At 46.1% G+C, this 127,500-nt stretch overlaps 9 protein-coding genes across 13 annotated transcripts; 2 read left to right on the forward strand and 7 right to left on the reverse strand.

Moving 5' to 3' along the window:
* Positions 1-20,813: 20,813 nt before the first annotated feature.
* Positions 20,814-22,138, reverse strand: ch25h (cholesterol 25-hydroxylase). Its single transcript, XM_026177657.2, has 2 exons — positions 21,660-22,138; positions 20,814-21,574 (listed from the first exon to the last, which is right to left on the reverse strand). The coding sequence occupies exons 1-2, from the start codon at positions 22,086-22,088 to the stop codon at positions 21,242-21,244; spliced, it is 762 nt and encodes a 253-aa protein (XP_026033442.1). The 5' UTR covers positions 22,089-22,138; the 3' UTR covers positions 20,814-21,241.
* A 7,740-nt stretch (positions 22,139-29,878) lies between these two features.
* LOC113027823 (cholesterol 25-hydroxylase-like protein) lies at positions 29,879-31,205 on the reverse strand. Its single transcript, XM_026177643.2, has 2 exons — positions 30,725-31,205; positions 29,879-30,639 (listed from the first exon to the last, which is right to left on the reverse strand). The coding sequence occupies exons 1-2, from the start codon at positions 31,151-31,153 to the stop codon at positions 30,307-30,309; spliced, it is 762 nt and encodes a 253-aa protein (XP_026033428.2). The 5' UTR covers positions 31,154-31,205; the 3' UTR covers positions 29,879-30,306.
* A 6,793-nt stretch (positions 31,206-37,998) lies between these two features.
* On the reverse strand, positions 37,999-39,324 carry LOC113027843 (cholesterol 25-hydroxylase-like protein). Its single transcript, XM_026177664.2, has 2 exons — positions 38,845-39,324; positions 37,999-38,759 (listed from the first exon to the last, which is right to left on the reverse strand). The coding sequence occupies exons 1-2, from the start codon at positions 39,271-39,273 to the stop codon at positions 38,427-38,429; spliced, it is 762 nt and encodes a 253-aa protein (XP_026033449.1). The 5' UTR covers positions 39,274-39,324; the 3' UTR covers positions 37,999-38,426.
* Positions 39,325-41,685: 2,361 nt separating this feature from the next.
* Positions 41,686-67,844, forward strand: LOC113028341 (uncharacterized). Its single transcript, XM_080305732.1, has 19 exons — positions 41,686-42,316; positions 45,761-45,940; positions 46,028-46,217; positions 46,950-47,141; positions 47,298-47,525; positions 50,379-50,520; positions 50,594-50,720; positions 50,806-50,944; positions 51,271-51,318; positions 51,762-51,955; positions 58,018-58,197; positions 59,875-60,064; positions 61,689-61,880; positions 62,076-62,300; positions 62,433-62,574; positions 66,267-66,390; positions 66,737-66,878; positions 67,045-67,092; positions 67,187-67,844. The coding sequence occupies exons 1-19, from the start codon at positions 42,285-42,287 to the stop codon at positions 67,433-67,435; spliced, it is 2,964 nt and encodes a 987-aa protein (XP_080161858.1). The 5' UTR covers positions 41,686-42,284; the 3' UTR covers positions 67,436-67,844.
* noc3l (NOC3-like DNA replication regulator) lies at positions 67,843-78,715 on the reverse strand. The gene is made up of 21 exons (XM_026177736.2): positions 78,562-78,715; positions 73,165-73,369; positions 72,953-73,076; positions 72,697-72,851; positions 72,532-72,615; positions 72,284-72,414; positions 72,047-72,208; positions 71,855-71,948; positions 71,596-71,771; positions 71,398-71,526; positions 71,176-71,307; positions 70,457-70,537; positions 70,269-70,369; positions 70,108-70,180; positions 69,943-70,006; positions 69,429-69,500; positions 69,165-69,346; positions 68,709-68,837; positions 68,513-68,610; positions 68,307-68,391; positions 67,843-68,232 (listed from the first exon to the last, which is right to left on the reverse strand). Exons 1-21 carry the CDS (start codon positions 78,568-78,570, stop codon positions 68,101-68,103), a joined length of 2,418 nt encoding a protein of 805 aa, XP_026033521.2. The 5' UTR covers positions 78,571-78,715; the 3' UTR covers positions 67,843-68,100.
* A 1,435-nt stretch (positions 78,716-80,150) lies between these two features.
* LOC113027907 (uncharacterized) lies at positions 80,151-83,014 on the reverse strand. Its single transcript, XM_026177731.2, has 5 exons — positions 82,247-83,014; positions 81,784-81,943; positions 81,648-81,706; positions 81,476-81,572; positions 80,151-81,403 (listed from the first exon to the last, which is right to left on the reverse strand). Exons 1-5 carry the CDS (start codon positions 82,394-82,396, stop codon positions 80,379-80,381), a joined length of 1,491 nt encoding a protein of 496 aa, XP_026033516.1. The 5' UTR covers positions 82,397-83,014; the 3' UTR covers positions 80,151-80,378.
* Positions 83,015-83,295: 281 nt separating this feature from the next.
* nudt13 (nudix (nucleoside diphosphate linked moiety X)-type motif 13) lies at positions 83,296-87,168 on the reverse strand. Of its 5 annotated transcripts, none has more exons than XM_080305801.1 (9): positions 87,059-87,168; positions 85,510-85,619; positions 85,290-85,432; positions 85,099-85,206; positions 84,907-85,010; positions 84,636-84,761; positions 84,462-84,573; positions 83,874-84,028; positions 83,296-83,759 (listed from the first exon to the last, which is right to left on the reverse strand). In XM_080305801.1, exons 1-9 carry the CDS (start codon positions 87,146-87,148, stop codon positions 83,565-83,567), a joined length of 1,143 nt encoding a protein of 380 aa, XP_080161927.1. In that variant the 5' UTR covers positions 87,149-87,168; the 3' UTR covers positions 83,296-83,564. The 5 variants fall into 5 exon arrangements, with proteins under 5 accessions (XP_080161927.1, XP_080161926.1, XP_080161928.1 ...); XM_080305800.1 differs by having other exon boundaries at positions 84,907-85,013; XM_080305802.1 differs by having other exon boundaries at positions 86,881-87,162.
* A 1,772-nt stretch (positions 87,169-88,940) lies between these two features.
* rpp30 (ribonuclease P/MRP 30 subunit) lies at positions 88,941-94,581 on the forward strand. The gene is made up of 11 exons (XM_026177996.2): positions 88,941-89,100; positions 91,132-91,190; positions 91,360-91,482; positions 91,768-91,839; positions 92,151-92,240; positions 92,325-92,441; positions 92,525-92,554; positions 92,628-92,665; positions 93,464-93,543; positions 93,622-93,696; positions 94,333-94,581. The coding sequence occupies exons 1-11, from the start codon at positions 89,019-89,021 to the stop codon at positions 94,368-94,370; spliced, it is 804 nt and encodes a 267-aa protein (XP_026033781.2). The 5' UTR covers positions 88,941-89,018; the 3' UTR covers positions 94,371-94,581.
* Positions 94,582-95,887: 1,306 nt separating this feature from the next.
* Positions 95,888-100,140, reverse strand: LOC145430551 (uncharacterized). Its single transcript, XM_080305804.1, has 4 exons — positions 99,151-100,140; positions 96,918-97,013; positions 96,706-96,759; positions 95,888-96,584 (listed from the first exon to the last, which is right to left on the reverse strand). The coding sequence occupies exons 1-4, from the start codon at positions 99,211-99,213 to the stop codon at positions 96,555-96,557; spliced, it is 243 nt and encodes an 80-aa protein (XP_080161930.1). The 5' UTR covers positions 99,214-100,140; the 3' UTR covers positions 95,888-96,554.
* Positions 100,141-127,500: the final 27,360 nt, after the last annotated feature.

The raw sequence follows: 127,500 nt of genomic DNA on the forward strand, positions 1-127,500 counted from the left end.
CCACCTCATGATGCTTAATCGACGTAATCAACCTTAATTTGATGCAGTGTGAAAAAAAAATGCACAGAAATCAATTATTTTTCAAGAAATATTAAATAGATTCAACATCTTTCTTCAACAAAATTGCAGACTGCACAGATGGTACCTTTCCAAAGGAAAAAGTACTATAGCTTACTAGGGTATATATTAGACTTAATAGTTACTATATACAGTAATTGACTTCTATTCATTTTGCATCAAATTAAAACTTTGTGTGTCAGATAATTATTTATTAAAAGCTCGACATTTTAAATGAGAATAAGAAAGAAAAGTGTGTCTTTGTGCCCCCTTTTCCCAGTTAATGCCCTATCGGCCCCCCTGGCTAAACTTTGCTAGATCCGCCCCTGCACAGTTACCAGCCGTCAGCTACGTAGAAAAAGATCCTGGTGTAGAAAGTAATATTAAATACATTCTAACAACAGCTGATCAAGCTTAAACGTGCTGCTGTTGTTCAGCCGCTGGTTTCCTCTTTCTGGTGCAAAGTGGGCCAAAAACATACAAGAGAGACGGACTCGAGACAGAAAAGCCGATCAGCTGATCATTTAAGCAGTTTTATGATTGAAGTAGCAGCAAGAAGAGGCAGTCGCTTGTTAAGCTTAACGCAGGAATGCTTTACAAAAATTCAGAGATGGACTTACACACTTGCTTTACTTCTCTCGGGATAACTTTGTCGGAGATGAAATGCTGGGTTGTTAGCTAAGCTCCAAATGCTCTCCAGACGCATGCAGGTCCCGCATGCCACAGCCGACGTCATGCATACTGCTCCGACGTGCTAACGTTCTGAGGTGAATTACGGCGTGTTGCAAGTTTTGTGAGGTGCTTTCGTGATATTTAATGGATCGGATTACATTTTTTATTTTTCTCCGATATCGATCCAGTAATTTAGGTCAGTATCGGACCGATACCGATACGTAATATCGGATCGGTCCATCTCTAGTAAAAACATGAGCTTTTATCTTAGAAAACAAACATAATTTTTTATCATTCTTTTTATGCAAGAACATCAAGTAAAACTTGTACATAACAGCTTCCAACTGATACAAATTAGCACACAGTTGTCATCAACAGTGTGTCATACAACTGCAACATTCAGTTCTGTTAACAAGGATTAGAACAGTTACAATCTCATAGAGAAATAAAGCTAGGTGTGTGCCAGAAAGCACCTGACTAGCTAACTAGTATTAGCGTAGCATCCTAACCAAAAAGGCTACTCATGAATAAAGTTACTATCCGGTCGTTAAGTGATGACGTGATGAATCCTACTTCCAGCTAGCCAAACGTCAGTAACCCTACAAACGTCACTGCTGTTTAGTTTTCTGTCTTCATTTATGTTGGAAGTGATAGCAGAGCTGTACGTTTGAATTTGTTTCCAAAACCCCGCAGTCAGGACATGCTATATTGTATTTAGATAGAAGCTAGCGAGCTAACTCCCTGCTAACTTCTAACTCCGTTAAATGTCATAAATTCCGTTTTCATGGATGCCTGGATGTTAAACTCAATTGTTACACCTGGTAGAGCAGAACGCTGATCATTTTATTAAAGATGAAAGACTTTAGACAGTTTTTAACTCTCAGTAATGCCATAGTGATCGTTTGATATATGGACCTGCAGCGGAGTTTAGGCCCAGACACGGCTAGTGACGTCAGACTGAACGACCGGATTGATGCACCAAAATGCCTGTAGATTTCATGCTAGTACTGCTTACAATAATACTACATATTGACAATTACCACTATAAGAATGTTTTCACTAAGAGACATTTAGAATTGACAACAGCATCGCTCACGTGCACCAACATCCATCTAGGGATTATTTTCCTTTGCTGAGGCATGCACTGTGTAGCGATTTGGAACCCTAACAATGTAGGTGCAGTATTTGACCAGTAGGTGTCTCCAACTATTCACAAAGCACACCAATTTTTAGGAAATTCATTAAGCTGTTTTCGAACTAAGTTACATCCAGTGTTGCCAACTTAGCGACTTTGTCGCTATAGCGAGTTTTCAGACCCCTTAGTGACTTTTTTTCTAAAAAAAGTCGCTAAAAAACACGTGAAAGCGCGTATCGCTTTTACTCTCAACAAGCAGCGGGTGCTGTAACGCAGTCAGCTCTTCTTTTACTCTTATGCTGTTTTGTGGATCACAAGGTTTAAAACTACTTAGAAACACACACACAAAGTAACTCCACCAGAGTGCCTATTTCGGGTCACTTTTGTCGGTCCAAGCCCGGGTAGGGTTGCCAACCGTCCCTTGAAAAACGGAATCGTTCCCTATTTAGAAACAAAAGTATTGAGCTGAAAAGGGACGCACTTTGTCAAATGGTGAAAAAAATAATTTCACACACAAAAAAAGAGCTAAAAAATTCCCCACACTGGGAAGGGTGAAGACTATCGGGTCGCCCAGCCCTGGCCATGAGGTGTCCCATATTTATTTTTCAGGGAGTTGGCAACCCTAAGCCCGGGTAAAGGAGCAGGGTTGGAATTGTGACATTAAAAAAAACAATAATTGCTAAAAGAATTTAATTTGTAGTTCTAAATAAACTCTAAATGCATTTAGGACGTTTTTTACTCACTTTATGTCTCTTCCACGATGTTATTTCTCTCTCCAACAACGTAGGTTACAATTAAATTAGCATGACCAATTATGCAAATTAGACGATGACGTCATTTAGCGACTTCTAGCGACTTTTAGGACAGCCAATAGCGATTTTCCTTACTGAGGAGTTGGCAACACTGGTTACATCTGCCATACTATGTGTGGCTCTTCTTCAGTGTAGCAGACCCAGATTCTGTCCACACATATTTGCAGTCAATAAAGTTTTTTACATTTGAATTCGAAAAGGCAGTGAGCCGTGGGCAGTGGGGTGAATAACTCGACTGCAGGGTGAGCAGTTTACTTTTGTTAGCCTGCTACAATCAGCTGCTCCATCTCACCTCTCCTCATGTCTGCCTTCATGCAATGACTCTGCAGAAAATAGATGCAGAAAATATAATGCTTACTCTGAACCCTTCGCCTGATGCATGTACACCAGCATGCATTTCTTACACAGGAAGGATTTGACAAATCAAACTAGTCTGCAGCTTCTGGAGTAACTGTGGAGGGACTGTTGCTCCTGGATGGTCTGTAGCTTGTATCTGATACAGGTTGGCTAACAACGTCAAAGGACGATGGCTCATAAGCACAAGGGCAGCTACTTTAATAGGCCATGAGTGCAGCGCAGCTGAGACAGCAGCAAATAGCTTCTTCCTGTGCAGTGAAAACTAGCATACCTAATAAACTGGCAGAGATTTGAAACCGAGGTGTAACTTGAGCTGTTTGGAAGAGCAGCGCCACCCTGTGGTTGCATGTGTTCCTTCAGGAAAGGAGAACGCCTTCATCCTGAACTCTGAATGAAAGTCAACAAAATCACACAGAAAAACAAACAAATACAACATTTGTATGAATGTAATAATAAAAATAACATTAGTAGATAGGAATAGAAACTTTTATTGTTTTTTAATGTAATGTGCTGTTCTGAAAGCAGACAGAAAGAAAACTTATTGCTGATACAGAAACAGTTTTCTATACCAGCTCACTGTAAAAAGTGCAGCCTTACCTAATCTCCACCCTATTGTTACTCATTTTATATTAAGATTTAAAAATCTAGTTGCTATCCATCAACTCTAACAGTCTGCAGTCTGTGAACTAACCTCAGCTAAAGCCAGCTAACAATGTAGAATAGAATAGAATAGAATAGAAAAGCTTTTTATTGTCTCTGTTACAAGAACAATGAAAGGCAGTTTGGCATCTCTCCATGTGTGTGAAGTACACAATAGTGTAAGTATTTACACAATAACAGACAAATTTACATTTACACAAGAAAGATATGTACAAGTTATGCATACACCTGCAAACATATACGCACATATTTCCACATGCACGCTTACATCTGTATACATAATAAATCACACAGTAATAGTACATTCATGTAGTTGTAAAAACTATGACAATATATCAAGTAATCCAAAGTATTCAGAATACATTACTCCCATTAAGTAACATAACGGAATACGTTACAAAATACATTTTGGGCCATGTAATCTGTAGTGAAACACATTTTAAAAGTAACCTTCTTAACACTGCTCTGACCACAGCATAAAAATCTGATTGGACTCAAAATGATCTCCAAAGCCTTGTGAGTTTACCTGGCAGGTGAGAATTGCAGTTTTCTGACTTGTCCTCTTAGCCCCGCCCCCTGGACAGCCAGTGCCCCCCTCTCTGTCACAGAGCCAAGCTTGCAGGTGTGAGCATGGAGCAGGAAATGAAATCCAGGCTAAGGAAGTGAATCTGTGGACAGATCACCTGATATTGCTGCACACCTGTACACTGTCTTTGCCGCTCTTCATCACGTTCCGTCGCTGATGTTCTCCAGCATCACACAGCTTTAATACCCCTGAGGTTAGGCACTGTGAACACGTTTAGTTTCCAGTGTCATGGCTCGCTCTCTAACAGCTGACTGGTAAATTGATAAATATTACCATTAATGCCCTCACTGTGCACTGCCTGCACTCAGCCAGCAGGGGCAGCCAGAGGAGTGTCATTGTGCAGTGGAGGTGGGCGGGGCATTTAGATGTGGAAATACAAAAGAACAGTAACTCATTTCCTGCCTTAGCTGAATTGAGTTACTCAGTTATTAATTGAGTCATGTGATGGTCATGTGACCGGTGATCAAACATCCTGAAGGAATTTCCCGCAAATCTGCTCTAGTTTCACAACACAGGAAGTTACATAATCACACACACACACACACACACACACACACACACACACACACACACACACACACACACACACACACACACACACACACACACACACACACACACGAAAACGAGACATTCCCTACAGAGCTGCAAACTTGGATTACCTCGAGTATTTGGAGATGGCGCATTCATCAGATGCCCAACAATAGAAACTGAATAGAAAACAGCTGGAACAGCTGGCTGTAAGAGTGCTGTGACACAACTTCAGATTTTAACTGTGAACTCAGTTTACTGAGTTACTGAACAACTTAGACATGGTAAATGGTAAATGGCCTGTATTTATATAGCGCTTTACTAGTCCCTAAGGACCCCAAAGCGCTTTACATATCCAGTCATCCACCCATTCACTCACACATTCACACACTGGTGATGGCAGCTACATTGTAGCCACAGCCACCCTGGGGCGCACTGACAGAGGCGAGGCTGCCGGACACTGGCACCACCGGGCCCTCTGACCACCACCAGTAGGCAATGGGTGAAGTGTCTTGCCCAAGGACACAACGACCTGTCGCGCTGTCACTTGGTGTTCGCTCGCTCTACAGTAGAGTATCACTTCCTGCTCCTGCTCAAACACAGTGGTGTTTCTGAGTAGCTTATTTGCTTAGCAATTTAATTAACAACCTTTAAATACATTCTTCTTTCATAGTATAATCTTCACGTGCTTCATCCGAAGCACACTTTCTGTGTACTCACTACCTAAGTTATAGCCAAAGTATTCACTCTCTGTCTCTGTACTGTTTCGCTAGCTTAGCATAGCTCGTAGCCGACTCGTTAGCACCATGGCTACTTCACCTGTCCCTCCTGCACTTTCTTGCTCATTGTGTCAGATGTTTAGTTACTCCTCGGCCTCCTTTAGCAGTAATGATATCTGTAACAAATGTAGCATATTTGGAGCTCTGGAGGCCAGGATTACTGAATTGGAATATTGAATCGGTGTGCAACTTTGCCAAAACAATGTCGGACTCTGTAGTTTTCTCTGGTCCCCTCCCCAATCAGACCAGGAGTGACATGTTTAGCCGCATGTTCTCCTTAAATTGCTGGCTGTCTGAGTGGTGTCCCAGAAACGATGTGGGCTTCATAGATAATTGGCAAACCTTCTGGAGGAAACCTGGTCTTGTTAGGAGAGACGGCATCCATCCCACTTTGGATGGAGCAGCTCTCATTTCTAGAAATATGGACAAATTTATTAAACCCCCCAAAATATGACTATCCAGAGTTGGGACCAGGAAGCAGAGTTGCAGTCTTACACGCCTCTCTGCAGCTTCTCTCCTCCTGCTACCCCCAAAAACCCATCTCCATAGAGACTGTGTCAGCTTCCAAAAAGACAAAAAACAAACTAAAAACCATCAACAAACAACTTAAACATAAACAATTACAAAGAAAGAACAATACGGTATCCACATCTGAACCAAAGAGTAAAACAGTGAAATGTGGATTATTAAATATTAGGTCTCTCTCCTCCAAGTCTCTGTTAGCACATGACTTAATAATTGATCAACAAATTGATTTACTCTGCCTTACATAAACCTGGTTGCAGCAGGATGATTATGTTAGTTTAAATGAATCAACACCCCCGAGTCATTCTAACTACCAGAAATCTCGAAGCACAGGCCGAGGGGGCGGTGTGGCAGCAATTTTTCACACCAGCCTATTAATTAATGAAAGACCAAGACAGACTTTTAATTCATTTGAAAGCCTGATGCTTAACATTGTCCACCCCAGCTGTAAACCTCAGAAACCAGTCTTACTTGTTCTCATCTATCGTCCACCTGGGCCTTACACAGAGTTTCTGTCTGATTTCTCAAACTTTATATCTGATTTAGTTCTGAGCTCAGATAAAATAATTATTGTGGGTGATTTTCATGGGGCGCCGTTTGTAAAGTGAAACATGCTGAAATTAACGGCAACATTGTTCCACATTTAGCTCAAAACCTTACAAAAACATATTTTTTCGAGTAATTTTTTACAACATTTAGTAAAATATTTGTAACTTTTCATCAAATGTTAAATATTAAATCTAAATGTTAAATATTAAATCTAAATATTATATTTAAATCTAAATGTTAAATGTTAAATCTAAATGTTAAATGTTAAATCTAAATATTATATTTAAATCTAAATGTTAAATGTTAAATCTAAATGTTAAATATTAAATCTAAATATTATATTTAAATCTAAATGTTAAATGTTAAATCTAAATGTTAAATATTAAATCTAAATATTATATTTAAATCTAAATGTTAAATATTAAATCTAAATGTTAAATATTAAATCTAAATATTATATTTAAATCTAAATGTTAAATGTTAAATCTAAATGTTAAATATTAAATCTAAATATTATATTTAAATCTAAATGTTAAATGTTAAATCTAAATGTTAAATGTTAAATCTAAATGTTAAATGTTAAACCTAAATGTTTAGGCTAATATGCACATTTTTTGTACGGATCAACGGAAATACCAAAATAAAACCTTCCCGAAAACCTCCGGTGCAAAATTGTGTCTGTTCTCCTCCTCACTTCTCCCCGCCATGTGCTGCTTCACTTCTTGCCTACGAGCATGTCCAGCGATTTTGCTGGACATGTGCTGCAGCGATTGTGAAGTGGAGACTGCAGCTGCTAAGAGTGCACTACTGCTGAACCTTTGGATGGCCGACAAAACGGATCTTCCGATGTTTTCAGCTAAATTGCCGGACGTGCTTTCTCATGGTCGGGTTATGGCTGAATTCCAGTGGAATGACGGTCCCGCCATAATAGACGTTTCAGCCATGTGTTCCAGCCCTAAACCTAACCTTATCCCTAACTATAACCTTATTCATAACCTTTACTAGCAGTTAAATGACGTAAAATAGTGTTTTCCAAATCGATTTTTAGAAAATGAACGAACATGTGTAGATTGAGTCCAAACGGTTCTCATGTGCTCTCCTTTTTCCGATGCCGTCATTTAGGAACGTGTTGGGTACCCGAAAGCATAAAATGTTGACAATTTGTCACCTAGCGAAAATTATTACGCTTTGGGAGTGAGAACGTGTCTGACCACTACCGGCACACTTTGGCACCGGAGGTTTTCGGAAAGCTTTTTAGTATTTAGTATTTATTTATTTATTGTCATTGTCAAGAACAATGAAATTGCATTTGGGGCTTCCATACAACCCCAAAAAAAGAAGAAAATAATAAATACCCCTTAAAACCCAAGTGTACATATTTAACCCAGTGTGACTCCAATGCAATAAGACAATCCTTAGCAATAATGTTCGTAGAAATTCAGACAAAGACCTGAGAAACATGACAAAATACAACAATGCAACCCATTCAATATTATTGTACTGTGAGATATGATATCAGATATGATAGTTATCTATTTAAGAAAGAGGGGGGGGGGCAGGAGGGGGAAGAGAATAAAGATATGATGCACCAATGCAGACCAGTTCATTGCTATTAAGAAGTTGGATATGGTTATTGTCCGTGAGAGGGGGGCAGAGAGTTCAGGAGCCTCACAGCCTGTGGATACAGGCTGTTGGCCAGTCTGGATGTTCTGGCCTGTATAGACCTGTACCTTCTCCCTGAGGGCAGCAGATGGAAAAGGTGGCGCGCAGGGTGATGTTGGTCCCGCAGGATACTGTGCACCCTCCTCAGACAGCGAGTGGGGAAGATATTACTGATCTCTGGCAGACTTGTTCCAATAATTCTGCCAGCTTCCTTCACCACCCGCTGGAGTGCTTGCTGATCGGCCTTGGTGCAGCTGGGGAACCACACTAGAAATCCATACGTCAGAACGCTGCTGATGGCACAGTTGTAGAAGTTCAACATCAGAGATCTGGGAATGTGTGCGCTCCGCAGTCTCCTCAGGTAGTAGAGGCGCTGTTGGGCCTTCCGTACAACTGAGGTGATATGGTTGCCCCAGGACAGGTCCTCGGTCACAGTTACCCCCAAGAATTTAAAACTGCTCACCCTCTCCACCGCCTCACTGCCAATGAAGAGAGGCAGATGGTTGTTATGACCCCTCTTCCGGAAATCTACAATGATCTCCTTGGTCTTTTTGGTGTTTAAGACCAAGTTATTGTCGTGGCACCATGACTCTAGTTGTTGCACCTCTGTCCTATAGTTTGTCTCATCATTGTTGGATATAAGTCCGAGCACTGTAGTGTCATCTGCAAACTTAACAATGAGATTGGACGCGCAGGAGGAAATACAGTCATGGGTGAAGAGAGTGTATAGCAGAGGGCTCAGAACACACCCCTGAGGGGCACCGGTGTTGACCACAAGGGTGGAAGAGGTGTTCTTACCCACTCTGACACTCTGTCTACGGTTAGTGAGGAAGTCCACAATCCAGTTGCACAGAGAGGAGTTAAGTCCCAGTTGGTGGAGTTTGGGACGTAGTTTGTATGGCCGGATGGTATTTTGGTATTTCCGCTGATCCGTGCAATAAATTTGCATGTTAGCCTAAACATTTAGATTTAACGTTTAACATTTAGCATTTAGATTTAACATTTAACATTTAGATTTAAATATAATATTTAAATTTAACATTTAACATTTAGATTTAACATTTAGATTTAAGATTTAGATTTAAATATAATATTTAGATTTAACATTTAACGTTTAGATTTAAATATAATATTTAGATTTAACATTTAACATTTAGATTGAATATTTAACATTTAGATTTAACATTTAAAATTCTGTTTTAAATATGAAAAGTTACAAATATTTTACTAAATGTTGTAAAAAATGACTTGTTTTGAGCTAAATGTGGAAAAATGTTGCCGTTAATTTCAGCATGTTTCACTTTACAAACGGCGCCCCATAGATTTTAACATCCATGTAGATGCTAAAAATGACAGCCTCAACATGGCATTTAATCTGTTATTAGACTCAATTGGTTTCTCTCAAAATGTAAAAGAACCCACCCACCACTTTAATCACACTCTAGATCTTGTTTTAACATATGGCATAGAAACTGAACATTTAACAGTGTTTCCTGAAAACCCTCTCCTGTCTGATCATTTCCTGATAACATTTACATTTACAATAATTGATTACACAGCGGTGGAGAGTAGACGTTATCACAGTAGATGTCTTTCTGAAAGCGCTGTAACTAAGTTTAAGAATATAATCCACCCACTGTTATCATCTTCAATGCCCTGTACCAACACAGAGCAGAGTAGCTATCTGAATGCTACCCCAACAGAGGTCGATTATCTTGTTAATAATTTCACCTCCTCACTACGTACGACTCTGGATACTGTAGCTCCTGTGAAAACTAAGGTCTCTAATCAGAAGTACCTGACTCCGTGGTATAATTCTCAAACACGTACCCTAAAGCAGACGACTCGTAAGCTGGAGAGGAAATGGCGTGTCACAAATTTAGAGGATCATCATTTAGCCTGGAGAAATAGTTTGCTGCTTTATAAGAAAGCCCTCCACAAAGCCAGAACATCTTACTATTCATCACTGATTGAAGAAAATAAGAACAACCCCAGGTTTCTCTTCAGCTCTGTAGCCAGGCTGACAAACAGTCAGAGCTCTGTTGAGCCAACCATCCCTTTAACGTTAACTAGTAATGACTTCATGAACTTCTTCACAAATAAAATTTTTATCATTAGAGAAAAAATTACCAATAATCATCCCACAGATGTAATATTATCTACAGCTACTCTTAGTACCATTCATGTTAAGTTAGACTCTTTTTCTCTAATTGATCTTTCTGAGTTAACTTCAATAATTACTTCCTCCAAACCATCAACGTGTCTTTTAGACCCCATTCCTACAAAACTGCTCAAAGAAGTCCTGCCATTAATTAATGCTTCGATCTTAAATATGATCAACCTATCTCTAATAATCAGCTATGTACCACAGGCCTTCAAGCTGGCTGTAGTTAAACCTTTACTCAAAAAGCATCTCTAGACCCAGCAGTCTTAGCTAATTATAGGCCAATCTCCAACCTTGCTTTCATATCAAACATCCTTGAAAGAGTAGTTGTCAAACAGCTAACAGATCATCTGCAGAGGAATGGTTTATTTGAAGAGTTTCAGTCAGGTTTCAGAGCTCATCACAGCACAGAAACAGCTTTAGTGAAGGTTACAAATGATCTTCTTATGGCCTCTGACAGTGGACTCATCTCTGTGCTTGTCCTGCTAGACCTCAGTGCAGCGTTCGATACTGTCGACCATAATATCCTATTAGAGCGATTAGAACATGCTGTAGGTATTACAGGTACTGCACTGCAGTGGTTTGTATCATATCTATCTAATAGACTCCAGTTTGTGCATGTAAATGGAGAGTCCTCTTCACACACTGAGGTTAATTATGGAGTTCCACAGGGTTCAGTGCTAGGACCAATTCTGTTTACATTATACATGCTTCCCTTAGGCAGCATCATTAGAAGACATAGCATACATTTACACTGCTATGCAGATGACACCCAGCTCTATCTGTCCATGAAGCCAGATAACACACACCAATTCGTTAAACTGCAGGAATGTCTTAAAGACATAAAGACCTGGATGGCCGCTAACTTTCTGCTTCTTAATTCAGATCAAACTGAGGTTATTGTACTCGGCCCTGAAAAGCTTAGAAATATGGTATCTAAGCAGATTCTTACTCTGGATGGCATTACCTTGGCCTCCAGTAACGCTGTGAGGAACCTTGGAGTCATTTTTGACCAGGACATGTCCTTCAACGCACATATTAAACAAATATGTAAGACTGCTTTCTTCCATTTGTGCAACATCTCTAAAATTAGAAATATCCTGTCTCAGAGTGACGCTGAAAAACTAGTTCATGCATTTATTACTTCCAGGCTGGACGACTGTAATTCATTATTATCAGGATGTCCAAAAAACTCCCTGAAAAGCCTTCAGTTAATCCAAAATGCTGCAGCAAGAGTCCTGACAGGGACTAGAAAGAGAGAGCAGATTTCTCCTGTTTTGGCTTCCCTTCATTGGCTTCCTGTTAAATCCAGAATTGAATTCAAAATCCTGCTCCTCACATACAAGGTCTTAAATAATCAGGCTCCATCTTATCTTAATGACCTTGTAGTACCATATCACCCTATTAGAGCACTTCGCTCTTGCTCTGCAGGCCTACTTGTTGTTCCTAGAGTATTTAAAAGTAGAATGGGAGGCAGAGCCTTCAGTTTTCAGGCCCCTCTTCTGTGGAACCAGCTTCCAGTTTGGATTCGGGAGACAGACACTATCTCTACTTTCAAGATTAAGCTTAAAACTTTCCTTTTTGCTAAAGCATATAGTTAGGGCTGGACCAGGTGACCCTGAATCCTCCCTTAGTTATGCTGCAATAGATGTAGGCTGCCGGGGGATTCCCATGATGCATTGAGTTTTTCCTTTCCAGTCACCTTTCTCACTCACTATGTGTTAACAGACCTCTCTGCATTGAATCATATCTGTTATTAACCTCTGTCTCTCTTCCACAGCATGTCTTTATCCTGTCTTCCTTCTCTCACCCCAATCAATCACAGCAGATGGCCCCGCCCCTCCCTGAGCCTGGTTCTGCCGGAGGTTTCTTCCTGTTAAAAGGGAGTTTTTCCTTCCCACTGTCGCCAAAGTGCTTGCTCATAGGGGGTCATATGATTGTTGGGTTTTTCTCTGTACCTATGAAGCACCTTGAGGCGACTTTTGTTGTGATTTAGCGCTATATAAATAAAATTGAATTGAATTGAACGACCGAGACTGTCCAAGCCGGGGCTCGAACCGGCAACCTTCCGACTACAAGGCGAACTCCCAACTCTTGAGCCACGATCGCCTCATCACCACCATCATCATCATCATCATCACGGCATCATCTTTATCTTCACATCATCCTCATCATTCTCATCCTCATCACCACCATCATCATCAACCTCATCCTCATCACTACCATCATCATCATCCTCATCTTCATCACCACCATCATCATCATTATCACCACCACCATCATCATCCTCATCATCATCATCACCACCATCATCATCATCCTCATCCTCATCACCACCACCATCATCAACCTCATCCTCATCACTACCATCATCCTCATTACCACCACCATCATCAACCTCATCCTCATCACTACATCATCCTCATTACACGGCCATCATGGGGTGTATCTGGGATGATCAGGAAGAGGAGTACAGAAGTCTGGTGAGGAACTTTGTCGCATGGAGTCACACAAACCACCTGCAACTCAACACCTCAAAGACTAAGGAACTGGTTGTGGACTTCGGGAGGTCCAGAGAAGGTCCACTGCCGGTTCAGATAGAGGGGGAGGAGGTGGAGGTGGTCAACAAGTACAAGTACCTCGGGCTGTGGGTGGACAATAAACTGGACTGGTCATGCAACACAGAGCACCTGTATAAAAAAGCCCAAAGCCGACTGTACTTCCTCAGGAGGCTGAGGTCTTTTAACATCTGCAGGAAGCTCCTGAGGATGTTTTACCAGTCGGTGGTTGCTGGAGTACTTTTCTATGCTGTGGTGTGCTGGGGGAGCAGCACAGCAAAGAAGGACTCATCCAGGCTGGAGAAACTGATCAGGAGGGCTAGCTCTGTGGTCGGCATGAAGCTGGACACTCTGGTGACAGTGGCAGAGAAAAGGACATTAAAGAAACTGATGGACATTATGAACAATGCTGGGCATCCTCTGCACACGGCCATTAACAATCAGAAGAGTCTGTTCAGTGACAGGTTGCTTCTCCCCAAGACAAGAACTAACAGACTTAAAAACTCCTTTGTCCCACACGCCATCAAACTGTTTAACTCCTCTCTGGAGGGGAGAGGGAGGGGAGACAGGAGGACAAAGGAGGGGGGAACAACTAAGCTGTAGTGCCTCTTCACCTCACTGTACAATACCTTGTGCAATACTTTTTGTAAATAGTCAACAGTGCAATAGACTCAATACTTGAAATGTGCAATTCACTTGTATTTTTATTTTTTATTCCTATTTATTCTATTTATCCCCTTCGTATATTTTATTTATATTGTCTCTGTATTTATATATATGTGTGTGTGTGTGTGTGTGTGTGTGTGTGTATATATATATATATATATATAACAATTCTGTAACTGTAACTTCGGTCGTTGCTGTGCTTTTTGGAAGTCGAATTTCCCAGAGGAACCCACCCGAGGGATTAATAAAGTTCTATCTTATCTTATCTTATCTTATCTTATCTTATCTTATCTTATCTTATCTTATCTTATCTTATCTTATCTTATTACCACCACCATCATCAACCTCATCCTCATCACTACCATCATCCTCATCCTCATCACTACAATCATCCTCATCACCACCACCATCATCAACCTCATCCTCATCACCACCATCATCCTCATCCTCATCCTCATCACTACCATCATCCTCATCACCACCACCATCATCATCCTCTTCATCATCACTACCATTATCATCATCATCCTCATCACCACCATCATCATCCTCATCCTCATCACCACCACCATCATCATCGTCATCCTCATCACCACCACATCATCATCCTCATCATCATCATCACCATCATCATCATCATCCTCATCACCACCATCCTCATCATCCTCACTTCATCACCACCATCATCATCATCCTCATCACCACCACCATCATCATCCTCATCCTCATCACCACCACATCATCATCCTCACTTCATCACTACCATCATCATCAACCTCATCCTCATCACTATCATCATCCTCATCCTCATCACTATCATCATCCTCATCCTCATCACCACCACCATCACCAACCTCATCCTCATCACTATCATCATCCTCATCCTCATCACCACCACCATCATCATCCTCATCATCACCACCATCATCATCATCCTCACATCATCACCATCATCATCATCAACAACCGTATCATCTTAACATAATCCTCATCATCCTCATCCTCATCATCCTCCTCCTCATCATGTTCCTCACAGTATCAGCATCATCCTCATCATCCTCATCCTCCTCATCATCATCATCGTCATCACATCATAACATCATATTCCTCATCATCACTGATCAACTCGAGCTTCATACAGAGGAAGTCAGGATGAAGATTGATGATGAAGATGGGTTAAACTGACCGAGGCCTCGCTGGGCTGGATTTAGCCTCATGTGTCGGCAAAGAAGCTTGTTTTTGAGTTTCCACACAGGAAGTGGACGAGCTGCTGCAGGAGCTGTTAGAGGAAGGTTATGTTATGGTTATGATGATTATCTGAGCTTCCCGAGGAACTCCCATGCTTGCTGTGGTGAAAAACTGAAGCTAGTTCCTTGTAGTTCCGGCGCTGGGATAAGGCTGGGCGTGGACGAAATGCCTCACATTGTACTGTGTTTTGAAAGAAAGATGACCTCATGGCCTGGCACGCTGTCGTAACGGACAAGTGGACTTTCCATGGGTGGTTTCCAAGAAGTCGCTCAGTTCTGGTCAGAGAAGAAAATTGGTGTTTCTCCTGTGGATTTCCACAGGAAGTAAGAGGCAGCATTGAATCTGAGAGGATTTAAATAACTGCTGAAACCGAAAGCGCTCCACACCAGCGTCACTCTGAGCATTCACAAACAGGAAGCTGGACTGAAGGCTTTAACCTGCTGGGCTGTCAGGGTTTACCTGGCCGAGGAAAGCAGCTGCAGGCAGCTGTGGCTGTCTGAATAAAAGCAGAGCCGCAGGTTTCCCGTCCTGTGGGTGGACAGCGTGCAGGTGTGACCTGAGTCCTCTGACAGCTGGCTGCAGTTTAATGTGGCGTGATCACCTGTCACTGTGTGCGTGCAGGCAAATGCACACACAGGTCCCGTTCAGCCGTCTGTCAGTCAGAGAGTCATGCAGACTCTAACAGAGTTTAAGCGCTCACAGTTGTTACGACGGAGAAGTGAGCACCTCTGCTGGATGGTAGAGGAACTGCAGGCTCGGAGCTTCTTGTTTGTGGAGCTCGACGGTCGTGTCACTGAGCCACAGTGTGAGCCGTCAGTACAAACCATTTAAAGGTCATGTTATAGGCGAGGCCTTCATGGCAGGACTCCAGCGCTCTGGACGGAGCAGCTCAGGGGCAGCCGTAATCGCCTGAAAGAATGAGCAGCGAGATCCCAGAGCTCTTGGATGGAACAAAGGTGGAACTGTGTGGATCCGTGCTTTGTGGTTCCACAGGGGAGGTTTTAAGGAGGCGCACTCTGAACTGTTAAAGGCTTCATTGTGCGTGCCACTACCCGATCCGTACCGGAAACCCGATCGGTACCACGCATGTGCAAAAGGCCACTACTTCCGCTCGAAGCATTTTACGATAGTTACAGGTCAGAGTATCAGTTAAGATGTTAAGAATAATAAGCATCTCTGAAAATGTTTGCAATGAACAATTTCAATATAATCTAGACAAAAACGAAAAGTAAAAAGATAGTTACGGATCAGGACTCTACGGAGCCCCGCAGGGAGAAAAAAAATTAAGACGGACTTTTGCGAGATCCCGAGTTTGTTTTGCGAGATCTCACAAAAGTCCGTCTTAATTTTTTTTCCTCCCATGTCCCCTGCGGGGCTCCGTAGGACTCCCTGATCCGTACCGCACATGTGCAGGTGTTTTCTTCTTCTTCTGTTTTGTCTAATGGCAGTTTACTCCCCAGTGTATGAGGATACTGCCCCCTGCTGACCGAGTGAATGAGCCCTTAAATTTGATTTAGTGATAGTCGAGTGTGTTTATGCTCGTCTGTGTGCAGAGGATTGTTGGAATAGTGATGATGATGTCCACTATCACTGTCAATTGCCAGTAAACACTTCATCTGGCTGCTGAATCATCACGTGACATATTACAAAGTCTGCATTATTAACTCTGTAATTAGGCGCCTGAATTCATGAAGCATGAATTTGTTTGTAAACGGATTATCCATTGTTTAAATGTCGAAAAGGAGGCAGAGCTGTTGAGAAATGCTAGGAGCTAACTGGGTGCTAACCGTGTCACTCAAATACATTAATCGTCGCAATGTTGGCAAAGAGAGGAAGTGACGTAAGATTTGTGCATGCGTAGTACCAATCGGGTTGCCGGTACGGATCGGGTAGCCGGTACGGATCGGGTAGTGACAGTGCGTCCTTTTGCCAGCATGTGAACTGGTTCCTGCTCCGGGGCTGATCCCAGAACCCTCAACGATTCTTCAGATATTTCACACTGAAGCTGAAAATGATCACAGTAACTGTCATCTGTCCGGACTGTAGCAATCGCCCAACAGATTTTTTTCCCAATTGCATCATTGCGGCTTTGCCATACTGGTCCACCTGATTGTCATAGTTTGTTTGAGAAACAAAGAGAAAGACGAGGACAAAGGACGATGGAAAGAAGCTAAAAAAAAAACGGAGAAGAGACACTAAAAACCTGCTCGATCACCTGCTGGGAAAAAAAGCTAAAAATACCTGGCATCTTTTAACAAACCCCGCCCCCTCTGACAGCAGTGAGCAGTGGAACAATTCAAGATTCAACCGTTCAGCTGTCGTCAGAGAGTTTCCACATGGGTGACGAATGGCGTACGTGCTCTGCAGAGAAGCACAAAGAGGCCTGCCGAGACACGACTGCAGACAGTTGCACAACCTTCACACACACACACACACACACACACACACACACACACACACACACACACACACACATGCTCACGGTCAGGTAACCTGGTGCTTGTCACTCTGCAGACGCCTTCATCGCTCTCATCATTGTCCTCTGACCAGCTGATTGGTCCGTCACCGTGTGCAGAGGGCGACCTTTGACATTTCACGAGTCAGTATTACAGCAGGCAGGTCGATGCAGGTCACAGAGGAGCACGCTCGGTTCAGTGCGATTACTCATGCTGCAGCACATTCCTGCGCTTACCTGTCTCTTCCTTTATTGGTGAATCATATCAGGGAAACAAGGGCCTGATATGATTGAAAAAAATCCTCTTTCAATGTTTAGAGATCAGGTCTGAGTGACGGCTCTCTGCACGCACCTCATTCAGGCTCAGGGAGGGGCGGGGCCATCGGTCGGGGTGAGAAAAGGAAGACAGGATAAAGACATGCTGTGGAAGAGAGACGGAGATTAATCCGGTCTGACGTCATTAGCCGTGTCTGGGCTCAAACTCTGCTGCAGGTCCATAAATCAAACGATCACTGTGGCATCACTGAGAGTTAAAAACTGTCTAAATTCTTTCATCTGTAATAAAATGATCAGCGTTCTGCTTTACCAGGTGTAACAATGAAGTTTAACATCCAGGCATCCATGAAAACGGAATTTAAGACATTTAACGGAGTTAGAAGTTAGCAGGTAGTTAGCTTCTATCTAAATACAATGTAGCATGTTCTGACTGAGAGATTTCTGAAAAAGTCAAACGTACAGCTCTGCTATCACTTCCAACATAAATGAAGACAGAAAACTAAACAGCAGTGACGTTTGCAGGGTTACTGAAGTTGGGCTAGCTGCTATATAATGATGTGCTACGTGACAGCTAGCGACACAGCTATGTTAGCATAAACAGTGACGCTGGAGGATGAACGCTAACTTCTTTCCACTTGATAAAAGTTAACGTGAAGGTTCCTGATGGTTAGAGACAAATGCAGTCGCATGGCAGGATGCTGTACATGGACCAAACTTCAGTCAGGAGAACAACTGAGATAATCCATCCACAATACGAGGTTAGTCATTCATATACTGCTGCTGGGCTGGAGTTACATCGTAAGGGTTTAAACACTGAGCTTTAAAATGAACAGTGGTAATAAAAGCCGAGGGAGGCCGGCAGTGATCACTGACTGTTTTTAGGGGCTTTTTTTAGATCAAATAGAACAAGATACAAAGCATTACAGTTTTTTCTGAATGCTTAAACCCTAACTGTGATTCCTGTAGCACAATCTCTAAAACTATTCAGACTTATAGCAAAACCACTCACTGAGTTTGCAAAACTAAAAGCACAAAAACTGCTTTGCACTCAGTTTGCAATTTTGTAACACACACTTTGCAAAACTGTAAGCACAATTCACTGCACAACACTCAATTACCAAATTTCCAACACACTCCTAGCAAAAGTATACACATGTATGGCTATCATTAACACTAACTTGCCAACTGTCTGGCACACTTTCACATGTGAAAACTTTTTTAGATAATTAGTTCACTTTGCAATCAGCCTAAGCACTATAATACAGGTAAGCTGTGTGTGCGGAGTACAATGGAGGGAGCAGGAAGAGTGAGAAGTAGAGGAGACCGAGGAAGAGGACGTGGAGGTGAAGAAGTAGGATGAAGAGGACGACAAGGACAAGGAGGAGCAAGAGGAAGACGAGGAGGGGGGAGAGGAAGATGAGGAGGGGGGAGAGGAAGGGTAGGAAGAGTAAGAAATAGAATTGCTGATGACATCAGAGCTACAATAGTGGACCATGTCATCAACCGTGGAATGACCCTGAGGGTAGCTGGCCAACGGGTCCAGCCTAACTCGAGCCGCTACACTGTAGCAAGCACCATAAGGACATCTTGAAATGAGAATCAGTTAGTACAGTCACTTCGCACAAAGATTTGTAGCACTGCCGTATGCTAATGAGAAACACACCAATACCATTGATGTAAAAATACTGAAATTGTTACTTTACAGAATTGCTAGATGACCAGATGCTGGGGCAGAGGAAGCATGTTCACTGCAGACCAAGTAACCCATATAGTCATTATGGCGATTGCAAATAATCCTATACTTGGAAATAAACACTTGTGTTTGTTTTGATGTGTTTGAATAAACACCAGTACTTGAAGTTTGGATCCCTCTATGCTTATGGATCTATGACAGAAGTATGAGCTCAAACTGACATAGCCTACCTTGTGCACAGAGAAAGCAAAAGCCAGATGTGTTTTGTATTCATACCATCAGTGTGCAGTTGGCGCATTGTGTGCTTAGTAGATGATGGCTTGTGTGTACTGTTTGATACGGAAACACCATTTTTACGAAGGTGTGTAGAGTTAATCTAGCTGTGTTTGCTTTTGCAAGAGAACTACAATGTTTTGATGATTGGGTGACAGGTTTTCTTATTTGTGTGAAGAGTTTGGCAAAATTAGCCAATAGTTACAATAAATGTGCTTAAGCAATCAGAAGAAACTGTAAAACATGTTAAAAACACAAACGCCATGTTAAATGCAGACTACTTTGGGCCCGGAAGCAGGATTCGTCACGTCGTCACTTAAAGACCGAATAACAGATATGATTCAGTGCAGAGAGGTCTGTTAACACATAGTGAGTGAAGAAGAAACACCCAGTGCATCATGGGAATCCCCCAGCAGCCTACACCTATTGCAGCATAACTAAGGGAGGATTCAGGGTCACCTGGTCCAGCCCTAACTATATGCTTTAGCAAAAAGGAAAGTTTGAAGCCTAATCTTGAAAGTAGAGATAGTGTCTGTCTCCTGAATCCAAACTGGAAGCTGGTTCCACAGAAGAGGGGCCTGGAAACTGAAGGCTCTGCCTCCCATTCTACTTTTAAATACTCTTGGACAGGGGTCTCAAACTCCAGCCCTCGAGGGCTGTTGCAACACACCTGAAAAGTGCTCAAATGGGGTGGTATGGTAATATAAGGTCATTAAGATGAGATGGGGCCTAAAAACTGAAGGCTCTGCCTCCATTTTTACTTAAACAACATGACGACGTCTCTGCAGACGACGTGCTGAATAATTGTGATTATTAACAATAAACTTTATTCCTGCTGAATGTTCACAGATGCTGTTTGAATCGTGACGTTCAGAGATCGTCTCCACCAACGATCTGTCTCCTGCTGAAGCTCACAGACACACAGGTGTGTGTGTGTGTGTGTGTGTGTGTGTGTCTGTGTGTGTGTGTCTGTGTGTGTGTCTGCGTGTGTCTGTGTGTGTGTCTGTGTGTGTGTGTGTCTCTGTGTGTGTGTGTCTGTGTGTGTGTCTGTGTGTGTGTGTGTGTGTCTGTGTGTGTGTGTGTGTGTCTGTGTGTGTGTGTCTGTGTGTGTGTGTGTCTCTGTGTGTGTGTTTTGGACACAAACAGGAAACAGACTTGTGTGTTTCTCTTCACAAACTTTATTTTAGCTTCATTTTGTCTTCAGTGCTCAAACTTTCACTTCCCAGTTCAGAATCAAACTTTCCAGTTTCCCTCTGACGCCGCGCTTCTCCTTCAGCGGCGGCGCGACTCCTCGTCTTCCTCGCCAGCTTATCTCTGTCCCTCGTTTCACTTTCGTCTGTCCCGCGCTCGCAGCCAGCTGCCTCATCGGCACATCTGTCCGGTATCAGTTAACGTGCTCACGCCGTCGACGGCTCACGGCGCTCTCGTGGCTCCGACTGCTCCGTCTCTACGTCAGAGAGGAGCAGCGAGTCGAGGAGAGCCCGCTGTGATTGGTGGGCTCAGAAGTGGCATAATAAATAAAAACAGGAATAAATAAATAAATAGAAAACGTCTCTACATCAGCTCCTCGCCATCACGGCGGCTCAGTCCTGCGTCTGCAGCGTCCCGGCCAGGCGGTCCCAGTGGGTGAAGTACGGCGCAAAGTTGCACTTGGACTTGAGGTGGTGAAGGTCGTGGTGGCGCGCCCCGCCGTACAGCCCCAGCGGCACCAGGCGGTGCGTGGCCCACGGCAGGTCGTAGCCGCAGTGATCCTCCACCGACAGCCAGATGTTGACCACGAAGAAGGCGAGCTCGGTGAGCGGGTGGCAGCCCAGCAGGAGGGGGTTGGCGGCAGCGAACAGGCCCAGGCTGAGGGTCTCCCAGGTGCCCGAGTACTCGGCGGTGAGGGCGGAGGTGGAGGTGTAGGTGTGGTGCACCTGCAGGAGGAGGAGAGAGAGCGTGAGGTGGAGGAAGAACAAAGGCGTGACATCGTCACCACCGCCATCGTCCTCGGGGACTCACCTTGTGGAAGGTGCGGTAGAGCCAGGGCACTCGGTGGTGCAGCAGGTGCCAGGCGAAGCTCTGGAAGTCAAAGAGCAGCAGGCACACGAGCACCTGAGCCAGCAGGCGCGGAAGGGGCGGGGCCTCCTCGGTCAGGTGCACCGGCCTCAGGTACCAGTGCAGCACGGTGAGCGGGAAGATGAAGACCAGGTGGTTGTAGAGCGTCAGAGCCAGGCAGCGCCGCACCGACGACCAGCTGACGGAGCTCTGAGGCTGCAGCTTGTACCTGAGCACCCACGCCCACCTGGTGGACAGCGCGTCCAGCAGCAGGAAGGGCAGGCAGAAGGACAGGTAGACGCAGAGCGAGAAGAGCACGGGGAAGAAGGGCGAGCGCAGGAGGGGGGCGTGTCCCAGCACGAAGGTCCACAGAGGCTGCAGCAGCATCGCCATCCTTCAGTTTGTCTCACAGTCGGAGCTCTGCTCGCCTTCATCACCACTGCTCCATTTAATCAGGCAGCAGGCCCCGCCCACACAGCGTCAGCAGCAAGAACCCGCCCTGCCGTCCTTATTGGGATGTTTCCTACTGCCGGAGGGAAAATGGAAAACCCTCCCTCCCACACTCCCACACTCCCACTTCCACATTCCACAGCAGGCTCTTTCACTGTGCACTGAGGATTGTCCCTGTGAGAGCCGCTCACCTGCTTCCATTGTTGGCAGGTTGAGCACGTGTGTGATGTTTACACGGGCTGAAGCAGCCTTTAGCTACAGCTGCGGTGTTAGCCCGCGCTGCCACACCTGAGCCGTGCAGGTTCACACACCTGAGGCTCTAAGTGAACATTAAAGAAGCTGTGCTTCAACTTTGTGGTGCGTGAGAGTCTGTACCTCTGCTGAAGTACAGGATGTGTGTACTTGTGTACTCGTGCGTGTGTGTGTGTCAGCATTATGAGAAATGAATGTGTGAGCTTACAGTGGTTCAGACTCACTGAGGATGATGACGACAGGTTGTTTCCTCTGATGATGAAGGCTCACATTCCTCGCCGTCTCTTCTCGTCACGTGTCAGTCGAGCGTCGCGAGGCATCACAAATGTGCCGTAAAGCTTTATAAAAGTTTGCGTGTTTCTACAAACTTCATCTTTTGTGTTTTTACAGATGTTTCATGATAAATAACATAAACAAGTATTTACATGTTTAAAATAAGAACATGTCCAAACACTGATGCATGCTCTGTTCACCTGGACGCTGCGTCTTCAGCGGACCAGGAGGCGGAGTCAGTACTGGATTCATAATCACAAATATTATTATGTAATATTATTAAGCTAAAAATCGTATATATTTAATCTTCACTATGAAAACATTAGGAAGCTCTTGGCTTTACCTTTTGAAAAATAAAAGTTAACGATCGATGATCATATTGGAATAAATAATTAGATTTAAGATAATAACACTGCACACGTTTAATATTACAAATATGAAATGCAGCTTTGTTTAATGATGTCATCATAGTGCTGACCTGCAGTGGGATTTGCTGTATTTTTCCTTTAAATCCAATTTATTCAGATATAATTATTAAACCTACAGAGAGATATTCACGCTCTGAACGACATAAACGATAGAAGAATGAGATTTACCAGAGCAGCTCTTCGACATTTGTCTTAACATCGAATCCTCTAAAAATAAACCACAACATCAAAACATTTGCGATGACAAAAGTTTAAATTGTGTTTCTAACTGCTGCTTGTTAAAATTCACGTTCTCTGTGAAACGAAACAGAAAAATGAAGTTTCAGCTACTAACTCACAGCTTCCCAAATAAAGTCGGGATGAATTTGGTGATGTGGAGTTTTCTGCTAATCACAGAGTTGTTCCTCGGAGTTCCCCTGGGGAATCCGTGTGGGTGGGCCTGGTGGCTAAAGTAAAGCGCTGCATGCACGTGTGGGAGGATGACGCAGCTGAAGTAAAGTTTACATCAGGGACAAACGACTGTGTGAGTCTGGAGGAAGTCTGCAGAGCTCCTGATGTTTCTGTTGATCCTGGCTGAAGGAGCAGCTCCACAGAATACACACACTAAATTCCCAGAAACCACGCAGACACACACACACACACACACACACACACACACACACACACACACACACACACACACACACACACACACACACACACACACACACACTAAATTCCCAGAAACCACACACACACATATCTGTGTGTCAGTAAGTGTGACGCTCGCTAACACTGCCACTGAAGAATGAACCAGAATCGACCCCGATGACTGCTCAGTTCCTCTGAAAGTGAGTGGGTGGTGTCAGTGGGTGGAGGGTGGGTCAGTTTGTAGTTTGAAACTCAAGTTATTTTTATAATTTACATTAACAGATGTAAATACCTCCACCCTGTCACGCCTTATCTGATCAGATAGGAGCAGCGCCTCTCCAGCGATCAGCTTTTTATAACTGACTTCCTCCCTCGAGTCGGCTGTAACTGTCACCATCCTGGGTCTTATGACCCAGCGTTTTGAGTTTTAGTTCTTTTGATGTTTATAGTGTATGTTTAACCTTAGTAGGTTTCCTATGTTCATTTGCTTATTAGCTCCCCCTTGTGTTTTCAACCCCTGTGAAGTCTCCCTTGCCCTTCGTGTGTTTCATGTCTGTGTGTCTTATGTTGTCAGGTCTGCGTCTCATTATATTTCCTGTTTTATTTTGAAGGAGTCCTGTGTTCCTATGTTCAATGTTTTTAGTGTTACTCTCTCCTGGTGACGTCGTTATGTTCATGTGTGTCAGCTGTTTCTCCATGTGTTCCCACTTCCCTCATTCAGAATCAGAATCAGAATACTTTATTGATCCCTGGGGGAAATTATTTTTTGTTACAGTGCTCCATTATAAACCAACATTAAGACAAGACAGACAATACACTAACTAAGAATAGTACAATATATACATATACATACATAAGTCACTCATTATCCTCCTGTGTGTATTTAGTCCGTGTGCTTTCAGTCGTTCTTTGTCAGGTCGTCTGCTCATCCATGTCACAACTTCAGGAATCTATGTCAGTTCACCATGTTTAAGGTTTTTTCATGTTTAGTTTTAGTTCACCCAGTTTAGGTTATTGTTTCGTTTCACCAATGCCCTTTTGTTTGTACCTTTTTGCTAGCCTCAATAAACGGCTTGTTTTTTGTTAAAGTTTTTGGAGTCTGCGTTTTGGGTCCTTTTGTCAACACATACAGTCTGCCCTCGCCGGACTGTGACAGTAACTGCAGCAAAAGCTGGTTCTGCAAAGTATCGCCTCAGGGGGCTGAATAATTACGCACACCCCACTTTGCAGTTATTTATTTGTAAAACATGTTTGGAATCATGTCTGATTTTCGGTCCACTCCTCACGTGGACACCACTTTGTGTTGGTCTTTCACCTGGAATTCCAACAAAATTGATTCATGTTTGTGGCTGTAATGTGACAAAATGTGGGAAAGTTCAAGGGGGCCGAATACTTTTGCAAGCCACTGTATTCCAGATAAATGACTTTCATCCAGAGAAAAACTTTGCAACAGGTTGTTAGTGAGCGTTTGGGGCACGGAGTAGGTTTAAGTTCAGTCACATACCAACACTTTCAGGCTCAAACAGAGAGCAGCCGACAGATGTGAAGCTGTGGGATATGATTCGTGGTGCCTTCCCTTCACATCTGTGAAGGCTGCGTTCCACTTCTGGAGAGGCGTGTCCAGCTTCCTCGTTAGTCACCACAGATGCTAAATCACCCTTTGCTCTCTGTTCAGAGCCTGAAAGCCTGAGTGTTGGTGGCGACCCGAGCAGGTGCAGGACAAACATGTTCCAGTCGCAGCTTTTCTGTGTTGGGACGAGTACAATGATGGTGGACATCAAGACACCTGAGCGCGGACGTTTGCTTCTTGAGGCGGGAGACGAGGTTTCATGGAGGCTGTTAACGTTTTTAATAATATCACGTTAATGTTATTTTTTAATTGACGTAACGTTACAAGCTGACGTCAGCTAGCGTGTGATGTTACAAGGTTCAAGCTCAATGTCAGTTTGAAATGGTGTCACTGTCAGTTAAGATGCTGCAGGTTCCTAAATGAACCACGTTGTTCAGTAAGTGCTGCTTGTGACCACGTATTCTGCAGATACGGAGCTTTGTGTACACGGTGAGCTCTAATAGGTTGGCTCAAGCAGCATCTTGAGGAAGGTCGCGCTGTGAGTCGTCCGGTGCGAGGATGTTTTCAGGTCACCTGTTGTCTGTGAGCCTGCGGGGGTGAGGCGTCACAAAGACGGGCACAGATCAACCATTAATGCCTGAATAGCCGGTGGATACTGGGCTCCACGCTCGGCTTCCTTCGTTGGTCAGTGGTTGTTTTTTTGGTGGTTGATTCTGATTCACGCTGTTTCTTCAACATAAAGCTAGAGAGAGCCGCCAAAGCTGAACCGCAGAAACACAAGAAGCAGCTGTGACCGTCAGCCTGACTGCAGCTCTGTGTTAAGCAGACTGAGCTGTCGAGGCTGATTATGAACTAAGGTGTTTATCCTGCTTTTTAGCGGGAACGATTATTTGAGCAAAGATCTCTCGGTGACAAACGTTCACCAGCAGGGAGATTTACACTTGGCTTTTTTATTGGCAGAAACTTTTCACAGGTTTTTATTCATCTGAAATATTCTGAGATACTTTGCAGAGCTGTGTGTCTACAGACGTCCTGTGTAATTAATAAACTGAACCCAAGTCTCACAAATTCCCGTGTGTAGAAACATTGTTCTTGTATAAACTATCTTTATAACAGTTTAGAGATCTACAAGAGGGCTACTGACATCAGAGAAATGAGATTCAGATCGTTTTAAAAAGCCAGCTGTTTTAACTGTTAATGATTATGTTTAGTTTATGTACCCGAGTGTGAATTTAGCCGTCACACTGTAACATACAACACACTGCCTGAAGAGCATGTCTGTCCTTCAGGTCTTTGCTGTGCTGATAGTCACACACATGCAGGTCACAGAGGAGCACGCTCGGTTCAGTGCGATTACTCATGCTGCAGCACATTCCTGCGCTTACCCGTCTCTTCCTTTATTGGTGAATCATATCAGGGAAACAAGGGCCTGATATGATTGAAAAAAATCCTCTTTCAATGTTTAGAGATCAGGTCTGAGTGACGGCTCTCTGCACGCACCTCATTCAGGCTCAGGGAGGGGCGGGGCCATCTGCTGCGACCGGTCAGGGTGAGAGAAGGAAGACAGGATAAAGACATGCTGTGGAAGAGAGACGGAGATTAATCCGGTCTTTAAGTCTGACGTCATTAGCCGTGTCTGGGCTCAAACTCTGCTGCAGGTCAATAAATCAAACGATCACTGTGGCATCACTGAGAGTTAAAAACTGTCTAAATTCTTTCATCTGTAATAAAATGATCAGCGTTCTGCTTTACCAGGTGTAACAATGAAGTTTAACATCCAGGCATCCATGAAAACGGAATTTAAGACATTTAACGGAGTTAGAAGTTAGCAGGTAGTTAGCTTCTATCTAAATACAATGTAGCATGTTCTGACTGAGAGATTTCTGAAAAAGTCAAACGTACAGCTCTGCTATCACTTCCAACATAAATGAAGACAGAAACTAAACAGCAGTGACGTTTGCAGGGTTACTGAAGTTGGGCTAGCTGCTATATAATGATGTGCTACGTGACAGCTAGCGACACAGCTATGTTAGCATAAACAGTGACGCTGGAGGATGAACGCTAACTTCTTTCCACTCGATAAAAGTTAACGTGAGGGTTCCTGATGGTTAGAGACAAATGCAGTCGCATGGCAGGATGCTGTACATGGACCAAACTTCAGTCAGGAGAACAACTGAGATAATCCATCCACAATACGAGGTTAGTCATTCATATACTGCTGCTGGGCTGCAGTTACATCGTAAGGGTTTAAACACTGAGCTTTAAAATGAACAGTGGTAATAAAAGCCGAGGGAGGCCGGCAGTGATCACTGACTGTTTTTAGGGGCTTTTTTTAGATCAAATAGAACAAGATACAAAGCATTACAGTTTTTTCTGAATGCTTAAACCCTAACTGTGATTCCTGTAGCACAATCTCTAAAACTATTCAGACTTATAGCAAAACCACTCACTGAGTTTGCAAAACTAAAAGCACAAAAGCTGCTTTGCACTCAGTTTGCAATTTTGTAACACACACTTTGCAAAACTGTAGGCACAATTCACTGCACAACACTCAATTACCAAATTTCCAACACACTCCTAGCAAAAGTATACACATGTATGGCTATCATTAACACTAACTTGCCAACTGTCTGGCACACTTTCACATGTGAAAACTTCTTTAGATAATTAGTTCACTTTGCAATCAGCCTAAGCACTATAATACAGGTAAGCTGTGTGTGCGGAGTACAATGGAGGGAGCAGGAAGAGTGAGAAGTAGAGGAGGCCGAGGAAGAGGACGTGGAGGTGAAGAAGTAGGATGAAGAGGACGACAAGGACAAGGAGGAGCAAGAGGAAGACGAGGAGGGGGGAGAGGAAGATGAGGAGGGGGGAGAGGAAGGGTAGGAAGAGTAAGAAATAGAATTGCTGATGACATCAGAGCTACAATAGTGGACCATGTAATCAACCGTGGAATGACCCTGAGGGAAGCTGGCCAACGGGTCCAGCCTAACTCGAGCCGCTACACTGTAGCAAGTACCATAAGGACATCTTGAAATGAGAATCAGTTAGTACAGTCACTTCGCACAAAGATTTGTAGCACTGCCGTATGCTAATGAGAAACACACCAATACCATTGATGTAAAAATACTGAAATTGTTACTTTACAGAATTGCTAGATGACCAGATGCTGGGGCAGAGGAAGCATGTTCACTGCAGACCAAGTAACCCATATAGTCATTATGGCGATTGCAAATAATCCTATACTTGGAAATAAACACTTGTGTTTGTTTTGATGTGTTTGAATAAACACCAGTACTTGAAGTTTGGATCCCTCTATGCTTATGGATCTATGACAGAAGTATGAGCTCAAACTGACATAGCCTACCTTGTGCACAGAGAAAGCAAAAGCCAGATGTGTTTTGTATTCATACCATCAGTGTGCAGTTGGCGCATTGTGTGCTTAGTAGATGATGGCTTGTGTGTACTGTTTGATACGGAAACACCATTTTTACGAAGGTGTGTAGAGTTAATCTAGCTGTGTTTGCTTTTGCAAGAGAACTACAATGTTTTGATTATTGGGTGACAGGTTTTCTTATTTGTGTGAAGAGTTTTGCAAAATTAGCCAATAGTTACAAAAAATGTGCTTAAGCAATCAGAAGAAACTGTAAAACATGTTAAAAACACAAACGCCATGTTAAATGCAGACTACTTTGGGCCCGGAAGCAGGATTCGTCACGTCGTCACTTAAAGACCGAATAACAGATATGATTCGATGCAGGGAGGTCTATTAACACATAGTGAGTGAAGAAGAAACACCCAGTGCATCATGGGAATCCCCCGGCAGCCTACACCTATTGCAGCATAACTAAGGGAGGATTCAGGGTCACCTGGTCCAGCCCTAACTATATGCTTTAGCAAAAAGGAAAGTTTGAAGCCTAATCTTGAAAGTAGAGATAGTGTCTGTCTCCTGAATCCAAACTGGAAGCTGGTTCCACAGAAGAGGGGCCTGAAAACTGAAGGCTCTGCCTCCCATTCTACTTTTAAATACTCTTGGACAGGGGTCTCAAACTCCAGCCCTCGAGGGCTGTTGCAACACACCTGAAAAGTGCTCTAATGGGGTGGTATGGTACTATAAGGTCATTAAGATGAGATGGGGCCTAAAAACTGAAGGCTCTGCCTCCATTTTTACTTAAACAACATGACGACGTCTCTGCAGACGACGTGCTGAATAATTGTGATTATTAACAATAAACTTTATTCCTGCTGAATGTTCACAGATGCTGTTTGAATCGTGACGTTCAGAGATCGTCTCCACCAACGATCTGTCTCCTGCTGAAGCTCACAGACACACAGGTGTGTGTGTGTGTGTGTGTGTGTGTGTGTCTGTGTGTGTGTGTGTGTGTGTGTGTGTGTGTGTGTCTGTGTGTGTGTCTGCGTGTGTCTGTGTGTGTGTCTGTGTGTGTGTCTGTGTGTGTGTGTGTGTGTGTGTGTGTGTGTGTCTGTGTGTGTGTGTCTGTGTGTGCGTCTGTGTGTCTGTGTGTGTGTGTCTGTGTGTGTGTGTGTCTCTGTGTGTGTGTTTTGGACACAAACAGGAAACAGACTTGTGTGTTTCTCTTCACAAACTTTATTTTAGCTTCATTTTGTCTTCAGTGCTCAAACTTTCACTTCCCAGTTCAGAATCAAACTTTCCAGTTTCCCTCTGACGCCGCGCTTCTCCTTCAGCGGCGGCGCGACTCCTCGTCTTCCTCGCCAGCTTATCTCTGTCCCTCGTTTCACTTTCGTCTGTCCCGCGCTCGCAGCCAGCTGCCTCATCGGCACATCTGTCCGGTATCAGTTAACGTGCTCACGCCGTCGACGGCTCACGGCGCTCTCGTGGCTCCGACTGCTCCGTCTCTACGTCAGAGAGGAGCAGCGAGTCGAGGAGAGCCCGCTGTGATTGGTGGGCTCAGAAGTGGCATAATAAATAAAAACAGGAATAAATAAATAAATAGAAAACGTCTCTACATCAGCTCCTCGCCATCACGGCGGCTCAGTCCTGCGTCTGCAGCGTCCCGGCCAGGCGGTCCCAGTGGGTGAAGTACGGCGCAAAGTTGCACTTGGACTTGAGGTGGTGAAGGTCGTGGTGGCGCGCCCCGCCGTACAGCCCCAGCGGCACCAGGCGGTGCGTGGCCCACGGCAGGTCGTAGCCGCAGTGATCCTCCACCGACAGCCAGATGTTGACCACGAAGAAGGCGAGCTCGGTGAGCGGGTGGCAGCCCAGCAGGAGGGGGTTGGCGGCAGCGAACAGGCCCAGGCTGAGGGTCTCCCAGGTGCCCGAGTACTCGGCGGTGAGGGCGGAGGTGGAGGTGTAGGTGTGGTGCACCTGCAGGAGGAGGAGAGAGAGCGTGAGGTGGAGGAAGAACAAAGGCGTGACATCGTCACCACCGCCATCGTCCTCGGGGACTCACCTTGTGGAAGGTGCGGTAGAGCCAGGGCACTCGGTGGTGCAGCAGGTGCCAGGCGAAGCTCTGGAAGTCAAAGAGCAGCAGGCACACGAGCACCTGAGCCAGCAGGCGCGGAAGGGGCGGGGCCTCCTCGGTCAGGTGCACCGGCCTCAGGTACCAGTGCAGCACGGTGAGCGGGAAGATGAAGACCAGGTGGTTGTAGAGCGTCAGAGCCAGGCAGCGCCGCACCGACGACCAGCTGACGGAGCTCTGAGGCTGCAGCTTGTACCTGAGCACCCACGCCCACCTGGTGGACAGCGCGTCCAGCAGCAGGAAGGGCAGGCAGAAGGACAGGTAGACGCAGAGCGAGAAGAGCACGGGGAAGAAGGGCGAGCGCAGGAGGGGGGCGTGTCCCAGCACGAAGGTCCACAGAGGCTGCAGCAGCATCGCCATCCTTCAGTTTGTCTCACAGTCGGAGCTCTGCTCGCCTTCATCACCACTGCTCCATTTAATCAGGCAGCAGGCCCCGCCCACACAGCGTCAGCAGCAAGAACCCGCCCTGCCGTCCTTATTGGGATGTTTCCTACTGCCGGAGGGAAAATGGAAAACTCTCCCTCCCACACTCCCACTTCCACATTCCACAGCAGGCTCTTTCACTGTGCACTGAGGATTGTCCCTGTGAGAGCCGCTCACCTGCTTCCATTGTTGGCAGGTTGAGCACGTGTGTGATGTTTACACGGGCTGAAGCAGCCTTTAGCTACAGCTGCGGTGTTAGCCCGCGCTGCCACACCTGAGCCGTGCAGGTTCACACACCTGAGGCTCTAAGTGAACATTAAAGAAGCTGTGCTTCAACTTTGTGGTGCGTGAGAGTCTGTACCTCTGCTGAAGTACAGGATGTGTGTACTTGTGTACTCGTGTGTGTGTGTGTGTGTGTGTGTGTGTGTGTGTGTGTGTGTGTGTGTGTGTGTGTGTGTGTCAGCATTATGAGAAATGAATGTGTGAGCTTACAGTGGTTCAGACTCACTGAGGATGATGACGACAGGTTGTTTCCTCCGATGATGAAGGCTCACATTCCTCGCCGTCTCTTCTCGTCACGTGTCAGTCGAGCGTCGCGAGGCATCAGAAACCGGAGAAATGGCGGTAGGTGGTTCCGGTCCGTGTAAGGATGTCGGCTCTTCATTTGTTGACTGCACAAACTGTCGACTCAGGAGCTGATGGGATTTAAACATCGTGCCAGTTTGAGCCACACAGGTTCTTCTGCTGTTCTCAGTCTTTTCTATATCTGATCGCAATAAATAATAATAAATAATAACATCTTCATTAAGGAGGCGTTCCTTCTTCATTGTGATAAAAAACTGAGTTTATTGATGAAACATTTCGAACTTTACTTTTCCAGAATCACAATAAAACATTTCAGTTTCATTTCACTGAAACATCAGGAAGTAACGATGATGTAACGCAGCCGTCCTGCTGCAGGGCGCCGCGCCGTGGCGAAATATCTGCTCTATTTACAAGAAACATCAGTAAAATGACAAAACCTGAACATGTTAAATGTAAAGCTGTGAATAAACTTAAATCACATGCAGTCACAAATGTAACAGTAACAGTTATTAGTGTTTCACAGATACGTACTGAAAGTTTCTGTAACTGAAATAAGACTAATTATGGTGTTGGGAGGTCAGATCTTCGTTCTGAGCAGGAAGTGGTTTATGGCGGAAACGCTGGCGAGGACATTACAGAGTGTGGGACGCTTCAAACGCACAGCGTGGACTTTTCAGCCTTTTGGGAACGAAACAGCCAGAAACAAGAAAGAGCAGAGCGGTTTTAGCGTGAACCGAGTGACGACAAAACGCAGCTATTATGTTTATTTGTGAACACCGGGGAGGTGGCAGCGACTGTGGTTAACACACTCTGACGCACACTCCAGCAAAAAGCGAAGACAGCTCCTTCATTTTCCTTCTGTTGTGTTCATCAAAAGCCACCTGACACCGAGAACGTCCGATTTTATAACCAGCTGTTTGAAACACAACTATTTGTTTTGTCATCACAATAAATGAAGGAAATAAGCGTGTGCTAAATGTCTGAGAGGTGGCACTGACACTGAATCTCATCCTTCTGTCATGTACGTTGCTCAGCTTAAATATTTCTTTGTTTTAATAAGTGAAATTACATCTGAAGTCATAAAGTGGATTCAGAGGACAAATATAGCAAAGCAAACTGTAGCAATGCTGCAGTTCAGCTCTGTGATCACATCATTAGATGAGGTGACGTAGCCTCTGTTACAGTTTTTTACAGACGCTAGGACACATGTCTCAATACTTAGGTCACGTTTGCAAAACTCCTCACACAGTGAGCACAACAGAAGTCTATGTGGGCTAAACTGAGGACCAGTTATCATTGTTTTGGCACAAAATGCATTCAATGACTACATCTCTCAAATTTCATGAATTATCTTCTCACTCAGACACAACAACTGCCAAAAATCTTTGTATGTACAGGACATTTTGCATGTGCTTACATACTGTTTTCAAAACTGTTAAACTTATGGCCAAAACAATAACACAATGCAAAACTTAAAAAGAGCAAAATCCAACAGCAATATTTTAGTGAAACATATTTTAAATCTAAAAATGCAGTTTAACCAGCCACAGCTGATTCTCATTGTAGATGAACATCTGCACAGGTGTTACTCCTTCAATTTTTCAACTCCTTCAATTCTGGCAGCCAGAAGATTCTTTCCTAGGTGTGTTGCCCTAGATGACATAAGATGTGATGTGGATGAGAACCTGTGGCCAAATGGAGAAGACCGAGTAGATTAGCATTACTATTGTATGTGTATCAGTGGATGGTGTGTATACAAATTCTTGTATTTTGGGATTACTTAGTGCAAAAAATAAAAATACATAAACAAATATTAACGAATTCTGCATGATGTCTGATTCATTCCAGTAACATATATTGAAATTATAAACAGAGATGTGTCCTTGTTTTACACAAGAAAACACTGTGTAACATGTTGTTAGTGTTTTTTAGGTCATTGTTTTGTGGGTGACAAAGTGTGTTTGTCGGCTGTCAACCTTTGCTAGTGTTCTGGAAGAATGAGTTTATTTGAGACCTGAATGAAGTGTTTTGGTAGTTGTAGTGCATTTTGAATGTGAAATGAACTGCTTTGCCAAGCTGACGGTCAGTTAGGAGGATTGTGTGAAGAGTTTTGCAAAAGTGACCTAAGTATTGAGACATGTGTCCTAGCAGCTGTAAAAAACTGTAATCCCACAGAGGACAAGCTCCCATTGTTCCAGCAGCAAAGGAGCCAGGCAGCAATGAACACACAGATGGAACATTCATGTCCAAAAACAGAAGAAAATATAAAAATATACACGTAGAAGAAATATATAGATAAAAATATATGTCCATGTGCTCCCACGGAGGGCTGGGATGTTAACAGCAGCAGGTTTTCAGCTTTGAGAGATTTTTGTCTTATAAACCGAGTTTCTGTGCACGATGGATTATTTTCTTATATTAAAGATTTGAATGTAAAAGAATTTTCTGGATCCGTGATGAGAAGAGACGACTGTTCTCAGGAATCATCAGGGGAACCACAGCCTGTCATCATCACCCTCAGTGAGTCTGAACCACTGTACGCGCACACATTCCTTATAATGTTGACACACACACACACACACACTGGTTTAGCCTCCCCTCACTGTGATGAAGACCCTCCCCCTCATGCAAACACACGCCTCCATAAAAACAGCACACATGTCTGATCTTACTGTAAAGCACTTTGTGATTTTTATCTGTGAAATGTGCTATATAAATAACTTTTACTTACTTACTACAAATATTTCCTTCATCTCAGAAATGTGGAGCAAGAATTTCAAATAAAATGCAACAGAAATAAAAAACCAAGAAACTCAGTCAGAAAAGGATTTGGTCAGATTCCAGGTCTCAGGCTGTAATCACAGCGCGGGGGGGCAGGAAGTCTATGAATGTGTGTGCGCTGCTTGAAACAGAAAGTGCAGCAGCACAAAGAGGAGATTAAATGATAACAGCATGTTTGTGCGGCTCTGACTCACTCGGTCTCCCACGCGCTCCACAGCCTTTCCAAGGACCAGCGTTTCTCCTGAAGTGACGTCAGATTCCTGCTGCGCGCAGATTTCATGTCATCCTGAAACACACATCGGGATTTTCTGGCCTCGCTCCACCAGCTTCCCGACTCCCGAACACATGTTTATCACATCTCTTTATCTCATTCTCAGCACACTGCAGCTTTCAGAACAGTTCAAACGTGTTTCAGCACTAAAGCCATTAAAACTTTTCACTCAAATCACTTCAACTCTGATCAATTCAAAGTTTTCATCCCCGTTTTAAAACTTGGACAGCAGATCTGATCCACGTTCACTGGCTGTGAAACCACTTCTGTGGGTTTGCATCATAATCGGGAAGAAAGATGACTGAACATGGTTGTTGATCTGAGGGTTTCACAAACTGCTGACTTGTTGGGACACGACAGAGAAAGCGTTTCTCACACAGCGATTTGTTTCCCAGCACCGAGCTGAATCTCAGCCACCAAGCAGCAGACCCGAAGAAAAACGTGGGTCAGCCCGGTCCCAGCAAGCTGTACCTGATAAAGTGATTTGTAGCATAGGCATGGGTGTGACACGCACCTGAGAACGTGTCGAACTGAAGGACGCGTCGCTGTGGACTGAGCATGCTCACTCTGCACAGGCAGGAGGTAACGCAGTACAAATACTGTGTTTCTCTACTTAAGTAGAATTTTCAGGCATCTGTACTTTACTTGAATATTTATTTTTTAGGAACATTTTACTTCAAAACTTGGTTTGATTCGAGGGGAGCTAATATTTCGTCACAGCCTCCTGTTCTGTATAATCTCCATATTCAGGGCTGAACGTGAGCACGTTCGGCACCACGCTGCAACGACTGCAGGACTGGAAGCTGCAGTTAATGGATTAATAATAATGGATTGGATTTATATAGCACTTTACAAGGCAGCCAAAGCGCTTTACAATGCCACTATTCATTCACTCTCACATCCACACACTGGTGGAGGCAGCTACGGTTGTAGCCACAGCTGCCCTGGGGCAGACTGACAGAAGCCAGGCTGCCATATCGCACCATCGGCCCCTCTGGCCAACACCAGTAGGCAGCAAGGTAAAGAGTCTTGCCCAAGGACACAACGACCAGGACAGAGAGCCTGGGGATCAAACCGGCGACCTTCCGGTTACAGATGCGCTTGCGGTACATCAGCATCCAGCTAGCCCGACTGAAGAGGAGCGAGCGCAAAGGCAGTGACGTGGGGAAATGTGCAAGGCAGCTCTACAAACATCAGCAAACACACAAACTGTTGTGTGCAGTTTGTCTCACAGTGTGTTGCAGATAAAGTCCAGCTGCTGTGTGTGACAGGGAGAGGAGAGACAGAGAGCTAAGTTCACTCAGAGATGGAGACAGGAGAATAATGTCAGTGTAGAGACATCAGCCAGGACACTCATCAAACATCTGCTCACATCTGTTGTGTACAAGCACAGAGAGCAGCAGGTCAGCTGATCACAGCCTGCACACCAAGGAAACGTAGTGCAGCTCTCAGTAGAAATGACTGAGTTTGATTGGTGTGGGAGCATCGCAGTGTCACATTCCCCCCCCACACACACGGTGGATTCAGGAGGTGGTGTGTAACCCTGACTGAGCTCATGTTCCTCTTTAGAGTCACCCTCCACATGCAGGCAACAGGAAGTAGATTCATCTATATCCTGTGTGCTGATATTATTGTATTACAACATTCAGAGAACACAAGGTTCAGTTAGCTTTGCACAAACAGAGCTGTTCTTTGTACTCTGAGTACTCTTCAGGTAACGTTTCAATTTTACTCGAGTACAGACTCAGTACTTCAGCTTTAATGGAGTAGTTTTAAACAGGAGTATTTGTATTAATACTTGAGTACAGAACGTGTACTTTTACCACCTCGTTCACTCATCAACTTTGAAGGACATCAACACAACAATACACACAAATCTGTGTGTGTGTGTGTGTGTGTGTGTGTGTCTGTGTGTCTGTGTGTCTGTGTGTGTCTGTGTGTGTGTCTGTGTGTGTGTGTCTGTGTGTGTGTGTGTCTGTGTATCTGTGTGTCTGTGTGTGTGTCTGTGTGTGTGGGTGCGTCTGTGTGTGTCTGTGTGTGTGTGTGTCTGTGTGTGTGTCTGTGTGTGTCTGTGTGTGTGCGTCTGTGTGTGTCTGTGTGTCTGTGTGTCTGTGTGTGTGTCTGTGTGTGTCTGTGTGTCTGTGTGTGTGTCTGTGTGTCTGTGTGCGTCTGTGTGCGTCTGTGTGTGTGTCTGTGTGTGTGTCTGTGTGTGTGTGTGTCTGTGTGTGTGTGTCTGTGTGTCTGTGTGTGTGTGTGTGTGCGTCTCTGTGTGTGTGTGTGTCTGTGTGTCTGTGTGTGTGTGTGTGTGCGTCTCTGTGTGTGTGTGTGTCTGTGTGTGTGTCTGTGTGTGTGTGTGTGTGCGTCTCTGTGTGTGTGTGTCTGTGTGTGTGTGTGTGTGTGTGTGTGTGTATGCATCTGTGTGTGTGTGTGTCTGTGTGTGCGTCTGTGTGTGTGTGTGTGTGTCTGTGTGTGTGTGTCTGTGTGTGTGTGTGTGTGTATGCATCTGTGTGTCTCTGTGTGTGTATGTGTGTCTGTGTGTGCGTCTGTGTGTCTGTGTGTGTGTGTGTGTGTGTGTGTCTGTGTGTGTGTCTGTGTGTGTGTGTCTGTGTGTGCGTCTGTGTGTGTGTGTGTGTGTGTGTGTGTGTGTGTCTGTGTGTGCGTCTGTGTGTGTGTCTGTGTGTGTGTATGCATCTGTGTGTCTGTGTGTGCGTCTGTGTGTGTGTGTGTGTGTCTGTGTGTCTGTGTGTGTGTGTGTATGCATCTGTGTGTGTGTGTGTGTGTGTCTGTGTGTGTGTGTGTGTATGCATCTGTGTGTGTGTGTCTGTGTGTGTGTGTGTGTATGCATTTGTGTGTGTGTGTGTCTGTGTGTGTGTGTGTGTATGCATCTGTGTGTGTGTCTGTGTGTGCGTCTGTGTGTGTGTCTGTGTGTGTGTGTGTGTGTGTGTGTGTATGCATCTGTGTGTGTGTGTGTGTGTGTGTGTGTCTGTGTGTGTGTGTCTGTGTGTGTGTCTGTGTGTGTGTGTGTGTGTGTGTGTGTGTGTGTCTGTGTGTGTGTGTCTGTGTGTGCGTCTGTGTGTCTGTGTGTGTGTGTCTGTGTGTGTGTGTGTCTCTGTGTGTGTGTTTTGGACACAAACAGGAAACAGACTTGTGTGTTTCTCTTCACAAACTTTATTTTAGCTTCATTTTGTCTTCAGTGCTCAAACTTTCACTTCCCAGTTCAGAATCAAACTTTCCAGTTTCCCTCTGACGCCGCGCTTCTCCTTCAGCGGCGGCGCGACTCCTCGTCTTCCTCGCCAGCTTATCTCTGTCCCTCGTTTCACTTTCGTCTGTCCCGCGCTCGCAGCCAGCTGCCTCATCGGCACATCTGTCCGGTATCAGTTAACGTGCTCACGCCGTCGACGGCTCACGGCGCTCTCGTGGCTCCGACTGCTCCGTCTCTACGTCAGAGAGGAGCAGCGAGTCGAGGAGAGCCCGCTGTGATTGGTGGGCTCAGAAGTGGCATAATAAATAAAAACAGGAATAAATAAATAAATAGAAAACGTCTCTACATCAGCTCCTCGCCATCACGGCGGCTCAGTCCTGCGTCTGCAGCGTCCCGGCCAGGCGGTCCCAGTGGGTGAAGTACGGCGCAAAGTTGCACTTGGACTTGAGGTGGTGAAGGTCGTGGTGGCGCGCCCCGCCGTACAGCCCCAGCGGCACCAGGCGGTGCGTGGCCCACGGCAGGTCGTAGCCGCAGTGATCCTCCACCGACAGCCAGATGTTGACCACGAAGAAGGCGAGCTCGGTGAGCGGGTGGCAGCCCAGCAGGAGGGGGTTGGCGGCAGCGAACAGGCCCAGGCTGAGGGTCTCCCAGGTGCCCGAGTACTCGGCGGTGAGGGCGGAGGTGGAGGTGTAGGTGTGGTGCACCTGCAGGAGGAGGAGAGAGAGCGTGAGGTGGAGGAAGAACAAAGGCGTGACATCGTCACCACCGCCATCGTCCTCGGGGACTCACCTTGTGGAAGGTGCGGTAGAGCCAGGGCACTCGGTGGTGCAGCAGGTGCCAGGCGAAGCTCTGGAAGTCAAAGAGCAGCAGGCACACGAGCACCTGAGCCAGCAGGCGCGGAAGGGGCGGGGCCTCCTCGGTCAGGTGCACCGGCCTCAGGTACCAGTGCAGCACGGTGAGCGGGAAGATGAAGACCAGGTGGTTGTAGAGCGTCAGAGCCAGGCAGCGCCGCACCGACGACCAGCTGACGGAGCTCTGAGGCTGCAGCTTGTACCTGAGCACCCACGCCCACCTGGTGGACAGCGCGTCCAGCAGCAGGAAGGGCAGGCAGAAGGACAGGTAGACGCAGAGCGAGAAGAGCACGGGGAAGAAGGGCGAGCGCAGGAGGGGGGCGTGTCCCAGCACGAAGGTCCACAGAGGCTGCAGCAGCATCGCCATCCTTCAGTTTGTCTCACAGTCGGAGCTCTGCTCGCCTTCATCACCACTGCTCCATTTAATCAGGCAGCAGGCCCCGCCCACACAGCGTCAGCAGCAAGAACCCGCCCTGCCGTCCTTATTGGGATGTTTCCTACTTCCGGAGGGAAAATGGAAAACCCTCACTCCCACACACAAACGGCTGCTTGTCTTTGAACGTGTTATTGTCGGGGAGACTTCACACAAGTTTGTCAAAGCCACGCCCCCCGGTGCGTTCCTCCTCAAAGGTGATTAAAATCATCAAAGAGGTTTAAAAACATGTTTTTCTGCTTATCTTGCGTGTTCAGCTCTTTTAGATTAAAGATGAGCTGAAGAATAAAATCTGAATTCCAAAACATCTCGAGGATTCCTGTTGAAATGTTACCGTGGTGACTGTGACCCCCTCGCACTAATGACACGTGAGTGCTCGAAGAAGGGGTCAGGTGTAGAGAGTGCATGAGGTGAGGTGCTGTTCTAAATAAAGTTTCATCTTCCTCTCTGAAAGAATCAACGTGAAGCCTCACTAAAGTCCAGCCAGCCTGTACCTGTGCTGGGCGGAGCCTCAGAGGTGCCAGGTGTCCTCAGGCTGAGCTGATGTTTCTCTTCGTGTCAGAAGCGGTGATGGTGGGAAGTGCTGGTCTGAGCATGCTCACTGACTCGCTGTTAGAGATGTGCTGAAGAGTCACAGCTTCACACTCAGCCCTACGGTGACACCTGCTGGTGCTTCAGCCTCACTGCAGCGTGAGAGTTTCAGGTGTGGACGTGGAGCTCTGAACCACAGCTGCTGTTCAGCTGGGTCTGTTCCAGATGTTCCAGCTGTGCTTCACGTTCCTCTGCTGCAGTAAATGAGTGAATCTGTGATGGAATCATTCATTAACTTTATTTAAACGTCTGTTTCATTAAATGGTGTGCAGACGCCACAGACAGGTAAGGTACACCTGAGCAGCGAGCAGCAGGTAAATACGAGGAAAGCTGCAGACACAGTTGTGTGTGCAGAGAAAAGCACGAAGCCTTTCTGAAAGACTCATTACGACCTCGTTAGACAGGAATAATGTTTACTGGCATATTCATAAAGTGCTCCTCTTCACTTCACCCCTGTTTCAATCCAGGGGGTCAGTGTTGACATTGTGGAGGACTATAAATACTATAAATACTATACTATAAATAACCCTAACCCCGAAAAGCACCACTGAACGACACAGGAAATCATTCCTGCCTGTGGCCATCTCCCTGTACAACGCATCCACTTAACACACTGTTTGCTGCTACAGTATATATTGTACTATTCTTAGTTAGCGTATTGTCTGTCTTGTCTTAATGTTGGTTTAAAATGGAGCACTGTAACAAAAAATAATTTCCCCCAGGGATCAATAAAGTATTCTGATTCTGATTCTGATTCTGATTCATCAAGTTTACACTGCAAAACACAGATGGTTACACTGAGCAAAGAAGTTCTTACTTTAAACAACTAAAACACAAACAAAAACATTTCTAACTCTAAGCACAGTCAGTGGCTAATCCACTGACTGATCCCAGATCAGTCAGTTACAGATTACCAGCTGATCAGTGAGCTCGAGGCTCTCAGCTGGTTCACAGAAACGAAACTTGGCGTCTCATCGTGCTGCCTTCAAGGACCCCTCTGAAGTCATGTTTCACATCACGTCCACGTGCCTCTTTTTAAAAAAATGAACTTTATGTGTCAACCACAGTAGTTTTTAACCACGTGATCCTTCCTTATATGATGACATTTGCTCCTCCGTATGAACTGAGATTTAACTAGTTTTGCAGACATGTGCAGAGACACAGATTAGTGTGGACGCAGCAGAAGTGTCCCAAACACAGTTCTGTCCCTTGCAGCCACCTGTTTGTGTTCATGGACCTGCAGGCAGAGGTCTGTGATTACAGAGCACGTGACTCCTTTCCAGATGTTCCACCTGTGCTTCACGTAACTTTATGTAAACCTGTCCATGTGAACAAGGCTGTGCAGCTTACCTGTGAGCCACCTTCACACGTCATCACATCATTTAGGACGCTTGGCGCTGCAGTTCACCTGAAATAAGCTACGTTAGAGTGGCTGAGCATGGAGTCAGAGGGGACACGCTGGGAGTGTCACCCGTGGAAATGACTGTGTAACACGAACAAGTGTGAGTCTGTGTCACCCGGCTGAGCTCTCTGCTGTACATGCATTCAGAGAGGACCGTGAAGGCCTCACGTTAAGTTTCCGTTCTGTGACGGAGCGCACGGACCGGTCACTCGGTGCTCACGCTCTCCCTCATCCTCATCATCACTTTGCTCCCTCTGAGGAGGAAGAGGGCAACATGAGGTGAGTGTTTGAGACTTCCGATCAGTCTGATAATCGATCACTTATTGGAAAGTGAAGTCAGCTCAGGGCCTCCCTTTAACCTTTAACCCAGTCGATCTGGATCCAGGGTGTAATCAGATTACTGTGAAATCTGCAGAGAGCAGAGTAAAGCCCACGCAGGGGATTCTGTTCACCTGGGCGAAACGTTTCGTCATCCAGGTGACCTCTTCAGTCTTGTTTCCTCACCTGGATGACCGAGAATGCGTGAACCGCGGCGATGCGAAGTCACCGTCCGGCCCGCCGCACCTACGACGTTGCTTTTGTTTGCTTTTCTCCGTCTCTGTTTCAAATAGGCCGCAAGTCGGTTGTGAACATGTCTGTGATCGTTGTCTCTGTCAGTCGGTGTCACCAACTGTTTCTCAGTAAATGTGTAGCGACAACATTCACAGTACTCAAACCTGAAGTATTACTCTAGTAAAATGCGTCAAAGCTGCCAGGAGCAGAACGTGAGGCCACAGAGAGGAGAGGAAGAGGCTGCAGGCAGGGTGGAGGCGAGACCTGCTGTGATGGGTGGAGACGGTGAAGATGTTCAGATATAATGGCACGAGGCCGTCAAAGGGACAGCTCAGAGTCAGAGGTGGCGTAGTGAAGGAGGACATGCAGAGGAGGATGATGGGATAGAAGATGGAGGAAGATGATGTGCTCCAGAGACCGCGAAAGAAGAAGGTAGTAACACCGATAGTATGGTCACATTAACAGTTTTTAACAGTGAAGCTGTACTTCCAGAGGGTGGTGGTGACGTCCTCCTCCACGCGCTCATCTTTGGACAGTAATGCGATCAAAGCCGCTGTGCTCATCATACAGGTGACGCAGCGGCCTGCAGACTCACCTGAGTGTTGGTCTGAAGGTGCTACTCAGACACAAGGTAACAGATTTAAACACATACATGTAACTCAGTGTGTCTGATGTGTAATGTACACCTAGCTTCAGTGTCATATCACATGTGCAGCTTTCATTTTGAAGTATTATTTTACAACGTCATCTTGGGCCCCTCCCAGCTGTAGTGGGAGGCCAATCAAACCCTGACAGAACTAATGACAGAACAAATCGATGGTGACCAAATTGGATGACTTGGACCTGCGATCCAGACGTAACAATCTGCGGATCTACGGGATACAAGAGGGAGCCGAATCTAAGGCAGAATCGCTGACCCAGTTTCTGGAAGTCTGGCTCAGGGAGGAGCTTAATATTAACATCAACCTCCAGATTCAACGCGCACACCGAGCGTTAACCTCAAAACTGGCAGCCGGTCTCCCCCCCGAGGTCAGTCGTTGTCAATTTCCAACAATTCACAACCAAAGAGATGGAAGTTAAACAGGCATGGGAAAAGAAAATAGTCACTCTGGACGGAAGCAGGGTTTATTTTGACCACGACTATTCGGCGAGAATGGTGCAAGAACGTAAAGCGTACGTGAATATCAAAAAGATATTAAAGAAAGAAGGCATCCGCTTCCAGACTCCTCTCAGCAAGATGCGAGTCCACTGGCCAAATGGAGTGAAAACGTGTGGCGAAGCAGAGGAGGCTGCTAACGACCTGCAAGCGAGAGGATACAACGTGGAAAACGGGATAAACAGCCGGGAGAGAGAGAGCACCGAGGGACAGGTTTAGTTAAAAACAGACAGGCACAAGACAATATCAGAAGGACACATCATACACCCAATACATAAAGACAAGATGCTGGCTGCGTTGATGAGTTTAGACACAGAAAAAGCCTTCGATCGAGTCAGCTGGGACTTCCTGTACCTAACCATGGCAAAGCTCGGGTTCACTACGAAATCAATCCAATGTATCAAATCTCTCTAAATGGTAAATGGCCTGTATTTATATAGCACTTTACTAGTCCCTAAGGACCCCAAAGCGCCTTACATATCCAGTCATCCACCCATTCACACACACATTCACACACTGGTGATGGCAGCTACATTGTAGCCACAGCCACCCTGGGGCGCACTGACAGAGGCGAGGCTGCCGGACACTGGTGCCACCGGGCCCTCTGACCACCACCAGTAGGCAACGGGTGAAGTGTCTCGCCCAAGGACACAACGACCGAGACTGTCCAAGCCAGGGCTCGAACCGGCAACCTTCCAATTACAAGGCGAACGCCCAACTCTTGAGCCACGATCGCCCCTCTCTATGACAAACCGACTGCAAGAATAAAAGTTAACGGCTCATTGACAAAGACGTTCCAACTAGAGAGGAACTAGACAGGGTTGCTGTTTAAGTCCAACCTTATTTGCCTTGTATATTGAGCCATTGGCACAAATGATTAGACAAGACGCCCTAATAACAGGAATAGAAATCAATAGACAAGAGCATGTAATTAGTCTGTTTGCTGATGACGTGTTGATAGCCCTCAAAAACCCCACAAACTCTTTTATGCAGCTTACAGAAATGTTAAGAAAATTTGGTACGCTTTCTGGCTACAAAGTAAATATACTTAAAACTCAAGTTCTGTTTAATTGTACACCAACTCAAAATCTTAAGGAATGGGAAATAAAGTGGGAGGCAAAAACCCTTAAATATTTAGGTATAAATATAACCAAAGACTATGACAAACTATATCAAAGTAACTATGGACATATAAATAACAGGATAAGGCAGTATATGGAAAGATGGAATACATATCCGTTAGGATTTAGTGACAGGATAAATGTGATAAAGATGAATATCTTACCACGATTGCTATATTTATTCCTCTCTCTTCCGGTAAGCATACCTCAAACCCAATTCTCAGAATGGGATAAGTATATATCTAGATTTGTCTGGGAAGGCAAGCGGCCAAGGGTACGATACACCACTTTACAGCTTACTAAGGAGAAAGGAGGAATGTCGCTTCCTAATTTAAAAGAATATTTTCGTGCTGCACAGATACGCCAGATAACATATTGGTGTAGTGATGATGACGGGGCTCGCTGGAAGGATGTGGAGCTCTCCACACTCAATGTCCCAATCCAAACAAACATGGGTATAAAAAAGACCCCTGAATACATAACTAAAGACCAAGAAAGGAACCCGATAGTATCCTTTACATTAAATGTATGGTATGACACAGTAAGGGAGTTGAGAATTGGCAAAGAGCTTGGTTTGCTAAAATGGATAGCCTTCGATGAAGAATTTAGACCAGGAAAATTGGATCTTGGTTTTAAAAATTGGAATGAAAAGGGAATCACAGCAATTTGTTTATTAATCAAAAAAGGAGAAATTAAAAGTTTTGAAGAATTAAAACTTAAAAAACAAGGATTTTTACAGATACTTACAGGTGAGCGATTACTTTAATAAAAACATAAAAATAAAGGAAGACAAAATCCATCCTATTATAAAAATAATTATACTGGCATATAAAAGTGTTATTCCAAGAATGTTTGATGGAATCGAGACAGGAATCAACTGTATATGTTAAAGTAAAATGGGAAAGAGAGCTGAGTGAAGAAATCACTGAGGTGTGGTATGAAACATGGAAAGAACATAAGAACACAGCTCAGTCATTAAAGTGGAGAGAATTCATCTGGAAAAATCAAATTTGCTACTTTATTACACCTAAGATTAAAAATAAACAAACCAATACACAACAACAATGTTGGAGGCTGTGTGGATGGGATGGATGGGATGAACCACACACACATTTTCTGTCTGTGACATATCAGGTTACATAATTCCCAGAACCTGCCTTGTTTTGTATCTTGGATACTTGGCAGGCACTGTAGATGTAAAGGATCGATACCTGGCTCAGATTCTCCTTTTGGCAGCAAAGAAGGCCATCACCAAAAACTGGCTTAAGACAGAGACACCAAGAAAGCAGCAGTGGTAGCAATGGAAGAGGACATTATGGAGATGGAGAACTGGGGACTGGGGAAAATAGTTAATGTACGTTTGTGACTCTCTGTTTTTCTGAACGTGTATTAAACAGGAGAGGTGTTGAAATAAAAAGTGCTGTTGTTAGGATGGTTGTTTCAGCTGTGATAAACTGACATGCTGTTTGGACACCATGGGAGGGTCCGGGCTCTACGTTGCATCTCCAGGACGTCTGTGCTCTGTAATGACTCATTTTTAGACCATGTGTGAACATGAACACAGAGCTGAGAGGCTTTGTCTTTGTGACTCTCTTAAAGTGAAGGTAGCAGCGCTCTGCTCAGCAGGCTGCAGCAGCTGCAGTGTCACTTCACCTGGGATCTGAAGAAGGAGGACGTGGACCTGGAAAACCTGAGCACCCGACTGCAGGAGCACATAAAACTTCAGCTCGGGCAGCGCGGGGCAGTGACTCGGTCTTACAGCTATTTGGCTTATGTCAGGTACAGTTTCCTCAGCGGTGAGCAGTCTGATGACACGAGATCTGACAACTTACTTAACATCAGTTGTGATGACCTGTTGGTCCTCAGGTATCTTCAGGACCAACGAGAGGAAGCGCTGTCACTTCTAAACCAATCAGAGGAGACCATCAGGGAGAGTTATGGTGATGAGAGTGAGAGGCGGCTCATTGTGACATATGGAGACATGGCCTGGCTGAAATACCACACCGGAGACTACGCACAGTCACAGAGCTACTGCCAGAGAGTTGAGGACATCCTGGTATGTACAGCACCCGTCCATCCAGCCAGCTAGCCAGCCATCCTCCATTTCTGCTGCTTATTTCGTTTGGGTCGTAGGGGCAGCAATCTAAGACAACCTCCTCTAACTCATGTGGGGGGACACTGAGGTCTTTCCAGATATAATCCTTCCTGGGACCTCCTTCTAATAGAACTGATGCTACATCAGGAGGCCTTCAAAGGGTTTCCTGCTCAGATGCCTGAACTACCTTAACTGGCTTGTTTATAGTTAGGGCTGGAACAGGTGACCCTGAATCCTCCCTTAGTTATGCTGCAATAGGCTGCCAGGGATTCCCATGATGAGTCCACTGTCAGAGGCCATAAGAAGATCATTTGTAACCTTCACTAAAGCTGTTTCTGTGCTGTGATGAGCTCTGAAACCTGACTGAAACTCTTCAAATAAACCTCTGCAGATGATCTGTTAGCTGTTTGACAACTACTCTTTCAAGGATGTTTGATATAAAGGAAGGTTGGAGATTGGCCTATAATTAGCTAAGACTGCTGGGTCTAGAGATGCTTTTTGAGTAAAGGTTTAACATAGCTGATTATTAGAGATAGTTGATCATATTTAAGATCGAAGCATTAATTAACGGCAGGACTTCTTTGAGCAGTTTTCACAATGAGATAAAGGGTCACTGAACTGTATGTATACCATCCAGCCCAAACATTATGAGCACACGCTGCTGAATCTCTGACACGTTCTTCTATATTACAGTCAAACCATCCCACTGGTTCCTCAACAAGGCTCCTTCCAGAGGTGTACGGAGAACAAGCCTGGACCTATCTTAAGTTTTCGAGGTCTTCTCTTTCCAAAGCCATCGACTGTTTCTGTAAAGCACTTGAGGTACAGACTCACGACAGTGAGTGGAACGCCGGCTACGCCATCGCCCTCTTTCGCACAGAACAGGTCAGTTTCATAGGAAGTATGAAGACTCAATGAATGGTAAATAGCAGAAAAGGAATCCGTCAGTTTAGTGTCAGCGTACGTTTCAGAAGACTCAGTAATGACAGTTTAAAAGAAGAACATTTCAACAGGGTACATTAATGGGTTTCTTATCTGCAGAGGACTTTGGAAAACTTAAAGAAAGGTGAAGAGTCCCCGGCCATCACACAGCTTCGCTTGGCCCTGGAGATCAACCCTGATGATGCAGTCCTGCAGTCCATGCTGGCTGTGAAGCTGGGGGCCTATAAGGAATACCAAGAAGCTGAGGAACTGTTGAATAAAGCACTGAAAACTGATCCTGATAATCCTCATGTCAACCGCTATATAGGAAAACACTTTCGTAATCAGGTAGGTCTGAGTGGAGACTCATCTGTCAAAGACATCCACCATGCAGGGTCGGTCTTGGGCTCAGTTGAAAGTATTGTGTTGCTATAAAAAGCAGCCAGAGACAGATCATCATAACTGTTTCATACAGAGAAATTACAAAGAAAGTCGAGGCCCTTCTGTTCCAGGGCAGAGGCGGAGCCAGGCATTTTATACACCCGGGGCTTAGCCCTAAAGGGTGGTATGCATGTGCGAGGGGGGGTTTAGAAATGACTGAAAGATTTATTAGGCTGTGTTTTCAGTTTGGTTCAAAAAAGAATGACTTCATATAGGAAAAAATATATATCACATGTGCAGGGAAAACAAACCAGGGCTGTATCAAGACACGAGGACTAAACCCCGATTCAGCCAGACCCAGAACTGATCCGGAATTAAAACAGGACTGCAACAGTTCAAAATCAGGACTACTGAGGACTTAACCAAAACAGAATCAGAACTAGATGATAGTAGCACTAAAAATCATCACAGACCTGCACTACACTTGTTTTTAATTCTACCAAAGTCCACTGTTTAGATTCAGAAACGTTTATATAATTATTCAGCCTCGTTGTGCAAACAAGCTGCAAAACTTAATAAATATAGAATTTGAAAAATAACAAATGGTATCTAAAAAGTTACACTAGGTACTGGATACATGTTCCGATGAGTTTTGGCAAACAACCATGTGACTAACAGGTGTGACTCACCTGCTCTTGTTCCCTCTCTCTCTCTCTGTTCCTAAATTTCTTAACTTTAAGAGTAAAGAGAGAAACTATCTGTATTTCTTAATTGCAAATGGCACCAAATTGTATTCAAACTGAGCCACACTTATGGAGCTCCACAGTTCTTTTCCTGGTGTTTTGTTGACATCTCCTGATGTTCCCATTTCAAAGAAGAAGGCTCTGTGTTTTGCCTTATATGCATCCACAGCTGTGCCACCAATTTACTCACATGGACTCTAAGAACCTATCAGAAGCTTCTTCAGCTCAGGATGGAATCGTCTGCAGTTTCTTATTAATTAACAAACTTAGTGTATATGTGCTCCTAAATTTGATCAAAGTGATAAAAATAGAAGCTCTGTCTCTCTTTATTCTGACATTTAACTCATTCAAAATATATTTCAACATTTATTTATACAAAACAAAACAAGTTTACTCTAAATTGATGTTGTACAGTAAAATAATGTTTTTATGTTTTCTCCCTAAAGTGTAAATATCTGGTTTCAACTGTGAATATATTGCTGTGTGTTGAAGTTCCTCTTGTTTTGCATAGAAATATACTGAACAACATCCAAAGCATAATATATAAAATAACATTTACCTGAGTTTTTTCTTTGAAAGAAGCTCCTCATGTCCATTCTTGTTCATCAGTGCATGACTGAAACCGGTTTAGAGAGTTTGTTTAGCTGTGGAGGGAAACAACTGAAAATATGAAATAAACACATGTGAGCTGAGACTCTGTAAAGAAGCAGCGTTGTTGTTGTTCGGCTTTTCATTTCACCATTTGTTGATTCACTCGAACAGCAAGTAACGTAATATGGGTCAAGTCTGATATCTTTCGTCATATTTATATTATTTGTACAGTACGAATGATTTGCTTTGGTACCTGCTCAAACTTAAGCTCTCCTCTGGTCTCTAGTGATGTGTCGGTCGCGAACGAAACGGCTCTTAGAGCCGGGTCTTTGACGTGAACGACGCGAGCCGTTTTTTCTTTCTCTCACTCCTTGTGTTTTGCGCTGAGCAGAGGGGGGAGGGGCGATAGTTACACTCAGTAGCACAGGAACAGAGCGGGAGGGAGAGAGAGAGCAGGGACAACAACGTCACATTAGAAAGGTATAGTAATCATCCACAACTATTTTCAGTTGCAGATGATAAAGGATTCAGAAAGTTTATTCATGCAGGCCCATATGACAGAGAATGTGCATGTTCTTTCTGTTTTCATATTTTAATTTATATTTAATTGTGTTGTGGTTTGCAGTGTTTGTGTTGTTTCACTTTAAATTTGTTTAAAAGGAAAAAGCTGAAAATTTAAATAGTTAAAAGTTGAAATGTACATATTATTTATTACATTTTATGTGGAGTGAATAAATAAAAGTATATTTATATTTACGGTGGCCCCTAGAGACAAAACACGTACAAACTCCAAAACACGTACAAACTCCAAAACACGTACAAACGCAACAGAAGTGCTCCAGGATGCTAGGGGGCAGTGTTGAGCTTTTGTTATCTTGTGGCTACACAAGCCAGCAAGTACCAACAACCAGATCTGGTGTGTGGTAATAACAGGTAAATGAACTTTTTATTTAATTATTTGAATATATATGAGTGCCTGTGTATAAATACACAAACAATACACACATGCTTTCAATTGTGTAATTTAAGTGATCTAGGCTCTGTTTGGAAGTTCAGTTCATGCTAGAAATGTGTTTTGGAGTTTGGAGTTACGTGTTTTGTCTCTAGGGGCCACCGTATATATTTATATATAAACATATATACGGTAAATAAAACCACGGGTTTTTTTACATTCGTAATTTCTTTTGTGCATAATTTTATATTGTTGTTGATTGTGTGTAGTTATTGTTTTATACAGTTGTCAGTCAGGCATCTAACTGAAAAAAATTACACTTGAAAAGATCCCGGGCTTCTGAAAAAACAACTTAAGCCGAGTAAGCCACGCCCCTCTAAAGTTTCATTTTACCATATTCTTATTTGACTGGGAGGTTATCCTGTGTCTGTTTAATTCACTGAATCTTCTCCTCTGAGCCAGGTCTCAAAGGCTGTGGTTGCCTTTAGATGCTGCGGTGATCCTGTGAGTTTCACCTCCTTCACTGTGTTTCAGAATCGACTGGATGAGTCTATTGATATGTTGGAGCGAGCACTGAAGCGGGCCGATCAATCCCCTTTCATCCACCACCAGCTGGCTCTGTGCTACAAGATGAAGAAAATTGCAGAGCAGAGCCGCCGGCCCAACAGCGACCAGAGTAACAAACGGCATGTCTCCAGTCCAGTTCAATAAACGCAGCTCAAATCTAACCCTGATTTCTTGCCCCACAGGAGCGGTGCGGTACTGGAGGCGTCGTTGTATCCATCACCTTAAAGTTGCTGTGGAGATAAGGCCGTCCTTTGTCCTGGCATTGACTGATCTGGCACAGCTGTATGCAGAGCAAAGGGATTTGAGCAGGTACTGGTCTGTGCAAAGCTGCAGTGCAGTCGCTCTTTTGTTTTTGGCTCTAAATTCATCATCATCATCGTTTCTGGTTCCTCAGGGCTGAGGAGATTTTCCAGCAGTGCTTGAAGCTAGCAGAGTCGGAGAAAAGCCTTTTTCAGACTGTCCATCAGCGCTACGGTGACTTTTTCTTCTTTAACAAAAAAACCGAGGCTGAAGCCATCGCCCACTACACTCAGGTGAGTTGGGTGTAGTTTCCCAGACTCTTGGTGATGTGCAGCTGGCTTACTGGAGGCCGGAGCACTGTTCCAACACTCCACTGAACTGTAGCATCAGCCTGTTAATGTCAGATTTATTTTACATTTCCACCACAGCTGAAAGGAGCTGTCATAGACTCTCAGGTCATGGCTTCACACTTCGTTATGCTGTGTGCTTTAATACCCACGAGCAGCTGGAGGTCCACCTAATACAGTGGTTCCCAAACGTTTCTTGCTAGGGCCCCTTTGTTTACAAGAAAAATGAAGTCGGTTTGATTTATCTCGGTGTCTTCTTATTTCCTCTTCAGGCTCTGCTGTTACCACCCTGCAAGTATGAGTGGAGACAGTGCGCTAAGGTGAGCACAGGTCACGAGTCGTCTGGTGTTGGGGGATCAGAGGGTTTAGGCCAGGTCAGATCTGGTGAGAGCCTGGTGTGACTGAAGACTGAGGTCGAAAAGCCAGTGTGAAACATCACCACAGTTCACATGGTTTCTGCTGGAGGGCTGCTGGGTATTGCAAACATCTTCCACCAGTTACCTGGAAGAGAAGGAGAAACTCAGCCACAGCAGAAGAAAACTGGCTTTGTGGAAACTTCTAATATTTTTCAGCTGAGAAGAAGAAGCAGAAGAACGAGAAGAAGGTGGAGCCCTGCTGTTTCCCAACATGGAGGTCACAGAGTCCAGGTCACAGGGTGCAGGTTACAGGGTGCAGGTCACAGAGAGACACTGAATGTAGTAGTCACTTACTTTAAATACACAGAAATCCATCTTTCTTTGTTCCTCCATGTTTTTTCTTGCAGAGACTGAAGCAGATCGCTGACAGACGTCTGACAAAGACGCGGCGTGATGGTCAGGCGCTCGCTCTGCTGGGTCTGGTGGCCAGAGCTGAAGGCGACAGGAAGAAGGCTGCTGAGTTTTATGAGGAAGCTCTGAACTGTGATGAGGACAATGAAGAGTACCTGTGTGCTGTGTGCGAGCTGCGCCTGGAGCTGCAGTGAAAGCGCTGATGCTGAGTTAGAGCTGCAGGCTCAGGACCGCCGTGGCTGCTCCTGGCTCATTAAATGCTGATTTTTCCCTCATGTCTCTGTGTCTTTGAAAGCAGCTTTCTCACATTTATGTTTGTGTGATGATGAAGAGAAACGAAAGCTAAGCAGACTGTGGTGCATTCAGGTGTTGTAGGAAAAAAACGATCTTCAAAGCACAACCCAGACCTCAGTCATAGACAGGAAGTGTCTGCAGGCCTCAGGACCTTGATGGGTTAAATGTTGAATTTCTTTGGTGACCTCACAGCTGAAAGAAAAACCTGCTGTGTTGCTGTTTGCTTCACTATGATGAATTATCCTGCCATTGTCCTGTCAGAGGTGATACTGAACGCACCATTATTTCTTTCATATTGCTGCAAACTGCTGCACATCCAGTACGCTTTGTGCCAACGTGTCTGAGCCTTAATAACTAAAATGAGGTGAGTGTTTTTGTCTTTATTTCAAGATTCACTCACGATATCCAACACAGAGAGAAAACTCCTCAGACTCAGGAAATAATAATACATAGATATGAGGGTTTGCATGCACACAAATGTGTGGAACTGTATTATTCACAAATGATTTAAATGCAGAAAAATGCATTTAAACGACAAGCAGAGGTGTCAGTGAGAAGTTCCCAGGCTGGAACATCAGTGTGGGTGTGGTAGGCATGCCCAGATATGACCGCTTCTTGCTGCAGCTTGCTCGGCTCGTAAATCATCAGGACGTTTTGATGTTCCAACTGTCAGAATCCTCAAAACACTTTTTTTGAGATTTAAAAAACTCAGGAACCAGTTTTATTTGCTGTCTGTCGTTGTACTGCTCAGCCAAGACATAACACTACAGCTCAATACTAACCACATGCACCAGTAATTACTTCCTCCAAACCATCAGTGTGTCTTGTGACTGCAGGCAGGAAAAGGACCCAAGTGCAAACTCACAGAAATGGAACTTACCCCTGTGATTCCCTTTGTGTCACATTTGATACAGGAGCTTCTGAAACCTCCGTCTCTCTCAATTTAGAAAACAGTTTTAGAATATTGTCAGGAAGTAGGTTGTTTATTGCTTTATACATAATTTGTGCCGTGAAAAAATGAACCAGATCTGTGAATTTTAGTGTTTTTGATTTTAAGAACAGTGGATTTGTATGATCTCTGTAACTGGTGTTATGGATTATCCTCATGGCCCTTTTTTGTAATATAAAGATTGATGATAGCGAACATTTGTTGCCCCAAACCTCTGCACAGCAATGCAAATACGGTGCGATCGGTGAACAGTAGAGACTGTGGAGTGATCTGTGGCCCAGAGTGGTTTTTACTTTACTCAAAATTTAAATACTGCTTGAAATGCTGTTCTTTAAATTATTTATATGAGACTTAATTTATCATCTATTATCACACCAAGAAACTTTTGTTCAAGAACTCTTTCAGTTTCCACACCATCTACATGAATCTGCACTTGTGTGTTTCCCAAATAAGGCGATTTTAGTTTTACTTAGATTTGTTTGTTTGTTACTCGTGTCCAGCAGCTCCTTTAGATTCCCCCCAAAACAAAAAATATTTGTGTCGTCTGCAAATAATACTAATTTTAATATATCAGATACCTTACAAATATAATTTATATAAACAGTAAATCATTTAATACCCAGTACAGAGCCTTGTGGAACACCACATGCAAAATCCAAGCATGAGGAGAAATATTCACCCAGCTTCTGTTTCCTGTCACTAATTTGTCACCCAGTGCATTACAACCCGCCTGACCCCGTACCGTTCCAGGTTATTAATTAATATGTGATGATTGATGTGGGGAATGAGGACCCAAATGCAGGACTCTTGCAATGAAGCAGTGTCTTTATTTACAGTGTAAATAAAGTTAAACCACAACAATAAATCCCCGTGCGCTGTCTGACTCCTGTGCAGTGTTTTCTCCCAGTGTCTGTGCTCCAAAACTCTGCTTCCCAGTATTGTCCCAGGTTCTTTTATTCTTCAGGCCGGACAGAGAAGACGCAGAGTGAGAGTGGCCAGAGTATTTATAATCATTTTATTCAATCATTACCTTCCAGAAGGGAGATGTGCACGGTGCTAAGCATCTGCAGATCTGAAGCATTACAGGCCAGATGTGTATAATATAGTCTGCTCCCTCCTCCCCTACCAAACCGTCACTTTATCAATTTTAATTCAACATGTCCGCTACGTAGCTGCAAAAACATCTGCACAACTACACTCGTGTCTAGTTTTTACAACCCAAAGGTCATTTCCTGTTGTTCTCTTTTAGCAGGACAAACGTGGGCGATGGTCTCTGCAACTCTGCACAAAGCTTCCTGTTCTGCACAGTTTTCAGTCTTGCTAAACAATCTAATGACCTTTATAACTGAAAGGTGGCCTTTAATATACTGGTCTGTTATTAAATGCATAAAACAAAATGCACAGCAAATAAGCGCTAGAAAACGTATTTTCCTAACACTAGTGTCCGTGCTCGCTGCCCTCTCGTCTCCACACTCCCGCAGGAAGAACAGAGACAGACGTTAATACTCCCCCCCCCCCATACACACACACACACACACACACACACACACACACACACACACACACACACACACACACATGATTTTTACTGTTGGACTTGTCAGCAGCTTTTGACACGGTTGACCACGACATCCTGTTATCACGGCTAGAATCGCATGCTGGCCTAAAAGGATCTGCCCTTCAGTGGTTTCGCTCCTACTTGACAGAAAGGTTCTTTTATGTCAATATGGGCCCCCACAACTCCAAAATAGCCCCTCTTAAATACGGTGTACCTCAAGGCTCTATTTTGGGTCCCGCCCTCTTCGCACTCTATTTGCTGCCATTGGGCTCCATCTTCTCGCGGTACAGCATTTCATTTCATTGCTTTGCGGATGATCTACAGATTTATCTACCTTTAAAATCAGGATCAGATCAACCGCAGCTCTTATTACGCTGCCTTGACGACGTTAAACAGTGGTTATCATTAAATTTTTTACAGCTAAACGAAAACAAAACTGAGGTTGTCATTTTTGGCAATTTCAATCATATCGACAGCACGTTGGGTACCCTCTCCTCGTATTGTAAAACACATGTAAAAAACCTCGGAGTTTACATTGATGGTTCTTTTAAATTGAATAAGCAGGTGAGTGCAGTAGTTCAGTCCTGTTTTTTTCAGCTAAGACAGCTAGCCAGGATAAAGCCATACCTTCCGGCTGACGTCTTCGAGCGTATCATCCACCTTTTTCTTACTTGCAGATTGGACTACTGCAATTCATTGTATTATGGCCTAGATCATGCCACCATCCATCGCCTTCAGATGGTTCAAAATGCTGCTGCTCGCCTGCTAACCGGTACCAAACAGAGAGAGCATATAACCCCAATTTTAGCCTCTTTACACTGGCTCCCTGTCCCCTACAGGATCCAATTTAAACTCTTACTTTTTGTTTTTAAGTCACTCAACGCCCGAGCCCCCCCCTACTTGTCAGAGCTCCTCTCTGCCTATGCTCCAGGAAAACCCACGAGATCTAGTTCAAAACTATTGTTGTCCATTCCACGGACTAACCTCAAATCTCGTGGTGATAGATCCTTCTCTGTGGCAGGTCCCAGACTTTGGAATAGTCTCCCCTTTAATATTAGATCTGCTCAAACTCTTGAGCAATTTAAATCTTTACTAAAGACACACTTTTACGCTCTGGCTTTTAACACATTATGACCCAAGCATTTTGGATTTATCTGAATTAGTTAGTATTGTTTCAATTCTTCTATTCTATTGTTTCTATTGTTATTATTGTATTACACTGTAGTTTTTAATTTTATTGTTATTGTTAAGCACTTTGTGCAGCATCGGCTGTTGGAAATGTGCTATATAAATAAATCTGACCTTGACCTTGACCTTGACACACACACACATTAAGGATTGTACATTAACATAAAACTTGTCGGAACCACACTGAGTCTCACCGGAGAAACACACACATGGAGAGAGAGAGTGCACAGTATGCAAACAGCCATCATAATTCATCATACAATGAGAACAGGACAAATCAACAACTGACAATGACTGATTAATATTAAAACCTGTAACATAATGTTTGCAGTTTAGTCTGTTACTGTTGCTATTTTTACCATTTCTTCTTGGAGCAACTGTAACACATAATTTCGTTAGGGATTAATAAAGTATTCTGATTGTTTCAGGATGAGCTGCCATCATCCAATCGCACATCTGCTTACCTGCATCTTTTGTTTCTCCTCCTCTTCTTTTCTCTTTTTTCTAAACTGAGCACCTGATGGCTTTGAACTTTTCTTGTCCATCTTCCATTGGTTTTAATTTTGCACTCCAGTATGAACACCCATCCTGAGGGAAGTGGGGACTGGATGTCACATGGCTAAAACCCCAGAGGTTTGTGGTCTGTTTCAATGTGGAATGTTTTCCCAATTAGGAACTCTGCAAACCTCTCACAGGCCCAAGTTGAAGTGAGGGCCTCTTTCTCAATGTGAGCATATCGCTGCTCTGTTGCGCTGAGAGCTCTTGAAGTGTATGCTACTGGTTTCCACCCTAAATCGGCGTGCCGCTGGAGAAGCACTGCTCCCAAGCCATACGAAGATGAGTCAGCTGATACGCACGTTTCAGCACTTGGATCATACAGAGCAAGCCCTGGGGGTGTTGTCCGAGGCCGAGAGGGCAGTCAGGACCATCAAAAGTCTTCTTAAAAAGTCTGGTGATCCCTATCTCGCCCTTATGGCATACCGGGCCACTCCATTGGCTACAGCCCGACTGAGCTTCTCATGGGTAGGAGGATAAGGACAACTATTCCTGTCATCCCATCACAGCTAAATCCAAGAGGTACGGACACAGACAAGCTCAAAGCTACAAACGTACAGACAAAAACAAAGACAAAACTACAACCGCAGACACAGAGCACATGACATGCTACAGCGCAATCCTGGAGACAAAGTGTGGGTCTCAGACACGGATACTAGAGGGACAGTCGTGTCCATGGCAGGCTCACCGAGGTCCTACATCGTAGAGACAGCAAAGGGCACGCTGAGAAGAAACCGTTACCATCTTACACGGACACCTGGGGCACTGGAGATTTCTGTCGATCCACCAGAGGCTTCACCTGAGAACTCTGTTCCAGCTGCACAGAGTGTGTCGGTTCCAGACACTATCTCACAGGAGGCCAGCCAGCAGACTCCTGAAGCTGGGAGAAAGATCCCACCCAGGTCTAGGAGGCCTCCAGCATATCTAAAAGACTATGTTTGCTCATAGGGCTAGGAAGTGAGTGAGCAATGGGGCAGAATAATCCCCACACTCAGGCAGAGGGCTGGGTAGTCGACCCCATCCCTCATAGAGACAATGAGAAATAAAGCAAATGGTTGCACTGTTTAAACATGTTGTTTGTAGCTGCACCGAATAGTTCAGAAATGTGCACTTATGCTTAGTGTTCAGAGTTGTATACTTTGAGAGTTTATTTTTGGACATTCTGAGAAGTCTGGGTTGAAACCAGACGAGTTCAGTAAACAAGCTGTTACCAGATAAAGCATAAGGCAGTAGTATACTTTAAAGTGTGCGGGTCTAATCTGTTGTCTTGGTTATATCCCAGCATCACATCCTGTTTAGTAGGGGGGATGTAGCATCAGGTAAATGCTAAGCGGTAGGAACGTTTCTGCTGGGTTGTTGTGGGGGGCACTCATAATAAAGGACACTCATTGGAGTAATGGCGCGTCTCGTGTCTGTGAGTTATGCCTCCAGTCAAATAACATCCATAACCTCAAATAACGGAACAATTAGGACACAAGGATCTTTGAGTTTGGACTGATCAGCATGTTCTGTTTTTCAAACATGCTGAAGAGGTTCAAAAACTAACAGTGAGATTAACACAATCTCATCATGTTGCTTCCATGTGCTGCACACTTGTTTTCCGTCAGTTTTCTTAGTGTCACAAAATAAAACCATAAATACTCCTATTAAATTGTTCATGTTTGTGAACACTTGCTACTATATTGAGAATGTGTTTTGTCTTACGCAGTGATCCAGGTAACGATCTACACCGCAGGCTGCAGAAGCTGCAGAGTCGTTTCACCTGGGATCTGAAGAAGGAAGACTTGGAGTTGGACGACCTTAGCAAGCAGCTGCAGCATGATATAGACCTGCAACTGGGGCAGCGGGGCGCCCTGGCCCACTCCTACAGGTTCCTGTCTTATGTGAGGTAAGCAGTGCAGAACATTGAACAGGAACCCTCAGCTAAAAGCCTTTGTTTGTGGGACATTCAAAGATAAAATCATCATAATTGGGTACAAAATAGCAACAAAGATGGAAAACAACAAGATTCAACAGTGCAAGCAGGCGTTGCTTCTGTGAAGCTGGCTTTTTACATGCACATTATTGCCAAAAATATTCACTCACCCATCCAATCACTGAATTCAGATGTTCGATTCACTTTCATGTCCACAGGTGTTGTCATGGTCCTGGGTCTTTTGACCCAGCGTTTTAAGTTTGAGTTTATTTTGTTCATTAGGTTATCTAAGTTCATTTGGTTATTAGACTCCTTGTGTTTTCTTCCCCTGTATTTAAGCTTCCCCTCACCCTTCGTGTTTCATGCTGAGTGTCTTATGTTATCAAGTTTGTATTATTATGCCTAAGTGTTTCTAGTTATTATTTTCCCCTCGTGTTTCCAACCATGTTAAATCTCCCCTGCTCTTCATGCGTTTCATGTCTGTGTCTTACGTTGTCAAGTTCGGGTTGTCATGTCTATGTCTCATTATGTTTCCTGTTTTATTGTGTAGAGGTCTGGTGTTCTGTGTTCATCATGTTCAGTTTTACTCTCCCACTGTGACGTCATTATGTTCATGTGTGCCAGCTGTTTCCTCATGTGTCTCCACTTCCCCTAATCACCTCCTGTGTATTTAAGTCCTCTGTTTTCAGTGTGTGATTGTTCAGGTCGTCTGTTGTCCACGCCATGTTTCCTATGCCATGCTTCCAAGTTTCTTGTCTAGGTTTTTCTTATTGCTTGTTTAGATTTCCCAGTTTAGGTTTGTGTTAATTTTGCTTCAGTTTGCCTTGCCCTTTGTTTGTACCTTTTTTTCCAGCCATATTAAACGGCTCGCTTTTTGTTAACATTCAAGTTTTGTTCCCTGTTCCTTGGAGTCTGCATTTTGGGTCCTTTTTCAATTCATACAGTCTGCCCTCGCCAGACTGTGACAGGTGTAGAAAATCAGCACCTAGGTCGCTCCCAGGAGCTCAGTGAATTTCCAGCTTTTAACCGTGATAGGATGTCACCTGTCCAGTCATAAACGTTCCTCTTTATCCGACTGTTAGTGGAATTAGAACAAGGTGGAGGAGATTGGGAGGAAGTGAAGCGGGGTCAGTGAGGATCATAGTGCAGAGTCAATCGCTGCACACCTCCAAACGTCAACATTGCGTACAGAGCTTTAGGAAATATGTTTCCATGGCGAACAGCTGCATGCAAGCCTTACATCACCAAGCATCGATGCGTGAAGCACGCTGAGCTCTAGAGACGTGTTGTCTGGAGCGACCAATCACGCTTCTCCGATGGAGGAGTCTGGGTTTGGTGGTTGCTAGGACAACAGCACAGTGTGACCTCACAAAGGTGCTTCTGAAAGAATGATCAAAAATTCCCATAAACACTCACAAGCCGGTGGAAGTCCTTCCCAGAAACGCTGAAGCTGGTGGGCTGACATCGTATTAAACCCCTTGGATCACGAGTGGGAAGTTCATGTGTGGGTGAAGTCAGGCGAGCAATTACTCTTAATAATATAATGTCTCTGCGCCGCAAAGTTTCATGGCTTTACAGGTACAAAGACGTGTCAAAACCCTGAAGACGCTGGAGCACTGCGAGTTATTCCTGTTTGTTGTCCATCCTCAGGTATCTTCAGGGTAAACCAGAGGAGGCGCTGTCGCTACTCACTGAGTCAGAGGAGAAGACGAGGGAGTGTTACGGACAGGAGAGCGAGCTGCGGCTCATTGTGACGTACGGAGACCTGGCTTGGCTGAAATACCACACCGAAGACTACGTACAGTCCCAGACTTACTGTCAGAGAGTCGAGGATATACTGGCATGTATACACCCTCAGAAACACGACTGGTTTAACCTGTTTCTAAACACGTTTTTAACACCCACCCATAAACGCTGTTATGGATCTAGAGGCGCTGACTATAATAAAAACCTTTACATCTAAAGAACCCCTGCCTGTAGCCTTCATGGCTGTTATAATATCCAGACACTGATATGTTCATAAAGACTGTCACCGAAACACAAACTTCACCTCTCTTACAAACATTGTACGCACAGCTTGCGCTGCCACTGAACGAAAACACGTTCGAAGGATTTGATTTTGGTTCAAAACTTATCATAGTCAGCTGTGGAGTGGACGATCACTGAACACATGTTCAAAACATCATTTCATCATTTCTGGAGCGTCAGGGTATCCATGAACAGCTGCTCCAGATGTTTCTGCTCCAGAAACTGAATGAAAATATTTTTAATGTTAATTTCATTTTTTACATGACATTTTGCATATTAATGATCATAAACTGACCTCGCAGCCCAAAGTTCGTCAACGGTTTCAGTCATTATGTCCTGTTTATAAGGTTGAAGCTTGCTGTCAGCTGAGGCTGAAGAAGTCACCTGATGATGATGAAACATTTCTCCCACTGAAAACGTCCAGATGAACAGAATTAACTTTTCTGGGCTTTAACTTTAATCTCGGTCAAACCGATTTACTCAGAAGCAAAAACAAAGAAGAAAACAAAAGACAACAAAAAAGCTGAAATAAACACAAAGATTTAGAAATCATCAAAATGAAAACAATGTGCTGGGAGTCAGGCGTTCTCACTGGCTCTAGTAAGCCTCAGCCTCCGGTCACCTGACAGTTGGTGCTCCATCAAGCAAAAAGGTGATGTGTTGATAAATGCAGCATGTTTACAAATCGACTGTTTATTCTGTGTCACAGAAACAGTCATATTTCAAACGTTACTCGCTGCTCTTCTCCGCTGCCGCTAAGTTTTGGACAAAATGCATTCTGGGATATTTGGCTGAGCCAGGCCCACACAAGTCACAACGTTGCCTGCTCGAGGGAATGGGCGGAGCGGGAATACATCGAGGCGCTTTGAGCGTACTTGACTTTGATGTTTGAACTGGAACAGTACAGCCACTGATGAGGTTTCACAACTCCACGAGAACACATATTGTGAAAGGGCCCTGGCTTTGCATAAACACTGGAAATCAGCCAAGACTGACAACACCTAAACCTCCATGTTAGTTTAATATAAAGAGAAATGTGACAGCTCCATGTTAGACCTGTTACTGGACCACAGAGTGTGCAGGTTACCTGAGGTGTTTCTACAGGATCTAAACCTGCGATCACTCACTTACACGAAGACCCTGTTATAGCGCACACTGCCAAACAAAACAAACAAGTTCAGAAGTGTTGCACGATTCCTTTCTGGACCATGTGTATGGATATCAGACCATCTTTTCAGTTTAGCAACCAAACACTTCAGGATATTTCTGTGACAACTATAACTTTTGAAACATAAACTGCATATAACGAATGAGACAAACTAGACTAGTTTGTGCATTTGTGGCTTCTCGGCTGAAAAGTTGATAAATGTTCAGACACTGTCAAAGAATTAGCTGCAATCAAATCTATTTCTGTTAAATATACTGTGACTCTGCAGGTGAACCATCCGCCTGATCCTTCCACTGACCTCCATCCAGAAGTGTACGGGGAGAAGGGCTGGACCTTTCTTAAGTTCTCCAGTTCTTACTATACCAAAGCTGAAGACTGCTTCTGCAAAGCTTTGAAGCTGCAGCCTGATGACTGGGAGTGGAACAATGGCTATGCTATCGTCCTCTATCGCACAGAACAGGTACAATCTATCAGCCAATCAGCCTTTCGGTTTAGCATATAAGCAGTTATCCTGCTGAAGCAGACAGTCCATACGATTCTCCTGTATTAACCATTGTAGTCATTAACTTTGCAGTCGTGTTGTTGTTGATTCTTTGAGAGGTAACACCCATTAAATAAATTACATCCAGCAAACTTATGGAGCTCTTATCTGCAGAATGTTAATGATTGGTATCCCGAGGAATCACCAGCCACTGAACAGCTTCGTCGAGCCCTGGAAATAAATCCGGATGATGGCGTTTTGATGTCCATGCTGGCTCTGAAGCTGGTCCACGACACGAACAAACACACAGAGGCTAAAGGTTTGGTGAAGAAGGCCCTGGAAGTCGGACAGGACAACACTCAAGTCACCCGCTACGTAGCAAAATATCTCCGCAACCAGGTAAAACATCTGTAGCTTATAGGAAAAACATACTGGTCTTGATGGCGAATCAAGGGACTCGAGATAAAATATTGGTTTTATGCTTCTAACGTCTCGTCTCTCCAACGTTACCGTGACTCGTCCCTGTTCTAGGATCAGGTGGATGAGTCTATCGATCTGCTGAAGAGTATGCTGGAGAAGAAAAGCCAGTCATCTTTCATTCATCACCAGCTTGCTCTGTGTTATGAGAAGAAGAAGAATAAGCTGCTTGGGAAAAGAGTCCGACCAGAGTCAGGTACTGCACTGTACTCTGTTTATACTCTCATCAGCAGGTAGGACCTGGTATAAAGTTCTTCCAGTCGGGTAAGTATTTGGACAGAGATACGATCTTTATTATTGTGCCTCTGCACACCACAGCAGGTCTCAAATAAAGCAATCAACATTTCAATTCAATTCAATTCAATTTTATTTATATAGCGCCAAATCACAACATAAGTCGCCTCAAGGCGCTTCATAGATACAGAGTAAAACCCAACAATCATATGACCCCCTATGAGCACTTTGGCGACAGTGGGAAGGAAAAACTCCCTTTTAACAGGAAGAAACCTCCGGCAGAACCAGGCTCAGGGAGGGGCGGGGCCATCTGCTGTGATTGGTTGGGGTGAGAGAAGGAAGACAGGATAAAGACATGCTGTGGAAGAGAGACAGAGGTTAATAACAGATATGATTCAGTGCAGAGAGGTCTGTTAACACATAGTGAGCGAGAAAGGTGACTGGAAAGGAAAAACTCAATGCGTCATGGGAATCCCCCGGCAGTCTACGTCTATTGCAACATGTGAATACATTTTCAGGTTTAATCCAGTCTTTAAGTCTGACATCATTAGCTGTTTCTGGGCCCAAACTATGCTTCAGGACACTGCGGCTTCACTAAGTTACGAACGGTCTAAATTCTTTCATCTTTAATAAAATGTGCTGCTGCTTTACCAGGTGTAACAATTAAGTTTAACATCCAGGCATCCATGAAAACAGGATTTATGAAGTTTAACGGAGTTAGAAGTTAGCAGGAAGTTAGCTCGCTAGTGTCCCGAATTCTCTGATGTTGTGCTGAGAACAAACAACCAAGACTCAGAGCAGGTCCAGTCAATCGCTGCTGCGAAGATATCCTCCAAAACCATGTTCAAACCTCGAAAACGGAAAGATGGCGTTAAGTTACAAAGAGAAGGTGGGAACACTCACCGCTGTTGTGTCATAAAAAAGTCTAACGATCAACTTTGACGTTTAAAGTGTTTCAATCGATCAGTTGTTTACATCACTCAGCACAAGCAGAACTGCATCACTGCAGAGAAGACACATCGTCCACATGCAGAAGCACATCTCTGTATAGTGACTGGTCTCATGATCTAAACAGGCCAATGTTCAGCATTCAAACTACAGGTGAAGAATAGTCAAACCAGATGTTTCCCGTTATGTCGAGATCAGCTCGTCAAGTACACACCTACACAGCATGTTAACAAACCCTGAAAAAAGCCACACAAAAATGAATGATTGTAAGGGTTTCTATACATTAGTATGTACGAAGGGTATGTTGTGACTTAGCTTAAAAATTACAGCGGTCCCTCGCTTCAGCCACTGCACAGAGACCTGCCATCTTCAGAAGTTTTCTGATGACTCTGCGGTGGTTGGATGCATCAGCAGGGATGATGAGACAGAGTACCGGGCTGTGGTCGACTCCTTTGTCACGTGGTGTGAGCAGAATCATCTGCAGCTCAACGTGGCAAAGACCAAGGAACTGATCGTGGACTTCAGGAAGACCAGGAAACACTTGACCCCTGTTTCAATCCAGGGGGTCAGTGTTGACATTGTGGAGGACTATAAATACCTTGGAGTACACATTGACAATAAACTGGACTGGGCTAAAAACACCACAGCACTTTACAGGAAGGGCCAGAGTCGTCTCTATTTTTTGAGGCGACTGAGGTCCTTCAACATCTGCCAGAAAATGCTGAGGATTTTCTATGAGTCTGTGGTGGCCAGTGCGATCCTCTATGCTGTTGCATGCTGGGGGAGCAGGCTGAGGGTCGCAGATGCCAACAGACTTAATAAACTGATCCGTAAGGCCAACAATGTTGTGGGGATGGAGCTGGACTCCCTCAAGATGGTGTCGGAGAGGCGGATGCTGTCCAAGATAAAGACAATGTTGGATAACACCTCCCACCCACTCCATGACATGTTGGTCAGTCACAGGAGCTCGTTCAGTGAGAGACTGAGATTACCGAAAAGCACCACTGAACGACACAGGAAATCATTCCTGCCTGTGGCCATCTCCCTGTACAACGCATCCACTTAACACACTGTTTGCTGCTACAACTACACATGTTTCTTTTCCAAATATTTATTTATGAGTGACTTATGTATGTATGTATGTATATTTATGTATATATTGTACTATTCTTAGTTAGCGTATTGTCTGTCTTGTCTTAATGTTGGTTTAAAATGGAGCACTGTAACAAAAAATAATTTCCCCCAGGGATCAATAAAGTATTCTGATTCTGATTATAACACGGTTCACCTTTCACCTCGCTGTTTCGCAGATTTTTTAGTGCAAGTTTGCTGCTTTTTTTTTTTTTTTTACGTCACATTGTGTCCTGCGTCCTGATCGCTGCAGACGATCTCCTCCGTCTCTCCTGTACAGCACAGAATCGCTGCATCGATGCTGGCAGTGTGACTCTGAAGTGCAGTGCTGTATGTCCACGATGTCCACCAAACGTTTTGCACCGTCAAAAATAAAATCGGCTCCTTGATTTCACCTCTCGCTGGTTATTTTTAGAACATAACACCCGCGATAAACGAGGGACAGCTGAGAAATATAACATTTGAATCCTTTTCTCTTTTGCTCTGAGGCGCGGGGGGAAAATATCGACAAGTCGATGAACATCATTTACAGATATATTGGGTAAATGCCCGAGACATCTATAGAAATGTAAATCGCCGCTTGATTCATTCATTTGCTTGTTTTGGACCGTAAACCAGGCGCGAATAGGACACCAGAAACAAAGCTCCCCACAGGAGTTTCCGCACCGGAAGTAACATATGCTAACGTGCACATAGTCTATTATGGTTAGTAACAGTTAAATGCAACTCCTTTTTTGGTAATCTTCTATAACACTTAGAAAGGTGTCTCAATTGCCTTTCACCTCAGCTGCTTCCTGTTGTTCTCGTTAGGGGGTCCATGATCGTATATACCACATCCTGAGTACATCCTGTTATAACCGTCGCTGTGCAGGGCAGTTACAAGCGAAACACTTCTAAGGCTCTATGCTGTGTATGTTCATTAGCTTCTGGATTAATATGTCACTAATTAAAGCACTACCACCTAATATATTTCCCACACTAGTTTCCACCTAAACATGATATAGCATGTTCTGACTGAGAGATTTCTGACAAATTCAAACGTACAGCTCTATCACTTCCAACATGGTATAATAGCTGGTATATAATGATGTGCTACGTGATCGCTAGCGACACAGCTATGTTAGCATAAACAGTGAAGCTGGAGGATGAACGCCAACTTTTTTCCACTCGATAAAAGTTAACGTGAGGGTTCCCGATGGTTAGAGACAAATGCAGTCGCATGGCAGGATGCTGTAAACGGACCAAACTTCAGTCAGGAGAACAACTGAGATAATCCATCCATAATACGAGGTTAGTCATTCATATACTGCTGCTGGGCTGGAGTTACATCGTAAGGGTTTAAAATGAACAGCGGTAATAAAAACAGAGAGAGGCCAACAGCGATCACTGACTGATTTTAGGGGCTTGTTCGGATTAAATAGAACAAGATACAAAACATTAAAACATGTTAAAAACACAACAGCCTTAAACACAGAGGAGTTTGGACCGGAGCAGTGTTCATACGTCATCACTCAAAGACTGGACACAAGGGCGTGTTTAATATTTCAGTCAGTAACACCTGCTTTTATCCAATAGAGGTGCAGCATTGGACACGTCTTTGTATTCAGCATCTGGAGGAATCAGTGAGGCTCAAGAAGGGTTTCAATGCTGCAAAAGCTCTGCTGGCTCTGCAGTACGCACAGAACTTTGAAAGGAGGAGGTATGTTTACCTGTCAGTTTGTTTCCAATGAAATATTCTCAGTGTTGGTTTTATGTTTATTTAAAAAAGCTGGTAGTAATGACACAGGTAGAAGAACGGTTGGACTAAACCTGACCAACGTGATCACTTATGGAATAAAACAGTGTTGAATCATATTACCAAAGCTGGAAACAAGTGTGTGAAGGAAACTTTGACCCCTGTGGTCACACCAACATTATGTCAGATTGGACAGTTTTACTCGACTGTATTGATGTTTCTACAGACTGTCATCAGATGGACTGTTGATTCCAAAAACATTTGATGCATTGATTCTTTTTGTGTCTAAGCTTTGTGTTTGTTGCTTCAGAGCTCAGCAGATGTTTGATGATGTGCTGCAGACATTAGAGGATGAACCTCCAGGCATCCGTCAGTACATCTACCGGTATTATGCAGAGTTCTGCTACTATCACACCCCTCAGAAAGACCTCGGACTCACCTATTACAAAAAGGTATGGATCGTCCAAAACTGCATTCAGACTGCAGGTGTGCATGCCAGGTGCATACGCCAGGTGCAACCAGTATTAGCGAACGGGCCTCTGAGGCAGACGGACATTTGGAAAGTCGAGCTGTGGACAGTTAACCGTCTGCTAACGTGTCCTGTGCTGCATCCAACAGGCTCTGGAGTTATGCATCAACACATCACATTGGAAGCACTGTGTGAAGGTTGGCCAGCTTCTCACTCTGCTTTATGCAAAACTAATGCAAACTCAACCTCATCTTAGTAAACAGGAAGTAACCTTCAGGTATTCTTTTGCAGAAACTGACGACGATAGCTGAGGGACGCCTCAAAAAGAATCGCAGCGACGCCGCGTCCTATGGCATCCTGGGAGCAGTGGCCAGAGCTGAGGGCAATCGGAGCAGGGCTGTGAGAAATTATGAGCGCGCTCTGGAATTAGACGCCAACAACGACGAGTATCTGTCAGCCTTGTGCGAGCTGCGCCTGGATCTGACCGCACACAGGGAAGAGAAAGACCGCCCGGAGGAGAAGCTTCCAGAGGTCGTGTGAAAAAGTTTGTACCAGGAAGGCCACCGTTTGAACGAGGTTCCAGAACCACAGCTCAGAAATGCTCGGCTACGTCACATCACACCTGGGAACCGCTACATCGATCACTACGGCCGACTCCTTCTGTTTGTCTACCACCACTATGTCCGGTTGGTTAGCCACCACCTGTTTGTCCGTCTGTATCTGCAAGTCCCACAGGAGCTTAGCTCGGTCATTCTCCACCACCTCCCATGTTGACCTCGGGGCTTCCAGATGTTTCTGTATACTATGCTGGCCACTTGGCTATGGCGTTCCATGTATGCCCTGCATGCTAGCATCTTGTCTCTGGGTCATCTTTACACAGCCTGCACCTGGGGTCTTACCTGGTGTGGCAGACCCCAGCCTCTAAAAAAATAAAAGCAGCTTAAATGTTAAAGAAGAGTTTTTCTGGTCTTTATTTTTAATATCTGACATTTAAACAGCACAGTCATGGCACTCAAACTGGGCACTCCGCATCGACTCACCGGGTTGCCCAACATCACAACTCTTCACATCAACATGATGAAAACAGTCCAACTCCACCCTGAAGACACTTTGGGCTTTTATTTTGAAGGTCTGCCTATCAGGTTGCAGCTGTACTTCCTCTCCTGATGGCCATAAAATGTTGTTTTATTTTATGTGTGTGTGTGTCAGTGCTGGGTGGTTTTGTGTGTGTGCGCTGCAGTAAAGTCCAGCTGTGTGTCCTCGGCGGCGGTCAGGGCGCACTCGAGTCTTCTCTGCAACTCGGCGTCAAGCAGCATCGCTCCGACCACAAAATGATCCTGACACAAAGCAAAGCGATAGTCGGTCATCATGACTCACTAAACTTTAAAATATTTTAGTTTGACTTTCAAACCTTCTTCTTGAGGCTTGGTGATGCTACAGGGGGGTTAAAGGTCATATCTTTGATGCTGTAGTCGTCAAACAGCTCCACAGATGACCTGCAGGGGGCAACGTTCACACTTCAGAAAAATGAAACTTTTAAAGGAGCAGTACACCGTTTTCACTGATCCTCACACAGGCCAAGCTTTCTGATTAAACACAGGTGATGTGTGTGTGTACCTGCGACTCAGCTCCGCACTGAGCGCCGCCGAGCCTTCAGAGGGAGCGCCCTGACTCAGGTGGACAGCAAACCGCCGCACGACCGGGTGGTAATGTCTCTGAAAGAGCACAAACACCGCGCAGCTACATTCAGAAACACGTGGGGCCATGTGTGCACCTGCATACCTGTGTGTGTGTGTCTGCAGTGTGTGTGTACCTGCAGTGTGTGTAGCTCCCACAGTGCTGTGTTCTGAGCGTTGCAGTGTTCAGGTTCGTCGAGCTCCGGCAGGTAGAACCCACTGCCCTGAATCTCGTTGTCCAGCAGGAAGTCACACTTTGGGAAGGACTGAGACACACACACACACGTCAAACTTCTACCTGTACAACTACTTGAATTACTGAGCAGCTGTTAGGTAACCACACCTCTTTTCAAGTGACTGAATCAGACTTTTATATAGCAACAAATCACGACAGTCACGTCGAGGTGCTTCATGCTGTAATGTAAAGAGTGTAGGAGCGTCCACTAACACAGAGAAAACCCCTGAAATCACGATCGATGAGTAAGCACTCTGCCGACAGTGGGACCGGGCGGGGAGGAGTTCTGCTCAGGGAGGGTTGGCGGTTGGGGACGAGGGGACGAAGACAGGATGTCAACACACACGTTCAGACTCACATGCATCGTGGCTCGGTTGGCGGCAAGAATTCCCACGCTGGCGTTGGGCATTACGTGCAGACTGATCGTGCTCAGCCTTTTGACAAACGCCATCGCCCTCTGTAGGGTCACCTGCTTCCTGCGGCGGGTCAGCATTGCGTCCAGACACCGCAGTACAATGATGGCGTCATCGTTGGGCGCCCCTGAGGGATTCAAAGCGTGGCTGTTAAAACAATCATGTGACGTGTGACGTCATACTGCCGGTTCAAAGTGAGGCTAACTGACCTGCGTGGAGCCTGGGCAGCAGTTTATATAACTGAGAGTAAAAGTTGAGCGGGTCGATGTTCAGGACGTCACCTGATACACAAACAAACTTTATTGATCCAGGAAACTCAACAGGAAGTGACATCATGTGCAGGAAACACACCTGACTTTTCAAAGAGTTTTTAAAAATAATTTATTGGTCTATCTCAGTGAGAATAAACTGTAGCCAGTGCTATTGCTGAGCAGTGCTGCACATGTGCCTCTGTGAGCCTAACACGAACACATACGTTTGTCTATGTCACTGGGAGGGGACCCTTACATATTCCCAGGACTACAATCCAAGTCTGAACCTTTAAAACAACTCGTTATTGCAGCTTATTTAAATAAACATCCACAAATGTCTCGACATTGATACACAAAGAAGGTCCTGACTTCTTGTGATCATATAACAAAAATATTTAAAATGGCCTCAAAGGTCTTCATCAGACTAAGGTCTTCACAAGTCAGATATACGAGCACACACACAGAGTCTGACCTTGTCCTGACAGGATGGTGAAGACGGTCTGGATGCAGTGCAGCGTCTCCTTATTGGACAAATCCTGCAGGTATAAATAAAGAAACAAAAATAAATAAAGAACTATTTGTGACACCAAACTAGCAGGTGACTCTGCAGGGGGCGGGGTCAAATATGAACACTCACTCCTGCATGGATGAGGTCCTGCAGCACGTTGAGCAGGTCATCAAAGAACTCCAGGTTGATGAGGTGAGCAAAACTGACAGGAAATGACATCATATTCAGCACTATAGTAGTACTAAAGATTGTGTGTGTGTGTGTGTGTGTGTGTGTGTGTGTGCGCGCACTTGGCGAGCCCCTCCAGAACTGCAGGGAGAAGAACTGATTTCTGAGCCTTCTTCAAAATCCTGAAGTAAATGAGGAAGACGATGTTCAGCGTCTCTGTGTGCTGGAGAGGAAGAGCAGAGGGGTGAGGAGGAGGAGGAGGAGGAGTGTCCTTCCTCTCACCGTACACGCTCGTGACCTTTCAACTCACCAGCTTGATCTTCTTGTCTTTGCTCTCTGAGGCTTCGGCTTCCAGCAGCTCCTTCTCCAGCTTCTCCTCAGCCTTCTTCCACTACACACACACACACACACACGCACACACGCACACACACGCACACACACACACACACACACACACACACACACACAGGTTGGTGTCTCTCACTGCCCCCTGCTGGACGGACTGAGAAATCCCTGAGCATCAGCTCATCACAGAGGAAGTTGTTAATGCTTCTTATATTAATGCTCATAGACTTCAGTGAATTCGCACGAGCATGTAGAAACATTTTATTCTGACTCACATGTTCTTCTCGTGTTTTTGTTACTTTGCTAATATTTCCTCAGGTTATTGTAAGAATTGTTTTTTATATTTTGCCCCAGTAACATTAACTTTTCATTGACACATTCTCTTATTCTCACATTATTATGTTTGGAGTTTATTTTAAATTAAAAATATCTTTTACACGTTTCGCCCATATTTGGATCCTTTGTTTACCTTGTGATCGTGAGCAGATCATCTCTTTGTGCTGATGTTTCTGGCACAAACGTTTGAATGAACACATGTTCCTGTTTCTAAAGCCTGAGTTTCTCTCACTGTTCGTCTGCTGCTGCAGCTCCAGCCCTTAAAATGAACGAGGCCTCGTTAACGGGGCTGTCGGGGGCGGAGCCGACCGCTGAAACAACCAATAAGGACTCGGTGCGAGGGTTTACCTTCCTCTGCATCCTCGACAGGTTCTTCTTCCTCTCCTTGTTGGTCATGAACTTCTTCTTTGGTGCCGCAGCCTCGATGTCCTTCTTCATCTCCACCTCTTTAATCCTCAGACTCAGCAGCGTCCGCAGCAGCTGGAGGGGGCGGAGTTAACAGCGTCTGATTAATAATTTATCAACAGTCTTCTCGGAGTGGGCGTGGCCTGGATACGTTTCGTTCGTTACCTCGGGTCGGACGTTGTAGTTCAGGCTCTTCACGAGGCCGGAGATAACTCGCACCGTGGCCAGCGAGGCCCCGCCCGCTCTGTCCTGCTGGAAGAGCTTCCTGAACGCGTCACAGCACACGCCGGACACCTGAAACACAAAGAGCACGTGAAGGCGTCGCACAATGCTGGGCTGCGCTGCGGCGCCCATGAGACTCACCTTCTTGGTGGAGTCGTTCATCAGCGGCGCCAGGACGACCACAATGTTGTTGTGGAAGTTGAAGTGAGGCAGAGCGACGAGCAGCTCGCACAGGCAGCGGACGGCGACCTCGGCCAGCCCGCCGTACGCCTGCAGCGCCACCGCCTGACTGCGCTTCTTCTTCTTCTGCTTCCAGTCTGTGGGCGGAGATGAGCGGTCAGGGCGCCGTGAGGTGTGCGGGTGTCAGTGTGTGGCTGTTGCTATGGTGACGGAGGCGTACCTTTGACAGTCTGCTCCAGGTCCTCCAGGTAGAACTTGTACTGACTCACCAAACCCTCCTCGAACTCTCGGAGCACCTGCGTCTCCTTCTTCACCTGGAAGACGGCGAGCGGCAGAAGCAGCAGGTTAAAACGTGGCGACTGTGGCGACCTGCCGCCAGGCGCTTCCTCTACAAACAAACTCACAAACGCACCTTAGCGGTCTTCTCCGCCGAGGTCAGAGGTCGGATCCTGTAGGTGGGGGCGATGTCTTTGAAGACCTCCATCAAAGAAACCATCACCAGCTTTCTGACCGTCACCGCCACGCTGGGGTCGGCCTCCATCAGCATCCCCCGCAGCTCCTTCACGCGCTTTATCTGTCACACACGACGTCACGTTAAACACACACATACACGCCACGAGCCTGATCCCAGAGCGGCGCCCGGCCTTACGCTGCCGATGGGGTCCGACACGATGGCCGATGCCAGGCCGGCGATGGTCAGCTTCCTCTCGTTAAGCTTCTGATTCCTGAGCCGCTCTCTCTGCGCCGGCGTCATCTCCTGGCAGCTCGGTGGCTCCGCCTCTGCAAGGAGGACACGTGACAGATGAGAGGACGCCTCAGCCTCGTCACGGAGGCGTTTACCCCGCCGTGCCTGCGGAGTTTAATTCTTATTCCAAAAGTTCTGATGGCTTTTCATACCTGTGTCGACATCATCAGGCTCCTCCTCCTGCTCCTCCTCCTGCTCCTCCCCCTGCTCCTGCTCCTCCGGCTGCTTCTCCACCACTGAAAGAACAGAGGGAGACGTTTCGACACAGCCGCACAGAACCAATCAGATTGATCAGGGATCAACGCAGCACGCCGTACCCCTCTCGACGCTCTGTGGGATCACGCCCGTCTTGTCTTTGATCGGCAGCAGGTGGATCACTTCCTTTTCCTCCGTCCTCGCCATCTTCCTGGGAACCTTCTCGTAGCTGCGAGCTACGTCCGATTTCCGCTTCTTCCCGCCATGCACCGGCCCGCTGGGACGCCCCGCCGCACCACACAAACGCACCTCAGTCACTGTGCATCACACCTGCTTCTGTATCTAAATATGGTTTGTGTGTGTGTGTGTTGGAGTTACCATGACGACAGGTCCCTGGTGATGAAGGACGCCTGGCGAGCCATGGCGGTCATCTGCTGCAGGTCTTCCTGCTCCATCATGTCTGTGGGTAGGCTCTCCAGAAACTCCTCCTCCTCCTCCTCCTCTGTACGAGCAGGAGCAGGGTCAGACAGTTCTGGTCTCTGATTGGTTTACAGCAGACGTTAGTAATCACGTGATCGTTTGCCGCTCACCTGGTCTCTTCCTGTACGTCTCCAGGGGGCGGGGCGTTTCGCCGACGGCGCCCTTCACCGCCTGCCTCAGCCTTTTCTGCTCCTTGCGCTGCTTCTTGGCGACGTTCTGCTGCTTCAGCTGGCGGTTCTTCAGCTTGTTCTCCAGCTTCACGCCACTCGTCTTCAGCAGGCGGCGAAACGTCGGCCGCCGCTTCTTCGAGCGAGGCTGCGGAGCGTCAGAGGAAAGAAGGAGAGGTGTTCAGCAATGATGTCACGGTCCATGGAGGCTCTGGCTTGGATCCTGTGAACACCTGACGCTGTGTGACCGACTCTAAACCGACCAATCAGAGACAAACTCAGCGTCGAGCTGCTGATTTACTGGACTCACTGTGGGCGTGGCGCTCAGACGCTCTGCCGCCTCAATACTACCTCGCACTACACAGTACTACCTCGCACTACACAGTACTACCTCCCACTACACAGTACTACCTCGCACTACACAGTACTACCTCCCACTACACAATACTACCTCGCACTACACAGTACTACCTCACACTACACAGTACTACCTCACACTACACAGTACTACCTCGCACTACACAGTACTACCTCCCACTACACAGTACTACCTCCCACTACACAGTACTACCTCCCACTACACAATACTACCTCGCACTACACAGTACTACCTCACACTACACAGTACTACCTCACACTACACAGTACTACCTCGCACTACACAGTACTACCTCCCACTACACAGTACTACCTCCCACTACACAATACTACCTCGCACTACACAGTACTACCTCGCACTACACAATACTACCTCGCACTACACAGTACTACCTCCCACTACACAATACTACCTCGCACTACACAGTACTACCTCGCACTACACAGTACTACCTCGCACTACACAGTACTACCTCCCACTACACAGTACTACCTCCCACTACACAATACTACCTCGCACTACACAGTACTACCTCGCACTACACAGTACTACCTCGCACTACACAGTACTACCTCCCACTACACAGTACTACCTCCCACTACACAATACTACCTCGCACTACACAATACTACCTCGCACTACACAGTACTACCTCCCACTACACAGTACTACCTCGCACTACACAATACTACCTCCCACTACACAGTACTACCTCCCACTACACAGTACTACCTCCCACTACACAATACTACCTCGCACTACACAATACTACCTCACACTACACAGTACTACCTCCCACTACACAGTACTACCTCGCACTACACAATACTACCTCGCACTACACAGTACTACCTCCCACTACACAATACTACCTCGCACTACACAATACTACCTCGCACTACACAGTACTACCTCGCACTACACAGTACTACCTCCCACTACACAATACTACCTCGCACTACACAATACTACCTCCCACTACACAGTACTACCTCGCACTAGGGCTGCCACAAACGATTATTTTGATAGTCGACTAGTCACCGATTATTTTTGCGATTAGTCGACTAATCAGATCATCATCCATTGGACGTAAAACTACAGCTTATTGCACCAGCAGCATCTGCTCTTATATAACTATCATTAGCTTACAGCTTGAAGTGTTTCAGGTCTGTGCTAACTAAAAATAAAGACAAGATGATAGTTTATTAGATTTTAATGAAATTTGCAGATTGTTTCGGTGACGTTTAATAAACTCCTTGCTATCTAAAATATAACAGGACACCGGAGTAAATTCTGGAGCATCTCACACTTCTGATGATCAGCTGTCTGCTTGACGTTTATTCAGCTGTGTAAAAACTTTAATCTCAGCCAAACCGATTTACTCAGGAACAAATAAAATACTAAAAAAAGCCAAACAATAACATTTTTAAGTTATCTAAGTGACTCATATATATTTAACCTGAGTAGCGAAAGACGGCGGTGGGTTTGAAAACGATTTGCCGGGAGTCCGGTGTTCTCACGGCTCTAGTTAGCCTAGCCCCCGGCTAGCTATCGAGCTAGTGGGTAACAGACGTCTCCGAAAACGTCGGAGCGCTTTTGAAAATATGTGGTGTCCTGATAAACTGAGCAGATATTTGAGGTTTACACAGCTACATTCTCGCCTGAAAATATGTTAAACGTTTATTTTGTGACCCAGAAAGAATAATAAGAGTAAAGTTAAAACTAACTAGCTGCCGCCATTGTTGGAAACTGAGCTGGGCCGCGCTATGAATTCTGGGACACAGCTTCTTCTTCTTCTTCAGGGTTTAACGGCAGCTGGCATCCTTGTACATGCAGTGCTGCCATCTTCTGTTTCAGTCCGTTATTACACTCTTAAATCCTGCTACTTATTCCTGCGTCTTTTGTGATCTTACAAAGCTTCAAACGACGCGTCGACTATTAAATCAGTCGTCGACGATTTTGATAGTCGACGTAATTGTGGCAGCCCTACCTCGCACTACACAGTACTACCTCCCACTACACAATACTACCTCGCACTACACAGTACTACCTCGCACTACACAGTACTACCTCACACTACACAGTACTACCTCACACTACACAGTACTACCTCGCACTACACAGTACTACCTCGCACTACACAGTACTACCTCACACTACACAGTACTACCTCACACTACACAGTACTACCTCGCACTACACAGTACTACCTCACACTACACAGTACTACCTCGCACTACACAGTACTACCTCGCACTACACAGTACTACCTCGCACTAGGGCTGCCACGATTAGTCGACTAGTCACGACTGATTTAATAGTCGACGCGTCGTTTGAAGCTTTGTAAGATCACAAAAGACGCAGGAATGAGTAGCAGGATTTAAGAGTGTAATAACGGACTGAAACAGAAGATGGCAGCACTGCATGTACAAGGATGCCAGCTGCCGTTAAACCCCGAAGAAGAAGAAGCTGTGTCCCAGAATTCATAGCGCAGCCCTGCTCAGTTTCCTACGGAGCCCCGCAGGGGACATGGGAGAAAAAAAAAAAATTAAGACGGACTTTTGCTAGAGCTCGCAAAAGTTTTAGCCGCATTCTTCGGAGGCCGCCAGCTCGAAGCCGACCGGGAGGTCGAGGCACGATGTGCCGGGAAAGCGGTGTTCCTCCCGGCTGTAGTAGGTCTCGACCGCCCGTTAGCTTCGAGCTAGTGGGTGTCAGATCTCCAAAAACGTCGGAGCACTTTTGCAAATATGTGATGTCTTGTAAACCGAGCAGGTATCTGACGTTTACACAACTACATTCACGCCTCAAAATATCTTAAAAGTGTATTTTGTGACCAAAAAAGAGTAATATTACAACTAAGTAGCTGCCGCCATTGTTGGAGTTTTGCGAGATCTCGCAAAAGTCCGTCTTAATTTTTTTTTTCTCCCTAATTTTTTTTTTCTCCCATGTCCCCTGTGGGGCTCCGTAGTTTCCAACAATGGCGGCAGCTAGTTAGTTTTAATATTACTCTTATTATTCTTTCTGGGTCACAAAATAAACGTTTAACATATTTTCATGGAGAATGTAGCTGTGGAAACCTCAAATATCTGCTCAGTTTATCAAGACACCACATATTTTCAAAAGCGCTCCGACGTTTTCGGAGACGTCTGTTACCCACTAGCTCGATAGCTAGCCGGGGGCTAGGCTCACTAGCGCCGTGAGAACACCGGACTCCCAGCAAATCGTTTTCAAACCCACCGCTGTCTTTCGTTACTCAGGTTAAACATGATATATGAGTCACTTAGATAACTTAAAAATGTTATTGTTTGGCTTTTTTTTGTATTGTATTTGTTCCTGAGTAAATCGGTTTGGCTGAGATTAAAGTTTTTACACAGCTGAATAAACGTCAAGCAGACAGCTGATTATCAGAAGTGTGAGATGCTCAGAATATACTCCAGTGTCCTGTTATATTTTAGATAGCAAGGAGTTCATTCAACTTCACCGAAACAATCTGCAAATTTCATTAAAATCTAATAAACTATCATCTTGTCTTTATTTTTAGTTAGCACAGACCTTAAACACTTAAAGCTGTAAGCTAATGATAGTTATATAAGAGCAGATGCTGCTGGTGCAATAAGCTGTAGTTTTACGTCCAATGGATGATGATCTGATTAGTCGACTAATCGCAAAAATAATCGGTGACTAGTCGACTATCAAAATAATCGTTTGTGGCGGCCCTACCTCGCACTACACAGTACTACCTCAGTCCCAGGTACTTAAATTTAATAATCAAAATTTTAATCATATACGTAATAATTTAAATATGAATGTTGCAAAAACTTATTTTTACTCAATGATCATCTCTCATATGGACTACTGTTTGACGTCCTGGTCACTTGCTTGTCCAACAACACTTAAAACTATTGAAAACATTTAGACGTTTAAAACTACTTGACAAAAAACCGACCTCCCACCACCACTGTCATGTGTTAAAAAACATAAATTACTGAACTTCAATAACTTAGTGAAACTTAAAACAGTGAGTTTAATATATAAAGTCTTACACTCTCTTGCTCCACCACCACTAAAGCAGTTCATTAGGCATAAAGAAAGCTCAGACAGGACCACTCGAGCTACAATCTGAGGAGACGTGTTTACACCCCACAGACGGACAGCATTTGGGCAGAACGTCCTCTCTGTCCAGGAGGCCATCTGTGGAACAGTCTTCCTCAACCCATTAGAGAATGCTTGACATTCAGTTTGTTTAAGGCAAAGGTTAAAAACTGGTTATGGACAAATCAAGTGTGTGATCATGTATGAGTTGTATAGTTTTAATGTTTTATTTGGGAACAGAATGGTGTGTATGTGTAAGTTTGGTGATGGAGTTTTTATTATGAATGAATGATGAATTTTTATGAATTATTATGTCTATTTTTTTATGCTTAAGGACAACAGATGGAAGTTAGCCTTTGGCTATAATCTGGCATGTTTACATTCATGTAATTTTTTTTTTTACATTTATGTTCATTAACATGCACTGTCCTAAATAAAATAAATAAATACTACACAGTACTACCTCATACTGCCTGGTACTACAGGACACTACATGTGCTACGTAGCTGGGTGGATGATGAGGTGTGTTTCTTTCCTGAGTGGGACACAGAGTGGCTGACTCGGGGCAGACCATCAGACACTGAGTCCTTCCACGTGACCGTTTGTGATGTTGTCAGGCGTAAAGCAGCAGCGGGCTCTGATGGAGGCGCCATCACCGTGTGTGCTCGGACCACACTCCGTTCAATGCGCCGTTATTTTGGGGCTCTGGTATCCCTCTGAACACCCGGGAGCTGTTTTAAAATGAGTCTGACTCTAAAATCGTGGGTTTTCTGTGGACTCGGGCTGTGAGGACACAGACGCTTTGAGCATGTTTGTTCTCTCAGACCAGACTCCGTTCATTAAACGGCGGATTTAAGCCTCTCACTCACCGGGCCCATGGCTGCAGGACGTTCCGGTGTCTCCGATGTGTCAGGCCGGACTACAGTCGTTCCCGCTCGGTCACTTTGGTTCGGAGTGTCGGAGTGTTTTGGTGCCGAGATGCGGGTTACCTCCACACGTTGCTCTCCAAAAACCCGGAAACAGAAAAGTAACCGCCCTTCTGTGACGAGAGGACAGCGCCCCCCGCGGCCGGAGGACAGGACCAGTTTTTTTCTGCTGGACTGGAGCGCGCCTCAGACGCCTACGGCTCTCCGCGAGGCCTCCACGGGGAGATTTACCGATGTTGCTTCAAACAGACTCAAGAGAAAAAGTGTGTGTGTGTAATCTGATTATTTTCCCTCGGATTCAGACTCCCTGAGGTCCTGCCATGCTTCCTGGACGTGTTCTCTATGCACCTTTCAGGACCTTGAAACGTTCTTGAGGACCTGAGGTGGAGTAGTTCATGTGACACGGAACACGTGATGACTGCGCATTCAGTAGACTAACAGCTGGAGGGTTTTGTCATTGTCCATATTTTAAGGGAGTTTTCTTTACGATGGGAAAATGTTTTGTTTCTTTAAGTTCCCCAAGAAGAATGATAAATGTTTTTTTATGATAAATACTTTTAGCTAAATTTCTTATCCATACATGTAAGTTTACTAACAAAACACCATATTTCTGTCATTATTTTAAGGATGTGGAAATGTACATACAATCAATATCAGACTCCACCAACAAAAACGCTCAAAACAATACATGTATGTGAATTTTTGCGTGTATTCTTATAATTGTTACTTTTTTCTATTTACCCCTGGCTTTGTGTGTTCATTTTGTTGTTTTGTATACTTCATCTGTTCGTATGTTGTATACTCATTGTTTGTTAAATAAAGTTAAAAAAAACAAACAGCTGGAGGATGACCCTTCACCTGCTCTGCAGGCTGACACCTGAAGTTTACTAAAATACACTTTGTGAATGACCAGAAACGGATCAAAGATCAGACTCCTGCTGTGGGCGTGAAACTGACCTGGGTGCAGTTTCTCTGCCCCCGGGCTCACGTGGCGCTCAGCTGGCCATCACATAAAGGGGCGGGGCCACCAACAGCTGACCAGTCACATTGATTATTGTACCAACAGCTGACTTTATAAAGGAGGGCTAACCTGACATCAGACACACACTTGGTGGATCAGGGAGCTGTGGATGTGTGAAACAGCTGCTGTGCTAATAAAGTTTGAGTGTTTGAAGGCGTGCTGGTGTGAGGGAACAGCCTGATCACCTGCGATTCACAGGACGGCGGCGTTCTGTGCGGCGCTCGCTGACATCACACCCAAACCACCTTCTGTGACCATGCCCCCACCTTTTAAAGTATTACCATTTATTTTTCTCATTAAGTTTTTATACTTTATTCTGGATGGGCCTCAGAAATGTGCTGACAGGTGTGCTGCACCTGCTGATGAAACAGGAAGCTGCAGTCGCTCACCTCGTGCTCCTCAGATTGATCACCAACACTTTTTGATTATTATTATTATTATTATTATTCATGGATCCGTCCTGCAGGATGTTTGTCTTCTTACGTCACTTTATAAAAATGATAAACAAACATTTCAGAACAAAAATAAACGTTTTTTATTTTGAAAGGTCACTTCATGTCATCAAAACCTTTTCAAATTAAAGTTCACATCTGAGTATTATCAGTGTTCACAGTGACCTCAGTGATGACGTCATGCGTAAGCCGAAGCGGCGCTCCGTCCCATTAAGGCAGCAGGTGGACAGAGTCTGTTTGCCAAATCAGAGGCCCCGCCCCCTGCACACTCAAGCCCTCCGGGCCCTTCAGGCGTAGCCGCACTTGTGCAGCTTCAGGTTGCGCTGGTCGGCGTAGCGTTTGCCGCAGCGGTCGCAGATGTACTGCTTCCCACCGGCGTGCAGGTGGCGCTTGTGCGTGCGCAGGTGGCTGCCCTGGCTGAAGCTCTTGCCGCAGACGTCGCAGGCATACGGCTTCTCGCCCGTGTGCACGCGTGTGTGCAGCTTCAGGCTGTTGCTGTTGTTGAACTTCTTGTCGCAGGCACCGCACGCAAACGGCTTCTCGCCGGAGTGCGTGCGCCCGTGCGAGATCAGGCTGCTCTGCTGGCTGAACGTCTTCCCGCACTGGCGGCAGCAGAAGGGCCGCTCGCCCGTGTGCGTGCGGCGGTGGATCTTGAGGTTCACCGCCTGCCGGAAGCTTTTCCCGCAGAGGTCGCAGGCAAAGGGGCGGGCGCCGCTGTGTGTGCGCTGGTGGTTCCTGAGGTTGACGGCGTGCCGGAAAGCTTTGTGGCACTGCTCACACCTGAACGGCTTCTGGCCGCTATGGATCAGCTGGTGCGTGCGCAGCGTGACGGCGCGCGTGAATCCCTTCCCGCATGCCTTGCACACGAAGATCTTGGCGCCTGCGTGCGTCCGCTTGTGGCGCTGCAGGTTCTGCGGCAGATTGAAGCGGCGGCCGCACTGGTCGCAGGCGTGCGGCTTCTCGCCCGTGTGCACGACGGCGTGCGCTTTCAGTTGGCCCTGCTTGGAGAAGCGTTTGCCGCACTGCGGGCACTCGAAGGGCCGCTCGCCCGTGTGCGTGCGCATGTGGCTCTGCATGCCCTGCCGCTGGCGGAAGGCGCGGCCGCACACGCTGCACAAAAATGGCTTTTCTCCCGTGTGCACGCGCAGGTGCGTATTGAGGTTGCTTTGAGATGAGAAGGACTTCCCGCACGCCGTGCATGTGAAGTACTTCCAGGTGACGCTCTCCAGCACGAAGCCCGCCGGGCTCGTCACCGTCGATGGGGACAACAGCCGCTCCGACTCGTCCGGTGGGGCCGCCTCCACCTCGGCTCCTGAGAGAATAAGCACAGCTGATCAGACCATCACACATGCGGGCATACTTCCTGCCGCGGTCGAGCACTCACTCTCTGCGATTGCGCCCAGGTTGATGTTCCCGTGCTCGTCCTTAATGGTGACCGCCAGCACCAGCGGCGTCTCCTGCTCCTCCTCCTTCGAACTGGTCTGCAGGGACACATATACATACACTCAGTCACGGTCAGTGAACGCAGCACAGGTGAGCCAGAGCAGCAGGCTTACCTTAGGGGGCGTGGCTGAGTCACCGCCCTGCTGCCGGAGTCCATACGAGTGCTCGAGCTCTGCCACAAACATAACACAGTGAGGGTGATGTCACTGAGGCTCGGGGGTGGAGTCTTTGGGCGGGGCCAATACTTACCTATATGGGCGTTGCTGAGCACGTTGAGTACGCTCGTCTGCAGTCGCCGGGCGCCGCGGCCCGACGGCGGCTCCGCCGTCAGCCCGACTTCATCCAGCAGGTTGAGGATCTTCCCCAGAGCCTCGTTCCCCAGAGTCTCCATGATGGAGGCGAACAGCACCTGAGGTCAGAGGTCACACACCGTCACCATGACAACGGTCAAAACTATACAACCACCACCAGCTACAGTCTGGGCCACCAGTCACACCACCACACCAGTTAGTCTGGGCCACCAGTTTCACCATCACACCAGCTACACTGGGCAACCAGTTACACCGCCACACCAAGGCAAGTTTATTTGTAGAGCACAATTCAACAACAAGGTGATTCAAAGTGCTTTACAGAGACATTAGAAACAAAAACAAATAAAAAGCAGAATTTAAAATTGATTAAAACAAACGACCAGGCAGTCCTCGCTCCTCACCATCCTCTCGCGGCTCTCCGTCCTCTCTCTGGCCAGCACAGTAGGCTCCTCTCCGGCCTCCACCAGCTTCTTCAGCTCCGCCACTGCAGCGTGGACGAGGGACTCCATGACGGCGGCCAGCTGTGTGTGCAGGCCGGCGGAGAAGCTCATCCTGCGGGCTGACAGGCCGCGGAGCCCTGCCGACCATCAGCGGGACCTCGGGCCGCTCTCAGCGGTTACTCAGAGGACAGAGGGCCCGGAGGAAAGAACCGAGAGTCCAGTCTGATCCGACCCACAGACCCGAACTACACGGGTTGCACCAAGAGCTGCTCTGGCTTCCGGTTCAAACAGGAAGCAGCTTCCGTTTCTAACTGTGATCCGGACAGCGCTCACGGATGTCTGACTGTCGTTCCGCCTGTTTCTGGGCTGGATCAGGTTACACGTTACGGTTTGTGCCTCCAACGAGTAGCTAAATATTTATTTTTTCATCTAAAAATCAAACAAATAAACACTTTCAATAAAAAACGTTTTGCTCTATTTCCATTTACAGCCATCCAATCAGAAACATGAAGGATAAACAGAAATCTTTGGTGTACAGAGAAGACCATGTTTAGCTCTCAGCAGTGCTGCCACTCTGGGTCAAAGCTGCACGCAGGGCGGTCGGTCTCATTTATTTATCGTCCTGATACGAATCTCACAAACCAGACTGACTCATTTATCCTGGGAGCTTCCTCACACTCTGAGGACGAACAGAGCAAACCTGTCATCACAAACTGCTTTATCCTGAGTGAGCCGGAGGACAGATACCACAGAAGAAGAGTGATCAATCACGCCCCTCCAGTGTTTCACAGGAAATACCAAAATAAAAGCTGAGCAGAAGCAGGGCAGTGAAAATGTTTCTCTTCCACCCGAGTTCATGTCTGTCCTGCGAGCCCTCAGGTAAACCTGGACAGGTGAGCCACCGCGGCCTCGAATGCCCCTCGGACAGCTCGTTTGTTAAATCGGACGTTTGATGAGTGAACGCTGGTGTTTGCTGATTCTTTCTCAGACAAAAGAAACCGAGCACTAGCTTTTTTCCATTCTGGGATTTTTATTGAAAATTAAAACCAGTTTGGAGGAAACATCAGCAGGTCAGAGACCACGAGCTGCTTCCTGTCGTGACTGACTGAATGTTTTTCACATTAAAAGTTTCTTTCAGTAAGGTCACAGGTTAGATCTGTGAAGGAGGCTAAAATCAGAGAATCTGAATGGACTTCTGAACTGTGAGATCTCAGGAGCGGAGGTGAAACATCCGTGTTTCAGGTGTGATCTGATGACTCCGACTGGAACTCCGCCTCCATCACTCTCCGCCCTCACTCTGCCGCTGCTGCTCCACCCACTCCCTGATGAGGCGGTTGGCGAGGGCGTGTTTCGGAGGAAGCCAGATGATGGGGGGGTCGCCTCTCCTGGGCGGAGCTTTCACCTGGAGGGCGCGGGTGATTTCGTCCATGGTGAACCAGCGAGCATCTTCCAGCTCTGAGTTGTCCACGCTCAGCTGCACATGAAACGAGAGCAGGTCACATGACACTACATCATTGAGTACGAGGAGCTCCGAGCTCGCTTCTCCTCGTCCTGATTACACAACCTCAATAATCACCTGTGAGCTCACCTGAGTGTGGGTGGGGCTAACCAAGGCGTGGCAGCCCAGCATGAAGGAGCTGTGCGGGAACGGCCAGTGCTGCGAGGAGCTGTAGGAGATGCTCTGGATCTCCAGACCCACCTCCTCCGCCACCTCCCTGCAGAGTGCCTCCTCCAGAGTCTCACCTGGGACCACACACACGCGCACACACACACACACACACACACACACACACACACACACGCACACACACAGGTGAGTTCTACACACACACAAACACACAGGTGAGTTCTACACACACACACACACACACACACACAGGTGAGTTCTACACACACACACACACACAAACACACAGGTGAGTTCTACACACACACACAAACACACACACACAGGTGAGTTCTACACACACACAAACACACACACACGGGTGAGTTCTACACACACACACACACAAACACACACACACAGGTGAGTTCTACACACACACAAACACACACACACAGGTGAGTTCTACACACACAAACACACACACACAGGTGAGTTCTACACACACACAAACACACACACACGGGTGAGTTCTACACACACAAACACACACACACGGGTGAGTCTGACCCATGTCACAGAAGCCGGCCAGAGCGCTGTAGAGTCCACGTGGGAAGGATGGCTGGCGGCCCAGCAGACACCGACTCCCATCAGACACCAGAGCGACCGCCACCGCAGACATCTGTAGACACAAACAGTCAGACCCGGCTCGGTTCTGGTTCAGTTCTGCACCGAGGACGTTACCTTCGGGTAGTAGACGGTGGAGCTGCTGCTGCAGAACCTCTGGCTGCCTGCTCGGTTTCGTTGAGTCGGCTGGCCCGAAGCGCCGCAGAACCTGCTGGTCTGATGCCAACGCAGCAGCGCCTGACCCTGCAGGGTCAGGACACACAGACTACTGTGTGACTCTTTTACTGGGGCGGTATCAGTATCGGTTTGGTGGGACGGTGCTGAAACGTTCCTGATTTGGTACCAGAACCGAACAGGTGGGTATCAGAGGTCAGCTGCAGTCACTCACCTTGGACACTAGAGGCGCCTCAGCTGCGGGCAGCAGAAAGAAGGCCTTCCTCAGATCGATGAAGGTCCCCTGAGAGGCTTCCTCCACCGCCGCCTGGTCCAGTTCTCCTGAACAGAGACCAGAACCTCCAGAGTCAGGAACATGGCGCTGGCGAGCTCACAATGCAGGGATCTGGATTTCAATCGTTCTCACCGACATCCAGACAGAACTGAGCCTGGTTCTGCTCAGAACAGCCAATCAGAACTGCCTCCTTCAGCTGCGACCCGTCTGAACCGAGCCTCTGTAGGACCAACTGCACATCTGGAACACGAAAAAGCGTCTCAGCAGGAATGTCACCGGACTGTCAGGTCCTCAGCGCTGCTCGCTCGGTCTCGGTTCTGTACCTGAGCAGGTGAAAGCTGCTGGGCTGAAGGTTCTGGCGTCGGGGCGTCGCAGCAGAGGAGACAAGCGGTGGAAGAGGAAGATGGAGCCATCCTTCAGCGCCGCCGCGCACGCCTCGTCGTCCTCCTTCAGCCTGTTCACATACCTGAAAGGACAGATCAGCTGATCAGCCCATCGATCGACCGACTGATCGATCAGTAATCGAGCAAAATAACGAGTTACCTCATCCTGGACACGAAGCTGGAGCAGCAGCGGCTCGGCTGCGTTTTCAGGCCTGAGAGGAGGAGCCTCAGAGGTCTCAGCATGGCTCTGATGTGGGCGGGGTCTCCTACCTGCAGACAGGTGACAGCAGATGACCTCCACACCTGATTCTCTGAAGGACAAACGCTCAGGTACGGCGTCTGTGGTCTGACACCAGAGAGTCCGACAGTGTGGACCTGTGACTGACGACCTCAGAGAGGAGGAGACCTTTGACCTCTGACCTTTGACTTTTGAAACAACTCTTTGTCAACAGTTACACAAAGAAAGAGGGGAAAATATTACTGCACGTGTTCACAGACGCACAGCATCAGAGTTCAGTCTTCACAGAAACATGTGGATGTGCCGCCGTTTCATAAGCAGTCAGACCCTGGAGGTCAACATCTGTGGACCTCGTTTTCTTTCTCCTAGTTAGCATGAATCCCATCTTTGCCTGACCAATGAGAAAGCTGGAAAGGCTGCTGTGCTGCTGTATTTGGGAGGGGAATATGAGCACTCTCAGCGCTGCTGCTGGAGTGATGTAGCTGGGACATCCACCCCACTAATGTAGCAGGGTGGACCCATGGACCACCTCCCACTGCAGAGCCACTACGTTTCTGCAGCGGAGGCTTGCACACGAACCTCCAGCTGCCTCTCGGAGAACCTGCTGCTAAAAGCACCGCACCACCTGGACTGCAGAGGACCGAGTAACAAAGCTTTGTTGCAGTGGTGGAGGAGCAGGAAAAACAGTTTCCTGGAAAAACAAATTTCCCAGAGTCCACTGTTCCCTCCTGTAGCTGATATAGAGACAAAAGATTCTCATTCAAGTTTTCCTGATTTCCCACTGAGTTAACGACTTCAAGGGATTTTCCTCGACACCCACTGGCTCCAAAAAAGACTAAAAGCTTAACAGAATCTCATCATGAACACTGAACTGTTAATGCGAGCACCGCTGCGGTGCTACTGCTGCACGATGGTCCGATGATGAAGCCCACAGGTGATGTTGCTGACCTTATCACTGCTGTTACAGTGACACTCGTCACTTTGACTCATGAGTATATTTTAATTCCTGGGTTAATTCGTTCTCTGCCATGTTCTGGTCTGTGTCCAGCTCAACAGTGAACTGTTAACTCAAACTCCTCATTCTACACAACCCAGTGAAATAAACTTATCTTACCTTTAACCAATGAACAACCACAGGGTGTAAACTTCTGAAATACAGCCCAAACAAACTCACTCACACTCCCAGCATGCAGTGCAGGAAGGAGAGGAGCATTTTGTTTTAATGTCAGTTGCCTTGGAAACAAATGTACTGTGTTATTCAGAATAACAAGATCAAAGGTTAGACCCACTCACCCAATAACCAACCAGCTGCTGTAAAAGCTGCTGATCACGGCCTGGACTCTGCTGGAGCCAATCACCACGTGATCTGCCCTTTAACTCCACCCACAGCAGTGGGAGCCTCCACCTTGAAACCTGCAGTAACCGTCTGCAGTTACACACACAGTTCTTGTGTTAAAGCTGCAGCTCTGACCTTAAATCGGCCACTTTTTGAACGGAGTCTGGTGTGAGTCTCTTTCTTTCCCGTGGAGCTGCTGACGCTACAGCTTCTTCTTCTGCTCATATTTTCATGTTGCTGACGACAATAACAGCAAGCAAACTACCGCCCCCTGCAGGAAAAACACCACACTTACAGGAATTATAATTATATTATGATTCATGCATGTAATTCATCGCTTATGATCAGTTATGATATAACTAAAATGTAAATGTATTTAAAAATAAAACTGTGTGTAAAGTATAATATTATATTAATTAGACGATAGAAAACATTAATGTGATATAATGAACATAATTGGGATATGATGTCACTGTTTGCTGCGTCATTATTTGAATGTTATTATTGTACTGGGGCCAGTGTGGTTACTGTGGACAAGCGTGGCTCTGACAGGGCTGAACATCCATCAGTAACTGTCTGTTTAAACTTTATTTCCAGTGTTTCACAGTTTGAATAAATAAAGGTTTCATATTCAATTTTCACTTCAGACAATAGTGATGTGTCGGTCGCGAGCGAAACGGCTCTTAGAGCCGACTCTTTGAAGTGACCGACGCGACTGGCTCCTTATCGCGAGCCGTGTGGGGGGGGGGTTCTCTCTCTCTCTCTCCCCCCCACACACACTCTCTCACTTTTTTCCGCTTCACTCTGCACGCGAGCCTTGTGCTTTGCTGAGCAGAGGGGGGAGGGGCGATAGTTACACTTGCAGTAGCACAGGAACAGAGCGAGAGAGAGAGAGAGAGAGAGCCAGGGACAACAAGGTCACATTAGAAAGGTATAGTAATCATCCACAACTATTTTCAGTTGCAGATGATAAAGGATTCAGAAAGTTTATCCATGCAGTGAATCCTATGTATGCAATTCCAAGCAGGAAAACACTCTCCCAAAAAATAATCCCAGGCCTGTATGACAGAGAATGTGCATCTTCTTTTTGTTTTCTTATTTTAATTTATATTTAATTGTGTTGTGGTTTGCAGTGTTTTGTGTTGTTTCACTTTAAATTTGTTTAAAAGGAAAAGCTGAAAATTTAAATAGTTAAAAGTTGAAATGTACATATTTGGTTTTTGTATTATATGATTTATTTATTACATTTTATGTGGAGTGAATAAATGAAAGTATATTTACGGTGGCCCCTACAGACAAAACACGTACAAACTCCAAAACATGTAAAATCACAACAGACGTGCTCCAGGATGCTAGGGGGCAGTGTTGAGCTTTTGTTACCTACTGGCTACACAAGCCAGGAAGTACCAACGACCAGATTTGGTGTGAAGTAACAGGTAAATGAACATTTTTTTAAAAATTATTATTATTATTATTTTTAATTATTATTACATACCCAAACAATACACATATGCTTTCAATTGTGTAATTTAAGTGATCTAGGTAGCTCTGTTTCGGAAGTTCAGTTAACGCTAGAAATGTGTTTTGGAGCTTGTACGTGCTTTGTCTCTAGGGGCCACCGTAAATATACTTTTATTTATTCAGTCCTTTATTCACTGCATGAATAAACTTTCTGAATCCTTTATCATCTGCAACTGAAAATAATTGTGGATGATTACTATACCTTTCTAATGTGACGATGTTGTCTCTTGTTGTTGTCCTTGGCTCTCTTTCTCCCTCTTCTTTGTCTCCAGGGGCCACCCTATATATTTATATATAAACATAAATAAATAAAACCACGTTTTTTTAACATTAGTAATTCCTTTTGTGCATATTTTTATATTGTTGATGATAATAAATTAATTAAAGCAACAAAACAACCCAAAGAGCCCATTGGGAGCCGAAAGACCCAGTTCTCTAAAAAGATCTTGAATTCCCATCACTATCAGTGCGGTAAAAACGACTTTAATGCTACTTCCGGCTGTGACGTGAGGACTGCTGTTCCCAGCAGCCTTTGCGGCTGCGCACACGTGGTGGAACGGCGGACGGAGGCATCATGGCTGTGTTTATGGACCTGAACGTGTCGTTTCTCCCGGACAGGAGCGACCTGCGCAGCGTCGTGGAGACGGCGGCTCACCGTGAGTGTCCGCGGCCGCAGACAACGCTCTGTTCGCCGGCCTGCCGCTGCTCAGCCGCGGGAACGTAACGCTCCTGTCTCCGGGACCAGCGGCTTTTAAAAATGACTGTTTTTTGAATGGAGTCTGGTGGAAAAGGGCAGGCAAGAAGTTTTCCATCAGACTCCATTCAAAAACAGTCAATTTAAGGTTTCTCCGCGGTTTGCAGAAATGTAAACTAAAGTCTGTACCCTCTATTCCCGAGAGACTGATGATTTTAATTATATGGTCGCAGTTGTTCCGAGTCAGAGCCGTAACACACTGAACTAAGTAACATAATACAGCTTAGAACAAACAGCTCCATAATCAGTTACACACAGTAAATGTATAAGTGTTAACATCGAGCAACTCTTGTCCTGCGGACTTCGTTCCTCTGATAGTGAGGCTGTAACTATCACAGTGTGTTAGATGCAGGTGCGTTATGGATAATCTGTCTCTCACTGAGCGTGCTCCTGTGATTGGCCAGCATGTCATGGAGTGGGTGGGAGGTATTGTCCAGTATTGTCTTTATTTTGTACAACATCCACCTCTCAGACACCACCCTGAGGGAGACCAGTTCCCTCCCCACAACATTACTGGCCTTGTGATCAGTTTATTGAGTCTGTCGGCTTCTGCAACCCTCAACCTGCTGGCCCAGTGTGCAACAGCACAGAGGATGCACTGACCACAACAGACTCGTAGAAAATCCTGAGCGTTGTCTGGCAGATGTTGAAGGACCTCAGAGACGACTCTGGCCCTGCCTGTAGAGGGCAGTGCTGTTTGTAGCCCAGTCCAGTTTATTATCTATGTGCACTCTGAGGTATTTCTAGTCCTCCACAACGTCCTCACGCTGGATTGAAACAGGGGTCACAGGTTTCCTGGTCCTCCTAAAGTCCACAATCGGTTCTTTGGTCTTTGCCACGTTGAGCTGCAGATGATTCTGTGTGACGTCACAAAGGAGTCGACCACAGCCCGGTACTCTGACTCATCACCCTCACCGATGCATCCAACCACCGCAGAGTCATCAGAAACCCTACTGATGATGGAGGTCTGTGTGCAGTGGCTGAAGTCTGTGGTGTAGAGGGTGGAGGGGAGAGAACGGTCCCCTGTGGTGCCGATCACCTTGTCAGACACACACTGTGGAAGACGCACATATTGTGGTCTTCCTGTAACAACAGGTAACAACAATCCAGGACACCAGCGAATCCACCTGCATCACTGTTAGCTGATCACCCAGGAGGGTCGGCCTGATGGTGCTCGCCGGCTGGTCCAGCAGACCTGGCTGAGTGGAGTCTTCTCGTTTGTGTCTGAACCTGGTTGTGAGTGAAAGTGACAGATGGGGAAGGGGTGTGGCTGTGGACTGCAGGCTGACTACAGGTAAGGCTGTAGGGGGAGGAGTTTTACCTGCAGTGTAAATCTGGTGAACAACACATTCACTCCTTACCTCTGCCCTCACCCTCCTCTGCTCTCTCATGCTGTTCTGCTGGAGTTTCCACTCCTGCTTCCTCCTGTAAATGTCCTCATCCTCACTGATCTCATCTCTCAGTAACACCTGAACCAGTCTCACCTCCTCTCTGATGCCCTCCACCTGTCACTGAGGAGGGTTTGATGTCTTCAGCCTCTCACGGTCACTTTATTATTAGTGAAACGTCCTGTCAGTCAAGTTTCAATGATCAGCTTTACACCCAAAACAACAAACAACAGCCAAACCAGACTCCATTCAAAAATCTGCAATTTTTAACGGTTTTATGAGTTTAGTTGAAACAAAATGAAAAAGATTTAACGCAGAAATCTGACTCAGCATCAAGTAAGCCAAGGTGCAGATGTAATCTGTGAGCAGCGTTTACACCAGACTCCATTCAAAAAACAGGCCGTTTTAGAGGTTCCTCTTGCTGTGAGTGTGTCCGTGACATTTATGCAGTTGTCAGTGATTATCAGCCGCCTCCTGCTCAGATGCGTTGCATCGCACGGTGAAAACCTTCCAGCCCTCACACATGTGTTTCTGTCCTCCTGCAGTCGGGTTCTCCACCATCGCCCTCAACTACGTATTTGAGCCCACAGCCAAGAAGAAACAGGTGAGTGCACCTGCTGCGCTGCGTTCAGGAACAGCACAGAAACCGTGGAATTAATATTCAGGTTGAACCTGTCTGATTAGCAATCAATAAATAAAACATCTGTGGCTAGTTTTTAACAAAAAGCATCCGTAGCTTCAGATGTTTATTTTGTGTCACTTCCTTCCTGCAGGAGATCCCCACCCCGACTCCGATCAACGAACTGATCGATCAGCTGCCCGTGGTGCAGGGTCGATCTCGTCCAATCAGAGTGCTGAACAGGCTGACGGTGGTGATGTCAGACGCGAGTCACTTTGTGAGTTCTGTAAACTCCGACGTTTCATAAACCTGTAAACTCATCGATCACGTCTTCATAATCAATCTGTAAGGCAGGGTGCTGAGGGGGCGGGGCCTGTGTCAGCTGTAAAGTACATTTTAAATATCTGGATTACAGGATTACTCGAGTGGTTAGAGGCAACCGTGGTTTCTGCTAAAGTTGAATTAAAGAGATTCCAGATTACATCAGCCGTGTCCATGGTTACAGGATGATAATCTGAAGGGTGACAACCTGATTCATGGTTTGGTGTGTGTGTGTTTTCAGAGGCCGAACGCTCCGGAGTACCGTCGCTTCGACCTGCTCGCTGTCCAGCCAACCTCAGAGAAACTTTTCCACGTGAGCTTCACTGACACGCAAACACTGTGCTGTGTTCACTGACTGCAGGACTTTCTGCTTCATCAGCTTTATTTGCACACTTTTAAAATAAATCTGGCTTTTCGTGCTGCACCTGAACACTGCGTAAAAATAACACTGCTGTGTGGTAACACACACACACACACACACACACAATATACACACATCAGCACCATGATTGGATGCTCAGTTCCAAAACCTCTCATATGCATGTAATGTAACCCTGTGTGTGTGTGTGTGTGTGTGTGTGTGTGTGTGTGTGTGTGTGTGTGTGTGTGTGTGTGTGTGTGCAGGCAGCCTGCATGGTTTATGACATCGACATCATCTGTGTGCCGATGACGGAGAAACTTCCTTTCTTCTTCAAGAGAGCGCCAATCAACGGGGTGACTGAGCATCGTGACCCAGATTATTACTGCGACCGTCACGTGACTGTTTATTAATGTGTGTGTTTGTGTGTGTGTGTGTAGGCCATAGACAGAGGTGTGGTGTTCGAGGTGTCGTACTCTGCAGCCATCAGAGACTCCACCATGAGGCGCTACACCATCGCCAACGCCGTCAGTCTGATGGAGAGCTGCAAGGGAAAGGTGGCGCTGTTTCTCCAATGCTTCCTGTACCAACGACTCGACTTCCTGTCACGTGACTAAATTGTGTTTGTGTTTTTTCTCAGAGTGTGATTCTGTCCAGTGCAGCTCAGAAGGTCTGTGATCGGTGACTGTATTGATCGCTGATTGATTGGTGGCCGTGCTCAGTACGCTTATTTTTGTTTGCAGGCTCTCGAGCTCAGAGGACCGTATGATGTCACCAACCTGTATCCTTCATCAGTACTACTGCGTGTGTTACTGCAGTACTACTGCGTGTGTTACTGCGTGTGTTACTGCAGTACTACTGCGTGTGTTACTGCAGTACTACTGCATGTGTTACTGCAGTACTACTGCATGTGTTACTGCAGTACTACTGCATGTGTTACTGCAGTACTACTGCGTGTGTTACTGCGTGTGTTACTGCAGTACTACTGCGTGTGTTACTGCAGTACTACTGCGTGTGTTACTGCGTGTGTTACTGCAGTACTACTGCGTGTGTTACTGCAGTACTACTGCGTGTGTTACTGCGTGTGTTACTGCAGTACTACTGCATGTGTTACTGCAGTACTACTGCATGTGTTACTGCAGTACTACTGCGTGTGTTACTGCGTGTGTTACTGCAGTACTACTGCATGTGTTACTGCAGTACTACTGCGTGTGTTACTGCGTGTGTTACTGCAGTACTACTGCGTGTGTTACTGCGTGTGTTACTGCAGTACTACTGCGTGTGTTACTGCGTGTGTTACTGCAGTACTACTGCGTGTGTTACTGCAGTACTACTGCATGTGTTACTGCAGTACTACTGCATGTGTTACTGCGTGTGTTACTGCGTGTGTTACTGCAGTACTACTGCGTGTGGTACTGCAGTACTACTGCGTGTGGTACTGCAGTACTACTGCGTGTGGTACTGCAGTACTACTGCGTGTGTTACTGCAGTACTACTGCGTGTGTTACTGCAGTACTACTGCGTGTGTTACTGCGTGTGTTACTGCGTGTGGTGTTGTGGTCCTGATGCTCCTCCTCAGAGCTCTGCTGTTCGGTTTGTCAGACGGAGACGCCAAAGAAGCCGTCTCGTCCACCTGCAGAGCCGCTCTGCTGCATGCAGGTGAGCACCCGGTGCTGCACCTGCACCTGTGAGCGAGCACGAACCCTCTCAGGAAACACTTTGTTTGTTTGTGGTCAGAAACCAGGAGGACAGCCAGCGGAATCATCTACACCACGAGGAGCCAGCAGGAGGCGCCACAGGGCTCAGTAGACGGTAGGTTTAAGTCCGGTTATCTTTACAGATGTTACAGATGTTTGTGCTCTGTGGCGATTGAGCTGCGGTGGAATAAAGTGATGATGAGCGAGTCAAACACCTCTTGAAACTGGCTGATATCAGACATGTCCATGTGCTGGACGTCCGTCCTGAATGTCACCTGGATGTTCGGGTTTATTGAAACATTTCTTCCTGAAGAAGTGACCTGAGCCGGCTGCAGCGGGACTCACGGTCAGGAATACTCATTTCCCCCACAGACGGTCGTCTCTAAGCCCGTGTGACTGAAGCTTCAGTCCAACACTGACGGACGGCCGAACGTCATGTGATCAATGGCCACGTCTGCACAACCTCAATAACAGCATCAGAGGAAATGACCCTGGCCCTGAGATGGTCGCTCTTGGAAACAGACGTTTGTTTTATTCAAAGTTTGGTCATTCTGTGGTCAGAAAGGAGGACATGTCCAGGATGTGTTCTCTGGATGGCAACTTCTGAATGTTCCAGCGTGTAGCAACATAACCGGAACCCAGAGTGGGGTCCTGTGTACCACCGAGTGGGCTTCGGAGTACTGATTGTAAGCTGTGTCATCAGTGCTGAAGATAAACAGGTAACTGACCAGGTGTGTTTCTACCCGAACAGGTGAAACTCCAGCAGCCAAGAGAGCCAAACCAACGTGACCGCGAGAACGACCGACATCGGAGGAGGAGGGGACTGTCAGTTGTGTAGGGGGCGTGGCCGATAGCGGTGGAGGGTGGGGCATACGGTGGAGGAGGGCGGGCCAACTCCGGTTTCTTCTCCTGCCTTTTTTTTCAAATTGTTGATGTTTTTTTTGTTTCTGCTGACAGTTTAAAGCAAATTCTGAGTTTAATAAACAGTTTGAAGAATTCACATTTGTCTCTGTGCAGCAGGGCCTCTGCTTCCATCCTCTGTGCTCCCCAACAATTCAAACAAAAAGTCCATTTATATGCAGATGAAACTGGTTTTTATTTACAATCATATGGAAATTTGGACTGTGCAGCTCTGTGAGGACCAAACTGTGACTCAGCAGCTTGTAGAAGCTCCATTATCATCAGCATTAATGGTTTGCTGTGGTTCACTCAGCTTCGTCTCATCGAGGTTTGCAGCGTTCATTCATGCACGGCTCTCTGAGCTCTGACTGGACCGTAGCAGCAGCTCTGTTCTTTTCTTTTGGGTCATCGTCCTGTTGATGACCCGGTTTGGTCCAAGCGTCAGCTGTGGGACAGACAGCCTCCGAATGTAGAATGCTTTGGTGGGCAGAGGAGTTCACGCTGCTCTCGGATCATCATCCACCGTGCTGATGGCTCGTGTGAGGGGTTCGAACCCTGCTGTGCATTAAGGACAAACGGGTCCAGTCCCAGCTCCTTAGACTATGGACGAGGTTTGTTCCAAAACGCTTTCCAAACCCAGGTTTGCATGTTAGACGGAAGACCCTTTCTCCTGCGTTTCCTCCAAACAAGCCTTACATGTTTAGTCTTTTTCTAACTGTAGTTTCATGAACTTTAAGTCTTTTCCCTGTAAAGACATTTAGGAAAAGATGACAGTAGATGTCTTTCTGAAAGCGCTGTAACTAAGTTTAAGAATATAATCCACCCACTGTTATCATCTTCAATGCCCTGTACCAACACAGAGCAGAGCAGCTATCTGAACACTACTCCAACAGAGGTCGATTATCTTGTTAATAATTTCACCTCCTCACTACGTACGACTCTGGATACTGTAGCTCCAGTGAAAACTAAGGTCTCTAATCAGAAGTACCTGACTCCGTGGTATAATTCTCAAACACGTAGCCTAAAGCAGATGACTCGTAACCTGGAGAGGAAATGGCGTGTCACAAATTTAGAGGATCATCATTTAGCCTGGAGAAATAGTTTGCTGCTTTATAAGAAAGCCCTCCACAAAGCCAGAACATCTTACTATTCATCACTGATTGAAGAAAATAAGAACAACCCCAGGTTTCTCTTCAGCTCTGTAGCCAGGCTGACAGTCACTTTAAACATACGATGTTCAGCTGAGATCTAGAGCATCAACACTTCTCCAGCACGATGAAGGTCAAAGGTCGTTGACCATTAAAGGCGCCACCGTGCTCTCTGAAACGCCCCAGCTGCCATCATCACTGTTCTCCTCGCTTCAGCTTGTTTGTTGGTTTAGTCAAAAGAAAAGGGGGACAAAGCTGTTCACAGTCAAAGCTTTTATTCTGAAATCAGTACAAATGCTGGCCTCAGATAGCGGAAGTGATGTCATCAAAAATAGGGAGCTGCTTTTACATTCAGTCAAATTCAGAGTAAAAAATATACAAATCTGCCTCAGAAAAATAGAAATGTACAGACACGAAGACTCTTATTTTGAAAAACCACATGGATTTTCCTTCCCCTTATAGTAAACTCTCATTAACACCTCGTTAAGCCTTTCAGTCGGTTCTATACTGGAGTTTAAAAAAATTCTACTGGCATTTTTCCTGTAAACACATCACAAGTCTTCACCGTGTGAAAGCCCTTTAAACGGAGACAGTGAACGCACCACCACGTCAATCACAGTTATTGATCATTGATTGGACTGTTGCACATATCACACAGGAGAGGGGGTGGGCTTAAAGCTCAGGTAAACGCTCACACTCAGTGGTGTGTTCAGGGACACAAGGACATCAGAGACTTCAGAACTTAAGTCTGAGGAGTACTGCTGGTCCTGAATGCATCACTGGATGGAAACGTTAAACCGTCTCCTTGACAACGATGTGAAGGTGGGGTGGGGCCTTGATGACATCTTCCAGCAGCACCATTTTAGTGAAGCACCTGAAGCATCAATGTGATTGGACGGCTGGTTGCAGGAGAATGGGTGGAGCTTCAGAGGCCCATGATGTGGTTGAAGTGACCCTGAAAAGGCAGAAAGACACCGTTGAGGCTCTCAGCCAATCACGGAGCCACAGAGACGACTCTGTAAGCCTTGCTTCCACAGGGGGCAGGGCTTAAATGTTTCGTGAGTTCGGCGTCTTACCGGTTCTCCTCTGAGACACCTCGGACAGCAGAGCAGAACAGGTGTGGGCCGTACCTGCATACACACACAAGTCACCATAGCAACAGCACCTGTACACCTGTCCTCCAGCTGAACACGGTGAGGACTTTCCACCACGTTTATCTGAAGCTGACCTCTGACCCTCACATCTTAATGACATCTTGTGTTAGTCAGAGGAAGCTCGACGAGCTCACCTGTTGATCCGGCTGCTGATTGGTCGCAGGACTGCTCTGCGACGTCTCCATTGGACAGTCGGACATCTGGAGCTCCGCCTCCAAACAGAGCCGCTTCTGAAAAAAAAAAACCCAACATCAGCACCATCAGCACACCTGAGGACCTCACCTGAAACTGTGACCTCACTGACGGGGTGGGGCTAAGCAGGTGTGTCACTTTCCTTCTAAACTTGCGTTTTGGTAATCCAGAAGTACAGCACGCAACCACAGAGGTCATGAAGAAGTCACTGAGTGGCCTCCGTCAGCCCTCAGTTTTCATACCCGACCCGGAGACACGCAGTGGTGCACACCTCTACCCCACGGACCTGCTCTCAGACACTCCCACAGCTGTCACTCTGTCTGTGACGCTGGCTTTAAGAAATCAGTGCTTCAAGTGTTAAAAACATGTTCAGCGCCATCTTCTGTCAGCACGGAGTGTGACGTCACGCGGTTGGTTGGCCGGGCTCACAGGCTCACATTAGTTTATGTTATACCTGAGGAAAGTAAACAGCAGTGTGAGGGGATCACTGTGGTGCTGCAGCAGTGAGTCCATGTTAAACCAGGATAAACTGTAAACAGGAAGTGGCTGTTTGGCTGGCTGCACTCAGGAACATCCAGCTGTTGGCCGTGATGCTGGTGTTTGTAACGCACTTTATAAACGAGGACTGTGTCAGACCGACATGCTGGAGTCTGCAGCTGTTCCTCATCGAGCCTGCAAAGCAGATGTTCACGTGCTGCCATCAGCCAACTTTATGCAAAAAGCAAAATGTTCCCAACACAAGCAAACAGTTGTACCGACACAAGATTGTGCTAAACATGTTTTCAAAACCCCAACTTCACATACAGAGTTACCTCTACATGCAGCGTCTCACGTCCCCTCTGACCCGTTGTTTCCCGTCACAGAAACACGTCAGCGTTCCCGTTTCTTTAATGAATCCATGAAGCTCTGTGTCAGTGTACATGCACATGTGTGTGTGTGTGTGTGTGCGTGTGCATGCGTGTGTTCAGCCGAGAGAAAGGTTAAGCAAAAGTCAACAATCTTCGGTCGACACGGGCGGCCTTGAATGAGGAGGGAGAGAGTCACAACAAACAGTCTTATTATCTAAAGGAGAGTTTTGTTATTCCCGTCAGCTTGTGCCCTGAGCATCTTCATGATGGAGATGGCAGCTGTTTTGGGGCAAACAAACTGCTTCCAATTTTACAGTTGGTCTAATGTCCGTCACTGGTCACCAGGTCTCTCAATTCCCGTTCTTCTCCAAGATCGTATCCATATTGCGTTCAATAAACACAGTCTTACTCACAGCCCTGCCCATCGTCTGTCATGTCGGCCAGCCTGGTGGGATTTTGAACAGCTGTAGCCGCTTCTTGTTCTTCAATAAGCTGAACCAGCTCCAATCAGCCAGAACTCTGTTATCGTGGTTCTGAATTGGTAGATGTCGTTCATTGTCCTCCATCGAGCGTCGTCAGACACACGACGCAACCGACCATCGAGTATCCGGCAGCAAACGTCTCCGCAGGACAATCGGGCTCTCCCAAGGGTATCAATTCCATTAAGGGACCAGTTGATCAAATCCATATTTCTTCTTTAGGTTTTTAGAGAACAAGTCTGGGAGACTCTCTTAGGGTTAGAGAATAAGCGAGACTATACAAAGGACATGAAAGCCAAGCAGGAAAGATAAGGGAGAAAGTGCGACTCCCAGAGAGCTGTCAGCTGAAAGCTCTGCTTATCTCAGCGTGGTGCGCTTCGACTTCTTAGGAAGCTGGACAGAAGAAGAAGTGTGAGGCCTAAAATCTCCACAGCAGAGGAACGGGTTCTGAAGACCCGACACAGGACCCGGGAGATGATTTGGACCTTTAGCCCATCAGGAAGCCGTTCTTAATGAAGGGAACGAGGAGGAAAGGCTGAGGTATGAAGATCAGAGGAACAGAGCCACATCTGAAGGTTCAAATAAGAGCTCCAAGCAACCGAGAAGCTGCAGATGTTCCTGCAGATGTACTTGATGTACTTGAAGAGGCTCAGGACTGATGTCACTTTGTAGTTTTTATATTTTGTAGTTCTCTTATTTCGCTGATGTTTCTTCTTCTATGGTTTTTGTTTGGCTCGTGTCTCTGTAAACTGTTTAAATAAAGTTATTACTGTTTTTGTCCAAAAACTCTGATGACCCCGGCTACTCCTAATAAACTGCTCCTCCTCCTCCTCCTCCTCAGGTCTTACCGCTTTGGAGTTGCGCGGCTCCGCCTCCAGACTTCTCTTCTTCATGGGGTGCGCGCACTGCATGCTAGCAGCTAATAGTTAGCCTGTTAGCATTAGTTTGGTAGACACTGACCGGAAGCTGCCGGTTTCCCGCCCAAAGAGCACAAACGGAGCCGATTAACCGATCGATCGTTAACTTCGTGCTACCTGACCGACAACTATCCGCTGCTGCTGCTGTTGCTGCTGTTGGCTGACCTTCTGCTGACCGGCAACATGAAGCTCTCAGCATCAAGCCCACCGCTTCCGGTATGACACGGAAACAGCTTTTCACAATAAAAGCACTGACGGTTTCGCTTCCGCCTTATTTTTGTGTGTGTATCTGAATATGTTTATATATATGTTCAAATATCTCTGTGTGTGTGTGTGTGTGTGTGTGTGTGCGTGTGTGTGTGAAAAGGCTGTGTCTCTTCTGTGCTGAGAGCTACCAAATAACAATCTGTTGTGTGAACACATAATGATTCTTCTTTTTCTTGAACCCTAAAAAGAAGAAAAGTCATCTGATTTTGAAATTTTAAAAAGAAAAGGTTATATTTTTACTGTGTTTTTATAATAATTACACATTTCAGTGTGTATATTCACTCCATTTAGATAAACTTCAAAGTCCTGAAAGTTGTCACTTTCCTGCATCACAGCAGCCAAACGTGAAACACAAACTTAAATCAAACAAAATCATACATGTGTAAGTCTAACATAAAGGCTTATCATTCAAGGTTAAAAAGAGAAACGAAGAAAAAAATAAAACGGCACATTACTTTTATTTTGAAGCGGAAATTGTTGACGTTTCGCGTGTTGATTTGACATTTTTAGGATCGCCTCAATTTCAAATACTGTGACGTGAGGCAGACCATCCAATTAAGGTGAGGTGATTGTCTCGCGAGGTTCGAAGAGAATTGAAAAGATTTATTTATTTTTACTGAACAGTCTTTAAGTTACAAACATGTTCATCAAGCAACCCAAGCAGCAGTCCTGAAATACATAAATAAACTCTATTTAATTATTTACAATTATCTTGCACGTATGCTGCTGGTCCCTCTGACACTTTTAAGGCCTTCTTCTTCTGCAACACTTTTAAAGGCAGGAAAAGTTGGAGAAAGCTTTCAAACGTCACATATTTTGTATTCTGATCATCTCCACGATTGTAAATCTTTCCAGTGTAAATTTCTTTTCACAGGAAGAGAAAAACATCGTTTCGTGCATTTTGTTTTTCCTTCTATTGTCCAGAAAGTTGCAATCTTTAATTCTCAGATGAGGAAAAATCTGTGTTACGAATACTGTAATGATCCTTTCGTTAAAGCTAGCAGGTTAGTAGAGAGCAGTTCACTTTAAATGCGTCCTTAAAAGCAGAATGACGTCGAACCTTTCCATCCATGACATGGACCCTGGTCCAAACTCTTCCTTTAGAACCTGGCTGTGCTTCTTTTTCATTACATATGTGCAGCTTAAACTTAATGACACCTTTCATTACTTCAAAGTCAAGTACAGTCATACTTCCTGCTTCTACTGGACTTTATTGTCATGTTTATTGTTCCAAATAAAATTCTAACGACTTTGGTTCCTTTTAATATTTCATTTTGATGCTTTTCAATCAATTGTTGGATAAATGAATCTCTCGATCCATCGTTCTTATAGAATAGAATAGAATACAATAGAATAGAATAGAATAGCCCTTTACTGTCATACAATGACATCGTGCATGAATAAAACATAAACAGCAGACAGCAGGAGGAAATAACAGACCGGAGGGAGGCAGAGAGAACAGGCAGCTTGGACGTAGTAACAAAATATGAATAAGTTATAATGACAGTAGTTAATATTATTTATTCTTTGGTAAAACACACTGAGTGTTTATCTGTCGTCACTGTGATTTTCACTGAAAGCTGTAAATGTTTGACTTCATGTTTATCGAGTATGGTGCTTTCGGTGTTTTCATGCATTTCTCCACATTTACATGCAGACCAGATGCTTGTGAAGGTTTTTTAAATCAATCTGTGTCGCCTGCTAATGACCCGTGATAATGATATTAATAATGTGGTAATTGTGATATTTCTATTTTCCTGTTTTTATCTCTCGAGTAATTCAGCTGCTTGAGTAAAAAGAGGGCTGATGTGTTCCTTTTAACAGTTGTTCCTGACTGCAGGGAGACGGCTCTCATTTTTACGGCACTGAAATAATATTTTCAGGTCTATAAAATGCTTTAAAGAAGTCCAACACTGAAAGCACACACCAGAGGACAGAACTGATCTCGTCACTTCCTGTGTCGGCTTTAAAAAGCTGCTCGGCGTAAGGCTGAAAGTGTCCAGCAGGTGGCGGCAGAGCAGCGCGAGTGAGTTTGGCTGGGCTGACGAATCTGTGAGGCTCAGGTGACGCATTCAAAGACCGAGACCAGAGTTTTAAAAAGTGAAACCCAGATCGGTGAGTGACAGCCTGACACACAGTGATGTGAAACAGCAGCTTCATTTCGAAACAGCCGAGAAGATCGCCGACGTTGTCATACAGCGATGAAGACTGTTCACCTGACCTGAGCGGAGCGATGAAGAGGATCACAGACAAGTATCAGACCGTGTAGCTCTGAGAGGATCGACAGACGAAGGCAGACGTTTAATAACTGCAAAAACAGCAGCTGTGGCTGTTTCCGGGTTCTCTGCGTCATGAGCTGCCGACAGATGTCGAGCTCGTATGTTGCTGCAGGTATCTGCAGCTCGGTGTGAGCGCATGAATTAGATGTGAAGAAGAAGAAAAGGAGGAGGAGGAGGAGGAGTGATCCTCAGAGATGGAAACAGCTGTTCAGGAGGTGTTCTCATCCACAGCTCGCTGTCTGCAGGTATCAGCAGTGAAATCAGTGGAATGAGCCTTTACAGGAAGCTCTTTGTGATTTCAGGGGTCAGAGGTCAGCTGATGGTGAGACAGGCGGCGTGCAGACGGCGTCTCTCTCCCGAGGCTCGGTTAAACGAGTGGAAGCTGTTTAGAGCAAACGGAGCGAAAGAACAAGGAGAGAGGAAGGAGTGCGAGGAGCGAGTGAAGGTCAGCCGAGTGCTAAACGCTGTTTTAGATTCTCCCTCAGGCCCTCCATGCCTCCTCCCACCTCCTCCCCGCTCCCCGGCCCGCTGTCGTCCCTCCGTCCTCGCCGGCTCCGCCTGAATTGTTTCACATCATCTTCATGTTGAAGTATTCTGAGCGGAAAATCTTTGTCCCGAAGGCCCGAAACACCACACGGCAGCTCCTCCTCCGCCCAAACAAACAGCCTCACCCTGCAGAGCCTCCATCTTCACCTCCACCTGCAGTTTGCTCGTCTTCAGCTCGTTCACCGGACCTGCAGAACCTCAGCAGAACCTGGCGGTCTCTCGGTGTTTGTGTGTTTCTGATCTGGAGTCAGTGAGGTCCTTCAGGTGTGTCTGCAGATCCTTCAGTGGACCCGCCGACTTCCTGTTCGCTCTCTGTGAGTCTGATTCTTTCCTCTGACTTTCGTAAATTCTTGCGGCGTCACACGTGAGCATCCATGCCACAAGCATCTGTATGCTGATTGGTCGGGACCTCGTTATAAATGATGTCACACCGCGTTACCGTTATCAATATCACCGGGCAAGCTGATGCACAAATCCCAGGCTAGTCAAAGTGAAGCTCCGCCCACTTGTTCATGACCCTCTTGTGTTTGCTAATAAAGGTCGCAGTCACATGATCATTTTCCCCAATTAGTCAATCTGACCCTGGAGCATGGCGCCACGCCCACACTGGCAGGGATTCACAGGAAGCGAATTAGTCTTGTGAAGTGGGCGGGTTCAGAGAGAAACTACCAATGACAGCGCAGGATTGATTAATGGGATACAAGCTGGTTAGAGCGACCAGCTGCCAGCTTCACGGGGCGGGAGCGGATCGATGATGAGCTCATTTATGACCCGCCTCCACCGAGTTTGTCCACATTTGATCTGCTCTGACTGTGCTTACGAATAAAGTTTTGTGTTGCATGTTTGGCCGCTGAGTCGGTGAGAATGTTTCCTGCGTTCAGCTTCCACGGTCTGTCAGATGTTCTGATCTTCCTCGTGGTCGTAAGGATGAAGGCGTGTGGCCTCCTGCGGTCTTACTTGGTGGGCGCCGCCGGCGGGGCTTCGCTGACAGTTAAATGTGTTTGTGAAGCTGAAGTTTTCCCCAGCGTGAAACTCGGGTTTCTTCTTGTTGCCGTCGGCGTGGAAACGTCCCGGCAGAAAACGTGTCAGAAGTAAAAAAATCAAAGGAGACATTAAAGCCTTTTAGAGGCTTTTATTTTGCTGAGCGGAGACGCCGTTCTTCTTCTTCTGCAGCTGCTTTGTTCTCGCTGTTGTCGATGAATTGTTCATGAGCAGAGACGTCCTGAATACGAGAGCAGCACTGAGACACACTTTACATCATCCGCACACATGTTCTTCTTCATCATCATCGTCAGAGAAAATAGACAAAAGATCAACAATAGTTGGTCTGATTCTGCTGTTTTGTTTATAAGATTCAGAGAGGGTCAGTCTGTCACTGTCTAAGCTTTACATGAATCGTAATACACCTGACCATAGGTGACACACTCCCCTCTGATGATCTCACAAACCTTTGAGCTGGTCACGTACTGTAACTGCTGGATGAAACTGTCTAAGAACAGAGATGAGACAAATATTTGTTGTTGGTGCAAAACCTCACACACAGAAAATGTGTTCACGTTTGTCATCTCTGCCTTTGACACACATCCATCAGTAAGGTCACCAGAGCTGCCTTCTATCACATCAAACTACATCTAAGTTTAGATCATTCCTGTCTCCGTCCATGTTTTCGTATCCAGCGCGTGAGATCACCGACATGTGTTCGATGGACTGAAGTTCATTCGCCAGAATCTTAACAGGTATGCAGACATGTGACCACATTACTGCAGTACTGATGGCACTTCACTGGCTCCCAGTTCAACACAGAGCAGGGCCAATGGGTCAATATACTTTCAGTCCAGCTTTGTCCAGCCACTGGTAGGATTTCTGGATATCAGCCACCTCCTCTATCTGCCGGTGGTACATACCGTGCAGGGGCCTGTCCTTCCATGATGGTTCCTCGTCTCCCTCCTCTTTCTTGGGTTTCTGCTGCCTGAGGTATTCACTGAGCACTCGGTCAGTTGGGGCCATCTTCCCAATGTATTCGTGGATGTTCGTTGTCTCATCCTGGACTGTGGTGCTGACACTCACCAGTCCCCGGCCCCCTTCCTTCCGCTTAGCGTACAGCCTCGGGGTGCTAGACTTGGGATGAAACCCTCCATGCATGGTAAGGAGCTTTCTTGTCTTTATGTCAGTGGCTTCTATCTCCTCCTTTGGCCAGCCTATTACCCCAGCAGGGTACCTGATCACGGGCAGGGTGTACGTGTTGATGGCCCGGATCTTGTTCTTACCATTCAGCTGACTCCTCAGGACTTGCCTGACCCTCTGCAGGTACTTGGTGGTTGCAGCTTTCCTAGCGGCCTCTTCATGGTTCCCATTTGCCTGTGGGATCCCCAGGTACTTGCAGCTGCCCTCAATGCCTGCAGTGTTGCCTTCTGGTAGTTCGATCCCCTCCGTTCTGACTACCTTCCCTCTCTTTGTTACCATCCGACTACACTTCTCCAGTCCGAACGACATCCCGATGTCATTGTTGTGTATCCTGGTGGTGTGGATCTCTGTCTCTCTTCCACAGCATGTCTTTATCCTGTCTTCCTTCTCTCTCCACAACCGGTCGCAGCAGATGGCCCCGCCCCTCCCCGAGCCTGGTTCTGCCGCCTTGAGGTGACTGTTGTTGTAATTTGGTGCTGTATAAATAAAACTGAATTGAATTGTGCATCAGTGAATCGATGTCTCGTTCACCCCTGGTTTTGCAGTCTCGGGTGACCGCTCGGTGTTTCGCTCCTCTTGCCACTCCCTTTCTGTGCCCCGCTCATGTATTGAGCAATGTGCCAAAATTAATCATTCACAGATTTCATCACTGCAGCATCAACCTGAACCTCACACCAGACCTTACACACACACCTAAAGCTGGGCAAACACTGTGCGAGTTTTTTCAGTCGTGTTATTCAGCTCCTGCTCAAACTGCACGATTGACTCGCAGGGGTCAGAAGTTCATAGGTCACGATGCAGGTCTCACACTATACGGCCCGATGCTCTGATGCGACCTGAGTGCTCAAACTGTGCGTCCATAACATGAAGCTTATAACACAAAAATCTGCGTGAGGCTGCGGTGACGCTCTCACGACGTCCGACAGGATTACAAACAGGTTTGATTTTCTTACGACCAAGCGATTGATGATCGGGAGTTGGTCGTGAGGTGTTAATCGCTCATCGTTACCCCACATATACTACACGATGCACGCCACACGATGAAGGCGAAACTCAGGCCGATCCCGAAAACGGTCGCACGACTAAAAAATCGGCTCAAAATGGGCCAAAAATCGTACAGTGTGAGCCCAGCTTAAGACACACTGACACAGTGGGTTCAGTACCTCCGTTAACCAGTTCTTCTGCAGTCGCTCAAAGGGCAGGTGGACAGGTGTTTCCAGGAGAGGGTTGGACGGTACACACTAAAAAAGAAAGCACACACATGCCTTCTGGGTTTTTGACTGACAGGCCTGACAGCCAGGTGATTGATTAACCTCCACCCAAGCACAGTGTGAGGTCATCAGTTGGGGATGAGGTCAGATGGCCCGCCCACATCGAAGGTCTACAGCTGATGGTGACCCAGACGGTGCATTCAAAAGTACCTCCTACAGTGGTGTGAAGAAGTGTTTGCCCCCAACTTCCTGTTTTTTTGTGTGTCACACTTAAATATTTCAGGTCATTAAACAAATCTGAATATTAGGCAAAGATGACACACGCATCTTGATGTATGTTCAATCATCCAGGTAAATCTGTTATAATCTGACATAATGTCCAGATGAACAGAATCAACTTTTTAAGATAACACGAGAAAACACAAAATACAGTTTCTGAATTCAATTCAATTTTATTTATACAGCAAAAAATTACAACAACAGTCGCCTCAAGGCGCTTATATTGTACAGTAGACGCTACAATAATACATCCAGAGAAAAACCCAACAATCATATGACCCCCTATGAGCAGCACTTTGGCGACAGTGGGAAGGAAAAACTCCCTTTTAACAGGAAGAAACCTCCGGCAGAACCAGGCTCAGGGAGGGGCGGGGCCATCTGCTGTGATTGGTTGGGGTGAGAGAAGGAAGACAGGATAAAGACATGCTGTGGAAGAGAGACAGAGGTTAATAACAGATATGATTCAATGCAGAGAGGTCTGTTAACACATAGTGAGCGAGAAAGGTGACTGGAAAGGAAAAACTCACTAAGGGAGGATTCAGGGTCACTCTGGTTTTGTTGAGTGAAAGTCGAGATGATTGGATGTCCCACAAACAGCAATCGCACCGCATGACTCTGCTCCGATTATCAATCAGATACGAGTCGATTCGTCGTCACGCAGAGAGACGACCCAGATGAGACGGAGACTGCGTCGGTAATTAGAGGAACTCTGACTTCGTGCTGCAGGTCTCCGACCGAGTCGCCACAGCAGCTCACGGGTCAATAAAGAGCTCCCGCCAATTATCGATCAGAGGAGAGGCGTCAACGTTATCACTGCAGTCAGAGAGCTGTTGGTTCAGATAGCAGCGCTTCACTGTAGATAAAGATGAAGCGTCGACGGGCATCTGAAACACAGCCAGTTATTATGGCAAATCAAAGCGTGTTTAGTACCGTGGAAACGATCTCGCTGTTTGCTGGAGCGCTACAGCTCCACACGGTTGCTTTACATTAGCACCATCTCATCGAGGATGTCCACCATCGTCCTCGGCTGTGCGACGGCTCCTTTTGTCTCACTTTAAGCATTTCAGCTTCTACCAACTTGTTTTAGTCAGCTGTTAGCATGCTCAAACTTCAGATAATGTTAGCTGCTTTGGTTAGCGCGCCGTATCACGCAGACACAGAGTACCTGCTCATTGGTGCTCAGCAACATCCAACACCTGGTCTGCTCTCTCTTTCTAGTCTACTTTCTAAATGAAGGTGTTTATTATTAAGGGGAAGAAATGAACCTAATAACTGATTGAGCCACCCTTAGCAGCAACAACTGCAGTCAGATAATGTGATAACTGTCAGTCTTTTCCAGCTGTGGAGGAACTGTGGCCCACTCATCTTTACACCATTGTTATATTTCAGCCACATTGGAGGTTTTTCCAGCATGAACCATGCCTCAGCATCTCAATCGAATTCAGGTCAGGACTTTGACTAGATCACTCCAAAGCCTTTATTTTGGTTTCCTTAAGCCATTCAGAGGTGGACCTGCTGCTGAGCTCAGCTTGAGGTCACTAGCAGGTAGTTGGACACACTCCTTCAGGATGTTTTGGTAGACCCAGACCATCAAACTACCACCAACATGTTTTACTGCTGGCACGATGTTCCTTCTGTTAGTTTCATGAGATGTAATTTTGGTCGGCCCTCCTGGGAAGGTTCATCACATCTTTGCACTATTTGTGAATAACTGCTCTCACTCGGTTCACTGCAGTGCCACAGCTTTAGAAATGGCTTTGCAATCTTTTCCAGACTGAGAGATCTCAACTGCTTTGTTTCTCAGTTGTTCCTGAACGTCCTTGGATCGCAGTGTGATGTCTGACTTTTGAGGATCTTCTGGTCTGCTCCACTTTGTCAGGCAGGTCTTTGAACAGGTGTGGCAGATATCAGGTGGGTGTGGCTAGAGAAACTGAACTCAGATGCGCTACAGTTAATGTGAGTGTACTGATGTGTGACCCACTGTTTCTCGTTTCTGGACTGTTTATTTTAAAATGTTCTCTGATTCTCAGCTTCATGGTTATTTCTAGTCCTGCAGTGATCTTCATTAGTCTTCAGTTCTTTGTGATCGTTGAGTTCCTCAGTGTCCTCTCCTGTCTTGTCTCGGTGTTGGGTGTTCCCTGTCGGTCATGCCCCCCTGTGCCAAGCCTGTGTGGCTTCGTCTCCGTGTTTATCGTACTTCCTGTTTGTGACATCAAAGCTGTGAACGGGAGAATTTTTGGCCCTGTGTGTTGGTAAGAGTTTCACTTTCAGGAAGAGAAAATTTCAATGAGTCACACAAACATGAATTAAGTTTGTGACACACAATTTACAGAAAACTGCACAAAGTTTAAGGGTTAAAAAAATCAACAGTCTGTGTCCTCCTACAAACGTCTCGAGATGGTTGATGTAGGACATGTAGGAGGAGCTGTGACCTCTTGAGGCAGTTTGAACCCGGCCTCCTGCTGACGGGCGGCAGCGTCCAACTTGAACGCCGTCCGTGAGTTTCACTGAACATCTGCATTAAAAACATCCTGCTGCTCTGAGTGACAGTGGGCAGCAGTCTGTGAGCTGCACTTCACCAAGCCTCCTGTAGGGGGAGCTGCGGCTCCACAAATGAGCCCCAGGTGCGCCAGCCTCACTGCAGTACTGGGACAGTAATACTGCAGCAGTACTGCATGGCTGCAAGCAGACTGAGAAGCTGGAAAAAAGATTCAGAAGAATAAAAAAGTGTAAATCTGGAGCTTCAATCACTGCAATCAGGAAAACTCTGATCAATAAACTTGAACCTGATCGGACCGCCGTTGACCCCGAACTCGTCTTCTCAGGCAACAGGAGGAAGGAGAGAGGACAAGGAGCAGCTGCGTGACACAAAGGAGTTCAGATAATAAAATTCAAAGAAGAGGAGGAGGTTTGTGACACGAGGAGCGAGAAATCAAACAGACTCTGTGACACAGAAACACGGCCGAGTCCCTCAGGAAACATCGCTGTCGCTCTCAGGTCATGTGATGTTGGCCTCGGATGTCCCAGCAAGGGATTCACTATGTAAATCTGACACACACACACACACACACACACACACACACACACACACACACACACACACACACACACACACACACACACACACACACACACACACACACACACACACGCAGTCTGGCTGCATCTCCTGCAGCCGCTTTACCTGGAAAACACTTCAGAGGCGTCCTGGAAAATCCTGGAGAGCCCTGGAAGAGTGGAGCGCCGAGAGACTGAGCTTCAGTCCAGAGGAGCAGAACAGAGGAGGAGGAGGAGGAGGAAGGCTGGAACTGATCCAGAGTCTGTTTATCACAGAGCGCACACACACACACACACACACACACACACACACACACACACACACACACACACACACACACACACACACTCTTCATCTTAAACATCAGGAGGATGAAGAGGAGGTTCAGTCCCTGTATTTCAGACTTCAGGCGTTGCTGTGGGGACTCGTCTTCATTATGGAGACGAGCAGCAAAAGTGTGACAAAGCTCAAAGCTAAGAGGTGCTGATGATGATTCTCACTGTGCTTCACAAAATGAAACCATTTGCCATGAAACCAGAGCTTTGTTTGTTGCCATGGCGCTGCCTCACCTCTGTGGGTTATGAAAATCCAGACGTGCACGACGAGCTGATGTGAGACCATGTGGTACCACTTTTGTTGTTTTTGATTTCTAGGGTGAAAACGCTGAGCATAATGACACCATCAATTACGGCTGCACGTCATTTAAACAGGCCACACCCCTAAAAATGCATATGTCACAGTTTAAGCCCCGCCCTGGGTGTTTCTTGGAATAAAAGTTTGACTCCTGCAGACTCAGAAACTTGAGCTGTGGTGCGTTCAGGTGCAGTGAGTTAATTCAACGACTTTCCTGATGTATACAGACTGTGGAAGTCAAAGGTCAGCCGTTAATGAGAAGATGTTTTATAAACTCTGTGCTCGCTGCAGTGAGTAAACGAGTTTTATCGAGCCACCGCTGACGAACTGTACCTGCTGCCGCACTGCTCCCTGAGAGGTCGAAGGTCAGCCTTCATAAACAGCCTCACGCTCATAAATTAAGCGCTTCCTGCTGCCCAACGAGCCCATGCCAACTCTAATCAGACAGCACCTCCCTCGTCTTCCCCGCTGTGTGGATCAATAAAAGCTGCTGAGCAGCAGCGGGAGGCCTGGAGCGTGCTCAGTGAGGGTCACAGTGGGACTCTGAGGCCACAGCGACTTAATGCGAGAGGAGGTGATTAATCGAGGACCACCTGAGCAGGTGAGACTGTGTGATGGATGGATCAGAGGTAAAGGGTGGAGACAGCTGGATGCCACTCGCTGCCACAGCAGCTCACGTCAGGTACTCGGAGTTGTGACGTAGATGGATTAACAGGAGACTTGTTCCTGAACTGCACCTGTGTGCAGGTGTGAGGCAGGTGGCATGGATACCTGCGGCTCCTCCTCCTTTACCTTTTCACCTGTCTGCCTGTCATCCACACACACGTATTCTGTCTCTGCACATCACCTGGCCTGCAGGTTCTTTCCTGTTGTTGTTGGTTTCTCACCTGTTCAGTGTCACCTGGTTTGCCTCGCTTCTCTCTCGCTCTGATGACGATATCATGAAGCACCGATGGTAACGTTAGCCCCCCCCCCGGCACCCTTCAGGTGGAGGACATTAAACTGTCAGAGGAAGGTGATTAAAGAGCAAGAGATGAAGAGCAGAGGAGGAGGGTTCAATCAAACGCTCGTTAGGTGTCCTTAACGAGATTCTTCCTGTTCCTCCCACACAGTAAGAGCTTGTTAAGAGTCATGTGACTCCTAAAGGCAACAGCCCCGCCCCCACCAAACCAGAACCAGGAGCTGGCTCTGATTGGAATCCCTTCTGGTAATGAGGCGCTGATTAATGACCAGATAGTTATTGATCCCTCATCATGACCCAACGCTGTGAGAATGGCTTCTTTTTGAATGGCTTCTGATCACATGACTTCCTGTGGTGGCTCCAGTCACGGTGAGGGCATCATTAACCTCCTCCTGCAGTCATCTTTTATTCAGGTGTTGCTCTTTGATCGCGTCGCAGTGATCTGCAGATAAAACGTCCTCCTGCACTGATTTATTAGATCAGATACTTTCTAAGTTATTCATCATTCATAATATTTCATCTGATTTCTCTCAATACACTCGTCTTATTGTTTTATATGATTTATTCCAACAGGACATGTATGTGTTGATTTGGAACATTGAATAGAGACTGTTCTGATGAGCTCCTGAATGTGGAGGGCCGCACCAATACCGTGAGCTTAGTCCCGCTCAGTATCACTCGATGTCTTCATGAAGCTGCTCTCATTACCTTTCACAGCTGGGTGGAAGCACCAACACGTTCTCACTCCCATACACACTCACACACATGGCAGGAACATGTATTACCGTGGGAGCGTCATTCTACTGCATTTCATTCATAACCCGGTGCGGAGAACGCAGAAAGTCACCTTTCGCGTTTGTCAGGATGAGGACGGGCTGGTAGCACGTCACCGTGTTCGGTCTCATGTCCAAAGTCAGCGTGCTGTCATTCAGAGCTATTCCTGCGCCCGGCTTCATGTCAGCCACTTTACCCTGCATCTGCTTCAAAGGTCCAACATTTTTCCAGACAGTTTTTCCCATTTCAGCCCGAGCATGCACGCACCTCTGATCTCCCTCTGTCAGAGTCCCTTTCACTGAGTGCATTGCTGCCAGCTCCACCTTAATAATGAGTAACTGGGTGGTGTCGCAGCTCTCACAGTGGCTGTAGCTCATCTGCTAATCGAAAGGTTTGTTGTTTGATCCTTGGCTGCTCCTACATGACAAATATCCTACACCAAGTAGCATAGCAAAGCAGAAAGTCAGGCTCCAGATTTCCCACAATCCTCTCAATTCGTGTGGTGACGGTTCTCCTGCAGAGGGGCTTATTCTCCCTCCTGGATGTTTAAAGCTGGTAACAAGTTTTTCTGCAGCTTAACAAAGGTTCAGAGATGTATTTAATCCTTAAACACAGCGATCTGCTCCCCACAAACGAAGCCCACAGCTTAACCTCTGACCTCAGTCCATGATGTGTATCTTGCACACGTTTGACTGCTGAACCCGACGAGACCGGATGTGATGCCGACACCTGTTTCAGGTTTGGAGAAGCAGACTGCAACTTACTGTTGGGCCCTGAGTGTTTGAGCTGCAGATGTTTTCTGAACCCAAACACCTGGAAGCAGCGAGTAAGTTGATCTTAAAAGCAGAGAGCATGTTCGATGCTGTTTGGCTGACTCGACTTCCTGTCAGTTTTCTCACTCTTACAGTTTCGCTGTCCTTCATTTACAGCACTGACTCAGACGGACAGCTGCCCTCCCCCGCCTCACCTGTCCAGACTGGTCGCCATGGTTTCATCAGATGAGAGAGAGCAGTAACCGCGTTTTATTGGCTGAGCTCGTCCGTCTGTCTTAACGAGTGCTCATCGTTAGCTCATTAGGGTGGGAGGGGTCATTAACGAGACAAACTGACCAGCCTCCGGACACACCCACACACACACCCACACACACACACACACACACACACACACACACACACACACACACACACACACACACTCAGAGCAGCTGCAGGATGACCACTGCACATTAAAATTTTAATTTTTTCCTTTTATGGATCTCGTTAATGTTTTTTTTTTTTTTTTAGAGCAAAGCTAATGAGACACACACACACACACACACACACACACACACACACACACACACACACACACACACACACACACAGGTGTGATGTGGTTTTTATCTGTGTCATTAGGTTTTTACTGAGCATCGGTCCTGCTGTCGACCTTTAGGACAAACGTTTAAAGTCTGAGGAGTTCGGCGCGCAGACTCACGGTAACACGAGTGAAAGTTGAAGGCGGAGACTTGCAGTGACTTCACTGAAGCTGAAGCTCCAGCTGAAGTCTTCATCGGCTCAGTTACAGTTACCACGCTCAGCTCCAGCTTCTGCGCTCTGGTGTAGGAGAAGAAGAGCGGCGCGTACGCTCGTGGCTTCGGCCGTGCTGCACCGCCAGCAGCTGTGACATCACTTCTGCTGCACTTCGCTGTTCATGAGGAGGCGAGGATTAACCTGACATTAGACTGACCTGTTTCTGCAACCTGGGATCTGTTTCAGCTTTGACACATGACTTCCACACCGGGCTGTTTTATCAGATAATCCTTTAGTTTGTAACGCTAACCCTGACCAATCAGAGGGCAAAGAAATCACTGTAACTGCAAAGGCTCAGAGGCTTCACGTCAATCATTAGTTATGCCAAGTTTTTCTTTTCCTAACGAGTTGCTCTGCTACCTGCACAGTTCATGATGTTACTTACTCCTCACCTGTAACTTTGACCGCTCAGCCAGTTCAGGGTCACGGGGGGCCTCAAACCCATCCCAGCTGTGGGGTTACAGGGGGTACACCTGGACAGGTCATCGTCCATCACACAGAGACGTCACACTGAGAATCAGCTTCACTTTTCAGCCATTACTCAAACATCTCAACAACCTCGTCAGACCTCTGCAGGTCCTTTCAGTTGAGTAGGTCAGCTAATCTGTGCAGCTCACAGGTTACTGCGGTACTGCCCCGTACCGGTGGCTGGATCAGGGTGCAGGCGGTTTCTGTGAGCGGTTTGAAGGATGTTCACATACACACACATACGCACACACACACACAAACACACACACAATCGGAGTGAACATTAGAGGGAATATGTGATTTTTCCAGAATGCTTCAGGGCGTTCTCGTCCTCTAAACTCTGAGCTCTCTGATAGATCTGAACTGATCCAATCATCTCACACACACACACACACACACACACACACACACACACACACACACACACACACACACACACACACACGCTCAGATGACCAGTGTGTGATTGAAGCAGCTTCCTGTCCTGTAGGGAAAAGTCTTAAAGGGGAATTGCACGTTTTTCATCATCAGACTGAGACGAAGCTGTTTCTGGTTCAGCTGCAGACATCTGAGAGAGTTTACTGTCTGCAGCTCCTCACTCATCATCTCCACCAGCAGGACCGGCCTCTGTAGATCGCCCACTAATGAACTGCAGGACACTGGGGACTGCTGCTGCTCCACAGCCAAGAACCTCCAGAAGATCATCGTCCTGTCCTAAAAACACCCTCCTGGTTCATGAAAGTCCTGAAGAACTTTATGCTGTCCTGAAAACACCTCCAAAGACCATGATCCTGGCCTACAGAATGAAGTCAACAATACTGTTCTGTCCTTCAGGGGCTCATGTAGAACATGGTCTGTGCTCCTCTTCTCCTAAAGAAAGTCCTAGAACTTCATCCTGTCCCACCCAGCACAGACAGCTGTGGACTTTGTTTTCTGGGTCCTTTAAAAACACATATGTTAAAGGTGTAGAGAGTGAAAAGCTCACTACGACCGGAAACAGTTCAATTCAGTGTTGCCCTCCATGTGTCCCACAAACAACTGCAGCATGCTTACAGCTGCCCGCTCGGTCAGCGCCTCAAACCGGTTTGTGTTTCCATTCAGATCCAAACTGAATCTGGTTTCAGTGACGTTCCTATTATTCTGTCCAGCCTGAAGACAAAGAGGAGAAGGGGACGCACCAGACACACTCGAGAAACCAGATGAGTGTGTGTGTGTGTGTGTGTGTGTGTGTGTGTGTGTGTGTGTCTGTGTGTGTGTCTGTGTGTGTGTGTGTGTGTGTGTGTGTGTGTGTCTGTGTGTGTGTGTGTGTGTGTGTGTGTGTCTGTGTGTGTGTCTGTGTGTGTGTCTGTGTGTGTGTGTGTGTGTCTGTGTGTGTCTGTGTGTGTGTGTCTGTGTGTGTGTGTCTGTGTGTGTGTCTGTGTGTGTGTCTGTCCCTCGGTGATGGGAGCTAATCTTCTCTGATGACCGCTGGGAACAACATGATCGTCACATCTTCTAACGACAAGAACACACACACACACACACACACACACACACACACACACACACACACACACACACACACACACTCCTCAGTAATTAGTAGTCCTGTGTTCTTCCTGCCAAGCTGTTACTGTGAGCTCTCAGCTGCCAATCATGGCTATTCCCTCAGTAATTCAGCAGCCAATCAGCTGTGGAGAGAAACAACGGCGAGCGCGCCCTCCAGCTACAAACAGACAGACGGAGAAAGAGATGAAGAGGGAGGAGGAGGAGGAGAGGGAGTCAATTAAAGAGATGAAGAGCGAGGCGCTGAGCTCCAGTAAAAAGACCAAACTACTGAGAGAGGACTCAACTGTTTCGCTCTCTCCTCTTCCTCCTCCTCCTCTTCCTCCTCTCACCTGTGAAATATTCAGGCTGTTGTCAGGTGATCACCACCCTGTGTGTGAGCTCCACAGACCTTCAGGAGGATATTTGAGTGTAAAAATCTTCCTCACAGTCTGAGCTTTGTGGTGATTCCTGGTCACTCTGAGGTGCCGTAGGTCAAAGGTGAATCTTTGTTCGTATCCTAAACAGAGACGATTAATCCTAATCGGCTCAGGGGGTTGGGAATCGCATCTGTAACCGGAAGGTCGCCGGTTCGATCCCTGGGCTCGCTGTCCTGGTCGTTGTGTCCTTGGGCAAGACACTTTACCCTACTTGCCTACTGGTGTTAGCCAGAGGGGCCGATGGTGCGATTTGGCAGCCTCGCTTCTGTCAGTCTGCCCCAGGGCAGCTGTGGCTACAACTGTAGCTGCCTCCACCAGTGTGTGAATGTGAGAGTGACTGAATAGTGGCATTGTAAAGCGCTTTGGGTGCCTTGAAAAGCGCTATATAAATCCAATCCACTATTATTATTATTTGTTTCAGGAAGTGACGGTGTTTGGGCGAGAGGGTGGAGGGCTACGTTGTCAGCTAATTCTAGCTGCCCTGGTTAGGAGTGTATGGGTCTGTTATACAGGCACAGATAACTGATAACTAAACCTATAACTAAAACCAGACTTCTTGGATGGCCTGTTAGCACAGTAACCTCACAGCAGCCATAACATTGGTCAGATATTTGCATTACAAACACACCAACAGAGGTCCACGGACTCCACTCAGACGGGCAGCGAGCAGCTACAGCCGCCCATTTCACCATCCACCTGTCACTCACAGAGGCCACGCCCCTAACAATGCAAACTTTAAGCCTTAATAGTATCTAAACAGAATAAATATAAACAAATGCACCGACCTGTACAGTTGTTATGTTGTTATGATATTCAGAGGCTCTGCTTCGTCCTGTTAATCAAACAGGTTGTTAATGAGCAAAGAGCGCAGAGAAGATTTACAGACAAAAAATAATTAGAGCAGCTCGTTAGCACTGCGAGGGCATATCACTGTATCACTGAGTAATTAAATCATTACTGTTACATTGACACTGTTAGTCTCAAGGCCAGTCCTCACAGCTAACGAGCTCGCTCTGTAAAGTAATTAAACCTGGATTTATACTAACGAGGAAACACGACGCTGCCGTACGCCACGTGTTGGTTTAACTGTCTCTGAGAAAGAACAGCATCACCCCTCATACCAGAAATCACATCACAGAAGAAGAAAGAGGTGCGAGCACACTCAGCGTTAGCATCCCCACAAGGGAAAAAGAACATGTGTATGTCACAAATACCAACACACAGACGAAGTAAGTGTGTTGTTTAAAAAGCCGAATGAGGGCGCTCAGCAGGGTCAGCAGGCGGCCCATGTGCCATCCAGCTACTGCAGAGCCCTGGGTTCAAATCTGCCTTCAGGTTATGTGCTGATTATCTGCTTCCCACGGTGCTGTTTCTATGAAGCCTTTTTGTCCCCAAAACAAGAAAACCTCAAACATCACGAGCCAACACGTGTTCCCAAATCGACATGAAACTCAGAGGTGTGCCTGAATCAGACCAGCATCAAGAACAGCAGGCCCTAAAAGAGTCTGACCTCTGACCTGGTGAATGTCAGAGGGGGGGGCGATGCTGATGTGGATCCAGCTGTGCTGTCTGAGACGGTGACCCGCGCTGCAGCTTTGAACACAGTCAGAGTCCCGATGCTCACAAATGTCAGTGCACACGGGCTCAGGTGGCGGTCGCTCCCCCACAGGTACGGAGCAATAACGAGGCGGCAACGCTCTGAGACGTTTTCAGAAATATACCAAATAAATAAGGCAACAAAGACGGGTTTTTGTGGGCCCTTTCCTGGAGGGGTGGGGCTTAGTGGGCGCTCCGATGTTAGAACGACAGGCAGACAGAAGGGGAGGAGTCTGTCCATCAGTTAGCACTTCAGGTAATTAAAACTAATTAATCATCCATGTTAACGTCATGGAAACACAATCAATCATCATCAGAGCCGACACCACCTCTGTCACCATCATCATCATCATCGTAGCTGTTATTACAGATCGCTGAGGTGCCCCGTCTTAGTCTTATTTAAATGTGTGTGTGTGTGTGTTTGTGTGTGTGTGTCTCAGCCTGATCTGCACGCACTGCTGTTAATTAGCTCTGTCAGTCATCCTGCGGGGGTGGGTAGGTGGGAGGGGCATTTCAACTCCATGACTGTTCCTGTGGTTGAGATTAAGCTTCTGATTGGTCGAGTTCAGCTTTGATTTCGTCCCCTAACATGACTCCAAAGGAACTTTTTTATTCATTGTTTAAAAAGTAAACTTTGGTGTATTATTGAATCAAATTTGGTCAGACTTCCACGCGGTCTGCATTTGTGCTATGTAACTGTAACTGTAACTGCTGAGGAAAGTGTGAGTGTGAGCTCGCACAGCTCTGGTGCGATGAGGGAGGAGTGGATCTGACGGAGGAACCAGAAGTGACCGTCAACGTGCCAAACTTGCAGTACCGCTCATGTCCAGCAGAGGCAGCAGTGAGTCCAGCCCCATAGCGCTCCACCTGCAGGTCCAGATGTGGCTCTGAAGAAGCCAACGTGGTGCTCACGCTCACGGTTCCTGTGCTCGTCAGGAATAAAGCCGGCAGGCTGAAATAAAGCAGAATGGCCCTTTATATCTACAGGACACACGTCAGTGAAGGTCACAGGTTTAATCCCCGAACCACCACAAGTGCCCCGAAGCAAGGCAGCAGCCGAGAGTCCAGCTGTCTGCTGACACACACACACACACACACACACACACACACACACACACACACACACACACACACACACACACACACAGTCTCCTCCTCTCTAATTAAGATTAATTACCTGCTCGTTAATGTGCTGTGAGCTTCCTGAGGAGACCGGTGACGGCTCAAGGACAGTTTGGACATTAAAACGCTGCTTTGACGTCCACGTTTAAAACAGCTGACGGGAGTCTCCTCAAACTGCAGCAAGCTCATTACTGACATCAAAGCTATTGTCTCCTCAAACGATCCCAGTGAAAAATGCAAATCAGGTGTTTTCTCTTTTACAGCGCCGGCTAAACCCACGCTGGAAATCCTGATTTTATCTCAGCGATATGTTAGAGGGTAAAAACGTAAAACATCAGGACAACTAACGAAGGAACAAAAGTTCTAAAACTTGAGTTTTCTGAGGATTGAAAGTGAGGAGACTGACGGAGAGGAGCGCCTGTGGAAGCAGAGCTTTACGTTCCGGCGAGGCGTCGAACATCTGTGAAGGCCTCATCGCTGATGAAGCACCTCTGGAAGAACCAGAGTACAGCCTGACACTGAAACATCTGAAACATCTGGAGCGTTGTGGCTCCGCAGACACCACAAAGCAGCAACTGATGAAGTCCAACGAACTCGTGCGTCTAAGCTCTGACATGCCGTCGTCGTCTTCAGTGTCCCAGAAACATCCAAACATCGTGAAGTTCTGATCCGATCGATTTGTGTCCCAGCAGGAAAAAGGTCGTATTTCTTCTTCTGCTGCTTTTAAATAAAGAAGAACGCCGCAGAGAGGAGACGTCCTGGTTTGGACCGGGTCAGAACCGAATCATCTCCATTACATCTTTCTTCTTTTTTGTGTCTGTGGACCAATCAGAGTGAAGCTCTCTGCCTGCTGATTGGCCGCCCAGCTGCAGGTGATGACTGTTTCTGAGCAGCCATGTTTAATTCAGTAAAGGCGCCGGCAGGCAGCGTTAGTTATTAAAACACCTTAAAACCATCACTCAGCGCGCCTTAAAAACCACTTAGTGGGTTAAATATTCAGCAGCGCGTCGGCCTGAAGTGGCCTCAGAGTTTCACGCCAGGTTCAGTCCATTACACGCCGGCCGCGAGCGAGGCCCACAAATCAAAATATTAAGCAGCAAATGAGTCAAATAATCGACTGAATAACAGAGCAGAGACGCTCAGATGGACAAAGCAAGCGCACCCGCTCAGGAGCAGCCGAGGGAGGGAGACACCCGCGGTGTGAGCGCGCTCAGTGCGGCGCTGTGACTGAATGATGATAACTACAGGTGTGAAACACAGTTTAGACCCGTCCGAAATGCTCGTGGGTGTGTCCCCAAGATGGACGCTGACCCACTGTTGACCATGTGACTCATCACATCACTCATCATCTCAGGTGTGAAAACGGGTCGTTATCAGCAGAGGTGAAACCACTCTGAGACCTGCCACACCCACAGGGAGTCGGCGTTAAGGCGTCTGGGAACTACATTACAGATGGCAGACGGTTGGCGTCATAAGCTCCGCCCTCTGTTCAAAGATGGTCGTTCACAGTGGACGTAGATGCTTCTTTCACTCCTCTTTCAAACCATCTGTCTTCTCTTCTTCAAAGAACGACCTTTGACCTTTATATGCAGCTGTATAGCTGAGTCTTGTCCCGTGTCCTGTGCTCCACGACTGACAAACCAAACGCACCCAGGGCCTGCAGGGACAGGAAGTGATGTCTCGCAAAACGCTACTCCTTCTTCTTTGATTTTTCGTACTCGGATGTTGCAGCAATGTTGCTGTCAGCACTGAAGTGTGACACGTATGATGAACGGCGCGGCTTTGACCGAATCATGTGTTATGATTGTGCAACCACCTGACAGGAAGCAGAGCAGCTTTATGAGAAGTCATGTGACTGAAAAGCCCACATGTGAGGTTCAGCATCAATGACTTGTTCTTCAGGTCTTCTGTATTTGGTTTGACTGTTGTTGTTTTAACACGAGTCAGAGATCTGCAGCACACACACACACACACACACACACACACACACACACACACACACACACACACACACACACACACACACTGAAAACATACAAACACACTCTGAGGGCGTCATGGGTCAGACAACGTTCAGCCTGCAGCTAAACAGAGATGAGAGGTTTCCTGTTTCAAACCACTCTGACACACATTAATAAATTATCTCACACACACACACACACACACACACACACACACACACACACACACACACACACACACACACACACACACACACACAAGCCCGTTCAGCTATCTTAGTGAGGACCTTCATTGACATAATGCTTTCCGTAGCCCCTTACCCTGACCCTAAGCTAACTGTAACCCTGACACTAAAACCAGATTCTGAGCCTCAAAAATGTCTTCAAACTTTTGGGGACCAGGTCTCCACAAAGCTTTGAATATACGCTCACAAATGTGTGTGTTTGTGTGTGTGTGTGTGTGTGTGTGTGTGTGTGTGGTGCTAATTGCTCATCCTCGTTTCTTATTTAAATGTGAACAAATGGACTGGTGGCTTCATTGAGACGCAGAGAGAAAATCCTCGTTAAACTTTGATTCTGTCGGTGAATCTTTCAGCAGCGCCGAGCAAACAGAGCTCGTTAGATGTGCACGCGCGCGCATGAATTATCCAGGCGTGACATGAAATATTAACACAGACTTCAGCTCTGATGTGCATCACAGCTTCATGTTGGAACAGGGAAGCCACAGAGAGGAGGTCACGCCACCGCCGCTCACCTGTTCTATGCCTGATCACATGACACACACACCTGCCGCTACTGTTCAGGCCCGAGGCAGCTCTCACCTGCTCCAACATGGACACCTGTGATGTTGTCCTTTAGTGTCATCAGGTGGGACTCTGCAGTTTGGAGGCCAGGTCAGCACTTTGGCTTTTTTGCTTCTGGTTTTTTAGTGCTGGGGCGGAGCTTCCTGTTTGCAGGTACCCACAGGACAACAACTTCTGACGGAAGCTAACCAAACAACCAATGAAAATGGAGCATCAGTTCACAGACTCAAAGTCTGAGGGCAGAGTCACGTACTCCTCCATCAACTATCAAATGTGCCGTTCTGTCTTTTCAAAGCAGATATGACTCAAAAGATCCTGTCAAAAAAGTAAATGAACAGATTACAACATCTGAGAAATAGTGCAGCGATTCTGTGACAGAGCTTGTGTGGCTTTAACGAGCTGTGATGTTTGGTGTGAAATGCTTCATCTCAGCTCTGTGAGGATCTTCAGGAACAGTTCTACAGGCTTCCTGTCAGGATGAGGTCCGGCTCTGATAGAGTTCCCCTGTGCGTTTCTTTCCAGGTGTGCTTTAACCTCCTAAAACCCGAACTCTTCCACAGCAGCATTGTAATTTCTCTTTGATATTTGGACACATTGGGACCTGATGAATGTAAAAACAAAGAATTACCAGATTTTTGTTTCTAAGAAAAATCAGAGCCACATATGAGGATATTTGTTTAAAATTTCGATAGAACAGTAGAACAGGATATCAGGCCCTTGTAGAGCAAAATTGAGTGTTTTGGTCTAAATAACCCAAAATGTGATGTCCCCACATGTGGACGCAGGTCCTAGGTTAATGCACCTGCAGCATGTTTGGATCAATTTCATACTGAGGCATGAAGCTGATGTTTCCAGATGTTCCTGCATGGTGGATCAGACGAATCAAACAGCACTGACTGACCGGCAGCCGAAACCATGGATTTAGAGTCTAAATGCTGGTGGTGGCGAAGACGCAGCTCGGGGGCTGGACTGAGCTCTGAGTGTGGTTCGGTGAGGTTCCAACGTACAAAGTGCTGTACATTGGAAGCATATAATAAAATTATATAGGATATAAATAAAAGCCAAATAAAAAGTAAAATAATTAATTAAATAACTAATTTAATTACAAGAGAAACTAAGTCTCGCTGAGGTTAAAAGCCAAAGAATAAAAGTGGGTTTTAAAACATGATTTAGAAGTGGACAGTGAAGGGGCCTCTCTAACATGCACGGGCAAATTATTCCATAATTTAGGAGCCACGATAGAAGAGGCCACGCCCCCTCTGAGCTTCCTCCTGGATCTCTCCAGCAGCAGCTGGTCAGCTGACCTGAGAGACCGACAGGGTGTGTGGAGAAGCTCAGAGAGGTAAGACAGGGCGAGACTGTGAAGGCATTTAAAAACAAACATGAGAATTTTAAAATGAACTCTAGAAGACACGGGCAGCCGGTGAGGCCAGCACAGGGTTATGTGCTCTCTTTTACGAGTTCCTGTTAGGAGTCGTGCAGCCACATTTTGAACCAGCTGCAGACGTGAGAGCTACGACTGACTGACCCCCACATAAAGTGCGTTACAGTCCAGGCGGGAAGAAATAAAAGCATGGATCCTGTTTCAAGGTGCTGCCCAGAAAGAAAAGATTTCACTCGTGCCAGTCGGCTTAAATGATAAAAACTGGACTTCACCACTGCTCTGATTTGGCTGTACAATTTAAAATCACTGTCCAACTTAAAACCAAAGTCAGTAACAACAGGTTTAAAATAAACTTCCAGGAGTCCCAAATCTACAGAGGAGGACTCGCAGGGACAACTGGGTCCAAACACCAACAGACGGAGCAATCAGGGAATGAGAGACAGGAGGGAAACACAGCAGGGACAAATCAGGCCTAATGAGACAGGAAAAGCAAAACCAAACACACTAACATAAGACATGGACCTTCAAAGTAAAACAGGAAGCATAACACAGCTGATACAGCAGACAGGGGAGACAGAGCAACTAAGGAACACCGACAGAAACCAGCAGGCAGAACTCAAAGTACAGTAATAATGAAACTCTGGACATCACACGGTGAGTGTGCTGCACTGACACAGCTAAGCTTGATTAATTTGGATGCATTTTGTGAGCACACAGTTTCAGGGATTTTCATATTTCAGTTAATCTTTTTATTTTTAAAGATTTAGTTAATCACTAGAAAGACACATGTGAGGTACTTAAGTGTATATAAAGACTGTTTATAGGCCAGAAAATTACTGAAAGCAGAACAAGCCCATCGTTAGGAACAAAAGACACAAAGGAGTCGAAGTGCAGTGCAGTCATTCTCATCATTACAATAACATTACACTCTGAGCTGAACACACACACACACACACACACACACAGACACAGACACACACACACACACACACACACACACACACACACAGACAGAGCTCTTCATGAAGTTTCTGCAAATTTCTACTTTCCAGCCTTGTGCCACCCTGACCGCCATCACACTGCTGCTCTGGCCAAACAGTCCATCACTTCACACTAATAGACTGCCAACTGGTCAGCCCACACACACACACACACACACACACACACACACACACACACACACACACACACACACACACACACACACAGAGGGTGGTGACCTGCTATTACTGAGCTTTTCTGCTTCGCTGCAGCCTGGTAATGATGGTCAGCTGTGTGTGTTTGTGTGTGTGTGTGTGTGTGTGTGTGTGTGTGTGTGTGTGTGTGTGTGTGTGTGTGTGTGTGTGTACGCGCGTGTGTGTGTGTGTGTGTGTGTCCGGAAACTAGTAATGTGTCGGCTGAATAACTGACTGATTGACGGAGGGAGGGGGAGGGATGACAGGCGGCGTGACAGCAGAGGAGGAATAGAAATGGAGAAAAAGAAAAAAACAAGAAAGTGAGTGTTGACCCGTCCAGAGTTCAACAGCACACTGACACCAAGAAAATATCTGACACACACACACACACACACACACACACACACACACACACACACACACACACACACAGACACACACACACACACACAGAGCAGGCTTTTAATTAGTGATGTAGTTTTAGTTGAGTGATCAGCCTGTAAAGCTAACAATGTTTGCTACCCTGCACAGAAACACAACAGCTAATTCAATTCAGTACACACACACACACACACACACACACACACACACACACACACACACACACACACACACACACACACACACACACACACACACACACACACACACTGAGCTGGGAAATTAACCCAGGTTAAATCAATTTTATTTTGTGCTTATGGGATGAAACAGTGAGTCGGTGTGTCAACAAACACATGTTCATTAAAACTCCATTTTGTGCCGCCGCTCCTCGTATTGACCCGGCGGTTATTAATTCTGTCTGATCGGGTTTAATGCGGACCTGGACTCAGTCTGCTGAACACGTTACGGCAGAGTCCTGCCAGCTCAGCACGAGTCCAAACAAAGTCCGCCCAGGATAAACTCCAGAAATCCACTTAGAAATCGGAGCGGCGGATCCGTCCTCTGAGAGTCGGTGTGTGATTTTCAGCTTCCTTCACTCGCTGATATTCGTGTGCGTGCACGTCACTGCAGAGCCCCGCTGCTCTGGACCAGTTTGAATCCACGTTTTCATTTTGTTTGAGCTGTTCTGAGTGTTTAGATTGAAGCTGTCTGCATCCAGGTGTGCATGATGTAAATGTCCCCACACACACGATGAACACTACGACTGTGGAAACTCCAGTTCTATGAACACACACGGCTGTAGGAGGTTTGCAGGTTTCCACCACAGATGTAAGAGATGGACGCCACCTGCCGGCTGTCGCAGATATTTTTGTGTTTTGAAACTATGATGAGTTGAGGTGAGCTGTCAGTGCGCTTGTTTTGGGGCCTTTGTGACTCTATTTGAGCCATAGCTTCTGAAACAAAGCCCTCCCTGCGTGTTTGGAAGGAGCTGACGCCGACCTGAGCGGCAGGTCCTCGTGCGTCTTTGCTCAGAGGATGCAGAAAGGTTTGGACACGTTTAAGTGGACCGCACACCAACGGGAAAAAGCAGAATGACCTTTTACGTTTCTGCGTTCGACACGAGTAAGAACAAACAGATTCATCTAACATCAGACGGCGCACAAAGTTTCCCATCATCCCTGTCTGCGGGTGAAGCGGCGGCCGCCGACTCTCGACCTTCAGCGGCACCTCGGAGGACGAAGCAGTCATTGGAGGAAGCGTTCGGGGGCAGACAGACGGAGATGGACGGGGGAGAGAGGCAGAAATCCATTCAGAGACGTTAATAAAATCAAAGAGCCCGATATGATCAAGCATGAAGTACATTACAAAGGTAATGTGAATTTAAGCCCAGATCCTTTCATTATCAAAAACAGTGAGCCGTCGCTCGGCGGCCGACAGACGCCGGCGAATTTATGAGGCCAACTCCCCCAATCTAATAGAAGGATTCAGGTGTTACTAATGGACGAGAGAGGGAGGTAATAGAGGAGAGAGAGAGCTAATATGGAGTGATGGAGACAGACGAGAAAGAGAGCGAGATGAAGACAGATGAGAGACGGACGAAAAGTTGGAGACAGACTGGAGGAAGAGGAGGAAGAGGAGGAAGAGGCGCGTGAGTCCATTTATATGAGAGAAGCTTCTGAAGCCTTTTCTGCTTTCACCGTCGAATAGATGAGAAGAATCCACAGAGCCCGGCTGTCACACCTGCACCGACCTCACCTGTCCCTCTGTCCTTCGTCTCTGCGCTCTGACCTCAGGTGTGCTGGGCAGGTAACGTCCTGATCTGAGTCTGACCTTTGACCTTCACCCTAAAACTTACTGATGAAGACTGAAAGAGGGAGCACACACACATACACACACACGCACAAATAATCACACAATCATTTAACCCACGTTGACTCTGCTGTGTTTCAACCTGTTAAACTGAGTGTGTGTGTGTGTGTGTGTGTGTGTGTGTGTGTGTGTGTGTGTGTGTGTGTATGCGTGTGTGTGTGTATGCGTGTGTGTGTATGCGTGTGTGTGTGTGTGTATGCGTGTGTGTGTGTGTGTGTGTATGCGTGTGTGTGTGTATGCGTGTGTGTGTGTGTGTGTGTGTATGTGTGTGTGTGTGTATGCTAGAGATGGCACGATACCACTTTATGTCTGATATCTGATATAATGTTTTTTAATCAATAAAACTGTTTTTTAAATATCTTGCTGCATTTTGTATAAGTTCATACTCAAGTTTAAATAAACAAACACTGAAGCTATCCTGTTATACCTGTGTGTGAAAAACACACTGCACTCAAAATATTTCATAGTTCAGCAAAACGGATCAATCTAACAAACTTAAACCTGCACCAGCCTCCCTACTCTGGTATTTTAAAGAGTACTTAGCAGAAATATTAAACAACCTAACTAACAGGGCTGCAAACTCCCAGCAAAAAAAAAAAAAGTGAACCCCCCCACTGTCCACCTCATGGTGCTTAATCGACGTAATCAACTTTAATTTGATGCAGTGTGAAAAAAAATGCACAGAAATAAATTATTTTTCAAGAATAATTAAATAGATTCAACATAAGAAGCATCTATGTCCACTGTGAGCGACCATCTTTGAACAGAGGCGGGGTTTACGACACCAACTCTCTGCCATCTATAATCCAGTTTTGAGATCCTTCCCAGACGCCTTAACGCCCACTCACATCCTGGGCCATCTGACCTCAGGAATTCGCATGATAAGGTGGGGCCAGGTTTCACAATGAACACACCCGAAACTCTGGCTGATTGTGACCCACACCCAGTTTCACACCTTGGCTCAGGCGATTAGAGGATCATCAGGGGTCCTTTTGTCCCTCTGTGGGGAGAAACTCCCACTAGGTTATATCTGGGACTCTCCACCATTTGACCTTAGAACTGAAGAAGCTTCTCGGATGAGAGGTGAAACGTCTTCAAGCAACTTAAAGAAGTCCAGACGCTTTTCTTTGCAAGCTCCTTTGACTACGATGACCTGGATGACTGAGAAACAACACAGATAGATTCAACATCTTTCTTCAACAGAACTGCAGACTGCACAGATGGTTCCCAAAGGAAAAAGTACTACAGCTTACTAGGGTATATTAGACTTAACAGTTACTAGTGATGGACTTCTATACATTTTACATCAGATTAAAACTTTGGGTGTCAGATAATTATTTATTAAAAGCTCGACATTTTAAATGAGAATAAGAAAGAAAAGTATGTCTTTGTGCCCCTTTTCCCTGTTCATGCCCTATCGGCCCCCCTGGCTAAACTTTGCTGGAGATGAAATGCTGGTTTGAGGCTACAAATACACACAGCTGCTCTATCACGTGAGCACACTGCTCCCACGTGCTACAGTTATGAGCCGAGTTACCCGTGTGGGAAGTTTTGTGAGGTGCTTTTTTGATATTTAATGGATCGGATTACATGTTTTATTTCTCTCCGATATCCGATCCAGTGATTTAGGTCAGTATCAGACCGATACTGATACGTAATATCGGATCGGTCCATCTCTAGTGCGTGTGTGTGTGAGTGTGTGTGTGTGTGTGGTGCACTTGTGCCCAGAATGATGCACACAGGCAACAGAAGTTAAACACAACTAACACACTGTTTTCATCATTAACACACTACCACT

The sequence above is a fragment of the Astatotilapia calliptera genome, chromosome 8, assembly GCF_964374335.1.
Source record: "Astatotilapia calliptera chromosome 8, fAstCal68.1, whole genome shotgun sequence".
NCBI lineage: Eukaryota > Metazoa > Chordata > Actinopteri > Cichliformes > Cichlidae > Astatotilapia > Astatotilapia calliptera.

Bases quoted from the DNA above. Each gene is read 5' to 3' on its own strand.
- ch25h (XM_026177657.2), bottom strand. From the start codon at position 22,088: ATGGCGATGCTGCTGCAGCCTCTGTGGACCTTCGTGCTGGGACACGCC. The intron at 21,575-21,659 runs GTGAGTCCCCGA...CTCCTCCTGCAG, and splicing joins TCTACCGCACCTTCCACAAG to GTGCACCACACCTACACCTC.
- LOC113027823 (XM_026177643.2), bottom strand. From the start codon at position 31,153: ATGGCGATGCTGCTGCAGCCTCTGTGGACCTTCGTGCTGGGACACGCC. The intron at 30,640-30,724 runs GTGAGTCCCCGA...CTCCTCCTGCAG, and splicing joins TCTACCGCACCTTCCACAAG to GTGCACCACACCTACACCTC.
- LOC113027843 (XM_026177664.2), bottom strand. From the start codon at position 39,273: ATGGCGATGCTGCTGCAGCCTCTGTGGACCTTCGTGCTGGGACACGCC. The intron at 38,760-38,844 runs GTGAGTCCCCGA...CTCCTCCTGCAG, and splicing joins TCTACCGCACCTTCCACAAG to GTGCACCACACCTACACCTC.
- LOC113028341 (XM_080305732.1), top strand. From the start codon at position 42,285: ATGATGTGCTCCAGAGACCGCGAAAGAAGAAG. The intron at 50,521-50,593 runs GTAACAAACGGC...CTTGCCCCACAG, and splicing joins CCGGCCCAACAGCGACCAGA to GAGCGGTGCGGTACTGGAGG. The intron at 58,198-59,874 runs GTAAGCAGTGCA...GTCCATCCTCAG, and splicing joins AGGTTCCTGTCTTATGTGAG to GTATCTTCAGGGTAAACCAG.
- noc3l (XM_026177736.2), bottom strand. The intron at 71,527-71,595 runs GTGAGTCTCATG...TTTGTGTTTCAG, and splicing joins TGAACGACTCCACCAAGAAG to GTGTCCGGCGTGTGCTGTGA. The intron at 71,308-71,397 runs GTAACGAACGAA...CGCCCCCTCCAG, and splicing joins ACTACAACGTCCGACCCGAG to CTGCTGCGGACGCTGCTGAG.
- LOC113027907 (XM_026177731.2), bottom strand. From the start codon at position 82,396: ATGAGCTTCTCCGCCGGCCTGCACACACAGCTGGCCGCCGTCATGGAG. The intron at 81,944-82,246 runs GTGAGGAGCGAG...CTCTGACCTCAG, and splicing joins CGGAGAGCCGCGAGAGGATG to GTGCTGTTCGCCTCCATCAT. The intron at 81,404-81,475 runs GTGAGTGCTCGA...TTATTCTCTCAG, and splicing joins CCTGGGCGCAATCGCAGAGA to GAGCCGAGGTGGAGGCGGCC.
- nudt13 (XM_080305800.1), bottom strand. From the start codon at position 87,148: ATGAGCAGAAGAAGAAGCTGTAGCGTCAGCAGCTCCACGGGAAAGAAA. The intron at 85,207-85,289 runs GTACAGAACCGA...TTCGTGTTCCAG, and splicing joins AGCAGCTTTCACCTGCTCAG to ATGTGCAGTTGGTCCTACAG. The intron at 84,574-84,635 runs GTAACGTCCTCG...TTGTGTCTACAG, and splicing joins CCACCGTCTACTACCCGAAG to ATGTCTGCGGTGGCGGTCGC.
- rpp30 (XM_026177996.2), top strand. From the start codon at position 89,019: ATGGCTGTGTTTATGGACCTGAACGTGTCGTTTCTCCCGGACAGGAGC. The intron at 91,191-91,359 runs GTGAGTGCACCT...TCCTTCCTGCAG, and splicing joins CCACAGCCAAGAAGAAACAG to GAGATCCCCACCCCGACTCC. The intron at 92,666-93,463 runs GTATCCTTCATC...GCTCCTCCTCAG, and splicing joins CCGTATGATGTCACCAACCT to AGCTCTGCTGTTCGGTTTGT.
- LOC145430551 (XM_080305804.1), bottom strand. From the start codon at position 99,213: ATGCAGTGCGCGCACCCCATGAAGAAGAGAAGTCTGGAGGCGGAGCCG. The intron at 96,760-96,917 runs GTGAGCTCGTCG...GTGTGTATGCAG, and splicing joins ATCAGCAGCCGGATCAACAG to GTACGGCCCACACCTGTTCT. The intron at 96,585-96,705 runs GTAAGACGCCGA...CTGCCTTTTCAG, and splicing joins GGTGTCTCAGAGGAGAACCG to GGTCACTTCAACCACATCAT.